Below are 144,179 nucleotides of genomic sequence, written 5' to 3' on the forward strand. Positions count from 1 at the left end.
CTCAAAAATATACCTGGACTATCCTTGATTTTCAAGGAAATATTTTAAACACCACCACTAATTATACTAGATGGCCATGGTTTCCTCAGCTTTTCATGGATTTTGCTGAAATGGGGACAGGAGTAGAAAAATTTGCAGATAAAGAACTACAAGCTGATAAATGGGACAAGCAAGGCTCCTGTTCTCCAGCACCTGCTCACAACTTTAGACTATATTTTTGTCCTGCTCACAGTACTGGTACTTCTCGTGCTGCCTGCGGTGGGGTAGTTGACAGATATTGTAAAAAATGGAGTTGTGTATCCACAGGTCATATCTGGTGGGAAGCACCTACCAAAAATGACTATATTCATATTACCCGTGCTCAAGAACATCTTCCCTGTTCTTCAATGCCTTGTTGTGGACAGAGACTAAATCCACTCAGAATCACATTTACTGCAAAAGGAAAGACACTTACAAAAAAACAATGGATGGTTGGGTTTACTTGGGGAGAACGTCAGTGGGATGGTCTAGGAGATGAAGGGAGTATTTTTACAATTCGTCTTTCTATATCTATGTCTAATTATGATATTGGTCCCAATCACAATTTGAAATCAAACTTTCTACAAAAACCCAATATTCAGGTGAATCCATTACAACAAGGACAGTCATGGTATCAAAGCATGTTTAATTTTTTCTCCCTGGTTAACAACACTCTTATCAGCCTTAATAGGTCCTCTTGTGTTATTGCTTCTTGCATGTACTATTGGTCCATGTGTAATAGGACGTTTACTAAAATTATTGAAGGATCGTTTGAAAACACTTGACAATGAAATTAACAATACTCAAAAAACAGTTAGCTTTCTTACATCCAGCATTGAATCAAAAGATCTGGTCAAAAACCGCTGTTGGAATGGTACTCTGACCAAGAGTCAGAGGAGGAAATAGACATTAATAACTTCTTTTCTCCCAAAGAAAATTTCTTAACTAGGTCCAGCCACGACTGGGGATGAGGACTTCTCCTCGTATGAGCTGGTTCTGCAAGGCATCAACAAACCGAAGGGCTTGTTGCCACCTTGTGAGACTACTCTGGAGGAGAAAGAACTCTATCTAGAGTCATGAGCACAAAAAAATAAATAAAAGAAAGGAGGAATTGTGACTATTTTACATTGGTTCTGTCTTGTATTTTTCCATAAAAAGAAATCTTGCTGGAAGGCACGTATTCAGCTCAGCAGGGAAGCACTGACAGGGAGGAAGTTAAATAAAAGAATAACCCCAGACAATAATGTGTATTCCAAGGAGATATGCCTGTCTATAACAGTTACAAAATAACAGCTATAGAGTATATGACTCATGTCACGTAAACTGGTCTAAAAGATTTACATTGTATCTCTTTACCTTTCTGTAAATTTCCTCTCTGACCCCCTCCCTTGAATTAGCACAATAAAAGAGGACAGCAAAAAGCCTGGAAAGGAAGAAAGGGGAGAAAGGAGAAGAAGGGAGCAGGAGAAGCAGAGAGGCCTGGACATTTTTCCATCGGTTCCAGGGCAGCCAGGGAATCCCATCTCCCCAGGCTCAAAGTGCTGCCTCATTTTGAAGATTTCTTGTGTTTTGTGTGTTTTATTTCTTGTGCTTGCTTGGCAATCACTCTTTTGTGAGTCTTGCCTGGCCTCACCCTTGCGAGGGTCCCACTGTCTCGCCCTTGCGAGGGCTACTTTAAATCTCACCCTGGAGAGGGTTATTTTCTGAGAGGAATTCAGCAATCAACCAGAAAGGCGAAACAACAGACCGGTCGCTCAACGCGACAATTCGTGTTTTAGTCAAATTCAGAATCAAGGTTTGGAGAATGTTATCTGTGTGCTGTTGCACATTGTGTAGAAATTATGTGTTCCTTTGGCTGCCTTCAAGAGTATTTCTCAACCTCTGCAATTTTAAGATGTCTGAACTTCAACTCTCATAATTCCTCAGTCAGCCTGCTGGCTAAAGATTCTTAGAATTGAAATCCACACACATCTTAAAAAGTTGCCAAGATTGGGAAACCCTGTTCTAAAGGGCTAGCTAGGAACAAGCAAAACTAGGAATGATCTAGTGAAGCTGAAGCTCCTACAGCTGTGATGGCAAACCTGACATGTGTGCCACAGGTGGCACGCAGAGCCATTTGTGCTGGCACATGAGCCACAGGCAAACTTACCTCACTGTGTATGCGCGTACCTCACAGCTGATTTTCAGACTGTTTGAGGCAGACTGTTTGGGGAAAGCCTCTGCAGCCCGAAAAATAGGACCATTTCATCACTTCCTGTATTTCTGGAAATACTGGAAGTGACAAACGGACCTATTTTTCGGCCTGCAGAGGCTTTCATCAAGCCTCTGGGAGGCCGAAAATCAGCTGGGAGGTGCAGTGCAGGTAAGGAGGCAGTGGGGGGGGGGGTATTGCACGCACATGCACAGGGGACATAAGGGGAGGCATTGCCTTCTGGGTGCGCGCACGCAAGGGCACACACAATTTTTGGCACAGGAGCCCAAAGATTAGCTACCACTGCCCTACAGTATTTAACCTATTTTATTTGCAATGGTTTCTCTTTTTACTTTTAGCACTACTGCCTCCTAACCTAGTAGGAAAAAGAATCACATCTTTTTACACATTATGAGGGTCTGCAGATTTAGATGTCTATGCCAAATTGTCTTCATTGTAATATGTTTAGTCAATTGTTAAAACAAGTCCTTGATACATCCCACGAAATACTGTCAACTTCCAGCCACCCTACAAACTAACTTTCTACATAGCCGTGCCAGCAATCTGAATCTGTCCTGACCTTAGAAAGGTAACTAGTAACTTTAAAACACATGTTGGAAGACCACCTACCCATTCCAGTGAGAATGTTACATAGTTTTATTTCTCTTGCCTTTCTTGCCATTTTAAGTTCCTAAACTTTTTAAATTTAATAAGAGTTTTGAGATCAGATCTGTACCAAAGAAAATGGAGTAGTGCTACTTCACGAACTACATTGGTTACATCAGTTTCCAGGTACCCCTTTGGGGTTCTTGGCTCCCTCTCAGACATCTATCTCCAACCATTTCTACCAAACCGGTAAGAATTGGTAGGACAGGTGTGCTCTGGGTCCTATCCCACAACCCGCCATCTTTTAGGACTTCGCTATCACAACTTCTGCTTTCTGGAATTAACATTCCCTGCAATGTTCAACCAGATAGCTTCTAGAAAATCACTAATAAGTTTTCCTGTCAGACTCTCAATCAGACAATCTGTGACCTCACTTGAAAGGTTGTTAATTGACGTTTGAGTGAATTCACCAATGTACTATCCCTATATTTGACCCTGCACTGTTTTTAACACTTATACTGCAGGAACTAACCAACTATATTTTTGGCTTCAAGCTAGTTAAATTCAGGCAGCATAATTAGACTGTGTTTAGAACACTGTGCGAACTTTAGCATGCTTGCTGAATTAACCTGGTTGCTTGGCAAAAAAAAAAAAAGATTGGCTAATTTCTATTTCAGGGTTAATAGCAGCAGTGGGATCTACCTGTTCCACTACTGGTTTGGTGATCGCACTCGCGCTTTCCCCACACCAGTTGAGGCCTGCAGCGCCAATTAGCTGAGAAGATAAAGAAGAGAAAAGCGCTGGGGCGGTTGGGAGGGCTGATCCTGCGCTTTCTTTTTCTTTCTCCTCTCAGCTGATCGTCAGAGGCCTTTTTTTTTTACTACTGGTTCAGCTGAACCAGTCCAAACCGGTAGCATACCAGCACTGGTTAATAGGGTGTGCAAATAATTTCAAATCCATGTTCAAATTGCCCATTTTGAGTGCAAAACAGCTATTTTGGGCACCACTTGGACTCTCCCAATCATTTTGGAAGTATTTTGTACACCAACAGCTGTTCCATATTCAAAATCCTGGGATACTTCCAAAATGATTAAACCAGCCCCTTTGACACAAAACAGCTGTTTCATTTTTGCAAACTTGAAAAAAAACATTGCAAGGTCAACATGAATTTGAGACATTTTGCGTATCCCTAACTTTTACTGTCTCTGGCATCTTAGGGATTGAATTTGGGTTCAGAGAGTATGTTTCCACGCCTAGCTTTTCAGTCTGGTTAAGAGTTTTGTGTAAATTGTGGAGTGTTATCCTCAAAGGGTCCAAACAGAAAACTCACACAAGGAAAATCATAATTTGTTCTCACAATTTTTATTTAAATTATTTTGTATTTTTTTCCAAAACGTATGAGTGACAAACTCAGGTTTTTTTAAAAAAAGCATTCTTTACATTGTCCATTCTAATGTCATGTATGTCATGTATTTATGACACTTTACTGGTGAAAAAAAATACACTCAATTAAAAAGATTTTACAAGACTGTATACAAGTTTTAAGTCATTAATAAAATGACTAAATCAGAGTCTTATACATGAAACAGGACTATTTGAAAAAGCTTCAAAATACATCCAACAAAATATCTCATTTATTTCCTTGAAGCGGATCAGAAATTTGATGCACCAAAACAGAAAGCTTTATAAACATCAAACTAGTACAATTACATACATATTTACTCTAAGGTAAAACTTGCTGAGTTCATCAGTCACTGACTTTCTAAATTTCATTTTCATATTACAGTTCCTGAAAAAGCAATTTTGCAACTACTTCAGTTTCAGATAAGACACTAGACTTTTAATCTGTACCCCACAATCTGATCACACATCACAAACCTTACAATGGTTTAGCACAATGTGTCAAACCCTCATCAATTCCTGGCAATATTAGGGTGTGATTTATTTCATCCCTGTGATATATTTGATCCTTAAATTGTGCTTCTATTTGGATTGGAACAATTATGAATAAAACTGTTTCATAACCCAAAGATTATGGGAGTTGAAGTACAAGATATTTAGAAGTTACTAATGCAAACTTCCAGAAGAAAAAAAACAATGATATAGTTAGTTTATTTTATTGTCATTATACCTTGTACAACGAAATCAAACACCATCTTCAGTGCACATCATGACCATGACCATGAAAATAAACACAAACACACATCCTTCACCCTCCACACATTGAACCGAAAACCCCCGACACCACACCAACACTGCCCTATACAGTAGAATTCAAAAGAGCTACTGCCCTGGGATAGAAGCTGTTTTTCAGCCTATTTGTCCTTGTTTTTATTATTCTGTACCGTCTGCCAGATGGTAATAGTTCAAAAAAAGGGTTCCCAGGATGAGATGGATCGTTGAGAATGTTTTGAACTTTCTTAAGGCAGCAGGAGCTATAAAGCTCTTCCAAAGAGGGGAGAGGGCAGCCAATGATCTTCTGGGCAATGATGTTAACTCTCTGGAGTGCTGTCCTATCTGCCACTGTGCAACTCGCAAACCATACTGAGGTGCAGTAAGTTAAGGTACTCCCTATGGTGCAGCGGTAGAAGGTCACCAGCAGTTTTTCATTCAGTTGTTGTTTTCTGAGAAGCCTCAGGTAGTATAATCTCTGCTGAGCCCTTTTGACCAGGGCTACAATGTGGGCACCCCAGTTCAGGTCCTCTTTTAGGGTAACACCCAGATCATGAGCATTGTTAAATTATCTCTGCCTCTGCCTTACTCAGGCCCCTTTACTGGATGCCCATACAGAAACCTTAACAAAACTGGCTTTCCCACATAAACATTAGCTGTGATATTTCACAAAGGAAGCTTCAGTTTTGTCAATTACCTCTATACTGTTTTTCTCTTTTTAAATATATGCTTTTGTTGCCAAGTTATCTGTTCTTCATTGCTCACATACTAAATAAAGTAGCTTAAATCTTATCCCACTTCATACATTGAAGCTAAGTTCATATGATATCATTATGCATAAATTATTAAATTATCCCTAATTTCTAAGTTTGCATGACATACCAAAAACAAATTATAAAGTCTGGGTTAAGGCAATAGCTTAAAATGCCCTGGATAGCTTTTGGATCAGTATATATCAGTATATCAGTATATCATATAAACACAGATACTATTCACACATTACTTTAAGCACTGATTTGTTGAGAAAACAGCTATATTTGCATAACAAGGACAAGCTATGTTGGTTCATCGTGCTGAATAAGCCAGACTTTTATGTAAGGTGATCAAGTTCTATCTTAGGTGGGTTGCTGCAGTCAAGTTTATGGCCAAAATGAAGTTTTGAGGCCAAATGAAAAATCCTTCCAAAACACATTATTTCAGACATTGTACTGATTTGACTAACCACAATGAACGATAAAAGATTATAAAGTGCCCGTGTCATCGTCTTCATTTTCCCAAATACAGTTTTCTTTTGCATAAAAACAGTCTCCACCGAGTCAATTTCTATACCTGATGGTCTCCTATCCAAGACTTTATGCTGGAACATTCCTTTAAGAAAAATAAGTATGTCTTTCATCTTAGTTCAGTTCAAGAACTGAGGTAAGAAAGAATGTTATATAGCGTAATCATTACCCTCATAAAAGCTTTTCACTCTTAATGATGGGATTGGGTTTTATCAAAAGCATCAGCAGCTGAACTTCGTCCTAAATGCTACAATATAGTTTTAGAAAAGTTGTATGATATTACAGAATGAATTGTTGTTAAGAGTATATATGTCGTGTATATATGCACACGACTTGTAACCTATTTGTACCGTGTTTCTCATAAAATAAGGCCGGGTCTTATATTTTTTTGAGCCCCGAAAAAAAGGCTAGGCTGTCTTTTCGGGGCTGACTTAATTCCCCCCCTTGCATCCTCATCTAGAGTGCCCCACGGGGAGCCTCGCCACCAGCCGCTCCTAACGGGTGATCATGGTGAAGCGCAGAGAGCTCCCTACTCCCACCAAACACCTTTGCTACAGACCCAAGACCTTTGGCACCCGCCACTGTTGCTTTCCCTTCTGCCCATTCCGCCGCCACGTTTGGAGCTGCCGCTTCCGTGTTTGGAGTGCTGCTGCCATTTGGAGTGCTGTCGCCATTTGGAGCACTGCCGCCACATTTGGAGCTGCCACTTCCGTGTTTGGAGTGCCGCTGCCATTTGGAGCACCACCATCATGTTTGGAGCTGCCACTTTCGCATTTGGAGGTGCCGCTGTGTTTGGAGTGGCGGCGGCGCTCCAAACAGCGGCAGTGCTCCAAACGCGGAAGCGGCAGCTCCAAACGCAGCGGCAGTTCCAAATGCGGACATGGCAACTCCAAACAGCGGCAGTGCTCCAAACAGCAATGGGGTTCCAAACGCGGAAGCAGCAGCTCCAAACGCGGTGGCAGCTCCAAATGCAGAAGTGGCAGCTCCAAACAGCAGCAGTGCTCCAAACAGTGGCAGCGCTCCAAATGTGGAAGCGGCAGCTCCAAATGCAGAGGCGGCAGCTCCAAACAGCAGCGGTGCTCCAAACAGCAGTGGTGCTCCAAACGTGGAAGTGGCAGCTCCAAACGCAGCGACGGCATGGGCAGAAGGCAAATCAACATCGGCGGACGCTGAAGGTCTTGGGTCTGCCACAAAGGTGCTTGGCAGGAGTAGGGAGCTCTCTGCGCTCTGCCATGATTGCCCATTAGGAGCAGCTGGTGGCGAGGAATTGCTGCCCACGGGGCGCTCCTAATGGCAAGTCCCGCCACCCTTCCCCCCATTTTGCATGTTTTAAAATAGGCCTAAATTTCATTTTATGCCTAGAAAACATGCTGGGTCTTCCTATTGGGGGAGGTTGTATTGTTGGAGAAACACGGTAGAAATTTTTCTATCAACTATTAATAGTTAATAAAACATTCCAAGAATACCCTACTTAGCTTGTAAGATGTTTCTTGTCATCATTGAGGGTGAATGTGTAGTGTGGCTTTGTCAATCTCCCAAGTAGGCAGCATCAAAAATCAGCATCTAAAGTAAATATCTTATTATTTGCTTGGGACATAACTGCAAAATGTTGATATTCTGAAACCCTCCTCTCAAAGAAATTGGTTTTTCCTTCCAGGGAAATGTTCTCCATGAAGTCAAAAGGGTTTTCTGCTTGAAAGACCTGGGAACACCAAAGATATTAATAAAACACAGGAACTGAATGAGGCACTGCAAGGACACATCGTTCTTTGGTGATTGCTATGGAGTATTTCCATTCCCCCGCCCGCTTTGGTTTCTTCCTCTTTGACTGATAAGGATAACCAGGAGAAAGCCAAGACATTTCAAGTTTTCTAAAAGCCCTCAGTTCTGTAAAGATTGACAGATCTTTCCACTTTGTTCTCTACCGGTATATTCACATCTTTTTTCACCTGTTCTATCACATTTCCCTATCCATTTGCATTTTTTAAACAAGACATGAAAATTCTCAATCTCTTCAAATACATAAATATGTGTATACTTTAAGGTAAATTACTTCACCTTAGGGAAACCCAGTTCCAGGAGCAGCCTATCAGCCACAAATTCAATATACTGTTTCATCAGAGTACAATTCATTCCAATCAATCCCACAGGTAAGGCCTCTGTCAAGAACTCCTGCAATAGTAGAAAAAAAAATGAAATGATTTCAGAGAATTTTCCTGGACCGTTTACCCAGTTTGATTCACATATATAACATGAAATAGAAGCTCTTACACCATAATAATTCTGGAAGTGTGAGTCCATGCAATGTAGTAGTTCATGTTGAACAAGGACCAGTGAGATCTGGGTTCCAATTTCACAAAGCCCCAATTTTGGGGGGGGAGCATTTTGAAGTTTTTCAGCAGGGACTCTCCCCTGAAACCTAAACATATTACAAATTTGAATTTACTGCAGCTTTTAGAGAGCTTTAGAGCTGCTCCTAGAGCTTTGTTGGGAGAGGGAGGCGGGGGGAGAGAGAAATCTCCCCCATCTTAGGAACAGTAATTACTTACCTTAATTATTAAACAATTTAATTGTGGTTTGTAAACCATGCTTATGGTTTAGAATATTGTGTGAGCTCAGCCAATTGTACCTCATTCAGCAAGTAAGTGACCTGTCCTTCCATGCAATGCATTCTTGAGCAATCACAGCAGCAAATCACAAGAATATAAACCTTGGGTAGGGTGGTTGTTTGCCTAACCCACTAAATCACAACTAACCCACCACATTTTAACCTACAGGATTTGTTAAGGTGCGTATTATGAAAATTCAGAAAATTACAACTGAGTCCCTCAAGTTCATCATAGTAGGCCAAATGGTCTTATAAACACAGCCTACATTATTTTGGGGTTCATCACAACTACATCCAGGCAAAATCTCCTCACCTTTTCAATTTCAACTGCATTGACAATGATCTCTTTCACCCTTTCCTCCAAAGGTTTATTCACTAAATACTGAAAAATCAGGCAAGCAAAGTCACAGTGGAGCCCCTTAAAGAAATAAATAGGACAGAAACATAAGAAATTGATCTTTTTTTAAAAAAAGCAGAAGACAATTTTTTAAATGTAAGAACTACTTTAAGCCTTTGCGTTTTTTTGAAAAGTTAATATACCGTGTTTCTCACAAAATAAGGCTGGGCCTTATTTTTTTTTGATCCCCGAAAAAACGGCTAGGCCATCTTTTCGGGAGTGACTTAATTCGCCCCCCTTACATCCTCGGGTGGGCGGGCGGTGACAGCTTGGTTGTTGACCTCGGCGTTGGTGGGGCACTTTGTATCGGGAGACCTTCCACCACCATTGCTTTCCCTTCTCCCTTGCGGCTGCAGCGTTAGAGCAACGCCGCGTTTGGCGCAGCCACGTGTGGCCAGTCAGGGCTCCTGCCTGCAACCAGACCCCTGCAGAGACACTTGGCTTCAGGCGCTCCTGTAGTCGCCTTCCCTTTGCCTTCGAAGGTAAAGCCAATTCTTTTAAAACGACACCCTACTACAACAAAGTCTCGCCTGCCTGAGAGGGCAGCCCAATCCTACATGGGGAGGCGAATCTCCCGGGGCTGCAGCGCAGGATCAGCCCACCTCAGGAGAAGTGCCTAGCCGCCATCCCTGCCTGGCGCCAGGCACAGCACAAAGAGCTTCGCCTGGGGCGCCCAGCACAGCTGACAGGCGGGCCCTCCTTCCCAGCAGCAGGTCTCTCACCAAGGCAGTGAGCGCCTCCCCGCCAGACACTCTGCTCATCCCACCAGGGCCACGCCAGAGCTGTGCGGGCTGGGCAGAGCCAGGAAAGCGAGCCACAGGTGCGCGCCCACCTGCCAAGCAAAAGCGCCGGGCTGACCTGAGCTTGGTTTCCTTCCCAAGTCCCTCCAGCGCGAACCCAAAGGCGCCACCGGGAGAGGCTGCCCGAGGCAGTGATAGCGCCCTCCCGTCCATGGACAGGGAGGCGAGGTGATGGCAGCACTGCTTCCCTGGCCGTCGGAGAGAGCCCGAAGCCCCCCCATCCTTTCCACCCCTCGCCCAGCCCGTCCCCATCCCCACGCATCTCCAAATGCGCCAGCAGCTCCAAACGCTGCAGCGGAACAGGCATCAGACAGAGGCACTGACTCAGCTCAGAGGAGGACGTCGCCTTGCCTCCCTGTCCACGGATGGATGGGTGCTATCACTGCCTCGGGCGGCCTCTCCCGGTGGCCCCTTCGGGTTCGGGCTGGAGGGACTTGGGAAGGAAGCCAAGCTTGGGTCTGCCCGGCTCTTTAGCTTGGCAGGCGGGCGCGCACCTGCGGCTCGCTTTCCCAGCTCTGCCCAGCCCACACGGCTCTGGCGTGGCCCTGGTGGGATGAGCGGAGGGCCCGGCGGGGAGGCGCTCGCTGCCTTGGTGAGAGCTCTGCCATCAGGAAGGAGGGCCCACCTGTCAGCTGTGCTAGGCGCCCCAGGCAAAGCTCTTCGCGCTCTGCCCGGTGCCAGGCAGGGATGGCAGCTGGGTGCTTCTCCCGGGGTGAGCCAATCCTGCGCTGCAGCCCCGGGAGATTCGCCTCCCCATGTGGGGTTGGGTTGCCCTCTTGTTGTAGTAGGGTGTCCTTTTTAAAAGAATTGGCTTTACCTTCGAAGGCAAAGGGAAGGCGGCAACAGGAGCGCCTGAAGCCAAGTGTCTCTGCAGGACTCCGGTTGCAGGGAGGAGCTTTGGCTGGCCACGCATGGCTGCGCCAAATGCCGTGGCGTTGCTCTAAACGCAGCGGCAGCAAGGGAGAAGGGAAAGCAACGGTGGCGGAAGGCCTCCCAATATGAAGTGCCCCACCAACGCAGGCAGCACCATATCCGGGCATGCAACAAAAGTACTTCCTAACGGCAAGCCCCCCCCCGCCATTCCCCCTCTATTTCGCATGTTTAATATGGGCCTTAATTTGGGGGGAGGGGCTTAATTTGATTTTATGCCAATAAAACATGGTGGGACTTCCTATTGGTGGAGGCAGTATTGTTGGAGAAACACGGTAATCCATTAACAATGTATGTTAACAGCAACTATTTCAAATGTGCTTTAAAATTTAACATATGCATTAATTTTGTCTATATTTAAGAAGACTCCGGACATCTCTTGCTTAATTCAGAAACTTGCGTTGCATACCCCTATTCCTTGCAAATACAGTTTATAACATTTCTAATTCACAAGTTATAACTACAAAAGTAGTATGGTTGTGGACTGGGAAAATACCCAACTCCCAGAAATATTGGTAGAATTAGGAAATGTGTTTGAGAAAACAAATGTGTTTTGTTAAATATATTGCTGTATTTAAAAAATGGTAGCATTAACAATATTCTTGTTAAACTGCATTCTGTGGATTTTATTTCAGATTTTAATGATGTATGAATCATCATCATTTTCAAAACAGTAATAATCCCCATCAGTTAATTGCAAAAGGCAGTTTTACTTGGAACAGCTTACATCCTACAACCATACTCTAACACCATTAAAAGCATCTGCTTATCCCAGGACCCTGGGAAGTACTTGCTAGGTGGATAAAAGTGCCAAATCCAGTCTAAACATCGGGTGACTGTGCAACCAGCCATAATAAATTACATCTGTAGACTGTGCAACACTTCACAAATAAGACAAGTAATACTGCTTCTCTGAGAGCATCATATTTAACCTTATTTATATATTTTTCCCCCACACCTTACTTCATCTCTGCTAATAAGTTCGTTGGAGAAAGTAAGGCCTGGCATTAACCCTCTCTTCTTGAGCCAAAATATGGCTGCAAAAGCACCAGAAAAGAAGATGCCTTCTACAGCAGCAAACGCAACCACTCTTTCACCTGTTTCAAGAAAATCAAAAAATTTTAAGTTATCAGACAATTAATGAACTTCTTCAAATTGAAGAAAAGAATAAAACAGTTTTCTCCTATTTTACTCAGCCAGGGTGTGAGGTAAATGCATCTGGAGCACAGAAGGTGGGAAATACTGACAAAACTCACAACCCAGTGGTGGGATTCCAATTTTTTAATACTGGTTCTGTAGGCATGGACTGGTGGGCATGGCATGGCTTGTGAGCGTGGCAGGAGAAGGTTACTGCAAAATCCCATTCCCTCCCCACCCCACTAACCTGCTTTCCAGCCCCATTCTTCCGTGCAGGGCAACAAAAGACCCAGCTGATCAGCTGGGACTCGGGAGGCAGAGAATAAATGGGGGCGGGGCCAGTCAAGAGGTGGTATTTGCCGGTTCTCCAAACTATTCAAAATTTCCGCTACCAGTTCTCCAGAACTGGTCAGAACCTGCTGAATATTACCTCTGCCACAACTCTTCCAAATGTTAATTAAGGTACAATCTCAATAACAAGGAAACAGCATCTACTGTATCTTGTATGGAATACTCTGGACATTGTCTCATTTGGTTTGCCCTGTTAATTCCAAAGAGATATTTTAGAAAACCTGTTAATTGCTTGATTTATCCAAAGGGATAGCTTTAATACAGAGACTTCTGGAATCTGCATATACTTAAGAGGCTGATATCAACTTTTAGGATGTAGAGAAGATTAAAGAAATATATGTAAATGTAGACTCTACTGGAATGGCAAAGGTTTATTTTACTGTCATACCTATGAGCATCCCATAAGTACAAATAACACTTTAACTTAAAGAAAATTGGTTGCCCTCCAAATTTCAGAGTAAAGAGCATTTAAAAAAAATGAATGAACGTTAGCAGGTTTCATCAATTTGGGATGGAAGTAAAAATGCCCTGACTTACAAAGCTTATTGTCTATCTCTAAATGTATGATTTTGGATTATATTTGCTCCTCCTGGCATAAGAAATACTCATATGCTTAGAGGAACCATCTATATATACAGTATATGGCCAGGTTCAGTAAGTGAGAAGCCATCTATTGATTGTGGACTTAATTATTTGACTCCCTGAATTGATTTTGAATATGTGTGTGTGTGTGTGCGCGTGCATGTGTGTGTAGTTGAACAAACTGGCTTCTCACCTACTGAACCTCGCCAACTTTGCAGATTACAGAACAGAAAGATCCTTCCAGTTATTATGTTATTAAGACTTTTCAAACAAGGACTGCAAAGGGAGAAATTAAATCTCTGTTCCCACAACACACTTACCAATGATTAATTGAACTACTGTTTATTCAATTAACCCAATTTCATGGGTTCACATGACACACTGAACTATGAACTAATCAGAGAGGCCAGGTTTCATATAATGCACTAGAACTAAAAAATAGTCTGTGGTTCAATGGGTGTCATATAAATCCAGCCCATAATTATTAATATGCTTCAGTCTCTCCTTTTTCTTCCAATCAGAGAAGACTGGGAGAAATCCCAAAAGTCAAGATGATGGCCCTGACCACACAAAGCTCCACCTCTTTTGTATTTGCATGTGATGTTGCTGCATGTAGAAAAGGGGCAGGGCTTTGACAACACCCTTACCCCTTTTTCACTGAGCATGTGACTGGGTTCCTGCAATCTACTCGATTACTGCTAGAATACTGATTCATCAGAATGCCCCAAAGCCTGGTGAACCCCATTCTGATCCACAGCTGGTCCCCCCACTCTCACTCCACGGAGAACACATACAATGGAGGCACACCTACCAAAACTGGCTTCTCTGTCTGTTATCCACCTCATCGCCCAATCTGCTTTCTTCCTGACACATGGCATTGTTTCAATAGCATTAAATAAAAAGTCCCTGAAAAGATGGGGAAGGAGGAAAGAGGAATGGAGGAAAACCAAAAGACTGTAAATCTGGGTCGCGAGACTGACACAAAAGCATAGTTTGTCACTTGCTGTGACAAATTAGCTTATATCCGAGGCTAGCAAGAATGCTTTTAATGTAGCATCTTCATTTCTCACTGATATAGGATCTTCTGAAACTACACCGGCATATGCTAGAAATCTCTTCTGCAGTTTGAACAAAAATTAAAAATCAAATGTTTTCAAGGAATTGCTATCTAATCACAAAAAGGATCTTCATATACTTCGTCCTGGAAGTGACTCACATGGGTGACACAGTTCTGAATGTTAAACGCAAACAAGTTTTTCCAATTTCTTCTCCATTTCTCCAGGAGCGAAAAGCCTATGCTTTCACTTCTAATGACACCAGTTGGGCCCATCATAATTAGTGAAAATAAGCCAGAGCCCAAGACTGTAATTTAGTATTCTTAATTTAACTTTGATTGCTTGAAGTAGTCTAATGGTTAAGGCACCAGGCTAGAAATTAAACGTTTCTACTCCTCCTTTAGGCATGAAAGCTGGCGGGATGACTTTGAGGCAGCACTCTCTCTCAGCCCAACCAACCTCAGTGGATTGTTGTTATGTGGAAAATAGGTGTAGGATGGAATATTAAATATCTTTGCCACCTTTAGTTATGTATAAACATAATAAAGACAGGATAAAAATAACATTTAAAAATTTAGAGCAGACTGATTTTCTTAAGATCAAGCAAAAACTCCTCCTCTCCCTCATATAAGCTTAAAAAAAATTACAAATTTCTACTGATATGTCCTTGCAATGTTAAACTATGGTCTCCCATTACACCTAGACCAGACTAGACATGAAAATTACAAACGAAGAAATACCTAAGTCCTCTACATAGTGGTAATACTTACACTAATTACCTTTTCTCGGGGTCTTTGATGTAAGTGTCTATTAACAAACTATACATCTCAGAATGAACATTTTCTATTGATATCTGGAAGCCATAGAAACAGCGAGCTTCTGCGATTTGCACTTCTTGGCTAAAACGTTCCACCTGTCAATGAAAGAAGTCAGATATCTAAATGTCCATGTAAGACTGGGTTCAAAGCCTGCACTAGACCACAATGTCTTATATAAATGACTGTCTTCTCCCAAAAGAGCATCTCTGGGTAAAGCAAATATAAGATATATATATATATATACGATTCCCCCCACAAAAGCAGTTGAAAGTCAGTGTGATTAGTACAAGCTTCATTAAAAGTAAAGTACTTATAGGAAAATATCCACAATGCTCCTTATGATGGACAACTAATACATGCAAAGTACAATTACGAATAGATGTTTGATTGCATGCAATGAAAAAGAAACTCAGCATCAAAATATTAGAGGCTACGTCACAGGAAGCAACTCACCAAGTTTTCGTTGACAATTCCATCACTGGCAGCAAAAAAAGCTAGGATATGCGAAATAAAATATTTCTCTTCTGGTTTTAGGTTGTTCCAATGAATAACATCCTCTGACAAGTCAACCTATACAAAAGAAAGAAAGAAAGAAAGAAATACAGATTACAGACTTGAAATAGTCATTGTTACTGATAATTCTGAAAAGCAAAATAAATGTCTAAGAGAATATATGCTGTAAATTCAAAGAGGGGCATTCACAGGAAGGGAGACATTTTTGATAAATTTGGTAGCTGCAACCTTACCAAAGTCCCATTCTTTTTCCATGTCTTATAATAACATTAAAAAGGGTGGGGCTTCTATTATACAGCTCTTCCTGCCATCTTGACTTTCTTTTCATTGCCTTTGAAGATTCTTCTGGCTTCTAACCATCTTCTCCCTGGTGGAATCTTGTAATGTAATGGATTATTATTGCATGTAATGGATTATTATTACCATCACCGTCCTCTGCCAGGATGGGTCTGTGGATAATTGGGAGTTGTGTCCTAATCATCTGGTCGTTACCTGATGGGTAGACACTGGTTTACTAGAATTTCTCTGCCTAGGTTTATACATAACTTGCCACTAATGGAGACAGAAAAGCAATGCCACTTATTGTATGATCTATTCCAGAAATCCCTTCTATCGATGACAGAAAACAAAAACAAGTAAACAAATCCATCAAACACTTCATTGCTCATGCAAGCAGACAGTGCATTTGTTTTGTTTGTTTGCAATGGTGACTGCCTTTTTATGACAGGAACTGACTCTTTCTTAAAAGCATCTTAACCTAAATGTAAGGAAAGTGTGTGAAGTAGAATATCAGATTAGTGAACAGAATTTCTTCTGCACCTTTGCTTCCCTCTCTTGGCTGCTTTATGGTCTAAATATATCAGGGATTTTTCACTTGTTAGGTCTTGAGGGATCTACTGTAGGGTTTTGAGTTTCATCATATGGACCAAGGTGCAAAGTCACTTTTCTGCCAAGATGGAAATAAAAGGATTACCTATGCTCTGGGTAGAAATCTGTGATTTCTGCTAGAAGCTGATCATATTCTTTTCACAAAAAAACTCTTTCCCTCTGGTATTCAGCCATTTTCGTGTTGCTAACACTCTTGCCAGTATTAGGCATGGGGTGAATAATCCATACGTAGCTTCCCAAATCCGGTCTCCAACACCCAGAAAAATCAGTCCAGAACACTTCAAGCTTTTACTTCTAAGGCTAAAGTTTAAGAGGCAGAATGAACGTTTTAAGTTCTGCAGAAATCATGGTGTCATTGGTCATACTCTGATGGTCCCAAGATAGGACAGAGAAAGAAAATACAGACAGTCCTTGACTTACAACACAAGTTTGTTTAGTGGCTGTTTGAACTTACGACGACAGTGAAAAAAGTTGCTTATGACCATTTTTCACACTTATGATTGCAGTAAATCCCCTGGTCATGTGGTTTTACATTCAGATGCTTGATAGCTGGTTCATATTTATGATGGCTGAAATGTCCCAAGGTCATGTGATCATCCATTATTACCTTCTGACAACCAAAGTCAATGGGAAAGCCAGATTCACTTAACAACAGTGTTACTAACTGCAGTGATTCATTTAACAAATGTGGCAAGCCAAGTTGTAAAATGGGACAAAACTCACTAAATTTCTCATTTAGCAACATAAATTTTAGGGTCAATTGTGGCTGTAAGTTGAGGACTACCCGCATAGTCTCTAGGCTGACATTGCAGCCTATTCTTGGGTTAGTGATTGTCACCTGTGCAACCTGCCTTCTGCCCAACTCACCTCTTCTACTGTCCAGAAAGAAGCCTGAGCCTGCTTGTACATTTTCCATATATCAGGGTATTGGATTGGAAAGATGACAAATCGATGGGGATTCTTCCTTAAGAGAGGTTCCTCATTTGATTTTAAGTCGTTTTCAAGTCCATCTGAGGGCAACCCCTAAAGAAAGAGCAAGAAATCATACATGTGCTATTTTCAACAACACCCCTGATTTTCCTTAACTTTCATCTAAGAAAAGCAAGGCAGATCCTATTAATCTAAATATCAATTATATTAATCTTCTGTTTCTCAATCCAGAAACTATCCCGGCATGGAGGTTCTGAGTTAGTCAGATACTGATTCACTGAAAGACCATCTTGATGAGGACAACATACACACTGAATAAAGAATACAACTTTCGGTTCACTGAAAGTGTGCAATGCCAAGAAAGATAACAATAGCAACACCACAACTCTGATGTACACTTTTAGCATGAGCTTTCTTGTAGTACATTTGAGGGGACTCACTTTATGTTGCAATAAGACAAGCTTTGTAATCACAACTCCCAGATCTTAAAGCATTTGGGGAAACTAAGTCAATCCCAGGCATTTTCAATGTCTACTGTCCCACCTAAAAGCTGGAAGCCAGTACTATAGATACACAGTAGGTAGCAGCTCAGCCATCAACCTTTAGACCCATGTAAACAATTTAAAGCCTAAATAAACTTCAAATGTCTGGGAAAACTCTGAGATCATTTCCTTACTAAGATCTTCTACATTCACCCAACCATTGTTGGGCCAAAATAACATTAACATGGAGCTTTTTGTTACTTCAGTGAAGACTGGATGATGTCCTGAAGACATGGAAAACTACTACTGCATATTGACCTTAGACAGCTTGCACTGTATACAGTACTTAATTGAATTGTGCTTTACTTGCAGACTTACAAATTGCCACCACAGAATCAGAATCTAAGATCTAGATGCCTAGCTTTGAAGGCAGGTTGGAGCCCTTTCGGGGTGTGTGATATTTGTTGTTGGATGGATTTGCCCTCTTTCTTATTCTTTGATATTCTCTTGTTTCTATTGTGTTGTTTTGCTTTCATTAAGGGAGTCAGGCAGCATCTAAATAAATATCTGATGCCCACTGTAAATAAAATATGGGACAAATGCATAATCAATCTCTAACAACATTGGTATCAAGACAGAATATTAAAAAAAAACATGGGCAAAAACTAATTTGGGCAGAGCTCAGCTGCCTGGCATTGATTAACATTTCCATAATTTTTATGCCACCTCTGCAACTATGAAGGAGTAAACAGGTAGCCCTTGACTTACCACAATTGAGCCCAATTTTTCTGTCACTAAGTGAGACATTTGTTAAATGAATTTTGCCCCATTTTACAATCATGTAACTCTGGGATGCTGCAATAAGTATGAACCAGTTACCAAGCATATAATCACATGTTCTTGGAAATTTACATTTTAACAGAATTGAAAGAGACCTTGTAGGTGATCTAGTCCAACCTCCAGCCCAAGCAGGAGACCATTTCTGACCAATGGCTGTCCAATCTCTTCTTGAAAGCCTCCAGTGATGAAGTGTCATGTTACTTTTTTTCAATGCCATTGCAACTTCGAATGGTCACTAAATGAACTGTTGTACGTCGAGGACTACCTGTACCTGACCATAAAATTACGATGCCCGTAAAAAAACGAGATCAACCACCACCATAGTGCTTTAAATAAAAACTATAAAATGACAACTTTTCTAAAACCGAGCCGAAGGCAGCCTAATGGAACGTGCACAGGGGATCTCTTAAGAGGCGGAGCGGAAACCCCAGAAGCGCCGGTCAGTTTCTGGCGCGTGCTGTTAAGCAGGGTCCCGCATGCGGCATTCAGAAGTGCCAAAATAATCGTAGAGATGGATCTCCCAAGAAAACGGGCCAACTCCACCGCAGCGTTTAGCCCGCCTGACCCGATGCGCTCTGATACGCCGCTCTGCCGAAAGAGGCGTTCCTCCAAAACAGGGGTCCCCAAAAGTGGCAACTTTAAGACTTGTGGACTTCAATTCCCAGAATTCCTCAGCCAGCAAAGTTGGCTAAGGAATTCTGGGAGTTGAAGTCCCTGCTCCAAAAAGCCTCCGCCGCCGGCTCTTAGGCCCAACGGCGTCGCTCCGCCCGCTTACCTCGCTGCTTTCCGGCCTCGCCGGCCCAGAACAACAGCCGCAATGGTCGCTCATGACGCCCTAGAAGCCAGCGAAGGAGAGGGACGCCCGCGGGAGGCTCGCCTGACCTTGCTCTGTTTCTCCGCCTCCTCCCGGGGCGGGACTGCGGGCGGCTCTCGGGAACAGCGCCGAAGATCCGATTTCGAAGTGGCGTCGAACGAGGCTTATTCGCCGGTCACCTTCCTCGCCTCGGTCTGCGGAAATCGGCTTTTTTCGTCCTCGCGTGGTCGCCCCCCTCCCCGTGTCTTGACGCGCAGCGCCTCGGGTTGATGTCCTGCGGCCGGGAGAAAGCACGAGGGGGCTCTGCAGTGCTGGGGATTGTTAATGTAGTAGTGGGGGTGTCCTTGCAAAATGGCTGGAGGTGGGGGGGGGGGCTGCCTATTCATAAAATGGCTGCCAGAGGCCCATAAGCAGGTACAAAATAATGTTTTATCAGCATACTGCTTGATCCTCCTTGTGCCTTGCAAGACACCATTCCAAAAGTAGTTTTACCTTTTTTAAAAGAAGAGGTATTGGGCCCACTGATGACTCAGACCCGTTCTTGCAAATCAAAATGATGCTGGAATCTTTGCTTGCACTTGGCCACCGTTGCATTTGTTTGATTTGAAACTTTTTAAATGTAAAAAGGTGGGGCAGGGACCCAGAGAGAGACAGCAATACTCACTCGTGTTGGTGTCCAGGAGCATTGCACTGGAGGAGGGCTTCACTACCAGTAACAAAAAAATACACTGAGTCATCAGTCCCATGGGAAACTCTTAAACCTTCATGTCAAACAACAGCAGAAAGACTTGGCTTGTCCATGAGGCTCAGCTGGTTTAGGATTTTGAAAACTGATACAAAATGGTTCTATAGTATTGTGTTTTTCTTGCCAGAGAGACTCTGGGATGTATAGCTTCAACTATATACTGTTAAGATGCAAATGTGCCTCCGAATACTATTTGCTAGGAAACATTGGGCTTACTTATCATAGGCTTTATAGTGGTTTTGTTCAGTTTTCCACTACTGGAAAAGGCAGATGATGTCTGTTAGGAAATTTCCCATTGGTTCTGGAATGCTCTGAATTCTTGGGTCATGAATCATAAACTCATTATACAAGGTGTGAATTGGTATTGCAAACATTTAAAAAGTTTCACTAAAAATTAAAATCATTTATTTAAGCCAGATTACTTTTGCTACGCACTCTTGTGTATCTTGAAATATTTGACAGTATACTGTTGCAGTGACGACTTATCTGTTGTGTTCTGTTTCTTCTCGAGTTCAACATGTATAGCTGGGACTAATGCAGCACAACTATAATTCTGTGCATGAAAAGTATGGTTTGCCACTGCATTAATTTCCTTCCCCCCATTATTTATCAAATAATGTCTTACTTTTTACAGAAAGTAGATAAAAGTGAAGGGCATACAGAGGGACCTTGAAGGACAGGAGGAAGGGCCACTGCTGAGGCAAAAATGAGACAAATGTGGCATAATCCCATTCCAGTAAATAAAAAATATAAATGTATTTGAGCAAATGTCTCAAATGGAACTCTTAATTCACATGAAGATAAACTGAGGGATGAGAGAAGCACATTCAGACTTGAAAGATTATGGTACTTTTAACGGTTACAATTATCTCTATATGGCATTGGTTTCTTAGACTGATCTTAGAAGTAGCTCATATGAAATCAGATCATAAAATAAATGAACATGATATAAGATTTAAATATTCCCTTAAAACAGCTATTAAAAATAATTGCAACAAATAAAATCAGTTTTGGAAAAGCATGTTATTTCTTTAAAATGTAAGGGTAGCTTAGAAAGAGGGAAGGTTCCTTACCAAAGCAGTGAGAAATAAAAAGGCTTAAATCTAAACAAAGGATGAATGTATGTCTTGGGCAGATTTCATGCTGTGATATCTTGGTCTGACATAAGCAAAGAATATGCACCTGAATCTATTTCAATTGAAGGTCCTTGGAAGGAACGAATTTTCAAAGGAAATTTACCAAGATGCGTAGACCTTTCTATTAGGTATGGCAGTTGGTATGATGAGGGTTGAGATGAGCCATTTGATATGGGAAATGCACCAGGGTAGAAACCCAGAGACTGTAGTTCTTATTCCACATTAAGTCTAAAGCGGGATAGCCTTGGGTCAGTCCTAGGAAGCAGGCAATGACAAGCCACTTCTGAAATTTTGCCCCCCAAAACCCTGCAGGGACTAGCCCAGGAAATCATCAGGAGCCAACATTGAGCTGAAGGCACCAAAAAAAAGGTTGTTTAGATGTTACTTCTCACAGGTTTTAGTGCAATCCTATGTGTATTTATTCTGCTCAATATCTGCTGTGTTTGCCAAGTCTGGCTTCCTAGAAGCGTCTCTGGAATTTATTCCTGAGAGTGATACTTAGCCATTGCAGATGGTGTTAAAGGTTCCTGGAAAAGTTAAGGGACAACTAGGCTATCAGCTGCTATTAATCTTGATGACTGTTTAACTGCCTGATCTCAAAAGGCCTTTAAATACAGCTACTAGAGAGTAGTAATAGAAAAAGCAGATCATATTTGCTTCAGAGTTTCCTGAATACATTTTTTGACTAATTAATAGATACGATGGGTCCCCAACCCCTGGTCCACGGCCTGCCAGGAATCCAGCTGCGCAAGGGAGCGAAGCCCTATCCATGCATATGCAGGATCCAGGCAGCATGAAACTATGCCCCCCAAAAAAAATCCGGTCTGTGAAAAAACCGCCAGAAGCATCAATCAATTTCAGCCATATTTTTCTCTACTGGTGCCCATTCTTGAGGATCATTCTGCACACTTTGATACACGCCCCAATGATTACTTCTGGAATTGACTTGCAATCTCCTTTATGTAAGTCTGCCTCAGTATTGGTCTCCCCACTTTTCTCTATGGAAATGGTATTCTTTTAATTTTTTTAAGACGTGTATTGGTGTTGAATACATTTTATGGTGCTCAGTCATCACATGGTGCAGGGCTGAAATGTTTTTTTAGAGTTGGGATTCTTCTAATGCAAATCTAGGTATATCCCAATTTACCTTAAAAGGTAACATTTTAAATTAAGTTTTTTTAAATCCTGTGCACTGTACCTTCCATAATATTGTGGAGATTTATCTTCCTCCCCTCAAAATATATGCATGTGAAACTGTATATGCATGTCAGAAGTCAGTCTTCAAAATAGGTTGAGGCTAGATTAAAAAATAGTATTGAGTAATTGCAGATTGAATTAAATTGTAAGAGAATGTCCACATATAATAGCAATAGCATAGCACTTATATACAACTTTACAGCCCTCTCTAAACGATTTTACAGTCAGCATATTTCTCCCAACAATTTGGGTCCTCATTTTACCACCTCTGAAGGATGGAAGTCTGAGTCAACCTTGAGCCTGGTGAGATTCGAACTGTCAAATTGCAAAATACTGTATAAATAAACATATTAAATATATGTTTTCAAAAGCTTTTACAGTGCTAAATAAGAGTTAGTTCACCAGCACTCAGCAAGTGATAATTTGCCTGAAAGACCTGGTGAATTGGAGACCTACTGTTGGTTAGATTGAGATATATTTTTTAAAAAATATGAAAAGGTAATAGCAAACCACTTCTGAATTGTAAGGAAAAACAGTAATTTTGTTAGATGTGTCCATAAACTTAACCAGAAGTCAATTTGATTTGAAAGAAACTTAATTCAACATTTGTGTCAGAGGTTGTATGAAGAACATCTCCAAGGATACAATACTGACCCTAATGGTTTTTCTTAGCTTTTTTTTTACAAAGGTATAAAAGCTCAACCACTTTAAATGCAAATTATTGAGTTTCACTGGTTTTGAAAAATATTTAAACAGATTAAATAATTTTGTTAGAAATTAAGTATTGTAAGAAATTTTTAATTGAAGATAGCAACATTTTAGGATATGCAGTGAAAATGTATTAACAATATTAAAATATTTCTCAGCTACCAACAGGTACAAAAAAAGTTAAAATGTTAAGGCTTCAATGTACAACTTGCACCTCCCAAATCCATCCCCTCTACCTCCAAGTAGACGTTCTGCATGATTTTTGACAATTCATTTTTATTGTTAATCTTGCCTTTTCAGAAATTCAAGGCAGTTTGCATGATTATCTCCATTTTATCCCAATTGAAACCATCCTGTAAAGGTGGTTAGGCTGAGCAAGAGTGATTCTCCCAGTTATTCAGTAAATTTCCATAAGGGATTTAAGCCTAGATATCTCCAATCTTCATCTAAAGAACTTCAATCTCTACACCACACTGAATGAGCGCCCAGACATAGGCACGTCTTCAAATACCATCACAGACAAAAACTTTTTCTTATTGTAATGAAGCATGACATGCAAAAAATTATAACTGCAAAAAATATGACTCTATTGCTACAATAAAGTGCCTTCAGAGGCTTAAATACCTTATTTTGCTTATCTGGTCAGTCTTTTTCTATTTAGATTTCTTGGAAAACTGGGAATAAAGCATTTATTTTTACCAGACTAAAAAAACTATTTGAACCAAATAAAGTAGATAGGCTAATGATGGCATGAAGTAAATGGGGCTTTTTAAGACTAATAGGTACAGTTCAGTTAGGATATAACCATTAAACTAACTAGGAATTGGAAACCCTAAATTTCATCAGTAATAAAAAGCTTTATTAGTACCTCACCTGCGGCTTGAACAATTCAAGTATTGGTTTATTTATAAAGCATAACAAAACTTAGGATAGTGTCCAAAGGATTACCCACAAACTAGCTTGATGATTGATCTTCAGCTGCCTCCAACTTCTGAAATGTTAACTGGAACAAGTGGCAGCACTCATGCTATCTCTGACAGATAGTAATGACAGATATGCCATGTTAAACGTATACATAGTGCTAACAACCAGATTAAATAAGGGTTTTTAATTGTTCATAAATCTACATAGGTTTCACCATTTCATATTTTATCTGTTTCTTGCAAAAATAAAAAGCTGGCCTGATCAATAGACAGTGGTGCTAATTAACAGATGTACAGAATAACCTTGTTCTGTCTTCTCAAATTAACAGTCCAAAAAGCTAAAATGTGGGCAATATAAAGGAAGAAATTCTGAAGGTACTATAATTTGTTGAGACACATATCATTTCTTGTACTTATTTGGGTTGATTTCATAGTTGGTGACTACGCAGTTACCAGAATATATATTGTTACAAAACTCAGGTTCCATGGATCAAGGAAGTCCCAAAGGACTTTAAAGGGTTACCACAGCAACTCAATTGTCATGATTTCAAGACCATTTCGCTCAGTAGCTTCTGAGGGAAAAAAGTAACCAAAATCCAGCTTTTAAAAGAATATGATTATCAAAAGTTAAGTAAAATTCAAGACACTATTGGAAAACTTTCCTATGATTTTTCTTGCCATATATTTAAAAGAAACTAATTTAAGCCACACAGTAATGCGGTGTACAATTTTAATAAGCATTTCTTATTAAAAGCTTGATAATGTTCAAATATACAGAGAAAAGCTATTTATATAGCTACATACACATTTTGAGTCAATGACTACAACATTAATCATTCTAGCTTTCCCCTTGGCATTAGAGTAACAACAAAGTATTGTTTGTGTACTACTGTATAGGCCTTATGAATTTTTGTAATGTATTCTGCTGTGACTGTTGTAAAACAATTGTGTTATATACAGAGCTATACATATAACATAGGGATATGCTAGATATACACAGGTTATATATAACAATATTTTACAATATACACAGCCTTTCCTAAAAGGGCTTCGGAGAATATTAAATTTATTATGCCTCAACTCTTCTGTGAGGTAGGTAGCATTTTTAATTACAGAATGCAAGAGGCTCAGACATTATGAAACTTGCTATATAAGCCAAGTATCAAATTCAAAAACAACCTGAATTCTATGCCAAACATGAAAAACTCCATCCTTATCCTTAAAAGGGCTGTCATTCAGAAAGAATGATTTCATCAAAGTGTGCAAGGGGAAAAAATAAAGCACCTGCTATTTAATTTTTTAAAAACCGAGTAAGCCTGGCACAGTCAGCTTTTAACAGAACAGTCTTCAGTCTTTATTTAAAAGAGGTTACAGTTAGATTTACACTGCTAGAGTGTCTGCCAAAACAATAGATACTCTACAGAAGCAGGATGCTATTTTCAAGCTAAGGCAGAAAGAGGCATGAAAGTTGTTGGCATAGAGAAAGAGAAGAGGTGGTCCATTTTGGCAGAAATTCAGGCAAGTTCTTAATGATGTGCAATTCCCCCCCCCGCCGCCCAAACCCCACAGAAAAGAGAATTAACAAATTATGAGGAATTCCTGACTATGAGATGGTAAGAGTAAAATAACAAAGAATCCTCCCCTTTCCTACAATATATTAGTGCTCAACTAAATAGGATCTTAATATACTGAAATATTATGCACTAAAATGCTCCAATAAAAATAGCATTTTGTATGTGCACCACAATGCATTTGGCAAACATTTTTGTGCTGTGTAAGCTATATCTGATGAAAAGATTATACTTTGTTGGATCAGGCCATCTTAAACTTTTCTGCTAACTAAAATGCAGACTGAACTGCTTCTATTTTAACTGAAGAGGAAGAGTAGTTTTATTCACTTACAAATAACTTAATAGATAACTGTGATGTGCAGTAGCAACTAAAATGTACAGGTCACATAAATAAAAACTATTTTTTTCAGTATGACTGTAATTTATTAAAAACTGTAACAAGATACTTAAAAAAGGCTAGATACAAAAGTAGTTAAGCTGCTCACGAACATTAAATTTTTTTTTCAAAATGTACCTTCAAATAATCATGATCTTATAAACATTTTACAGTTACCAGGTAGTGCCTAGGCTGAAAATTTAACCAGCTTGAGACACAGCAGAACAAGTATCTGGATTTGAGCTGGAGGTATAAGCCTCCTAACTGAATGCTCAAAGAAAGAGGGATACAAAATGTTGATTGTAAACGATTAAATACTGTGCATTGGCTTCCTTCTTGAGTACAAAAAGAATCTCACTAAGGTTATACAGACTACATGCAAAACATTAATGGTGGTATTTATTGTGCCAGAGTCCAGTGCAAGCAGACAAAATTGCAATGGCAGTGGTTTTTGTAAGCAAACGTGAATGATTTCAACTCTTAGCTCTAACTGGCAAGAACTTTTTACAAGTTCAATATACATGATGCACAACTGCAGCCAACCACAAACTTAAACACCATTTTTTTTTCTTTTTTTTATAAAAAAAGTTAAAATAAACCACAGGACATACTTCATCTTTTATTTTGAAATTTCCTATTCCCTCTATAACACTTTCCACAAAGGCAGCAGTGAATTTTTTTTTGAAGAACATTTGACATATTTCCACTCCTTTTGCAAAAAGTTAAATCACAGTGTAATTCATATTGTTCTGCTGTCATCTTTGGCTGGATTTGGCCAAGAAGTTAATGACTAGCAAATTATCACTATCTAACATCGCCACTGCTTCTTCAGCCCTTAGGTTGCAAACTTTGTTTGGGAATGTTGCATTTTATCATTGCAGTACCAGCAACAGGAGGGGGCATGACAGCATTAACTTTCATAAACTTTTATGGACAATGGAAACTCTACAAAAAAGTCTAGCTAGTAATAATTATACAGCAATACACACTTTTTTTAATAGCCTACACAAAACCAAAATTTTTGGTCTTAATGGCGAGTAGTAACTTCTGTTTAAGAATCTGTTTAGAAGAATAAAGTGGAACATAAAGGCGTGATATACATGTGTTTGCTGTAGGAAGGTGTTGATCGTCTGGTGGTCTTATTGTGATGGATGGCATAGGCTGAAATCCTTCTTCACTAGCGGGTAATGATGGACTAGATGTCCAAAAGTAAACCTGAGGGCCATTAAAAAAAATATTAATCCTTCACTAAACAAATTCATATCCAATTTTGATATTAATAATATCCTGTAATAAATATACATGGATAGTATCTTGCAAACAACATATTTTTATATGAACAGCTTTTCATCTATATCACTTTTGTTAATATTTTTCCTAACCCGAAGATCTGTATATAGTGACATTAAAATGAACACCTACAAATTTCTTAACATATTTAATTTTTAACAAATCTCTTGACTTAAAAATCCCTTTACTGGTAAACATTCAAGTAGTACAGTATTATATTCAAGTGAAAATGCCACCGATTGGCTGAATGTCCTTTTCCACCTGTTGTACTTTTTATGCTGATTAGATGTTTCCGTAATTTAAGTTAAATGCACTTAACTGGAACTATAGGAACTATACAGCCTTACGAATGAGACCCATCATTTCATTAATGCTTCTTAGGATCTGATTCTTAACATTACTTTTGATTTCCACAAATAAGGGAATTTCTATTCACATGGTAAATGTATAACATTCTAGCAAATTTATTGACACACTCTACTATTATTTTTTTGTGACAACAACACTAATCTTCTCTACAGACCTGGCCTGGACAAAATACAAAAGTGGGAAGCAAAACATCTACCTTCTAAGTATTTTCAAGGACTAGTTATTTGTCATTTACATTTTTTCAGTTTCCATGGAAAATCCATGTCATATCTCAATAGCCATTCAAATTCCCTCACTTTCAAAAGTTTGCAATGCAATCTCAGGACTTCATTTTAAAGAAATTCTGAATCTAAAGTGTAAGCGGAATAAATCATGAGAAAAAAAAACTGAATAATAATATGTAACTGAGAATAATCTGTTTTTAAACTTTTCAAAGCTTTAAAAGAATTTAACAATTAGATACTCCAAATGTATGAATTAGCTCCAAGGAAAAGAAATAATACTTACTAAATCTTGTCTTTCAGTCATACTCATCTTCTCTACTATGGACCAAAACCATCGTTTAAACTGCAGAAGTTTCTCAGCATTTTCTCCTATTCAAAATGAAACAAAAGAATATTAAAAGTAGATACCCCATAGTATTGCTTTCAAAAGTGAATTAATCTAAATATAGTATATATTTAATCATGTATTAAATGCTATTGAAATAGTATGATTCAACAGCACTCTTTAATTGATCAGTAATACAATGTTCATTATAAATTACATTTTGCATTAAGCAAGTGATCAAGTCTCAAATTTTCAAAAAAAATCCAAAAATCGTATCTGAAAGAAATAACCCTGAAGTATCATTTTTAATTTGTGAAGAAGTTCCCCAATGGGCACAGGATAAATACAACCAAGAAGCACTAGTATGTATGGATTACACACAACTGTTTCCATCCCCCAGAAGAATGGACACTAGTGACAGAACATATTTCCACTAGATCCCTTTCACATCTTCTCTAGAGGAATGAAATAGGCTAGCTTATACAACATTGGATAACCCTACATAACTCATAAAACATTTTATTTTTTAATCAATGATACTGATCAGAATTTTATTATGGTGCAACTTATAATCAAATATATTATACCTGACTCATCATTGAACGAAGTAAAGCTGATTAGCATCTGCACATTAACTTCACCACATCCATTAACTAGAAGCCTGAAATCCTCTGCTGTCAAGTCTTCTAATGAATTCTTTGGGAGTACATCCAACAGACCCTTCCTCATTGCCTGAAAAAGCCACCAGAAATAGAATTTTAGCACTCAAATGTACACTGCTGGGTTACAAAGCAACTCAAGATCCCTTGCTGTGATACATAAGTCTTGCCATGTTCTTGTCACGAACTGCAGCAACACCTTCCCAGAATAATCCTTTGCTTCATGTCATCCAGAGCCAGAGGTAAAGTAGAAGGGTGTGTATGTGATGTCCTCTACCCATTTACCTGAAATTACTATTTTATGTTCTGGAATCAAGGGACCAGCTGGAATTGTTCTAAATCTCAAGAGAGCTATTCTGGGAAACTGGGCTCACAGAGAAGCAGAATATTAGCTATCACAGTGTTGGTTCAGCTATCAAAGCCAGTCCAAATTTAACTGAGAATAAGTACAATTTTTTTTCCAGAAACAGAATTGCAGTAAAATTAAGAATCAAATGGTAAATTGGCAGATTTGTTCACCCTTATTCAAAACTGGATCAGGAGGAAGAGCAGTATTTACTATGTTAATTCTGAATTTCACACAGGTTACTGATCATACTAAGAGAAGTATTTCTGTGACAGATTTTCTGAATGTTTTATGAAACCTGGTATTTCACGAATGGCTTAAAAGTTTGTATCTATCAATTCAACACAATATTTCTTTACAGATTATAGAACAGTACTAAGAAAAGGTGCATCAAATTCCAAGAAGATTTCACATCACTTACATGTAGAGGTTGTTCTGCAACTACTAACATTCTATGTTCTGCATATTTACGTACATATTCATATACATTTTGAGGAGTGACTGGTATATTTACACCGTTGGAGATAAGTTCAACCTAAAAAAATAATGCAACACAGAATCATTTTAAAAAGCTTATTAAAGACTTCCCAACCATCACTTATTCATCTTAGTCTTGCTTACTATCTACTGATTCTGAGATTCTGAGGAAGTAACATTAAAGACAGGAATTTGGGCCTACCTGTCCTCCACCTTCCTCTTTGCACAGGTCTATCGCAAAAGCTAAGTCCATTGCTGCAAAAACTGCATCAGCATCTGTGCTTTGAGAAGCGAGGATGAGCTGCCGTAAACTCTCATACATAACCGGATCAAAAAAGGCAAAATCATGCCAGTTAACCTGAAAATAAAAAGTAATCATTAAGATTTACTCATTATACAGGTAGTGCAGTTAAGCTTATTGTTGGGGATTTTATAAGATTTTCCAACTAATATTCTCATATCTATGCACATTTCCACAATCTGGTCAAAAATTAAATAAATCACAATATAAGCACAAAAGGGTATATGGACATGGGTTACTTCTCAGACTGATTGTTACTTCTGTTTTGGGTTGATGACCATCTGAGTTTGTGACTTCCAGCAGATTAAAAAAAGTTGTTTTGTTTTAAAAATAATGGCTCAATTCAGTCTGATGTATTTTCTGCTTAGAGCAGTGTCAAACTCATGACATCATGTTGCTGTCACATGATGTATCGCACATTTTTCCCTTTCACGAAGCAGGGGTGGATATGACCTGTGCGTGATATCAGGCCCTAAGGCCGCCAGTTTCACACCCCTGGCTTAGAGGATTATGAAAAGGCTTAGGAGATAGGCTACAATGATTTCATACACAAAAAAAATCACTTGGTATCTTATTTGTAGATCCGCATTATGCCCAGAATTGAACTTTTTGAAATATTCTTACCTTTTCTGGATAAAGTATCTGACATTAAGAAAGGGAACAAATATTTTAAACAGAAGGATGGAGGTCATGGGAGCAATGCCCTACATTTTTAGCTGAACACAAATTTCATCAAATAATGAAGCATCCCTATGCTAAATCACTAAGAGGTGCTTACCTTTCTGCCAAGAAGAACTTTTATTACATGTCGATTTAATGTAATTGGACATAGTTCATTTTGCAGCAAGCACAACCCTAGAATTCTGAAAATCAGTAGAAAGCAATTAATACTTTAACAGAAAATTTTAACAATACCAAAATAGAAGTATTAGAGAAACAAAAGAATAATTATATTCAAATTTTGATTGAAAATCCCAATCTTATTACATTTACTATCACATATGCATTTCATATTGTTTTTCTCCCAGAAAGCAATTCACTTGTCTAGAGGATATTTTACCTCCCAATATTTCTGAAGCAATTCAGTCTGGCTTCTGTATTTTTGCCTGGCCTCGGTGTATAAAAGCCACGTTTTCCAGGTTGATAAAACAGTGGTGCATTATCATCACCATCATCTGTATCATCTAATTCCATGTCCACAACGCTACGACTAGAACCATGTCGTTTTCTATTTTCCTTTTTAAAAGAAATGCACAATAGAAATAAAAACAATGATGTTTCTCTGTTAACAACTGACTTCTTTAGTACTGAACTGTGCATTCAAAATACACAATTCAAAAGCTGATTTAAACAAATCCTAAGGCTAATTAAATAATATATATCTATGTGGTTATCTAGCAGTTTCTAAAATACGGACTGTACTTTAGTTCTGTGTATGTCATCTCCTCAAGCAAATAAAAACTAAAAGGAATAGTTTAATTTCTTTCTAATAACTAGTTTCCAGGTATGCAACCCCCCCAAAAAAGGTTTTTAGCTTGTATGCTCTTATCAATTCAACAAAAGGAAAGAACAAAGGAACAGTAATTTGTAGAGAGGTAGCATGCAAAATACTTTGAAATGAAACTAAGAAGAAAAATGTTGTCTGAATGAATGAGTTCACTACTTATCAACCCAGAGACATTTTTTCATCTTAATACAGAATATAGCTGATCTTATGCTACCTGCTTTTCTAAGTATAAGACTAAGATGAGTAAATGAGACCACTTCTGAGCATAGAAATTGTTCCAGATACTTCTCACTTAGCGATCATGAATAGGACAAGAAACGTGATCTTTAAGCAGTGGCTAAGTGAAATTTCAATTGTGCTTATAATTTTATTTCAATTTTCCTTTGTTTTATAGATCTACAAAGGTTGTACATGTGAGGACTGATCATAAAACTATTTTTTCATCATTGCCCAAAATGTGAATGGTTCCTAAATGAGGCAATCAGTAAACAAGGACTAGCTATATGATCAATTTCCATAACAAAACTGAGGCTGTAAGTTACAAGAGCAAGTTGCAATAATATACTGCAGTGTAGTGTTTCTTGTTCAGAACTCCAACTGGCATGACTTCATGGAATTTGAGACTATAATCTTTTATAGTTGTTATTTAATTTGGTGACTCTGGGAATGCATATGATTTCCAGTCTCATGTATGTAAGTAAAAGAATATTCTTGGTAAATATATTTCTCTATTTTAGACATTTCAGACATCTTTAAACAGTAAATTAATAAAGGCACTGTCTACAAATGTTTCTTACTTGTACTTTATCGGAAGAATCCAACAAGCCAAGGTCTAGAATGCTGTCAGCTCCATTTTCCCTTTGAAAAGAATAAAACCAATTACATTGAGCCAATATAATGTTTACAGATAAGAGACAGAAAAGCAGCAATCAGCAGAAACTGTGCTATTCATAATTCTCATAGAATGCATTGAAATCTGTTGGATTTCAATGCATTATTTATCACACCTACAGTGCGTTCTCCACTTCTTGCAGAAATTTCAAATACCCCAGTTAGAATCTCTAAACACAGCATCACAACACAACTAGTGGACTCAGATGCTAACGGAAGGCAAGATAACAATAAAACAGATTAAGAACCAATGTTGCCTTTCTGTGATTGTGTTACACACTGCACCCAAGTACATAACGAGAAGAGTTTGTGTCATAATGTCCCAATACATATTTCATCATTTTTGCATGCTGTGGATGCATCTTATGATAGAATAAAAGAGCCCCTTCCACTATCAAAAAGATCTAAAATTTTGTGTAATAGCAGATGTTGTATCCAAAATTTGGGGTGAGTTTTCAGCTATTTGTTTATATAGAGGAGGTAGGCTTCTTTAGGAACTCAGAAGCTAATCATTACCACAGTTGAAATCAGAAGCATGCTTTAATTATCATTAATGTTAAATTACCTGCCATGTGCAATGATGAGCTCCATAGCCTCATCCACTCTTGCTCGAAGGGAATCCTCACTTGCTAATAGCAAAAGCAGCTGCGCAGGTGACAATTCCAATAGCATGCCTGTAATTTTGCTTGCAAATGCCTGAAAAGATGTAGATTTATATTTATTTCCCAATGTTTACATTTTCCCCTCTACCTAATTATTATCTTTAGATAGGCAGAAAAAAATCTACTATCTGCTTCCCACTATGTTAAAATTATGGGTAGAGAACCATGGAATATATGGGATGGGATTTGGCTCCAGGAAACCTCTATTCTAGACATAAGAAGAACAAATCCAGATAGTAAAATATAATTTATTCTGAATTCAAACAATATGGAAAATGTGGAAGAATTATTTTTCTAGAGTTTATCCCAATCACAGTCCAATAAGCAAATTAATCAGATTCAGACTCAGAACAAATTACTAGGTATCTGTCAATGCTTCTGTATTTTGGCTTGCTTGTTTCCAGTTTCAGTTTACAGCCATCCTTCTCAGCACTTCTGATTTTTTGTGCAGCAATAAACAATTCCCTCCAGATTTCCAACTGGAGCCTTTTTCAAACTTAATAGCCATTAACTTGGCATTCAGAAGAAAGGATGGCAAGGTAGGTTGGGATGGGAGTGGTCTTGGGTCTTGCCCAGAGGAGGCATGTAATCTATATGCGACTCATAAGATAATGCAGTCTTTGCATTGAATGCTGACCTAATTATTAAAAAAAGTAGCTCCTCCAAATGTGGATCTTTTTTCACACATGAACAATTGTTTTCTTTAGGTTTAAAAATTATTTATATTGTCTAATGTCTAAAATTATTTATATTGTAGCTATATATATATTCATTCAATAAATAAATACATTTTGCTACAGATTTTGTCATATTAAGGTAAGTCTTGTTACCATATGTCAGTAAATAGATTAGGGAACATCCAAGGACTGTAAAACCCTCAAATAAAACAGGTTAGAATATTTTGTATGATGATTGATGATGATGATGTCATGGGAATATAAAGTGGAAAAGGTTGTTGAGAATGAGACAGTGATGATCATGGGACTTTTCAAAACAGACAGATTGGCATTTGGAACACAACACACCAGTTGTTGAGGGCCAAAACATACAATTTATGGATATTGCTGTACCAGGAGATGCCAGAGTCGAAGAAAAAGAACTGGAAAAAAAATCACGAAATACCACGACCTGGCCATCAAAACTACACAGTTATGGATGAAACATGTAACCGTGATACCCATCGTCATCGGGGCACCTGGTATCATGTCCAAGAATTTTACAAAACACATCAAGAAACTGCAGTTTCCTGAAATAACACCAGTGGAACTGCAAAAACCTGCGCTACTCGGAACATCGTAGATTTTAAGAAGATACTTGGTTGATACCTAGGATGCTGGCAGCAACCCTATCAACCATTAGCACTAGTCACTGGTATTTGTGATACATTTTTAAATGTTCAGTTGACTGAGTTTCATGTTTAATGAATAAAAGAGATGATAATGATAAATAATGATAATGCCCTCCCCAAGTAGAGAGACCCAGACTCACAGGTTGCATTGCTTGTACACGGGGATAAAGTCTTTCACCCAGGGCCTGTCGATGTGCTGGAAGAGGATCAGGGTCATCACTAGGATTTCCTTCAGAGGCAGGTCGAAAAGGTCTGGTGTCAATGGACAGCTGCCTCCTAAAATCCCTTTAAAAACACACACAGACGTTATCAGAAATTATCGTTGTTTCACATATGACCAAGACATTGAATTGTGGGGCTGTGTTAAGAAAATTAAAATGGTCTCTACTCCACCTTTTGTTTGTATTTCAATGCAAAGCAGAACATTTTGTTTATGTGCTATCCTGTTCCCTATTACTAGAAATTTACACCAGAAAATTCTCTGAGCAAAATTTGTATGTCAGGGGGACAACTTACCTGTCTCTGTCTCTTCGAGAACCAGTTCGCAACCCACTACTGTTCCTCCTCATTTCTCTCTCCCGCTCCCTTTCTCGATCTCTCTCCCCTCTGTTCCGTAATCTCTGCATTAGACCTGAAGAGACAGTCAAGTTTACACAGAGTTTTTCTCCTATAAGAATCTTAACTAATACAAAGAATCATGAACTGTGAGGTCTATCCCCGAGGAAGACGAATACACAATTGTAGTTTGGAATATTTTTACAAAAGATTTAAGAACTGATGCAATCACACTTTTTCATCTAATTTTACCTCCCCACTCTAAGCAACATTTTAGAAGACTTTAATGCTAGTTCAAAAAATATAATATACTGCAGGAGAAAATGTGACGGGATGCCAACCTTATTTGTGAATCCTTCCTTGCTTCAAAATGTCATTGATTCTCAAGGCCTTTACAGTAGAGTTAATCCTCAATTTATGACTACAACTGGGACCAAAATTTCTGTTGCTAAGCAAGGTAGTTAAGTTAATCCTGCCCAGTTTTACAACCTTTTTCACCATGGTTGTTAACCAATCACTGCAGTTGTTAAGTGAATCATATCGTTATAAATATCTGGCTTTTCCCATTGACTTTGTTTTTTGGAAACCAGCTGAGAAGGTCACAAAAGGCAATTACACAGCCCTGGGATGCTGCAACTGTCGCAACTACATGCCAGCTGCCAAGCACCCAAAATTTCATTATGTGACTGTGACGATGCTATGACAGTTAAACTGCGAAGACTGTCCATACGTTACTTTTTTCCAATGCCACTCTAATTTCAAACGATTTCTAAATGAATGGTAGGCCCAAATACATGTAACTGAAATAGACTACGTAAATTTCCCTCCATAACATTGTTTCTTTTTTCTTATTCTTCCTTTGGTATTTCTTCTATGCTGAATGTTACTAATAAATCTCTTAGCAGCAGAGGGGTGACCCCTTTATTCCAAAACAATACACATGAAATATGGGGAAATTCTGATAAATTTCTTTCTCTTTTCCCTATTTGGTAAAACTTTCTTCTATAACTGATTGTGCAGAAATCTGCATTCCATTCTACAAGTAAGATTTGGTTTTTGTGTGCACATAGGACAACTGTATCAAGTATGTGGAACAATATTGCAAGACAACTGAGATCCTTAATTTGACCATTAAAAACGTCTTACTATACTACAGCATAACTTTTTGTCCTTCTCTTTGCCAAATGCATGCATCTTAAATAGCAAACAAAGCATATTCTTTGGGATACCTACTTGTATGTGTCCCCTTGTTGGCATTTTGAATACAATCTAGATTTGGCAGTTTCTCATTTGACAAAAAGGCTTGTGCAATAGCCGTATAAAAGCTTCGTGCCACGCCACTGCCTTCTCCTGGTTCATCCTTAAATGTAACCTTTACCCTGTGGACAGCCATTGGAGTGGTAGCACATCTTCGACCAAAGTGATTGTTGAGCTGCCTCATTGTTTGCTGAATCAGAAGGTCTCTATCCCGATCAACCTAGCAGACATATCAGAATAAGAGCTTAAACTTCTGAAGAAAAGGGAAGAACAAACACTGGTGCTATACGGTTATACTCCCTCTCAAAGTCTGCCCAATATCTCATTAATATATCTTAGTAGCCGCATTTAACCAATTATTCAGGAACTTGATATGACTGTAATTAAGAATGCCATGAGCTATTCATGAGCTGTTTCAGTAAAAGAATCAGAGGAATATGGGTTAGAAGATCACTAAGGTTGATATCAGATTCAAGGTATTAAAACTGCTTCATTAGTACTGTTTCAGTATTTTTCCTTAACATAAAAAGTCATGCAGTGTAATAATAAATATCATGTCAAGAAATGATATTTTAAAAGATTAGAAATCAATGCTATTAAGGCTGAACAACAAATTTCCTTAGCTTAGGATCTCCCAAGATACCATTAACAAAATCAATGAAGAAAATATAATAAAATTCCATTTTGAAATACCCCAAATCCAGCTAACTTATTCTCAACTGAGACTGTCACATATTGATTCAATTACTCTGAGTTACTATATACATGTAGTTTGAACTTTTTGGTTTGCTTGATCCTTCCAAAATCTATAGCTGAGAATCAATTATAATTTTATTTATTTATTTCTATCCTGCCTTTATTATTTTTACAAATAACTCAAGGCAGCAGATATGTACAACACACTTTCCTTCTATTTTCCCCACAACAACAACCCTGTGAGATGAATTGGAGTAAAGTGAGTAATCCAAGGTCATGCAGGAGGCTTTCATGGCTAAGGAAGGACTAGAACTCATAGCTCCCACTTTCTATCCTGATGCCTTAACAACTAGATCAAACTGGTTCTCTATTCTCAGAAGATTTTAAATCTGGAAGTAGCACAGAACAAAGTGGCCCAGCTACTATAGAGAATACCATACATAGGGGTGTCAAACTCAAGGCCCAGGGGCTGTCCTGGAAACAGTGAAGGACTGGGCTGCAGTGCCTCTGCCAACAAAAATGGAGCTGAGGAAGGCTGCATATGGCCCTCCTGAGCCCCGTTTTGACTGACAGAGGGCTGCAGGAGGCCATCGCAGCCAAAAACGGAGCTTGGGGGTCCACTTTCCCTGCTAGAGTGCTCAGGCCACCATAGACGCCCCCAACACAGATGTCGGGCTGGCCATACCTACCCCAGCCCCCACCCCCAAGGTCAAACACAACCCTGATGCAGCCCTCAATGAAATGAAGGTCTGCATTAGGGTTGGAACATAATGAGCTTGACACCCCTGCCATACATAGCTTAATGGTGTTCTGATATTGTTGACTAGTATTTCTTGATGAAATGCAAAATATGGCTTGAGAGGTTTATGTTGATTTGTTTTATTCATTGTCCACCTTCCTCAGAGTTTCTAATTTAATTAACATCCTAACCAATTTTTAATACTGTGGAAAAATACCCACACACAACCCTACAAAACCAGAATTCATGTAGTCTCAGTGGCATTATCATCAAATCTATCTTCTCATTGACTTAAATTGGCTTTCAGCTATGTTTCTAATGGCTAGATAACTGTTTTACTGTCTTTTAATATAGAACAGTATTTTAGTCTATCAAGTTTTTATTTTAAAAAATTAATAATTTTATAACTTTTATTGATAATTTTTCTGATATACAGAACTTTTGTATAAATGTGTAATTTGTGATACGAATCCCCCCAAATTCTTTTTCTAACACATTTTTTTCCTTGGCTAACTAGTTTTAATGCTGACTATGTGTGTGCATATGCAGATTACTTACTTCAAAAAAAAAAAAAAACCCAGACTCCATTCAATACCACTTTTTATAATCTGGCGGAATCTATTATGGCAGATCTTGCTAATTAACTCACACAGAAATCTGGCAGATTTCTTTTACCTCCCTAGAGTCTACCTATTGTCATGCCCTTGGTAAGAGTCGGACTCTGAGGGAGAAGAGGAACAGCCAAACGGGGAGTGGAGGTGTGGTTCCGGAAGTTGTGGAAGAGGCTAGGGAAGGGCAGAGGCTGGCTGGGCAGTCAGAGGAAGAGCCAGGCCCATCCCTTCTACATCCTAGGACACGCAGGGAGGAAAGAGAAGGCAACAGCTTGACTTACGAGAGAGGAAGCGGCCATGATCCTCCTCACTGGTTGCAGCTGGAGAGACTAGTGTAAGTTTGGACTGTATTGCTTTCATTTGAAGACTATTTTTGAGTATGTTTTATCTCCAACTGAGAATTATTGAACAGTGTGGCAAAGGTGGAGGCATTAAAGGACATTTATTTACATTTTGGATTCTGTTACATTTGTGTTACACTCTGGGTCATCACACCTATTCTGAAATCTATTCTGTCACTTTCTCTGAAATGATTTGGGATGGTTAGATCAATTTTATACTCTAAATGCTGAAATGAAAAACAGGATATTCCACTGCAAGCCATCTTTTAAATCAAACTAAAATAAGAAAGATCATGTTCATTACCTCTAATGTTAAATCCCTAGACTGCTGATTTCTCAGCTTTTCCATTTCTCTGCGGAATTTTGATTCCTTCACTTCAAAACCACCTAATTCAGTCAAGATCTACAAAGATAATGTATGCATTAATAGAAGAAAAATCCCACAATACAACCAAGTGGCCCTTCTATTGACAAACAAAAACATACCGATCCAGGTTCTGCTCCTACATCTTCCATGAATACCCTCCCAAATAACTCTAGTGAAAGACGCCAACGTCCAAGCAGCATATCATGAGAAATTACCATTCCCATGAAGCTACATTGTGGCCTGTGAAACAAAAATATAAACAACAAATCAAGAAGGCAATCACTTTTATCTATCCCAAAATTCTTCTCTTTCTAGCACGATAAATGAAATGTTTATCCTACAAGTCAGATCAAGGTGTATTCTAACACAAGCAAGAAAATAAATAATATTCAAGAAATTACTATTCCTGCCACCCAACTCATTGGCAAACTAAGCTGCAATTCAAAATTGCTTGCCAAATCAAACCTGAACTGTGGAAGAGTCTCTTGTTGAAAATTCAACCAGTTCTTTTAACTTCTGCTTTCAAAGCTTGTTCTAAAAATTGTGTTCATGGCATTATTATTAAAAAGGAAGTAAACTGTTTGTGTAGGCAGGAAAGAGAACAAACTGGGCAGGGAACCTGTTTTATATTGATGATTATCTGTTGGCAGCTAATAATAAAGCATGTTTTTTCTCCTCCTCAGACATAATCTTTCCCTTCCTTTTTATACTCCCACAGATACACAATATGTATATGCATCCTGTGATTTTCAGAATTTCAAGATTCCTCTATCCTCATACTTGTTTTTTCTCTGCTGTAAGTCTTGAATTCTCTTATGTTGGGACAAGTCTACTTTGCTTTTAGAAATGCCTCGCTTCAGCTTACCTATTTCAATTCCTCCCAAGCCCAGACTGTGTGCTGCGCTGCAGGAAGATGCAGACCTTTTCTCTACATTAGAAAGACAGCAGGATCTATAGCTGCTCAACAGCCACAGAGAGAAATCTCTATTAATCCTGGAACTACCTACTGGAATGCATAGGTGTCACTTGTTCTTTCTTTTTGCCATCTAACTCAAGACTTCAATTCCCAGAATTCCCCAGCCAGAAAACTTCCATAACCTCATTGAAAGTTACATCTTTACATCCTCTTTAAACTATGCTACCTGAAGGATGTTAGAGGAGGCCCTTCACTTTCAGTTAGCCCAATCTCTGCCAGTAAACTGCTTTTCAGTTGTGCTGCAAGATCGTGTGCTGACGGCCCCGGTTTTGAACCTTCTGATTCTTCTGATGGCACATTTTGTTCTTCTTCTTTCTTCTGCCGATACTGCATGCTCATCACATTTTTTAAATTGGCTGCATAGGACATCTTGGTTGGAAGAACCTAAATGAAAAGGACATTAAAATTCTTTTGAAATAATGTCATACACTTTCAGGACATATTCCTCAATATAGTTCTGAAAAATCCAACTTAGAAAATGTTTCTATGAGTTGCTAAGAATTGACAACTTGAACATACATTATCACAGTGGCATACAGTATTTCAAAACAGCATTTTGAAACTTATTAAAACCAATGTATGATGGAAAGTACTTTTTTTTTTTTTTTTTGCTCACAAGTGCTCCAGAAGTTGCTCCTCAAAGGAGACCGCAAGGCAGAAATTGCTTATTAACTAATTATTAGTTATTAAAATCCTTTGGGTCCACAACAAATACTTTGTTCATTTCATCCAGATTAAAATTTATATGTTATTATTTCTGGCAAATCTTAACAGGCCTTTTGTGATACCAGGATTCAAATGATGATGCTTTATGGACTTTTTTTTCTAGATAAAGAGGTGGGACATGGAATGAAGTGATCATCGTAAGTTGCATATTAAGAGGAGATGAAAAAGTACTAAAACTGTTTAACGTATGTTGAAGGTGAAGTCACTTCTTTATATCTTCTTTTTCTTTACTATATTCTTACTTTTCTTTCTCTTTCTATTCTTTAAATTTTTCCTTTGCATTTTTCCTTTTTTTCTTTTCTTTCTTTTATTCTGTATTATTTTTCATTATTGCAATTAGAATCTTAAATAAAATTGTATTTAAAAAGGAATCAAAATCAACAAGGTAAAAACAACATGGCAGCACCTGCCTAAGAGTAGCAATTATAAAGAGCAAAGAAAATTGCCTTCTAAATTTCTAAGTCAAGGCAAGGGTCTCACAATCTCAGGAAGTTCATTGAGAGTAGAGAACGAAGGAAAGCATGCACACTGTTGCATTGATTTTTTTTGACAGAATAGCAAATGCAAGAAGAAACAGAGGAAAGGAAAGGGGGAAAGGCTCTATGAATTATAAAATACACGTAACAAATTCATACCTCAAGACAGTTTCTATCCATGGACACTTCTAATAAGCACTTCCCACTATTGGCAGATGATGAATAGAGACCTTGACTTGGCCGACCAAATAAATCTTCTTTTCTAGCATTTGGCTGAAAAACAATTTATCCATGAATAGCAATATTAGTGCTAACACTGAGATAAATATAATAAACTGATCATTTAACCAGGGGTGGTAGTACTGACATATTTATCTTATTTCTATTTAAAAATGTTCTTATGCTATTCTGTGTCGCTCCATGGTTTAGCCATAAATCAGAATCAATATTAAGGATAAATTCAAACTGCAGTTGGCACAAGCCTAGTTAATAATAGATTATATCAATTAGCCACAAATGAAATATGCAATTGTAGTCTAGATTCCCTATATCTGCATGCTTTCCAGAAAGTAGGGGAATAAATTAGATTGAAGATGGAACATCCATTCAATAAAATTCATTCTGGAAGATATTCCACATTTGTTTGCCCAATCCAGTATCATTTGAGTTGCAATGGGATTCTCTTATGACATTCCCCACCACCACCCTCCCTCAATCATACCACCACAGCCTAATTATCTTCAAATATAACCAGTCACGGGGTTGCTGGGTCCCCACAAGTCTTAACTAATCTGGATTAAAACAGGATATGTTAGCTCTGAAACTGCAGGCAGAGCTGCACATGAACATTTTGTGTTGAATTTATCCTCAAGCGAGACACAGATCACAAAGTCCAGATACAAAGAAAAACGTGCATATCTCTCCTTTCATATCATTGCCTAACTGCCTGGAAGATAAGCTGCTAACGTTTTCTTTTAAAGATTTTTATAAAGATGTTTGCCTTTGTGTAGATGGACTAACATGTATGGTCTGCAAAAAGAAAGCAGACATAATGTTGTGAGATAGCATCAAAATGTGATTGTGCACACACATAGCTAACGTTCATACAAAAGTGATGTAAATGTAAAAAAAAAAGCCCAAACCACTAATATATGTTGGTTTGTCTGGCCTGCTGCTGAGTATCTTGTGTATGTTTGATTTCTACTGCTGTTAAGAATACCTGTCATGCTCCTGTCAGAATCTGATTCCAAGGGGGAGGCTGAGCAGCTGACAGGGAGTGGGAGTGTGGCTCTGGTGACTTTGGAAGAAACTGGGGAAGGGCAAAGTCCAGCTGGGCAGAGCAGGGGAGAGGTAGAGCAAGGCAGAGGGAGTTCAGAGGAAGACCCAGGTCCACCCCCTCTTCATCCTAGGGCATGCAGGGAGGAACAGAAAAGGGAGCAACATGAGTTGCATGGCTTACGGGGGAGGAAAGGACCCTGGTTCCCTTCATTAGCTGCAGCTGGGAACACAGTGTTTAAAAAGGGAGATTGCACACAGCAACTTGTTGGAAGCAAATCGTGAGTTATCGTTTACTGTCGAAGCTTATCTAGGTTCCTGGCATCTTTGTTTTGTTGGCCTTTGAAGTCTGCAATACCTTATCCTGCCCTGTTCAGTTAATTTCTGCAGCGTGGTTTGTGTGGGTTTTTATTTAGTTTATATGTACTTCGTTTTTGGACTGAATTTCATCTACTTAAAGACTGTTTTTGGGAGAGTTTTTTTCTCCAACTGAAGGTAACTAGACACTGGGGGCAATGTTGGAGGTAATAAAGGGACTTTCTTACTTTGTGCCATGCCCCGGGTCATCACAATACCAGAATGGTGTTCCATATTTCAACAAAAGTACTAGTGAGGTCACAGATCTTTACTTCTTTTTGAGGGGGGGGGATGGGGGGATGGGATTTTATGTCACCCAATGTGCTCCTGATCTCTCAACCTGAAAACGCAAGAACAGCAGTATACACACCAAATAAATGTTCTTAGTCAAGGTTACCTGTAACAGATGAGGCTGGTCTGCCAGAGGGATGGCCTCAGCTAGAGGAACTTCAAAAGGATTAGGTGGAATACAGCCTAAGAATGTCATAGAATCTGATCGCCGGAAGAATGGATGATTTTGGCCTGTTTCAGCTGGAAGGGAGTCCTCATCCTTGTCATTAAGTGTAGTACCTGGAAAGCAAAAATGTGAAGGAGGGAAACAATTCAATTTTGGAATACTTGGAAATAACTAATTATTAATATTTTGTAATCATCAATCAATGATACCACATTACTATTTTGATATGAAGTTCTCTTTCTTCTTGCATTTCTTTACCATTTCCATGCAAAAAATTTCTGTTAGGCATAAATTTCTTCTAGATAATTTCCTTCCTTTTTCAAACACAAAGGATGGTTTGAACACACAACAGCATTCCCAGCAGACACAACTATCAAGATCTTATTTTTTTTTATACTGAACTCATATCTCTCAGGTGACAAATTGATATTATTATTTCTAGCAAATTATTACTTCTAACTGATACTCAACTGAGCTCTTCAAATTCTAAAAGGGGAGAGGCTCAATTAAGAATATGAATGCTGATCACATAGGAAGACCTTGGAATATAGAAAAATGTGTGAACATTGGAGTCAAGGTAATTGAATTTCCAAAGATCTGGCTTAATCCACCAGAACTTCCAATTTCCTGTATTTTAAGTGAAGAAACACTCTGCATGACCAAGCAGAACTTAAGCCTAAAGTTATTCCCATCATGCTCTGCAAAATTAATTTTTCTGAAAGAAAGATAGTCATGGCGCATAGTAAGATGCTCATCCATGCATATTAATATGATTCTTTCCAAAAGGGAAAAAAATCCAAACCAGTAAATGAGGATGTAGGAGACAACAATCTTCCATTGCTACTTTAAAGCCAGATATCTGGAAATTACCTACGGTTGCTAAATGATAAAGTGTCAGTCTGTATTTGCGCAAAACATCCCATATAGAAATACTTAATATACTTCTTTTTTCACTAAAAGTGTTTTTTCCTTTAGTGAAACAACATAATTTGCTTCACTACATTAATATGTCTCTATACTTATGTAAAAATGACAATATATTATAAGATGCTTTTATTCTTGAAATGTAATTCTACTATGCTAAATGGAATTATTAAATTATTTCCAAAACCAATTTATTTTATTTATTTCTAAAAATAATTCATTAATTTTAATAATAAAATTCTTAAGCCTCAAAACAAATCCTTAAGCCATGTGAGGCATAATTAAGTCTCCATTCATTTTTTTCTCCCCAAACCATATAAATACTAACTTTGATTCGTATCATCATCATTTTCATGTTCAGAATCCTCATTGTCCAGGCCAAGTTCCAAAAGCTCCCGAGTCCTAAAAAAAGGATACCATTTTAGCTAGCTTAGAGTAAAATTCAGCAAGCTCTATCAGATCTCTCTTGTAGCAACTTAGAACAATAAAACCCCAAAAATCAGTATTTCAAAGATTTGATTGGCCATAGTTGTTAGAAAATGGATTACAACTGTAACTAAGAATCCCAGGAAGTATTCCACTTTCAAATGAAAAACCTCTGTATAAGCAATTTAATATGATACAATTATGATAGTTTCTCAAAATCTTTCGATATAAAGAGAAAGATTTGCAAATTAAGTGCATCTGTTAATCATATAAAAATATAATTACGTAATTATGTATATCTGCCACAAATGCATGATATCATATCCTAAAACATATATTTAATCTTAAGGAAAGATAGAGGAAGAAATACAACTTGCTGCTGAACTAGGTAGTTATCTATGATTGATTTGGTTTCTACCTCTTCCGTTCCAGTTGAGGTGTATCCAAAATTGTTTGTTGGTTCATTGCTTTAATCCAATAAATGAGAGCTTGAAAGACATAGGCTACATGTTTCAGTGAACAGACATCCAAGACTGGAAGAACATCAGAATGCTCATCATTGTGGGAACGCATCAAGGAGAGGGCGTAATTCAAGAAATCTCCCCTTGCAGACATCATCCCCTGTCGAGCACTGAGAAGTGTGGCACGCCTGCAATTATAAGAAGTAGCACATGTTCTACAATTGCTGTTTTTTTTAAAAAAAAAATCATGGTTAAGTCCAAACAAATATCACTTAGTTTGCATAAATATGACCATACTATAATAAAAGTTATACGTCTTGAATATAAATTGCTCCTCTGAATTTTTTGGCACAAGCATATTACTTATAGGTGTCTTTTTTTTTAAACATGCAATTGTGAACATACCGTCTACCCTCCAAAGTCCTTAGGCTAGCTTCTTCACGTGCTGTCATCCTCTCTCTCCTGGTTGAGTTCTGTGATGCATGAAGAGGATGGTTTGGATGGCCGGGATCTCCAGCAGAGGCAAGTGCAGATCCATAACGCAGCTGAGCTTCAGTGGAGTCCATAATGCTCACCATCCAATTCCAAGTGGGAATCAGTTTGTCTTCAACGTAATTCTAAAAATAATTATTATTGTCTATTTGTTACATACAAATAATATAGGTAGATAGTAGATGATAACTTTTCTAATACTATTTCTTTTTACATTTCTGGAAGCACTGAATTGCTTCTCAAATTTTCCTTTTATTAACTTCCTGATTTACAAGCAGACATTTATCATGTTTTTTGCCAACCAAGAAACCAGATGTTGGAAAGAGGTATAAGGAATCTCTAACTGGTCTAAATCTGGACCACAGAACCAATCAGAAATCCATGCCAGGCACACACAAGTGCCTCCTGCTAGGATTTTACTCTTTGAAATGCATCAGTGAATGCAAAGTAGCAAAAGAAGAACAATGGCTGGAAATGTTATCGAGCATTCTTTGTTATTCAATCATTCTGACTGAAAGATCTTAAGGCTTAAGCTTCCAGAAGTTTTTAAAATAGGTTTGCAAAACTGGCTGGAGACTGAAATAAACTAAGTAAACTGTAGGTGCTAGAGAGCAGAACTTGGTGCAAAGAAGGTCCCTTAATAATGAGTAGCATATCTTTAGCAGGCTGCCTGATTATCTCCCTATCAGCATGTGTATTTTCCTCTGCACAATTGCAGACCACAGAGTCCTGCAATTATTTACACCCAAGTCTCCCTTTGATTTCTTTCATCCTGTGCCGTTTTGTAGAGCTGAATAGTGGGAGAGAGAGAGAGAGAGATACCTTCTAGTTATTTGAACTGGCTAAATGAATAGGCATGTAGGAAGGCTTAGATCGGTGGTTCTCAACCTGTGGGACGTGACCCCTTTGGGGGTCGAACGACCCTTTCACAGGGGTCACCTAAGACCATCGGAAAACACGTATTTTCGATGGTCTTAGGAACCGAGCCATAATTTTATGGTTGGGGGTCACCACAACATGAGGAACTGTATTAAAGGGTCGTGGCATTAGGAAGGTTGAGAACCACTGGCTTAGATTCATGCGTTGTATGCATGCTTGCGTTTGGGCATATCCACTGCTAGTATGTAGATCCAACCTATTTTGGCAGAGCTTGAGAACATCTTGAAGAACTGTAGGAATTTCTCAGCTATAATGCAAGGAGGAAATTCCTCCCAGTAATTTCAAAACAAGGCAAGATGCATATAGAGCAAATCAGAAAAATAGTAATAACAGGCAAGTAAATAGATTCTGATCAAATGAGTAACTATTTATTGAGAGAAAAGGACTTATGAGTTTGAATGAGAAAAGGACAGATTTTTGTGTTGTTTTTTTTAATATAGCTAGAAAGCATACTGCATCGTACCTGTAAATTCACAGCATCTTGGTATGTCAGCTTCACTGCAGCTGGGATCTGGGAGTATACCAAATGATTGTATTTGGGAATTAGTCCCATAAGGTCTGATATTTGTCGTATCACAATACTATACGCCCTTGCCAAACTGCTTGCGGATGTTAGGTAGCTGCTAGCATTGCTCGCCTCAAGAGCTGCGGCGGCTGCGGCTGCACTGGTACTGATGGTTCCGCTCCGGCGCAGATTGGATGGATCAATATAAATTAAGCCTGCTGAACTAGCTAAAGGGAGGGAAAATAAAGAGCATTGTGGGAAGAATAGGCAAAAGTAAACCCAAGTATTTATACCAAAGCAGAACCTCCATTTTGTCCTGCTAGTATGTGGCTCTTAAACAACAGAGAGTATCACATGACAGGCAAAAAGACAATTCTGCAAGATCACACCATGTAAAAATTTGCATCTACATTTAAGAACAAAAATAATTAGTGAATCGGAAAATGTCAGACTAGATTTTTTTTTTTTTAAGAGCACTTTTGAAATACCTGCTGGAGCAGAGGTACTAGATGGTGCGGTGCTAGTGGTCCTCTGATTCTGGGTGTTGCGTACGGCCCACTGCATGGAGCGGGGAGCCTGGGCTGCACCATTGGCATGAGAGCTGCTGGTTGTTCGCTCTAGTGGCTCATCCAGCATAAAGGTCTCTTGCTCAATATCATCGCTCTGGCTGCTGCTGCTGTCTGAATCACTGGTATCATTTGATTGAGAGTCATCCTCAGAAAAAAAGGCTGGTACGCTACTAGCTCCTATGAAAAAAGCATATACCCAAAAGTCACATGTTTATGAAGGAGCAAATCTTCTAAGGGCAATTTAATGGCTCTTCAAAGCAAAGACAAGCAACTCAGTTGAACAATTGAACCTCAATTTCACTAGCCTTAGTATTTTCAATGATATGAGATCACTGTAGTTATAGTCCAACAGCAGGTGAATGCACACTGCCCAACCTGATTTCAACTGATCTACCTCATTTGCTTCAATTAGATCGGCCTTGTTTGGAAAACTGGACATCCCTGTTTCCAGCATATATAATGAAGTCATTTTAAAAATTGTAACAATAGACAAACTCTATTTTTTGCATACCGTACCAAGTACATCATTCACAAGGTTTATTTTTGCATTTATATTCAATTTTCTAGCATAAGGAATATACTAGAGGCATCAGAATATCTTTACACCCTAGATAATACCGTGTTTCTCACAAAATAAGGCCGGGCCTTATTTTGTTTTGACCCCCGAAAAAACGGCTAGGCTGTCTTTTCAGGGGTGACTTAATCCCGCCCCCCTTGCATCCTCAGATGGGCAGGCGGCAACAACTTGGATGTTAACCTCGGCGTTGGTGGGGCACTTTCTATCGGGAGACCTTCCGCCAGCGTTGCTTTCCCTTCTCCCTTGCTGCCGCAGTGTTTAGAGCAACGCCGCAGCCTTTGGCGCAGCAAGGGAGAAGGGAAAGCAATGGTGGCGGAAGGTCTCCCAATAGGAAATGCCCCACCATCGCAGGCAGCACCATATCCGGGTATGCAACAAAAGTACTTCCTAACGGCAAGCCCCCCCCCTCCCGCCATTTCCCCCATTTCACATGTTTAATATAGGCCTTAGTTTGGGGGGAGGGGCTTAATTTGATTTTATGCCAGTAAAACATGCTGGGCCTTCCTATTGGTGGAGACCGTATTGTTGGAGAAACACGGTATGCAGACAAAGTATCTGTCCACTTTTCAAACCATCCAACTTTTTAAGGCATTCAGAGTCTTCAGGGCATCTTTTTACCTTAGATAATATGCAGACAAAACATCTTTCCACTTTTCCAACAATCTAATTTAAAGCAACTCTCTTAATCGGAGTCTTTGGGGCATATATTTACTTTAGATAATATGCAGACAAAATATCTCTCACTTTTCAAACATTCTCTCAAACTTAAAAACAACTCTTATCCCAATATTTTTCGATGTACTGTATTTGGGTAGCCCAGGAAAATGAAGCTGACACAAAACACATTACCTGCTTCTGATCCTGCTGTAGCTGCTGTGACAACACTTCTGCGCCCACTAGCATTATCCTGGTTGCTATGATTACTCTCACTGTCACTCTCAGTTTCTGCTGCCGCCAGTAAATCCAACTCCATATCGCTTCCTAATGGTGCGTATAATGAAATGTACGCAACTTTTTTTAACACTGTATTTTAGATTACAAAATAATTCAGATTTTTTTTAATAAAACTGGTTTAAATCACACCCACTATTTACCATCACATTGGAAATCTGTATATTTCTTCTACCATGTTCCTGCTTCTAACAAAAAGGAGTTCTCTTAGCCCTAGCTGAACAAGCTGGCGATGTGCTGTATAGTAAATATGATTCTTTTAAATGCTTTTGATAGATATACAAGTTGAATTATTATTTTTACCACTTTTATGGTAAAGTAAGATGAACTGCGGACTTTATTGTGTTAAAATAAAAGATATACGATAAAATACCTATGCAGGAGGAAGTTATTAAGAAAATTATGGACTGTGCTGAAATGAGTAAATTGACATTTGAAATTAGAGAACAAGAAGCTAAACATTTTTATATGATATGGGATTTGTTTGATCAATGGTTGGACAAAAAGACATTGTAATGTAATAGACTAGGCAATTCTGTGATAGAAATTTAATAGACTGATATAAAACATAATATAGATATATATAAACATTGGTTGAAAGTATAACATGAATTTTAAGATAAAATTTGGAATATCTCGATGGAATAAATAGTTTAGTCATGGATGATTTATAACTGATAAATATATAAGCATATGTTAGACAATGTGAAAATTGATATAAATTGTGAGTAATGACAACAAAAAGATAGCATAAAAGATTCGTAACCAACTGACACACTGTATGTATATAAAATGGAAGGTGGTTTTAGGTTTTGTATTTTTGTATTTAAAAAAAAATAAAAGATATACATTCTACAATCTTTTATTGAAGAACTGAAATCAATATGAAAGGTCAGTTCTTATTAACTTATAATACAACTAATGCAAGGATAATTTATGCTGCACTTTAACACAGACTTGCTTGAAAATAAACCTCAGTGAAAATGTTATGGCATTCTTTGAGTAACCTTGAAGAAGGCCATATCTATGCCTAGTCTCAACCAAAGACAGAGATAAAGCATACCATCTTCATCATGTTCATCATGCTGGCCTTCTGCTTCTGCATTTTCCTCACCATGTTCTTCTTGTTCATCATGGTGATCTTCTTCTCCTGCAACTCCTTCAACTACTTCAACCTGGCATGAAAGAGCATTATATCAAGTCACACATATTATGACCTACAACTTATTGTGGATATAAAACTGCTCTTTATGGATATTTTACGTGTGTGCTTTTTATTATGTTCAAGAACTGCCAAACAGAATTTCCCAAAGCAAAGAGAAATGAAATGCACACAACAGGCCATACTGTTCTTTTAAGAGTCCAGGATACTTAGATGTCCACAGAACAATGTTTCTAGTATTTTATATTTCTGTGTACGAAATTAGATGTGTTTATGAAGCACAATTCTATAACTTTACAGGCAAAAGTGCACATGCTTACCAAATTCACATTATTCTAAACCAGTATTGGTTTTGAAATACATACAACATTGTGTATTGAAAACAATTATAATAACCTCTTCCACATCTGCTGACACAATATCATCTTGTTCTTCATCTCTGCCACGAACTGGCTGAGACTGACTGATCCGTCTTTGCTGTGGATTCCTAATGATATAGGAGGACTGTGATTGACCGGAACTGAGAAGAGAAGGGAGAAGAAAGCCTTTTTAAAAATACAAACATAAAGCAATACTCGTAAAAATAATTTTGATATCAAACATGAAACAGATCAATGGAGAGAAGATTTTTCTGTGACTATTTTTATTGCCTGACTGACTTTATATGCCTGCCCAATCTCTGGGGAGTTAAAAAACTGGAAAACACCTTTTAGAAAATTAAAATCAACCCAAGCACTGTTGGAGTGCTTAGCAAACTTCTAATAAAAAACAAGATGGGCTCGTCGTCCCACAAATTCACTCTGTGTCCAGTGGAAGCACCAGGTCTTTAGTGCCATAGCAAAGGCCAGAAAGTTCGGAGGCTAGAAAGTTGGAGTCCTCCAAATCAAACAGGGGTATAATCATTTAATCTCCAAAGAATCTGCTTCTTCTGTTTAGATTACAAAAATTCACTGGTTCCCAAAATGGATTGGGGACTGTGAGCAAATTTGATAGTGACAGAGTTGCAAATTACTTTTGATAACTGACAGGGTTCCAGTTACGTTCAATCTGATAAAGACACCATTTCCAAAAACTAGTGCCTGCTGAGTCCTCCCTCCAGTGCTCTCATCGTGAAACCACAATAAGAGAGCCAGAGCTGAAGGACTGTCCCAGTCCTCAATTGAACATCTGGGTGTATGTTAAACATCACTCAAACTGCATGTTTCCGTTTGATCCTCCTTTCCAAATAGGAACAAGGAAGCAGAACAAAAAAGAATGCTACTCTTTGATTTTCTCTCCTTTGCACACTTGGGAGCGTGGGAAAACAAAGCCATGTTCTTCTTTCTCAAAAGATAAAAATGAACAAATAGAGAAGAAAACTTGTGGCACTTTTCTAAGCATTGGGTCTCTGGATAAGGTATCTCGGTGAAATCAACCCCAATGTAGCTTGGAAGAGTGGCAAGGGTCAATTAGGTTGGCAGGCTGTTCTACCAGGCAAGTTCTGAAAAGCCTTTTTGGATCCAGTTTTGGAGCTAAGGAAGTAGTAGAAGTGAACAGCAACAACCATGGCCTGGGTTTCTTTTTTGCAGCAGTCATTAAGCAAACCAGGGGTTCACTATAGACCCGTTTTGCCAAAAACTGTATGAAAATGCCAGCTTTCAGCAAAACTGTTGTAAAATGCAGGTAGGTGATGGCAGGCGGCTGTGAACAACCATAAATGTATGCCAGTTGCCGAGTGCCCCATGTGGGTTCACGTGACCAGGGGAAGCATTGGAACTGAGTCTTAAGCACCCCAGGGAAGCCCATCGTAATTTCAAGCAGGTCAAAAGGTGACAGGTCAAAAGTTGAGGATTACTTGTGGGATCCTCAGCTATGCTGTCCTTCTAAAATATACAGAAACGCATCATTTTGGATTCTTTTAATTTATATCACACTGGTGAACCAGGTCCTTTACTGGCTGCTTGTATGTGTTTATACAGGGTTTTGGGGGTGGGGTTGTCATTTGTTACTTTAAAGTAAACTCACCTGTACCAAAGACAACCTGACAAAGAGCATATGGCATTGCATTTAGAAGAATGTAATCATAATAAGCTAAGTGCTGGACATTTACCTGCTGGACTGGTCAGAAGATGGCCGTGGAGGAAGAGGTTCTACTGAGAACAGCTCTTCACTGCCTTGCATGGCATCTATACTTGTGCTTGCCAATGTAAAAGGTGCTGTAGGACGTGCAATACCCATCCTAACTGGGATAATGAGGGACTCTGCTACATTGCATAATTCCTCTACAGCATAAGGTAATAAAGCTTGGAATACACGCTTACATTTTCCAATCGGCTGCGGAATAAAGTTGCTGGAAAAGAATTGGGAAAGGGAAAATGAAGGAATCTTAATTCCAAAGGGACCAAAATATAAAAGATGTATAAATCAAGACTGTTCTTATTTAATGCTTTTGCTACCCATGTAATTACAGCAATTTCTCCTTAAATTCAGTCCATGGTCAAGCTGTATCTCATCCCACAATGCTGCAAAAAAAAAAAAAACCTTTTAAAGAAAAAAATGTGTCAAAAGTCTGATCAGGTCTCAGAACTACTGAACTGTTCTCACATTATCCAGAATTAATTAGTATCCAGCATTCTGTTTCCCAAATTAATCACTTCTCTCGTTCTAATTAAATAAACTTCTCCCTTCTTAAATTCTGGCTTCCTGCTTACTCCAGTGTGATTCCTCATCCTTATTTAAATCTCTTTATGACTTTGCTCCATATCTCCTGTTTTTTATTGCTATATCTTGATAGATCACTCAATTATGTCTTTTGCTTCTCCAAATCCATGATTCTTCCTCACAACAACCCTTAATTACTCCCTTGCTGTATCCAATATGCTAGTATATCATTATCTTGCTGTCATCTTTCAAACTCTTGCAAAAATCCACCTGTGACACATTTTGCAAAATTGTTATTTTGCTAGTAGATAAATCTAGGAATATAGAACTAAAATAATTCCTTATTCTTTACCCAATTACCCTTGTCTATTTTTCTTCAATAGTAAACTTGGTCCCAGGAACCTATCTATCCGACTATGTGATCCCCATGAAAAATGAAAAGCAGTAAGAACAGCAAAATATTTAAATTAAATATATCTTCCTGTCTTAATTCAATCCTACAGACCAGTTTGCTCAGCTCTTGTTAAAAAGATGGATAGTTTCTCCAATGCACGTACCCACAGATCTGACAAGTATAAAAGCACCAACGAAGTATATTTTAAACAATAAACAAATAAATAAATAAAGTAGAAGACATGATGCTGAATTATTTCTGCCAATAAACACGTCAATAGTCTTTAAAATAGTAATGATCAGAGGCATAATATGCTACATTTCCATCTAATTTATAAAATCAAAATAGCTGTCAAGCAGACAGCTTAAAGCTAATGGAAATGACTATTATATTCTCTTAATTGCTCCCATTTTGACAAAAGCTAGTGAGTCACAAGTTTTCCATGTGAAAGGGACATCTATTTACAACAAAACATAGATGGTCGTTCTCTGTTCTTCTTTTATACTGAACTGAAGCTTGAGGTTCATATAAAAAAGCCTACATGAATGTATACCTAATTTTAAAATACAGTGGCAGTTCTTACCCCAATGTTAATTTAAGTAAATATTTTTTTAAAAAAAAGAACTTACTTTTTCTTTTTTGAGGAAGCCATTTCCACACTAAGAATTACAAAAACTCTAGCTACCGAACGCAGAAACCGCATTGTAACAGAAATTGCTTCTTCTCTGCGACCTGGAGTGTACTTGTTTTGCAATTCTTTGACAAGTGTCCCCAGCAAAGTATCTAAAAGCTAAAGAAAACAACTGTCACACCACAGCTTAGATTTGCAAATTACTATATGATCTTTTAATTGAAAAATTGGTACCACGCATACCAAAAGAAAAAAGAAACATACGCCTTACCAAAATATCTGCTGTACATTTCACAATGAGACAGTGTGTAAAACAATCCAGCCGAATAGTACCACTCTGCTGATTAAGATAAACTTGTTCTTCAGGCAAAAGGTGACCAATTCTACTGCTTGCACTAAGACTTGGAAAAAAGCAAAAGGAGAGAAAAAAGAGAACAAAATGTGGTTGCACGTTTATAACACAAAGCAAATTTTCAAAGAAACTGAAACATGGTATCTATACACACGGGTCTTTGTTCTCCTGTGAGCCAAACATGATCATAGATTTCAAGGCATTCCAATCTTGTAAAACACGTTCCAAAGCAAGCTGTGCAAATCGTGGGGGTTCTAAATCATGATCAGGCATATCTGAATCTAAGATACAAATAGAAGAAGATGTCAATAGTGTTTCCAGAAAGGAATATTCTTTGCCATAATTATTAGGTGAAGTTATGTCAACAGGTTTGGGGATCTTAGAGAAATGGAAACTTACTGAGATGGCCACATTGTTAAACATTGCTACTTTTATTATAGTTTTTTAAACTGTTTTTATTGTGAACCATCCAGAGTTACATTTGTGAAATAGTCAGCTATATACTATTAATGGAAGAAATAAAAGTCCTTCCAGTTTGGTAAGCTTGCAAGTGTGAATTGAACTGCTCAGGAAATCAGGAAAGTTATATGGTTGGATCTGCTGCTACATCCTCTCACTTCCCTTCCATTTTTATCTACTGTTTTGTTGAAAGAGAGTCTGGAAAAGCCACTATAAATTAATTTGAGAAACAATAAAAAATATTCCACTATTTTCTGTAAGAGGATGGCAAAAACATTAAATTGGTGGTAATAGCATTGTTTTGATGCCTTCCTGTCCCAAAGCAGGAAGAGCTTTCCCAATATGTTTGGGACTTAGAGACATCTATGGATAGGATACTTATTTTCTGGCTCATGTAGAATTTCTTTTGCATTTTGAGGCTTAGTGAATTAAAGAACAAAATGGATGCCCTAAGTATTGCAGATGCTTAGGTCTTCCATTTCACATCTTAAAAATGCCTTTGACCTCTCCAAATCAGAGGGCAATTTTGTCAATTTGGAGTGGACCTTCAAAAAAAACAGGTTCAGTTTACAGAAGTTGTATACTCCTAGACTAGAAAGAGGATGGGAGAAGTAAATATTAAGATCAGAATGGGAAGACAACTGTGGAAATGCAACATAAAAATAGCTAAAGTTCATCCTAAGTAAGGCAGGAAAATAATGGAAAGAGAAGCCTAAGATAGTTAATATAATAGTATTTATATTAGATATTATTCCTCCTCTTACGTGTACTGGGAGATCTTGACAGGGAAGACTATAGCAGAAAATTTTGTAAATCATTGAATGACCTACCTTCAGGGTTTGCAGTTTTACGATTACGATCTTCTCTGATTCTTGGCGGCCGGTATTGGCAATGCTCTACTGTTTGTCGCGCAACTGTCTGTACTAAGAACAGTAGAAGATGTTCCCCCCTAGAACACAAAGAGAAGTGTAAAAAAAAAAGATTGCTATAAATTTTCCCAGATTACTTTTTCCCATTTGGAATAAACAGCCACTTGCCTACTATTTGGCATGGTGACAAGATTTGTAGTAGTAAGCAGCCGGAAAAGCAGATCAAGACGGGCAGATTTCTGTCCTGCAATTAATGTTTTGCACTTGCACTTCTCCCAACAATCACAGTATGCTGTAGGTGATGTGCGTTTAAGCCTGAAAGAGAGGCAATTTTAATTATGTTATGATCGATTTTCATATCAATATGAAATGTAGATCTAAAAATGTGGGCTTTATGGTCATGTGTAAAAGAATGTACTAATTTAAGAGTAACAGTTAGGAAAAAGAGTAAATTGTCCCTTGCCTATGTACTTGTGAATACATAGCAAATGTTGCCGAGATGGAAAACTCAAACCCTTGTGTCTAAACAGAAAAGAGAGAGAGAGAGAGAGAGAGAGCAGGATCAGTTGACATCTGGATAGAAGACACTCAAGTCATACCATGCTGCATTTGATTGGAAAGTAGGAAAACATTTCAGAAAGTGGCCATGGCAAGCTACCACGCTGTTGCCAAGAAAAGAAAACAGCAAAGGCCATGTAGTTATTTAGAATTAATCTTGACTTGAGTGAATCTTCATCTTCTCCCCTCAACAGAAATGGGCTCCACATCTTCAATTTCAACTTTTGTGTCTTATGTTTCCATATATTAACAATATAAATACCTAAGAACCATTTTGATCAGCAGATCACTAAACCTTATTGTGAGAGACCAGGGTGTCCAGAAAATGGCCAGTACTTGTGCTACTATTGCCCTGTCTCTTTCAGCCCTCTCCCCAGCCAGCACAACATCACTGGATATAAAAGCTGGACCAACAGCTGGGTGTGGAGGGTCTGTGTTCGTGTATGGAAGTAAAGCAGCTTGTCGTAACCTAAAACACCTAGAAAGAAGTAATGTTCTCTAGCAAAACTTAACAGAAGCAGTAGCTGGAATAATAGGAGTAGGAGTAGAAATGGCAGCGGGGAATAGTGGAATAGTGGTGAGTAGTGGTGAGTGAATAACTGTGTTGTGATGGCTCTTTTGTGTTTATAGCCCACTAAAATGGGTGTAGTTATAGAATCTGTGATATTCATTGAAGTAAACATAAACTTACTTGCAATCATGGCCTTTATGGCACACTCGTGCACATTCTGTGCAACAGCACAGAGATTCCAGTAAACCACATGTTCGGCATTCAAATATATCCTGAAATGGGAGGAAAACCACATTTTAGAAAAAGTAAAATTAACACCCTTCTCCCCTCTCTCTACATATAGATATCGGAAGTATGCTGGATGTTTGGCGTAAATTATGACTTGCTTTTCTCATTTGCAGCAGTGACTACTTTAAGGATATTAAACACATTTTCTGAAACTGTGCTAATTTTCAGCACTGTTTACTTTCTTTTTTTGCAATAATTTTATTAAGCATTACAATTAAAAAAGCAAAAGTTAACATGAACTAAAAACGTTAAAGGAAAAAGAAAAATTGTAGAAAAGAATAAAGCCCCAGAAAAAATAGAAAATAAGGAACAAATAAGAATATAGTAAAGAAAAAAACATATCAAGAAGTAACTTTCCCCTTCGTCACAGCAAGTATAAAACAATTTTAATAACATCCCTTAAATTTCACCTAAAATACAACAAAATAACTCTTCTTCCCATGTCTCATTTCTTATTTATAAACAAAACTTTAAACAGAACTATCATTCTGTTAGCAAAATTCCATTAAGGATTGCCAAAGATAGCAAGCTATCTATTTTAACCTTGATGAAGTAACCAACTTCAGGTTACTTCCCTTTACTTTTTAACAATCTGGATTTTTAATCTGTTTTAACTAGATTTTTTTTTCTTTTATGTCTTTTCTTTTCACAATTTGAATAGATTCTCTTTTGTAAATCCATATAGGAATTTTATCCAAGTCCCTCTACTGGTTTATTATCTGTATGTCCCTTTTCATTATTAAACATCAACTGAGCACTGTTTCCTTTCTCAATGTTACCCAAGATCAGATTTTTAATTTAGCACACAAATATTAAGGCAGGGTAACATCTAAGTTAACATCTTCTTGCTTATCAATGGCTTAATACTGAATTACTCATAGTTTTAACGGAAACAAATTAAACATAAATTAATGAATTTATTGCAAGAATAATCACATCTGGACTGAGTTTTCAAAAGGAACCAAGTTCAACTGTTCTAGTCTGCATGGAAAATGGAAAAGAAAGAAAGCAATAGTAAAACAAATGTGGATTTTTAAAAAATAAATTATAAACTTGAGGAAATAAAAATGTTTAACCTGGCAACAAAAAACAAATGAGAAAAATGACAACCCTAAAGACTCCAAGAGTCTCTAAATTTACCTGGTTTATATGTTCTGCACCAGTCCATGTGAAACTACAAGTATCGTTGCAACACAAAACATACAAAGGGGAATCATCTGGATTTGTGCCAGTTGGACAAACCATTCCCATAAACACGTCTTCTTCTTTTTCACTTGACATTGCCTCTGCTTTAAAAAGAAGGAGCAGAAAGAGGAGGGGAGGTTCCAAATTAAACATCAGAACTAAAGGTTTAGAAACCTTAACACTCAGAAGTTCTGCAATAGTGAAAAGGAAACATTGGTTTACTTCAGTTACATATTATGCGATATTTATACTAAATTCTTCCTAGAAATAGTTTGTCATCTGACTATTTATCTTTATTGAGAGGAACTGCTATACACTCTCCTTTAATAACTACCTGAAAAGTAAGTCAACAAGAAAAAATGGCAATAAGTAATGAAAACAGTTTTTTTTCTTCATTCAATCATGTCCGATTCTCAGAGGTTATCTAGACGAATCCCTGAAGTTTTCTTGGCAAATTTTTCAGAAATGGTTTGCCATTGCCTCCTTCTTAGGGCTGAGAGAAAGTGATTGGCCCAAGGTCACCTAAATGACTTCATCCCCAAGGCAGGGCTAGAACTCACAGTCTCCCAGTTTCTAGCTTGATGCCTTAACCACTCTACAACCTGGGTCTCAATTAAAATATAATCCACTACATAAATGGTAAAGAAATAAATTTTCTAAAATTCCTTCAACTGAATTAATCCAACTACACAGAAGGGAATAATCCATGTAATATAGACAAGTAACAAGAAAGCTGAAATCTTCTATTCATTCTATATTATAAAATGTGTCAAACTCCCCCCCCCAAAAAAAATCTTAAATCATTAGCATTTTTTAAAAAAAAATGTCCATACCTTTCGCAACTTTCTGTGCAGTTTCTAAAATAGTAATTGCAGCAGGATATGCTCTGCCACTGACTGCAGACATAAATGGTGTCATGCCCCTTGCATCCCTACAAGTAAAAATATAGCCATGTCATTTTCCAATTCAAATATCTTCAGGAAAGATTTTTTTTAAAAAATAATCACTGTAAAGACATTAAAAAACAGCATACATTTTATTTGAGTTCTGATTTTCAAAAATACATAGGGGAATATGAGGACAGATAATTTAACCTAGCTGCTTGATTGAAAAAGCAGGAATAATGCAGAGGACCCTTACTTGGCTGATAGCAGTTCCCGGAGATATGGCTGTAAAACAACACTGTCACACAACAATTTCAGTATGAAATGTGCATTGGCCTTCCTGTCTTTTGATTCCACTACAGAAGGTTCTGTAGAAGGACCTACAAATGAGAAAACATGGATGAAAACCACAATTTAAAAGATGCTTTCTTGCTGTGACAATTATGACTGACGTTGCAACTATACTTGAAATGTGATATGACAAAATTATCAATATTAGTGGAAATAGAAGGACTGGAGATTTTATATTCTGAAGCAACATTTTAACTGACAACGTATTTTAATGCATGCAAATTATTATGGAATATAATTGTAAGACTTACAGAAATACTTGCAAACAGTAGCTAGTACACTAGTAGAGTTCTTTAGGTAAATACACCTACACAATCTATTTGCAGAGACATATATTTAAGCATATCAAATAATGTTCTCTCACCTGGTATGGTAGAAGTGCTTGGTCCTTGGCCAGTGCCAGTTGTTGCTGTGGTAAGAGATCCCACAGCAGGAGCCAGGATAAAATCAATGTCACCATCTTTAGCAAACAGAATAGCAGTATGTACATCAACAAATAAAATACATTCCAACATGAACAACAACCCCATATTAATTAAAAAAAATCACTGCTTAAATTTTCTTCTAGTCAAAGGTTATTCAATAAGTCTAAAAGTAACTAGCAAACAGCAAGCAACAAGCCCAAAATGAGCAACAATTGATATAAACATCCATGTGGTAATTTCACTTCATTAAATATTGCATACAGTCAAATAGGTTATATTATATACCTATTATACTTTTTAATACTAGGTATATATGTCTTTCATTTACATGACTCTTGCCATAGGGTTCCTCCAGCATACCATTAACATTTGTTTGGAATCTGCAATTATGCAGAGGAATATCTCAGGATCTTACCAGGATCCATTGCTGGAGGATCAGGAACCCAGCTTGGAGGGGCTATGGGAGGAGAAACAGGATCCTGATGATCACTTGATGAAGCTCCAGCTTCGTGTCTGCCCAAACCCGCTGCTCTCAAAGATCGTCTCATCATTTCTCTCAGTCGCAAACTAACAATAAAAAGGAGGTCATAAATAATGGTGCATTTTTAGAAAAAATATATATAACTTTACCAAAATTGCCTGCTAAGCTGGTAAATTTTTCTCAGTTCATACTTCTGTCATCAAGTAAAACTATCCATCCCTCTTGGCTTTCACTAGGCTCTCCTTCCAACTGCTTTTGAAATTTCTAAGTATCAGCTCTCCCCAGTGAATCCTACTTTTATATTACATGTCCAAAATATATGTTATTTTCATTATAGTTTCCACTGAGCAATCAAACCTGATTTCACTTAATCTGAAATGTGGCAGTTTTCTTGTCATCCACATTACATTACTCAATAATAATATTAAGTATTAAAAACAACAATTTTCTCCAACATCACAATTCAAAGGTCCAAAATGTGTTTTGTTTTGTTTTCCAAAAGGCAACTGGACTTTCTTGATATCTTTTTTGAAAACATTTCACTTCTCAAGAAGCTTATTCAGTAGAGAAAGCAAGTATGTTTGGAAGAGTTAGTAGTAAAAGAAAACTGGGCCATCAAAGAACACGGTGGCTGGACAGCATCAAAGCTGACAGCAGCCAGAACATAGGAAAATTCAAAGAAGTAGTGGAAGATGCGGAGCGACCTGGCCCATAGAATTGTTAAAAGTAAGACTCAACTGAAAGGATAACATTATCATCACCACTAACCTACCTTCTACTGCTGGAGGAACCTGCACGATTTCCTGGTCCGTTACTTGACACCACTGAAATAGCATTTGCAATAGCCTCAACCGCAGATAATCTTTCAGCAAACGTATTCCTTTCTGAGCGCTCTGCTTCTGAAGCATAAATAAGAACCTTGACAAAACTGTTGCTATTATGGCTAAAACATTGCTCTTTCAGATGTATTTGTCATTATTATATAAATGTCCTAATTTGAAATCAATAGCATATTGATATCAAATATTTACTCAAATGCAAAATAATGAGAGGAATAAAAGTTTACTTAATAAAGTTTCAACAGATCAGAAGGTTAGGGTAATTTAAATCACAGAAAGAATCTGCATGTTAAATAATTTATAGTCAACTAATGGCCATCAAGGCAACTTAAGCTCTTTTGTGGCACATTCAGTAAATGTGAGTTTCAATCTCTTAGCAATGTAATGATGCATTCGGAGGTCACAATTTTCACAGACTCAAATATAGTTTACAGGGCATTTAAAGCAGCGCTGGGTAACATTTGCAGAAAGTAGCTGACATCATCATCATCATCATTTTGCCTCCATGTAATGTTACCAGAATGTATTTGAGTCTGTTTTTGCATGAAAGTTTAAGAAATGAAAGTGCAAATAATCTCCCAGTAGCCTAAGGCAGCCATTTTGTTATTTCAACAAAACAACCCCCCCCGCCAAAAAACCGCACCCCAGAGATGATATATCATTGGAAATCAGAAGTTTCGCCACTAAATTTTGGCGATGCAGTTAAGGGGTCACAAGCAACTCTTAAGTTGCCTATCAATGATTTAGCGAATAGGGACCAAAATTAGCTTTCTTTCTCCTTTACTCTACAGCTGTCAAGTGCCAGGAAAATCAGGAGATCTAGACAGTTCAAATGGGTATAAAGATTTATCCTCTGTAATTTCCAGGAAATTACATGCTTGTATTAAGGTGGTGACTGTTGATCCAGTGAAAAAATGCAGCTTAAATAGATACCAACAATTGTGGCATGCAGGTCCATGCTGCTCTGAAACCAATTTTTGGCTTTAAAACTAAAGTGCTTCATGTCACTGTGTCCACTTTTACCTCCCCAGGTAGTTGTGCTGGCCCTGGGTATAACTTTTGAATCTCAAAGACTCTCAAAGTGACTAATTTGTCTATACATGTACAAAGCTATTTCAAGATTGATTTCTGAATAACAGTGGACCCTTCTTTCAACAATGTGCAGAAGAATTTGCATCAGATTGTTAAGCTTACCTTCTTCCTCTTTAGTTTCTTTATTACTGGTTGGAAAGCACACAGACACACAAGCATGCAGAATATTTCTATTTCCGTCACATCGATGGCCAAGGAATGTCTGTAGCATTTGTGGATTCTGATCCAAGACAACAGCTTGCTCGAGGTTCATAAGATACTGTCTGCAGGACTCATAGTCACATCGCAGAATATGTTGCATTAAAGTTTGCTTCTGTACCCCAAAAAAACCCCAGGTACCATTACTCAGTATATATTAACTGTATGCAGTGTATTTCTTTAAACTATTTTGCTGTTCTGAATTCCATGAAAAGGGATGAGCCAGTAATACAGTTAATAAAAGTTTAATGTTGCATTTCATAAATTAATTAATTTTACCAGTAATGATTTCAGTCAAAAGTGCATGATCTATAAAAGTAATATGAAAGCTAGTAAATTTTGGCCCTTTGAAATCTACTTCCTCGAAATGGTAATATAATGTACATTTAAAATCTCTGATTGTAGCCAAATGCTTGCTGACGAGAAAGAAGATAAAATGTCTGTTTTAATTTTCAGTATATAAAATACCAAAGCAGAACAATATGCAATTACCGGACTGTATTTTTGAAGATTCTAGCTTTAACTTTATAAGGTAATGATTACTTAAATTGTACAACTCTTCAGAAATCAACTATATAACTTTGAAAAAGAGCTTTAGTTTAATCAAAGTATTTGTACTATAGCAGAAATCTATATAAAGCCTAGAACTCTGATTAAAATCATTATTTAAGAATATCTATGAAACACTGAATGCAAACCAAGTGAGTAAATTACTAAAAGATACAACTCTAACTTTGCTTGATATATTTAATTATTTATTTAGCATGTGGCACGTTCAATATATTTAATTACCTCAACAGCCATTATGATGATAGCAGCTTTCTTTTTAATGGTTGAATTAGCAGGAATATTTGTTAAGGAATGTACTCCCATTCCCAGACTGCTAATAGGAGGAAGATCAAGCCAATCAGGATCTCTTATTCCACCCATACAATCTTTTGCCATTGGATATATAGTGCCATTTCCATCTCTAAGAATGATTGGTGATTCCTATGTAAGAAGCAAAATGTCATGACATACAAAATTCTAATAATTTTTCCTTGTTGTTTCAGTTAATACTTTACAAAAAAGTTTACATTCCTCATCTACCAGCTATTCTTCTTGGTTGAATATTTTTGCCTTCTTGCCTATTTTAACAACAGGACAAATGTGGCCTCCAGCAGTGCATCATCTCATGAAGTAAACCCAGCTCAACTCATCTTAGACACAACCCCTTTGACTTCAACGCAATCACAAACTAAGGGCAATTGTTATAAATATGAAAAATGTTTCAAATGAAAAATATTTCAAGCTGCAATACTCTGTGTTTCAAATATGTCATTCCAACTTAAATAAGTGAATAATCCCATCTGTATAAAAGATTATATATGCACACATTTTACTATTTCATCCAGTAATATAGATATCACAATATCACAAATTTTAGGAATGATGGCAATGATTGTTCCTATTTTGTGTGGGGATTGTATATTCACCAATGAAATATTTCCAAATGTCATAGGAGGGGACTTCCCAACATTTCCCCCCCTCAACCACTAAACTGTGCCATAGGCTTAGACAAACCCTCTCGACAGTATTAAATATTTGTAACTTTCTTTCCTTTCCCATTCCTTGCATTCCAAATATAGAGAACAATTATGCACCCTGTATATGGATAGAGAATATTGACAGCTTCCCTATAAAGACATAGTTCAAAATAATTCAAGTTTGCACTAAAGCCCCTTTCTAAGTATTCAGAATAAAAACAAACCTGTCCAGCAGTGAAAATAGCAACACTTCTCTCATTCTGCCCAAGGAAAGCAAGGCTGCTAGTGGGAAAATTATTTTCCTGTTCTGCTTTTCCAGTTGCTAGATCAAAAATGCAATATCTAACCCAATTTCCAGTCTTAAGGACAGCATGGACTCCTAAAAAGTGAAAAAAAATGCTACTTTAACATATCTATATACTACTTAAAATCTTGTTCCTATAACCTTTAACTGGGCAAAACAGTTCATAATAGGCAACAATTTTTGAACCAAGGTACCTCAAATGGCCTAATTTACAGAATGAATCCAAAATCCAGGACCTACAACTCCTATGGAATTAAAACTTGGTAAAATTTATGAAATATTTTATGACCTAAAATTTAAAACAATTTATAGCATAATATAAAATGTCATAAAGAATTTCCTCTGTTGATGTTTGATTGTGCTATCCAGTGATGGCAACCTTTTTGGCACTGGGTGCCCAAAGCACACGCATGCAAATCCCCAAAATGCAATACGTATGCATTCCCTGTGCATGTGCCCTGTCCTCTCATGCATGTGCATGCACCCCCCATGCATGCACGCATGCCCCCACGCTTACATGTGTGTCCCCATGCCCCTCCCCCACGTAATGTGCAGCAGAGATCCAAAGACCAGCTGGCTGGTGAGAGGTGCATGCGCAGTGGAGCTGAGCTGGGGCGACAGCTCTCATGCCCATAGAGAGGGCTCTGCGTGCCACCTCTAGCATGCGTGCCATAGGTTCCCCATGGGCTATTTGTAAGATAGATACATCTCTGAATATGTCATAACTTTTCCAGTGAAGAAATTCTGTCTTTTTTATGGCATTAAGGGTAAGGAAATATCTCTGAAAGGATGATCCAAAGGGTCACAGATTGTCTATTATTAAACTATAGATAAGCCAAGAAAGTGAGGAAGAAAAAAGTTCACACCTACCTTTCGAATCTACATTAACTGCCAGAATTTCTGTTTTTTCTGGAATACATAGTTTTTTAGGAGTTCTCTGAAAACAATCTGGAACTTTTGGCGTCCCACCAGTTTTTACCACCTGTAACAAATAGACTCTAATTCAGTTAACTTGTATCTAATCATTTCTCTTATTCAGAATGTAATGAGATTCTTCTGGAGTCTCAGCCAAGCTATTTTTTCTTGCATAGTGACAAATAGGGTATCATGGTGCTAGAAATTAATTCCTTCTCTCCATTCATTGTTCCTGACATTTACTCAACATAATGGGGATTGTTTGAAGTTGTTCTGGCTAAAAATATTAATTTATCATTCATCATTAGATATATTCTTTTTATTGTAATCTAACAAAATATCCATTATTATATCCTATATATCACAGGTGTCAAACTCACGACGTCACGTTGCCATCACATGTTTTGTGATGTTTTCCCCCTTTGCAGAACTGGGGTGGCGTGGCCTGTGCATGACGCATCCAGCCAGCGGACTGCCAGTTTGACACCCCTGCTATATATATTAACTAAAAGCAAGTTATATTTTTTTCTGCTTATTCTGAATTTACTGCAGTTTTATAAATGGTCCCAGGTTTTTGTTTAAAAGATAGAATTTGAGTAATTCTAAAATCTCATTTATATCATAGCTGATTTTTTTTAAAAAAAATAATAATCAAGTTTCATGAAATATAAGGTTTCACATTATCAATTCTTCAGTCCCTTCTATTATCTGCTCATTGCTGCATCTTCTATAGCCGACATCTTTTTAAAGATGATTAGAAAACGATAACTTGTAGCCCTTAGCACCAAATTGCTAATCATTTACACTTTCATGTTTTCTCATTACTACACATACTTGTAGTTCATCTATTCGGAGCAATCTGCAATCTTGAAGAAGAGAAGAAGGATCAGGATCTAAACCAGTGCTGCTCGCACAATTTGCAGTAGTAGACGTCCCCGGAAATTTTACAGCAACATAAGCACCATCCACTTTTAATACCTAGAACAAAAGTATGTAAATAGAATAAAATGAAAGATATTAAAGTTGAAAGTTGAAAACTTAAGTTTTAAAATATACTAAAGATATTAAAAGTTTTAAGAAATATAGTTAAATAAAACTTGAGTCAATACCTTTAATGTCAGAGATGTTGCCTACCTTATTTGTGAAGCGGAAGGTCCCAGACACAGTTCTTCTACCAGATGCATACCACAATATTGTAATATGTAATTTTGTTTTGCTAAGCAACATGCACTCGAAATAACACAGCACAGTGGTATCATAATCTGTTTTTGCTGAAGAAGTCCATGTTCAGTTTAAACAAATCTTCCAGCCTCACTAAAAGCTTCTACGCTCCCAGGATTGCTCTGGGCCACCATTTTAGTGTTTTATCAGAACATGATGAAAAAAAATCTAGTATCTTACTTCACACAAAGAATCTTTCTTAATTTGTAACATAGCATGTTATCTAATATTTCACTTACAGAATACTAAAGAGCTTTGAAAATTGACAAATAATTGCCTAGATTAATAGTTTAAATATATTTCATTTTTATGCTGCCTTTAAAGTAGTACGAAACCAAAAAGCATTCCCCACTCCCAACACATTAAAATTACCTAACTAAAACTGTCATGTTGAAATATTATATGCTCAAAATGCATCAGCTATTTTGAAGAGATATATTCTAATTAAGTGGTTTACGATAGCTACATCACGTATAAACCTTATTGCATATAAAAATATCTATTCAACACTAACCAACAGCTCTAGTTTAGCAGAGTAACTAGAGAGGAAAAATATTTATCTATAATAGATAATATCCTGCAGCAGAGAAGCAGCTTGCAATGCATTTTGTTTTGGTTAAGCCCATACAAAATAGGCAGCATCTAGTTCAAAAATATTTGTACACATCTCTATTTCAGAGTGTTTACTGTAACAAATGTTGATGTAATTTAAAAAAGCAGAAAACCAATTCCCAAAAGTAAACAAAAATGGAATTTGTTTTATACGAACCTTCCCAACAGGAACATTTTTAACATCTTCCACAAATACAACTTCTCTAAGGGACCACTGTTCCTCATTCACTTTCTCTTCTTCTTTAGGAGCTGGCGTGGATCTTCGACGTTCTTAAATAAGCACAAAGAATTGGGGGGCGGGGGTTTAAAATAAGTTTGATCTTAGAAAATCTGCATATGGCTGCAATGTAACATATATTTATATTATTTATATATAATATTATAACCGGTAATATTCATAAAAATATGAAGTATAAATAAAAGTAAACTTTCTCATTAAAGCACTTTCATCTATTAAATATTTTATTGATCTCTAAATCTATTCTTAAAAGTTTGGCTGTAATTTGGACCTAGCAATAAAGCAGAACTGTTGAAAATTCTAGCTTGTTGTTTACAAGCTGCATAAACCTGGATCTTAACATTTACAGGAGTTCCATTTCAGGTTAACAACCACAGATAAAGGAACCAGAGATGAAAAAAGTATTTTATACATGTGTGAAAGCCCACACAACATTCTGCAATGTGTGAAATACTTCCCCCTCCACAATGTCTTCTAAGTCAAACAGTGTGGCAACAACCTTCATTGCAGATAAAAAGGTCTTCTCTATATTTAACCCACCAGAGATCTGTAAAGCCATTAATACTAGAAGGACAACTAGGCCATTTGTATACTTGTTACTCAACTGCCACCGTTCAAAATTTCCCACCAGTGGCAACATTACAGTAACTAGAAACAGCTGAAGAACAAGTTTCCCCGCAGAGCTAAATCCATCTGACAATAGCCTAATAATGTGTTCTACATGTCTGATATGGAATTCACACTGCTGGGATGAATTAGTAACTCCCACTGGCTGGAGATTGCAAGGGGAGCAATTGGGCCATGCGCTACCTATAAGCAACAGGCAGAATTCAGAGCAATTGTGTCTTGATGCTAATTCAAATATAGTCAATATAATGAAGAAAATATGAAAACATCAGTGATTAAAAGGAATAAAAACTATAAATTTATCAAAAGTTTGACATTTTCCAAATAACTGTTTTAAGATTTTAATTATTTAGATGTTAATTATGGATAAAAAACTACAACTGGAAAATTGGTGACAATGCAATTATGAACTATTTCCTTCCATGTAACTTACTATATGGCATTGATGCACTGCTTGCTATTGAAGACGCATCACTGCAAGTAGAGGCTGGAGAAGGCGGTGGGCCCATTTCAGTTTTCACTGGTTCCTGCTTACTTTCAGGCCTAAGATTTCAAGGAAAGAAATAATTCATGTACTTTGAGTCAGTCAGGCTTAGAATTCATATTTTTACTCTGGAATTGCCATTTCATTGTTTCTTGTCCCGTTTACATTATTTCTATTTTTTCTCATAAATTCATTATAAAGATTAGTGAAAGCTTTGGACATACTTATTCATTTTTCTAGTATCCTTACATAGTAAGCATTGTTAATATCAAATTCTAAAAACTCTTTAAAATGTATAAATTTAAAAAATGTCCTTAGTGAAAACTGGAATTGAAATAAAAACTCAAAAGCCCTGAAAAGTATGCATTATTCAAGGCTGCTTACCTAACTGCTTTTATCCATTATTTGCTATAGCCCTCAGAGAAATATTTAAGAGTATATATTATAATCAAACAGAATTCCATGTAGGTCAAAAATGTTAGCAGACTGAGACCCATAATTCAATGTTTCTCAAAGATTTTCACCCATGACCAAGAAGTTCCTCACAATATTTTAGAGCACGTACTTTGTCTCTGTAGTTTTATTAGCTTTCTCCATGTTCTTTAAACTTTCTGGTGATCGAAGCTGAAATCTACAGCTATCGTTCATATTCCAAACAGACTCCATTAAAACACCAACTTTAGGAATTCCAGCACTAATTGAAAAGGCCACTGCACCAGCATGATAGAGAGGATTATTCCTCAAACACACCTGAAATAAAGAGATAATGAACTAGTTATAGTAAATTAAACAGCAAAAAATCAGAAGGAAAAACTGTATTTTATAGGTAAAAATGTGATACTGAAATACACATGAATGTTTAAATGTAAAATAATCAGGACACAGTTTCCTAACAGTAAGACCATCAGCATGCTTAAAACTATAGCTCAGTCAGCGATTAAGGAGAAAACAAAGGCAGAGAAACAAATATAATATTTACCAGGCACAGCACATACTATGGATATCAGAAATTTTGTCAGTTCAGAAAACAAGGTGCTTCCACTTAAGAATTCCATTGAGAGATACAGTGATATTCTGCAACTCATTTGTAGTTCAATTTGTTCATTTTTTAAAAAAAATCAGCTTGTACATACCTGAGTACCAACAGTGATATTTGGCATTGAAGATATACCAGCACTAGACTTGGGCTTTTTATTTTTGGCTCTAGCCTTTTCCAGCATCTTCTTCCTTTGGCTAAAAGGAACTACACCCCTAAGAAGAAAAATATTAGTGTTAATATGAAATGGGTGTAATAAAGTAGAGGAAGAAATTAAAACAAGATACAATAAAAACAATATATCTAGCCAATAAAAGTTTTAAGACTTGGGAAGGTAAGATTAGATCAGGCAGTTCCTAAAATTGTGGTTCTAATAGTTAGCTGTTCACACTGAGTTAAGAATATGTACTTTACATATGAAATATATATGAAATATGAAATTTATGGAAAATATTCCTGAATATGATGTCGCAAACAGTTTCAAAGAGAGAGAGGGAGAGCCTGAGAAAGGTAGAAATAAATAAAAATAATTGCAAAAGAGAAAGGCAGAAAGAAACAAAGGGCAAATATGAAATTTATGGAAAATATGTCACTGGAGGCCAAGATTAGAAAATTAAGACATTTCATATATAAAAAGTAGACAGAATGTTTTCCCAGCAAGTTTCATCCAGCACTCTGAAGTGTGCATGCATGATTGTGTTGCTTAAATAGATCCCTATTTTTTCCAGTCTTCTTCTATCTGATTATACTCCAAGTTAGTATATTCTATCTTCTTGCCTACCACTGAAAGCTTCCATTAAGGTCTTTAGTTTTCCCAAAATCTTCTCTGGCTTTCATAGTTTTCTTTCCTTAACTATTTCTATGTCTTGGTTTAATAGCCAGCCTGCCCTTTGTTTCTTTCTGCCTTTCTCTTTTGCAATTATTTTTATTTTTTTCTACCTTTCTCAGGCTCTCCCTCTCTCTCTTTGAAACTGTTTGTGACCTCATATTCAGGAATGTTTTGGGGGTTTTATGTCATTGGAACCTGATCCTTTCTAGTCTTTTTTAGATTGATGTGAAATGTCTGTGATTAGCAGCAGATGGTCTGATCCTCAGTGAGCACCTGACAGCATTTTGCAGTTCTGCAGACAACTGTTCCATCTGTGGCTATGTAAGATACAATTATGTTTGATTATGATGCTGTTTATTTGGACATTTTGAATACAGCCATCTTCTCAGCTACTGAAATAAGTTAGCAACACACAGCCCAAATTTACTTCCAGAAATCTATTAGTCATTGTTGAGCACACTTGGAGATCCTAGTTTTGGTTTTTCAACATTTTTCAATACATGAGTCCAACTTTTGCATTAAATCCCAATAATTTAAAAGCATGTTTGGTGTTTGATCTATTATTACCTGTTGTAATCTTTAATGAAATTAATCAAGCACCTCTCTCTTTCTCTCTCACATGCAATAAATCTACTGTCTTTTAGATAAGTTGAGACTACAATTTCTAATATTCCATCTTCCTGATCAATAAAAATTAGAAATTTACTGTAGGGAAAAAAATGGTTTCTAAACTGAAGGCGGCACTGATCTTTTCTTATTCTTTGTTACGATAGTGTTTCATTTCATTAATAGATACAATCAATTTTGGCATCTTTTTTATCATGTTTTCACCTACTGCTTTTCCAACAAAAAACCTCTTCAAACTTAACTACATAAGCTGATCAGCAGAGATTTTTTGTTCTTTGCAAACATATAAGTATATTTCAAACTTTGAAATATACACTTACCACCAATATAAATTATTCTCCAACTGAGCACAGGTATAAAGGGCACAACAATGCAGTGAAACTATCCGTTCTCCTTGAAGTTCTGAGTAGGTCTGTGCAGTATGTTCTAATTTAGAAGCTACAGAACTCAAAGTTTCATCTACCCAAGTAGCCACCTGAAAGGGAAAAAAATAGTTTCATTTCAAAATCTTATATTAACCAATAATTACTGGCAACTCTTTATACACAACATAAACAATCTGTTACCATCAAGTTTGAGATGAAATTTTAACAACAACAACAACAACAAAATAATTTTTCTGAATAATTTTACGAAGCAAGAGTTTTGGGGGGCATATTCAAGGCAGAAAAACCCCAGCATGGTTTTTATTAACTTTCTATAGCTGCTTTTTCTTCATCTTTTGTTTGTTTGTTAAGGAAGTTTCTCTTTTACTTAACTATTTCTGTACCAATTATACAGCTTCGGGTAGCTGACAACAATTAAAACCCTTAACTTTATTTTGCAATAAACTGATAAAATTAATAATTAAAATTTAATAACAATTTCATAAAAAATACTATTAGAATGATAAAAACTAATAAAAACAAGCAAATGAAAATGTTTTCTCAAATGTTTCATACCTTATTGTTTTCAGTAGCAACAGTTGCTCTAATGCTATTTGCAGAAAGAAGAATTATCTTCTCATTTGTCAATCCCAATGAACCTGCACGTGGATGATGTATTGATGGATTCTTTGGAAATAAAACCATCAGACAGTATGTTATGAACTCATCAATAAACTCCTAGCATTACTTTCCTGCCAAGGGTCAACTAAAAAGCAGATTTTGTCCCATCTCAATTTCATCTTCAAGAACTGCAGCACACTTTTTGCCATGAAAGTTATTTTCTTCTATTCAACTAAGACAGAATTACAAATCAGAAAAGGTCAAGCAGCTCTTGCTAAAAATTCATTGTTATCACTGCTGCTCTTCCCATTATGCTGGATGCCAAATCACTCCACTTATTGCATAGTACTAGTACTAGATTTTGGTCACACTTTGATGTAATCATAGCACATAAGTGTTTATTAAATATATATTTGATACCATTAAATAGAATTGTTCGCTAAGAAAATAAACAAATGGATCACTAAACAAATCACTCAAGGCACAAATGGCCAGACTGACATTATTATACTAGGGACACCTTATACAAGGATCTAACTTTTTGGAGACTATAAAGATGGAAAAGGTAAGAGGAAGGAAAGAAAAGAAGAGATCAAACGCAAGATGGATGGAATGAATTATAGCGGCAATGGGTACACCACTGGAGCATCTGAAATACCAAGCTGAGACAGATTATCATGGAGAAAATCTATGTGATCACCAAGAGTCACTATTAACTTGATGGCAGATAATGAATCAACCAAACAAATATAACTGTATATGTACCTGTGTATTTCTGTATGGTTCAGATTCACTCCACTTCCATTGATAGAGCTCCCCTTTACTGCTCACTGCCACCAATTCAGAATACAGAGCACCAATAGAAATAAATTTCATTCCATCCTACAAAATCAGATAAGTTTAAATGTTCAACATTGTACACCTTGATGTTATCGCACAGGAATACCAAGGTAAGAAACGTGTATCTGGTTAAATAAAAATCTGTCAATTTGTGAAGACTGAAGCTGAATGATAAAAATCATACTTTGTAAAATCGGGAAAGACTTTTCTACACAGCTTTTTAGTCAATTGATTGCTCATAAACCTCATCCATATCAGAGTGGACTGAGAAAGTTTATAAGTATCATTAATTACTACTTAATACAATTTTACTAAATTGTTTCCTTCCTGATAAGGTTAGTTTACATTGGGTAAATAAAAATGGAGAAAGGTAAAACGAAGACAAAGGATTTTTGTCTTTTCTCTCAGTCTCAGGGAAAAACAATCCCATGCTGCCAAAGAAAAAAAAGACATGTAGAAAAATTGAAAAACTGTTAAGAAAAATAATTAGTTAAGTTTCCAGAAGACATAGTATACCAGATGCCAAAATTAAGGGTCCAGCCAAAACCAGTAGCATGCTACATTTAATCTGTTTAAGGCAATAGAGGTAGTCTTCAACTTACAACCACAACTGACATATGAAACCTCAATATTGAACAAAACAGTTGTAAAGCGAGATGACTGGTTACAGTCATTAAAAAATCCCCTAGAGCATTAAATGGATGGAGCAAAAGAGCTGCCTGCAGAGTTCAGCTCCCCAGCGTGCCAAAAGTAAATGCTCTGGCAGGCTACAGGAATGGAGCTGTGATTTTCAGGGTCTAAGCTCTGTTTCTTGACCCTACTGGAACAATTCATCTCTTCTCCATGCACAGAAGAAAACTGCTCTGATGGGCTGCAGAAATGGAGCTCAGATCTTTCAAATCTGACCTCCATTTCTGCAGCCTTTTGGAGGATTTCCGCCTACCTTAGCAGGCAGCTCTTTTTCTCTAGAAGGGCTGCCTGTGGATCTCAACTCCACATGGAAGCTGAGATCCACAGGCAGCGAAGTGCACACTCACTAAACTGGTTGTTACACAGGTTGAATTGCACCACTGCCTTTCACCCTCAAAGAGTGGGGAGGAAATCTCAGCTCCATGATAGTTTGCAACCTTCCCTGCTGGTTTCCCCACTGATTTTCTGGGTCAGAGAAGATTACTAATGGCGTTTACATACATGGTCATGGGTGCCTGGCAACTAGTTGTAAGTGTAAACAGGTTGTAAAACATCAGACTCTGGTCACCTGACTGGGGAGGGGGGTGATTTATGATTGCTGGAAGTGCTTTATAGGTTATAAAGAAACCTATCTGTGGCAGTTGGAACTTTAAATGGCTGTTAAACAATTGGTTATAAGTTGAGGACTATCTGTAGATGAATTGTCCTGTCATTAAGGTCAATATTTTATGTATGTATGTAAGTATGTATGTCTAAACCATTAATTAAAGATTAAGACCACATAAAGGTAACACAAGCAAATAGTGTATTTTCAGACTGTTGGAAAGAGAAGAAATGTAAATATATAGTTAACACATCTTATATATTAATTTTAAAAAAATCCAGTACCTTATCTGGCCACCACTGCAAATCTTCTCCTAGTGAGACTGGGCTTTGGACAGGTGTATTCTTCTTGTCAAGGTTTGGCTCTCCTTCTTTGCTTGTAGAGCCTCTTTCATTATCAAATGAGGCTCCATCAAGCCACCTTCGTTCACGCAAACGTAAAACGGACTCACGTTCACGCAACAGCTCAGAGTCTCTCTCTAAGGGAAGAAGGAGAACTGGTATGCAATTGGGTCACACCAGTGGGATAAAAGTAAGCCACTCTCTAGTAAAGACCCTTCAGGATGCAACTAACAGCAATTATAATCTATTATAAAATATAAACATCAAAAAGGCATGCAACACTCAAAATATTAACCCTTTCAAGCATATGTACTATTATTGCCAAAATCAGAATGATACTCAAAATCTTTTTCAGACCCAGGAAGCTTCAAGCTACCTAAAATGAATTCATTTTTTTTAATTATATCATCGGATATATAAAACAAGATAAAGTGTTCTTCAAAATTTGTAGTACCATATGCAAAGAGTATATTATGGGTGATGTATCAAACGGTACAAACAAAACAAAACCTAGTTTCCACTAACAAGGATTTGAAGAGACTTTTAATCTAGCAAAAAAGGAGTGTTTATTAGAGAGTCTCAGCAGTTCCCCCACCACCACTTGAAAAGGTTAACACCCAATCCTATGGTGTTGTAAATTTGCTAATCCAACCCTTCAAACAAAATATATAGCACTTGATGTGATTTTTTTTTTAAAGTTCAAGAATAAAGTTGATTAAAGGAAAATTTTGAAATCAGAAAAGTTCTAGAAAGATTTTTTTAAGGAAAATGTTCCTTACCAAAATGCTTTCCCTTCAATTGGCCTACAAATTGTCTAAAGCCAGTACGCCAGTTCTCTCATACAATTAAAATGTTAAGTCAGGTAATCAAACTAAATATCCAAGAGAATATATACATCGAAAATAAGGATTTTTCATCTTAACATAGAAATAACCTTAGAAAGGAAAAGGGAAGGGATTTAAGAAAAATCAGGGGATGAATGTTTATACATGCACATAATGCATTTAAACTATATTACTCCTTATTTAATAACATTCTTAATCAAAACATGCCTCCGTTCTTTTGCCTTACTTCTTTACTTTGTTTTCTATCACTGTCACCTTATTCTCCACTTCCTTCAACAATTGGTTCAAAAATGAATGTCCATCTAGCTTTCTCATAACTTCTCTATTACTAATGTTTTGACATTTTGTTCCTCTTATTCAGACCTCATAATTTAGTTGACTTCTAATGAGACTACAATGAGGAGAGTTAGGATGTGCATTAAAAAGAGGTAGTGGCATGTATATAAGTCTAAGATTGTCCCCAAGACCTATGCATATATAGATAAGGCCTTTGGTTTTAATCTTCACTAGCATGAGTAAGCAACCCATTTCCCTTCAACTGTGATCTTCATAATTTCTGCTTGCCCTTCTAGCTAGATTTTGTGGGAATTAATCTAAAACAAAGTAAAGAGACTTTGAGATGTCTACCATTTTAGAAGCTTCATAAATAGCACAATGAAGCCATATATGTTCACAATGTACAGCAACCATAATACATTTTTAACTAACTTAACATAATGAACTAAAATATTTATGCATGTGAATACTATGAAAAATATTAAATGGGTAGAATGAAATTCAAGAATGATTTGTAGCAGAGGTTGGATTAACAACTAATAAAATGCTCTGGACAAAGTACTAGTTCTTTTGAAGGAAGCACCAGATCCAGTATTGGATTTCATACATTTTCAAATCTTACTTATAATTTGTTTTTATGCAAAATATTCTGTAGCTGCTATTTCTAAAATGAAAAAAAATAATAATGACTAGGCTTAATATATTTTAAAGTGTCGCTGATATTATATTTTTCAAAGAAATTATTAACTATCTGACTGACATATAACTATCACTGCTACCCATCTGAACATAGGTAGGTTTTCTATATTTGCTATAAAATTATGCCTTCATATCAGAGAAGGCAGAAAATTCCCTATGTACCAACTAATTTTAACTTATTCTAAAGTAAACAAGTGATTTTCTGGGATGTTTCAGAAGAGAATAAGTTTTTAGGCCAATCCTCCATAAGTCTTTGTTTAAAAAATACTGGCTTCGGGCAGACAATTTTAAAAGCCTCATGCACATTTCATCTGTCAAGACATTTCAAACATAGTACTAGTAATTATTCTGTAACTTACTAGAATATTTTTGAAATGTTACAACTTAGAAGAAATTTTTTAATTGTCTAAATTTAGAAAAGAAATTGCACACACAAATCTAAGACAGAAATCACCAGCATGTGCTATAACTAGTACTGCACAGCAATACTACTTATTTACAAAGAAAAAAAGGTGCAAAATTACCTCGGGACGAGCTTAGCCTGGAAAGTGATGAGCGCCGAAAGGATGGATAACCAAAGTAACTAATATCTTCTGAAAACATAGCATCAGCATCAATAATGACACTTGGGTGAGCAGAATGTATGTCAGCATCCAGAAGAGACATAAGATCCTCTATAAGAGGAGACAAGGATCTGAGGTAAATTATCAGCTACTTGAAAATAATCTAGAAAGACCATCAACACCATCACAAATCCACCAACAAAACTGATCTTTTCTTCCAATTCCCTAACATATAAACATTTTGCCTACTGCTCGCATTTCAATCAAACAAAATATCCTAGAATGCTAATCCAATGGTATGTACTGTATATCAACTGCCTACTTGCTGCTTCAAGCCATTAAGTCTAACCTCATCCTAAGAACTCAAGTATTAGACAAAGCTATGAACAGTTAAGCAATATAAAGAGAGACTAAATCGTTCCAGAAAACAGCATGTGAAATGCTTCCTTCAAAAGAAAAGAAAAAAGGAAGAAAGAACCTCTAATTTTATCTGAAACTAAGACAATTGTTACCTAAGCTGAAAAATGTCATTTTAATGGAGTCTACAGATGACTATGCAAAAATACATACACATATCTCCTGAAGAAAATATTTTATGAGACTACATTTACAGTATCAAGTTAACTGAACTATTGATAGGGCAGGAGAATGTCCCACTTTTGAATCACAATCTTGGCATAAAATCTCAGCTGTTGTTAGAACAAACAAATGCCCTTCTGGTAATAGCTTTTTTTTTCTGCCACTTTCTATTAAATTTAATTTCCAGCACGGTAAGAAATGCTGCCTAAACTGTCAGCAGGCACAGTTAAGTTTATCCAGTAAATCTCAAGCTTTATAAATTCAACACCTTGCATTTTAATAGACTCCTAACTAACAACTTGCCACACATAATCCACCTACAACAGACACTAGTTTATCCTTACTCACCTGTCGCTTTAATTCCATAGCCTCGCTATAACGTCATGTCCAATTCTTTTATTTCCCATTTCTTTTCTACCATAACTGAATTCTTAGCTGTCAAGTACTATCTGTCTGACTCCTACAAATAATCCCACTGAGATCATTATTCCATTCAAATAATCTGACCTTGATTTTTACAGATCAATATATAATATAAATATGTATGTCCCCTATTTTCCCATGTCCATCATTACTGTATTTCTTCCCAGAAACCATGTCCTATTGCCCTATTTTAAGAAAACACTGGTTTATGCAATCCTTTCAGCGTCCATCCAAGAATTACACCACAATGGAGCAGTACCTCAATAACTTTCCACTTCTCCACCTTTGGTATCCTATAGGAAATATATTGCGTTTCTGAATTACAAACTACAAGTAGCAACTAAGAGTAGGAAGATTTGCTTTTAAATACATCTTAGTTACTTTTCCACATCTAATTAATGAAAAAATCAATTACTTTTAAAAAACAGGTTAGAGGTATGTGAAGTTTCACAAAAGAAGAAACTCTAACCAATAGCATTTGATTCAGAAAATTTCCCACATATTAACTAAATGAAAAAATTGGATAATTTCCAGCACCTTAGTTCCTTTCTTCCTAATTTAAACTTCTGATCCGAGTACTGAATAATATAATTCAATTCCCTTTCCTACTGACCCTCCAAAGAAGTATTGGTTCTTGCTTTCCAGTAACTATTTAAAATGCTCAGTGAATCACATTAGAACATCATATTTCACAGCTATTACTTTTCTTATGCATTCATGCTCGGAGTCTGATTTACCCATTTTGAAACTGCAAAGCAAAATACTACAGCAATATTGTAACTATCATCTTAACTGCTAAGCAGGGTAAGATTTAGTTAGCTAATGAGTGGGTACCTTGAACTATCAGAGTTGTAAACTAGACTAAGAAGTTGGGGCAGAAAAATCCTAGAAGGCAGCAATAACAAACTATTCGGTGTTGTTGCCAAGACAATTACATGATCATTTCCACAGAGTCACCAGTAATCAAATGTGAGTTACAGCTTTTACTTTTACATGCATACAGAAAGGCAACCCACCAAATGTTTGCCCTCAATACTGTTAACAATATTGATAAGTTATAATTATAATGTTCCTTTCTTATGAACTAAACATCTTCAGAGTTGTTGTGGATCTCCAGGCTATAAAGCACTGGATATAGTGTAGCAGAATAAGGTAACTCTGACAAGATGGTGTTACATTGATTCTAGGCTGGGTTCAGGATCCAGATTGTAACTTGTTCCTTGACATGCCTATATTCCTCCTTAAGTAACACATTTTCAGCCCAGGGGGGCTTTTAAATCCAGCACAGATGCTACACAGCCATGTAACTATGGCAATTAGGTTTTTCATTCAGCTGATAAATCCTGAAGGAGGAAACCTAGATTTGGTTACTTGTGGGATGATAAGCTTAAGCAAGATTATAGTACACTCTACGTCGAACCATTGGGATGCTGCAGAAATTTCAGCTAGACTGGAATATAGAATCAAATATGCTAAAGGTTTTCTGTTTATGTTTCCACATTACTCTAACACTGAAACTGCTTTACTATTTGCTAATTGCTTTGGGGTACACTGAATGTCTATTTCCACAGGGCCATGTGTGCATTCTTTGGTCATGTCACACTCCACAAGACCAACAAGTTCAGGAAACAAGTACCATGTGACATACTGTAAAAACTGTAAAAACTGTAAAAACTGTAAAAACTGTAGACTAACATAAAAGAAATTTGAAAACTAAACTAAGTGATTCTCTCATACAATTTATATATAGTGTAATTAAGGCAAAGTTAGTTACTCCTAGTCTTTCTCTCATAATTCTCCATTCCTTTTCTCTAATGGCCTTGTTTCCTCCCTTAACTGTCTTGCTCCTCTATCTGTTAGATATTCCATCAAAGATATCAACCCCACCATATCCAGCTGAAAATGCAAATCAATTTGTTTCGTCCATTGCAGATACATATTATAGAACTAACAATCAGACAATAGTACCTCTCCCCAGTATTACATTTTAGGGTGGTGTTTAAAATGTAGTTAGACATCTCTATATATTGTTTTTAATAATAGTGCAATGTATATATTTACTGTGTCTTTGTGCCCAGAGCATAAGAAGGTAAGTAGCATATAAATCTTTTAAATAAGCAAATAGAATTCATATTATTCACTTTAATAAAAACTAGACTATCATTCATATAATATATATTAATTCACTATAATCTAAAATGTTTACTGCAATTTAACAAATAAACCAACCTTTTATTGCTTTCCTTTGTAATCTTACATATATGGGCAAGACATTTCACTCTATAAAAAGGTTGTACAAATTTATGTTGAGAACTAATTAATGATCCTATATTCTTATAAATTTTTAAGATGTATTCTTATAGTTTCCTTGAACTGTTGGCAAATTGAACTCTCACCAAGAACCTGGATAAGACATATATTGTATTATTTTTTTACATTCATTCAAAATTTAAGCTTTTTCATATAATAGGTATAGTTCTACCATTCAATTCCAGGATTGTTAAGAATCCAGATCAATTTCTCACTTCAACAGAAGAGAAATATGTAGCTGTGGAGTTCTTGGGGCTCTCTGAGCTTGGTTGTTTATTTGTAGAAATTTCATCACCTGACTAGGCAACATGATCAGTACTACTGAGTATGGGGATTGCTCCCTACTGTATATATACAGTAGTTATCTTAGCAATATTGGTGGAGGTATGGTTTTCTCCCTGGTAATTCCTTGATTGAGGTCTTGCTTTCTGCTTGACTGTTTGTCTGACGTGAGTCCCTGTTTATCTGGGTTCTGGTTGAAGGAGATGATGTGTTCTGATCTCTTTATTTTTTTAAGTTTTCTTAATTATTTACTTTTGTTAAATCTTCTCATTTTCTCACAACTCAAAAAATGAAAATATTGTCCTATTAGACAAAACAATAATCTTCTCTAAAAGGTTAGTTTTCCCTGATCTCGATCACTATGAAAATGTGATACATAGTCTTCCTTTTAACATCAAAATGAGACCAAGATTTCTCTTTTTACAACGAATTCTGTCCATGCTCAGAAATTCAAGACACTGTTAAGCAGGAAATATACAATAAACTAATTTAAAATGAGTTCATATTTCTCTGGATAAACGTTGCCCTCTATTTTTCTTCTTCCAAAATGAATTCCTCATTATATCTTTATATATGGCATTACCATTAAAAAAAATAAAATGTGCAGAACTGTATGACAGCATAGCTGCTCAGCTACCCCTGTGTTTTTAGGATTTTAGAAAGGTTTTTTTGGTTACATTTAGACTGAAGGGGAGAGTCACTAGCAAAGGGACTCAGACAAGTAATTTTCTCTTCCAGATCTGCAACTAGGAGTAATTCTAAATCTAATAAAACATGCTGAAAATCATTTTTTCTTCGTGATCTGAGAGGTATGTCCTGAATTCTACTTAGTGAAAACTAAAGAAAAAAGCACTGTAGGGTATATTTCCTCTGCCTTATGCATTATTTAGCATATGATATTCAAATGAAAAATCAAATTAATATCTCTGCACTAAAGTTGCTAAAGTGATATGATTTTGAAAATCATTTGGTAACAAATAGAGTTATACTGTAGCATTGATTGCAAGTTTAAAATGTTCTGGAAAAGAAAATTGGTCAATTCAGCAGGAACAGAATTATACTATTGTATAAGACTAATCACAGATTAGATTTAAATTGCCCATAAATTTGACCCTTGAGGTGGGGGGGGGGGTCAAACAAGCATTCAACTATCAAATAACTACTGCCTTAGAATTTAAACGTGTTTTAAATGATAATAAAATAGCTACTCTAAAGTTTTTTCTTTAATTACTATTTTGCCTCAGATGTGATACACATTTGCTACTGAATACTGCAGTCAGAATTAAAACGTTTTGTATAAGCCAAACAAAATAACAGCTTGGCATAACCATAAAACAGAATTGTGGAAATGCTTATGAGAATCAGAATCTTAACAATCAGCTAGCAAGGCTTTTAACAATTGCTTTTAAAAGAGCAATTTATTTCATATAGCTGTATTGATTTTTTTCCCACACAAATATTTTCTGACATTGACACAGCTTTGGCAATTCTCTTATAGCAGGAAAGCTTTCAAACTACAAACATGGTTTTAATTTCTCATTCTCACTGTACTGATTGTAATGCTCCATTTTAAATGTCATATTTTATTTTACTACTATAAGGTGTCACATATTAAACAGAACAGTAGGGTATAAATTTAATTATCATCATTTTCACTATCAGCGCCTTGTCAGTTAGGCTGACTTAGTTGCAGATTCATGTGTGAGTGAACATCTCTAACAAACTGTCTGTCACTAGTTTAGCCAAGTTTAGTGTGATGTGTAAATGTATATGTTATTAGTTTGTTATTAGCTTCATTCTCTGGCTTTTCCCAAAACCAGAATCCAGTGTTGACATGTCATGTTATCCCTGAGTAACATATTTCTTTCCCCACATTGTTTTCAAATATTATCAGCAGGTAACTCAAAGATGTGTTTATTATTACAGCAGCTATATTTATTTGTATAAGGATTTTTATTCCAATCTTTTAATTTTACACACTTAGGTGTAAAAAGAGTGGGCAACTATGGCTTTTTTATGACCTGTGGACTTTAACCGGCTCAGAAATTATGGGATTTGAAGTCGACAAATTGCAAAGTGGTCATAGTTGTCTACCCTGGCTGAGAAGAATATGTGAGTTGACATCAAGTATAAAAATCACTTTGACTTTCTTTTATTAAAATGAACAAAAACAGACTGAAAAACATCACTGCCAGTGTGAGCATATTAAATTACAAAGTGCTTTTTAATACTTCCTTTTTAAAACCAGCAGTCTATAAAATTCCATAAATAAATTATGTGCAACCAAGGCATTAAATTATGTATCTCTACCATGAGAAATAATAAATTGCCTTAAATTAAGATCTGTTCTACCATTCAACTTGCTGAACTGCAGGACACCATACAAACCAAACTGGTCTTAAATACAGCTTATTAGCAGCATCAATAAGGCCTATGGAATGCATTGCTGATTGTATGATTGTGTTTGTCACCACTACAGGGGGGGGGGGGTCTGGGGTTTTATATTGTTGATTTTTTTAATCGTATATATGCTACCTGGAGTTATAAATAAATAACTTTGGAAGCTAAAATACTTATTATAATGTTAATAAACTAAGAAAAAGGGCATTTCAACAAACATATGGATAAAAACATAAGAAATGGATGACTTACACAATTGACCCCAACATTTCTGCTGCTAAGCAAGACCGTTCTTGAGTGAATTTTACCCCATTTTACAACTTTTTTTATCACAGTTGTTAAGTGAATTGCTGCAGTTCTTAAATTGGTAACACAATCCTTAAGTGAATCTGGCTTCCCACTGACTTTGCTTGTCAGGATGCAAAAGATGATCACATGACACCGGGACACTGCAGCCCTCATAAATATGTGTCATGTTACCAAACATCTGAATTTGATCACATGACCATGGGGCTGCGGCAACAGTTGTAAGTGTGAAAAACAGTCATAAGTCACTTTTTTCAGTGCTACTGTAACTCCGAGTGGTTACTAAGTGAATTGTTTGTATGTTAAGGACTACCTATATAATAATTGATCAAAAGTAATATATTAACCAACTAGAAAACCACTAGTTAGTAGAATCAGTAGTAAAACAATAACATTCTAAACCTCACAGTAGCAATTCATATTTAGGTGTGTTATTTTTTGTTTTATTTAATCAAAGGGAATCTCAAGGCAACTCTCACATTGTTATTTAGTTATGGCTAAATACTACGCCATCAAAAAAAACACCTTTGTCTAATCATAACCACATTAATTTCTTCCCCAGGCATTTCTTATGCTTCAGAACTACTATTCCACTCATTTCTAAAAATGCAGTATTTAAACTGCAATAGATTTATTCTAAAAATATGAACATTAAGCTAATTCTCTGGTTATTGAAAGTAATATAAAAGTGCCTTCCAGCTTCTTGTTTTAGTATAATCTATTTACTTCAACAATTTCTGTTTTAACAAAGGTCTGCCTTAGAAAGTAATTGTGAAGAAATAAACAAGATATAAAGATTCATTTTTTTTCATGCAGTGTGCTTTGTTATTTATCTCTAAGACATACATAATCTGTGGCACAAAAACAATCATTAATTGTGGGTTGATTTATTATATCTCAAACTCCCAAACATTAACCTATGCAATAGTTACATGTTTTTGAACCAAGTTACTCAGGCTCTTTCTTGACTTTTTTTATATGTAAACATTAGAAACTTGTTTCAGTATGAATTGTTTAATAGAAACCTTTCAAAGTATACTGTAACTGTATCCATTAAGATACTCAAAATATGTACATTCTTATAACACAAAATTTCAAATTGAACAATAATACAGATGACCTCCAAAGACCCTTACATTTCATGATTCTGTGTGGTGTCTTCCTGCACTAGGCAGTATTTTAGACTATATGATTCCTAAGGTTCCTTTCAACTCTCATATTTTACATATTCACTCCAGTAGTAAAAGTAATAAAAAACTGGCCTGATTTTGCCTTACCTATTCTTTTCTTTCTTTCTTCCAAAACATGAATATTTTTAGAAGAGAATGTTAATTATTTATAAATATTGCAGAACGAATACCTACAAAACTCTTATAAGAGCTTAAAAAGATTTTTTTGAGAAAAATAAGAAAACATTTCCCACACAAACCTCCAGGAAGGTAGGATTCACTTGCTGTATCATCACCATCATCACCATCCTCATCATCACGACTCAACAAGTTGTTCACCGCAAGATTAACATCAAGATTCGTCCGTTGAAGCTCTCTGATAATTACACTTCTAGATTTTCCTTGTAAAACAACCTGTGCCTATACAAAACAGAATGCATACACACATTAAGCTGAGTACATGATTCTCAAGACAATTCGATTTACAAAAATAATATATTCCTGAGAAATTAAACTAAATACTACAAATAAGTTAAAAAGTAAATACAAGTTCTTAGTGCAATTAAAATTATGCAACAGAAAATGCAAGTGAACTGTGGCAAAGAGAATCTTAAATCTGCCAGATCCCTTCCTGAGAGTTCCACCTGTCCCTACTCTCTCTATCTAAATTCCAACATGTCTGATTGTGATTATTCTACAAATGAATGAATTCTACCCAGCCATGTAGTTAGCAGAATGGAGATGGAGAAGATTCAGATGAGAAGATTTCCCTATTCATTTTCATATAGAATCTGGACAAGGCATCAAACAAACAAAAAATCACTCTTCCTTAGTCTAGTTCAGGCTGTCAAACTCGCAACCCACAGGCCAGATGCGCCAGGTTTAGCAAAGGGGGAAAAAGTGGTGATATATCATGTGACGACACCGTGAAAACATGAGTTTGACACTCCTGATCTAGTTCTAGGGAATGCTTCAGGGTTTTTTAATCTTACACTTAATTTTCAGTTTTATTTGAGTTACCAACAAACAAGTTTAGAATGCATGGTGCTAGTATAAAACCCAACATTAGAGGAACAAATAAATTATTTTTATTTTAACAAAGGCACCAGATTAATAGCCTGAGAAAATAGTGTAGCTGCACAAAATGACAATAGAATGAAATTCTATACATATCACAAAACTAGAAATCATTAACTTGTAAGCATACTGCATACAAAGAGATAAAGTGATCAGAGAATGGGAGCAGATATAGAACTACACATTCTGCATGAAGTAGCACTAAAAAGAAATAAAAGTATTCCTTGCAAAGCTATCTAAAGCTTTTAAGCTTAGTATTCCTCTACTAAGCACATAACTTTAAAAATTATCATTGCCTTTTCTCTTACATTTGCAATTCAGCTTTTATTTATTTTTCTACTCTTTACTGTACTTATTTTATAAAATATTTTATATATTTTATAAAAATATTTCCAACTTTTCCATTAGTTCATTTTTATGGCAATTATTCTTTCCAAGAGGAATTACTGAGGCAAGGTAAGGATGCTGACTGCTGAAAATCAACATGCTTTTGGAAAGAAGATGAAGGGTGAATTCCAGTTCATTAAGAATTTTTAAAGTCTCTTTTACTGTAAATAGCCCAGTGTCACTTATGCAGTGACTTAAGAGGTAAAAGTAGTTGGGAAATATGCGAACGCTTGCCTCATTCTGAATCCTAAATATAAAGTTCTTTGTCTTAGATTTGCCATATACTCTTTATGACAAGATTGTATGACTATTTCAAACAATTCTGATATTATTGGATAAAAAATTAAAACAATTCAGATATTATTGGATAAAAAATTATTTAAAAGAATTGTGGAAGAATAAAATTGTGATGAAATTTATTTGGGCAAGGAAAAAAACAAGAATAAAAAATATATATTTACAAGATAATAAAAGCAGAGATGGATTTGGACTCCCTGCCTGGGAGATCTAATTATAAAGCGGCGGCATTAGTATGGATAAAAGATTGGATCAATCTAGGGAACAATAGAATTTTAAAATTGGAGGGCCACGATTTACAATTAGGGTGACACGCATACTTGTGGAACCTGAATAGCCAAAACAATTTATACGTTACTAGACATGTATTCCAAAAGTCATTAATTAAAATCTGGGCTGATATTAGAAGAAATCATTATACCAAAATTCTGAGGTGGTTTTCAACGATGGAGGCAATGTTCCACTTAAATACGATGGGTATCAGTAAAAAACTGAAGTACCATCAAATATTAGATAAAGAGGGAAGAATTAAAATGATACAGGAACCAAAGTATAAGGGATAGTCATTGATAATTGGTCATATTTCCAAGTAAAATTGAGATATAATAAAGACATAAAGGAATATGGAATTGAAGTAAAAGATACGCATTTAGTCAAAATACTCTCAAGTCCTGAGAAAAAGTTGATCTTTAAACTATATAATTATTTATTAGAATATGAAATGGCTAAGAGAATTGTGAAAGGACCTATGCTAGCTTGGGAAAAAAACTTTGGTTATAGTATAGAGTTGGAAGACTGAGAAGAAATCTGGCAAAAAAAATACTGTATTAGTTAAATCAGTAGCACGCAAGAAGAATCTGTATAAAATGATGTATAGATGGCAACTGGCACCCTCTAGTTTGGCCAAAATATTTCTGACAGCAAACTCATGCTGGTGGAAATGTAAAAGGAAATTTGGTACCTATTTTCATCTATGGTGGACTTGTCCTGAGATAAAGAAATATTGGTTAAAAATAAAGGAGTGGATAGAAGAAATTATAGTGTGTGGGCTGGAGTGGAAACTGGAACTGTTCTTGTTGAGAATGATTAAAGGGGCCTATACCCCTAAAGTAAGATATCTGACCATCCACCTATTAACAGCGGCACGGATCTCATTAGCACAATATTGGAAGAACCCAAATGTACCACAGATACATGTTGCTATTCAAAAAACGTATGAGTGTGCCCAATTGGAGAGGCTCACACTCAAAATTAATGGGAAGGAGGACACAATTATAGGATATGGGATAAATGGTACAACTGGGTAAATTGTAAAGGGAAAAAACATAAATGAACCCAAGAAACAAATTATATTCAGCTATCTATACGAAATGTATAAAAATAACAAAGGTGTTAAATCCTCTTTTCTCCTACATTGCTATTATTATCATTATATATTCATTATATCTTTCTATTTATTATCTAAAAAATTATGAATGTATTATTAATTAATAGTCATAAACCAACGAGAAGATTAGTAAAGTATTGTGAGTTGTTTAGTGATTAAGATGTGATAGTAAATGGAAATGTCAGAAGAATCAGCAATGACTATTAGGACATATCAAATTCGATATCAAATGTAAAGAGGAATGTGTTGTGTATACGCTATTGGTTTTGTATTTTTTAAATTTGTATGTTTTTAATTCTTGTAAATAAAGTTTATTTTAAAAAAAATTAAAAAAGAGTGTATGATTACAATAGCAATTATCTCTCAGAATACTTAGTAAGAAGTTATTTTCAAAAGCTTGAGTGATAAGTTCTGTTATTGTCAAGCAAAACTAATGGACATACCCTGAAAAATATTCAGCAACTAGCCTATTTTTCAATCCTTTCCATTTCTGTCAATGGAAATTTCTTATTTTCAAAAGTATGCATTTTATATTCTTAAGAAAATGTTTAAAGTTCAGATATCTAGGTTTAGATTGTTATTATCTCTTATAGTTTGTTATTTGGACAGAATGACTTCCAAATAGTGAACTATTTTTTTTCTAAAACAGAAATGCTGTCTGTCATCAAGTAACTAAATTGATTTCAATTCATACTAAATATCAGTTCTTGAACTTACAACCTATTACATGTCAGATTAAGGGAGAACAACTGATAAGCATATGCTGCATATCAAACTAAAAGAAAATGGTAGGCAGGCAAAAGAAACTGAAGTCCCCCCCCTCTCTGAGACAGAGAGGGAGGGTGGAAGAGAGAGGGAAGGAGAGGGAGAGATAATGGAAGTAGTTTAAAAACAATTCACTGACACAACTAATTTCTTTGTCATAGAAATCTCAAGTAATTCGTCCTCAGCAAGATTCATACCTGTGAAATGAGTTCTTCTGGGATAACAGATGCTGGAATCACTGGTTGTGGTTGACTACCTAGGAGACCAGATCCTCTGTCACGTCCAGTTCGAATAACTCGTGTTTGCCTTCGTGAATCTCTAGCTCCAGCTGATGATCTACCAGATGATCCTCCCCCACTTCCTCCCACACCAGAGCTCCATCGACTTCTGAGAAAAAAAATTAAAAGCAAAGGATCAATGTTTTTGAATTATTTTTAAAGTGATTATGTATCTGAACTGAACTGTTCCCTATCCATGAGATAGTTAATTCATGTTAATTCTGCAGTTTTGCAAAAGTTAGAAACCCTGCAACAGATTGTTTTTCCTTTGCTATCCCCCATATCTTCTCTGAGCACCAAGGGTTCCAATTCTGTAATTTGCTCAAAGCAACACTATACAACATCCATCCATCCACCGGACAATATGATTAGCCTTTCACTTGCAGATGTGACACAGACTTTTATAATTAGAATATCAATCTACAAATAATTTAAAAACAATTACTTTAAATATAACATGCTTAAACTTTTACCACATTAAGTATTTTTTAGGCATCGATATTAAGAAATCTCACATTATTTCAGGAACATTCTTTTTTTTCCCTAAAAGATCAGTGATTGTTTTAAAATGTTTAGGAGTAAAAATGTAAAAAAAACATTGATGTTAGCCAGGTTTCATTTTAAATTGTTTTTACTAGCAGAACACATGCAAGATTATACTAGCAGCTGTTCACAACCACTATCTTTAAAATTGAGTGATCTATTCTAGAACAATACAACAACAGAAGTTAAAAATATTCAAATGATTCTAGTTAGAATTCTAATTAGAAATGCTATCATGGATCATTTATAAATCATGCTAGCTTTATTCAACCAAAAAAAGCAGCAATAAATCAGAACACAAAGCAACACGTATCTTCAAATATTTCTCCTAAAATGCTTTTTAATGTTTTAATGCTTTCCAAGTGTATTTTTAATACTGGTATTGCATGGAAAAATATGCAGGACATATATTCATCTAAAATACTTACCACTATTGAAGAAAAAAAATCTAACCTACCTGTAATAGCAGTAGCCTAATTTGAAAATTAAAGTACAGGTAGTCTGCAAATTATGACTATAATTGGGACCAGAACTTCTGTTGTTAAGTAAGGTTGTGGTTACTAAATCATGCTCGCTTTTTTATAAGCTTTTTTGCCATGCTGACTGAATTACTGCAGCAAACAACACAGGTGTTAAACAAATCCATTTTCTCCCATTGACTTTGCTTATTGGAAGCTGGCGGAGAAGGTTGCAAATCGCAATCACGTGACCCCGGGACTCTGCAATCATCAGAAATACATGCAGGTTGCCAAGCACCTGAATTTTGATCATGTGATTGTGGGGATGCTGCAACAATCATAAGTTCGAGGACCATTTGTAAGTCACTGTTTTCAGTGCCATTATAATTTTGAAAGGTGGTTAAATGAATGGTTGTAAGTCGAGGACTACTTGTAGATTAAATATTTCTTCAAAATCTAAGTTTAACTGATGAAATATAACATCGTTCTTAGTAGCATTTAAAGAAAACTACCTAAACCATTGCTGCATTGGAATGATCTTCACACATATGGAGATGATGTTATGCGTATTCACACATAACCAAGGTAACCTTTTATAACCATGGTATACAAACACGTTGCAGCCTCAACCCTATCAAAACTTACCCAAGGGTGTTGCCTGCCAGTCTGCCCAGAGTTTCAGAACCAGACAGAAACCATGGGGAATCACTAGTCCTGCCTGGCCTGGATGTCCTTCCTGCCCCTGAGCCACTGCTCAACTTTGAACTGAAAGTAAAAGATGGTAGATCAGTCACAATACAATCCCAAATGGGTTAAAAACAAGCCCTGGAATCCCAGGTTTAAATTCTCAGGGACTTAGTCTGGTAACACACCAGCTTAAGCAACACCCTTGGGGAATCTTCCAAATTTAGCTAAAGGTTATGACAGTCTAACAGGGACCAAGGACAAGCATGCCAAGCATGCCAATATAGTTCTTTTATCAGAAAATGTTTTATTACAAAAGTAGCATTAACTCTCATGGTGAAACTATTGTGGATGTGTTCAAATGAATTACTATGTGTTAAGACTATAAATTAACATAATCAAATTTTAAACTTCTGCTTTTAATCCCAGATTTGAATTAATGTTAACATTCCTATATCCGTTTAAAAACTCAGATAAAAATGTGGATCCAGAAAACATATCCTGGCAAGAGGTAATATCAAAAATGAAAATATGTCAATTCAATTCTATTAAGACTATTCAATTCAACAGTCAATGTTGGTTAGAACATCTAAATTTGTTTTAATATTTATGATTTCTCTTATTATTTATATGCAAATAGATTAGAATTTTAATATCTATAAAATCATCATCAGAAAGGAACATCAAAATATTTCTTTTTAATTCTTCCATGTTTATTTTCAATTCTGTTAACAATCCAAGTGAGTAACATTTAAAAACAAAGTGGATTAAAGTATTTGATACTTGTTACAAATCAGAACAAAAATAATTCTTACCCATCACTGTTATCAGGTTTACCCAATTCTAATCTGTCTGGCTGAACTAAAAAGCCAATTCTGCAGACTCTACCATCCTAAAATTGAAGGAAAAAAGTGTCTATTAAACATTATGCTTAAATTGCATTATTACCATTTTTAGCAATTATTAAGTTGGTCTAACCTTAACTATACAATATTTTAATTGCCTAATGTATGCAATTTACCTCAAGAAGAAATGCAGCATGATTTGGTCCCACTACACACTGTTTAATTGTTGCCTGTTCCAATACATTCAAAGGAGGATGGCTGAAAAAGAAAAAGAAAAAAAGAAAAATCCCATGAATGAGACACTCTTGCTTTAAGAAATGAAAGTAGCGGCTTGCGATATAACATGAATTGCTATCTCAAAACTTATTTTCACTTGTTACATTTAAAAAACAAAGACAACTCTCTATAAAGGTTTCTTCACCTTTATACATAAATACATAAAAGTGAACTGTTGACTTTGGGATGTATTGATTAGAATATTTGTTTATTGGAAGAAGGAAACTATGATATACAATATAGGATAGAGGAGTTGGTAATTGCTATGATTGCAACCGCTGCAAAAAAGATTGCTTCTTTAGATATCTTTTTCTTGCTTTATTATTCACTTTTTTTTAGAATCTTCTTCTATTTTTTTATGTTTCTGTAATTTTTAAAATTTGTGTAAATTTTTTAGATAAAAATTATTTTTTAAAAAAGAAAACTATAGTTATTTTTTATTTGAAGTAGTATGTCAAATAAATATTTTTAGCTGAACAACTCGATGAAGAAAATACCTATTTTAAATAAAGGGATATCACTATCACCTTGTGTTTAGTCTTATTTATTTTTTACAAACATAAATCTTCATTTGTTACAGAGGAATTCAATGTATCACAAATATCTATATATCCACATACAGAATGAAAAAGCTTTTGAGATACAGTGGCTACAGGTCATATTATGGCAGTCCATTTTTAGATCTACTGAAACCAGTCAAACCAAGCCTTTGCTTTCCAAGTTGTAATCAGCCTGAGATCCAATGAAGAGTTTAATACAAACATACAGCCACATGGGTACACACACCTGCTTCTCCTTCATCCCTCAGTGCCGAGCCAATTAGGCAGCTGAGTGGAAAAATATGCTTGAAGATACCAAATTTACAAATTCAGAATTGCAACAAAGAAAGATTCCTCACCTATTTAAGTTGTACTTGTTGAGCTTTTCTGAAACTTCTCTTAACCTGTAAGAGGAAACAATGCATATTTTAGCAAATATAAGCATGCATTAATCAAACACATTTTGTGTATTTTCTGAAACCTTACAAGTAGTCCTCGATTTATGGCAACATTCTCTAATTGAAATCTAACAATTCCATCACTCTCTATTGCACTTGTTAACCAAATATCATAGGTAATCATTAGTTTCCAAAGCTGCCCAAAGCAAGTTGTGGCATCCTTTCGAAGAAGTTCTGAAGTTAGCACAACTTTATGAAAACAGCACCTCCTTAACAAGAGGCTCAGGGACCATATGTAGAATATTTTCCAGGGAAACTGGGTCTAAAAAGGAAGACAGCAAAGGGAGCCAGGCACTTCTTCTTCAGCCATGGTGGCTGGGCATGAAGGAGAAAGTTTGGTACAGTAAACTGGAAGGGAAGGCAAGTGGGGAGTGAACCAATGCTGGTGCTTTCTGAGGAACAAATGAGTGCTGGTGCTTACTGGGACAGCCACACGGTTCTGGAGCTGCTTGCTATCTCTCAAGGGAGGGGGCAGGCAGCCGAAAGGGTATAGATGGGGAGGGGGAAGAGATAGTTGGGTGAAGGGAGTTGCAGTGGGGCTACCAAGCACCTGAATTGTAATCACATGATTACAGGAGCACTGCAATGGCCATAACTTCAAGCATGATTTGTATATCCGTTTTTAATATCAAATGTTCGCTGAATGAAAAGTCGTAAGTCAAGGTCTACCTGTATTAGGCAGAACTGCAGCTTAACAGGTATCCTGGTAACAAAATCAGAACAAATCACACATACTAAGTAACGTTTATATAGTGCACATCAATATATACACATCAATCATTCCCTTTCAGAGCAAGGAATTTTCTGCAAAGCACAAAAAAGAATTACAAGGTAGCCAGCTAAATAAATTAAAATGTAAGAAAAAAAATAGTTAAAATCAGGTTACACAAGCAACTTTTCTATACCAATTTATCCTTGCTTCTATCATATCCATGCATTGCTTCATACACTGCTCGTATTCTTCTTTTGACATTAATTCTTTGCCCACTACAGATTACATACAATGTACTACACTTCTGATAAGCATTTATACATCCTAAATTTTCTATATATATTTTTATCCTTATATAAATCCTATGCTATATTCTAATACATAATTTTGTGAAAAATTAGAACTATATTTACAGATCCCTCACATCCCGAATATAAACTGTTTCAACTCCTTCCCTCAAAACGACACCATAGAGCACTTCATGCCAGAACAACTAGATACAAGAACAGTTTTTCCCCAAAGCCATCACTCTGCTAAACAAATAATTCCTTCAACACTGTTCAACTATTTACAAAGTCTGCATTACTATTACTGTTAATCTTCTCATCACTCCTTATCACCCATCCCCTCCCACTTGTGACTGTATGACTGTAACTTTGTCGCTTGTATCCTTACGATTTATATTGACTGTTTCCTAGTATGATTTGATTGCTTATTGTACCCTATGACTATCATTAAGTGTTGTACCTTATGATTCTTGACTAGGTGAATATATCTTTTATTTTATGTATACGGACAATATCTGCACCAAGACAAATTCCTTGGGTGTCCAATCACACTTGGCCAATAAAGAATTCTATTCTATTCTATTCTATTCTATTCTATTCTATTCTATTCTATTCTATTCTATATATTCCATTTTCATCATCAAACACAATTACTCTGGTCTTCAATAAATTATTTTCTAGGCATAAGCTCTGTTTTATACCATACAATCTAATATTACTGCAAATCATTCAGCTACTCAGCCAACAAAACATCTCAAAAGTCACAAACATTTTTATGTATTTATCCCTATATATATAAAACAGTCAAGGAGATACTGCACAACCAAATCTTATTTTCTGCTCAATGCTGAAATTATCTGCTAAGCGTTCCATTTATTAACAGGTGTTCTCTAGTTCAGCAGCCCCCAACCTTTTGGGTACCAGGGACCAGTTCCGTGGAGAGAGGTTTTTCCGGGGAACAGAGGGTCGTGGTTTCATGTGCTGCTTGCATCCCATGGATGGGGTTTCGCTTGTTTTCGTGGCCGTTTCTGGCATGCTGTGGACTGGTGATGGTCCACAGACTGGAGGTTGGGGACTTCTGCTCTAGTTCCATTATATCACTCTTACTGCGTTCACCATTAAATTAGAAATATAAATGTTAGATCAAATTTACTCAGAACTAAATAAATACATTTTGTGAGAATGTTCTACAGGTAAATAAGAACCCATTGGGAGAGAGGCTGCTGAAGCTAACACCAGTTTTTAGCTGTCTCTGCAGGACTAGGTTGTTGAACATCTCTGCCCAAAGATGTCAACATCCTGCTCCCTGAACTACAGGATCTATTACCCTGAAACAGCAGACCTGCTATCAAAGGAGACTCCCTTAGGATGGGAAAATATAGTACTATGTATGCTAGCCGAGGACTTCTGTTTTCTACCTAGTAAAGCACCTGTGTCTCCTCTAAGGAACTGGATCTGATATTTTCAATTCCAGTTTATTTCTTCCTTCCAAACAGTCTTTTTTACAAGCACAGAATTTAGTTATTTTTCATTTTCACTAACTTTCTATCGTAAGGTTTACTATGCAGAATTTGCAATACAAATTCTCCCCCCTCCTCCCTTTCAATTTACTTTTATTTCATCTGACTGAATGAAGAGCTTTTGAGTTCTTAAAAGCTTACACATTTTATGACCTCTGAATCAATCTACTCAATCTCAACTGAGGAAAAAATAAAAGTTACAAGATATTGGAATTTAACTACATTTATAGTAGAGTTATTTGCTATTTATGCCGCTTATATGACTGTTCACTTGCCCCTGTGACACTGTGGAGTGAACAATGAATGTCAAACAATCATAAATAATCAAACACAATTAAAGCAACATATATAATACTTGCATGTTTCACAATCTATATTAGTTGTTGAAGACAGCCTTAACCAGCATTCTAGTGCACTGGCCAGGGGAAGAACCACGTCTTAGCACCTTACAAAAGACCAGCAAGGTCACTGTAATCTGAATCTCAGGAGATGCTCTTGCATAGAACAGCTTTCCCAATCTTTTCAGTTCAGCGGACCAGCAGAGACAACGGCAAGGGGGATAGTGGTATGGGAGTGGTTTTGCTTGCACACGTGCCACTTTCACAAATGCAGCTTCGCATGCACTCACCCACCACTTCCACGGTCCAGTTCCAAACGGGCTGCAGCCTGGCATAGTATAAGAGAATAACAGAAAGGTTCTTGGAGGTCTTCTAGTCCAAACCCTAGCTCAAGCAGAAGACCCTATTACATTTCAGACAAGTGGTTGTCCAATCTCTTCTTAAAAACCTCAAACGATGGAGCATCCACAACTTCTGAAGGCAAGCCATTCTATTAATTAATTGTTCTCATTGTCGGGAAATTTCTCTCTATTTCTGGATTTCTCCTTGATTAGTTTCCATCTATTGCTTCTTGTCCTGCCTTCAGGTGCTTTGGAGAATAGGCTGACCCCGCTCTTCTTTGTAGCAGCCCCTTAGGTACTGGAACACTGCTATCATGTCACCTCTAGTCTTAGAGTAGATGCAGTGATAGAGGAGGCCTGTTTCCTGGGCTTCATCAGATTAGCCTACCCACCCTGTCAAATCTCATAGGACAGGCAGAAATAACTGGAGACAGGTTATCCTGCAAATAACATGGCACTGGTCATGACAGCATTTTGAATTGCACCCAGAAGTCCAATAGAAAACACTGTATCTTGCCAAATAGAGATATTAAGACCTATCAAGGCACACCAGTAACTACTGAAATTCTGGATCAGTTGTAGCTTCAAGGACAGCCACAGACCACACTAATTCAGATGGAAGACAAAAAATAAATCAGTAGATAGTCCTCAACTCACAACCACAATTTGGATCTGAAATTTCACAAGTTGTGGTTGTAAGTCAAGGAGGCCGTGTGACCGGACCTGCTTTTTCAACTGTTTTTATGACAGTTGCTACGTGAATCCATTGTCCCAGAACTATGTTTTTTTGCTGTCACAAAGTCACAAAAAGTCCTGTTACTGCAGGACGCTGCAACATGTCATAAATACAAGTCAGCTGCCAAACACCCAACATGCAGTCATGTGATCAGGGAAGGTGACATTTTATGACAGCTGGAAGTGCTTTATGGGCATAAATACCCTCTCTGAAACTGTCATAACTTTGAACGGTTGTTAAATAACTAGTCATAAGTTGAGAACATAAGAGTTCCTGATCTAAGAATGGGTGCAATTGACACACAAGATGGATATGCACACACTTCTCCTTGCTACCTGCTCTTTGAGCAGGAACCCAGGGTATGGTGGATCCCATCTGGGAAAATGCTACCCTAGTAAAAAAACCAAAAAAAAAGGGGGGGGGGGTAAGGCCCAGGTCTGGAAGTCTGTCTTACTAGTTTCAATCTATGCCTCCCATCCAGACTCATAGAGCCCCCTGAATAACGCAACACGTTTTTAGGCAAAACTTAAGATTTCGTTTTAGAATAACTTTATTGTCACTTTAAATGTACACTAATCGGCATACAATAAAATAAAATTTCATTGCATATGGCTCTCAAAAGGTCACCACCTCCAATATATACTACATAAACATAAATAAATACATAATACATACATAATTATGTGCAATTTTAAGTGCTGGCTTTAAACTATAATGCCTTATATGACTTGGCAAATAGAATTGACCAGTGAACTCCATGGGAAAAACTGCTGGCAATTATAGACACCTTACAAAACAGAGGGGGGAGGGGGAGGCCTCCCATTTTATGGAACTGTCCTCCAGAGAAAGTATGGATAGTCACAATCTTGCGGATCTTCCAAAAGCTGGTTAAAGGAAAGTTATTCTGAAAAAAAATTTAATGGATGCAGAGCCTGTGAAATGTAATTAAAGTACCATTTTAAATTAAATTAATAATAATGTTTTATGATTTTACTCTTTTAGTTTATATTGTTGCATTTGGGATGTTTTTATCTTGCAGCAGCTCAAATATTTAATAAATAAATACACAAGTATTAATACAATGGAGACATTTAGGCTTTTCCTGGACTAAGTCATGTCACAAAATTTAGAGGCTACGATGAAAGAACCATTAATACTAAATTTAACAAGATTTCTGAGATTCTCTCAAATTTCTCCCAGGTCACTGTCAAAGTTACTCAGTCAAGGCATGCAACTTAAAATTTCTGATTCAGCCAATGATAAGCTAAATGAGAATATAAAATAAATACAAACATTTCTCAATATCTAACAAAAGCCTAGTATATTACCATAAATGAAAATAAGTTAGAAAACAGGAAAACAAGAGGCACCGAGCTGCAGTAGATTGGATCAAAACTATATGGTACCAAAACTATATGGTATTAATGAGAAAATCTAACATTGAGTAGACCAAATCAATATTTGTTGCTTGAAAATAATTGACAGAATAATTGAGTATTAACTGGTCAAATTTTAGCCTTGTGGGCTTATTACTTTTAGAATAAAAGTGGGCAAAAGCTAGTAAGCAATAAGGAACAGAGAAGCATTTAACATAACCACAAAAAATGCAATATTTCTAACCAAATTAGAAGTACTTAGAAAAGATTCTTAAAGAACAGCAGCGATTAATATGAGGGCTCTGCTTTTATTACATAAAACAAAATAGTATTTCAGGATTCCCGTTAAAGTGTCTCTCCCAATATTAGTGGACCACTCATACTTATAACATAAAAGGATATAACTTTTGAAAAACGCCTATTTTAAGATATTTTAATTCCTTAAACTTTTTTTAAGTGCAACCAACTCACAAGAATATGACTCTGATAAAAACAAAGTGTGCTGTCAATTGCTTTACTGAAGATTCAAAAAGAAATGCTCTTATTATTCACTTACAGTACACTCTGACCAGGGGTGGGATTCTACAGGTTCGCATCTATTCGCTAGAACCGGTTGTTAACATTCTAAGCAGTTCGGAGAACCGGTTGTTAGAAGAAATTACTGGCCTAATCCTGTAAGGAAGACAGGAAGGAAACATTCTGGTGTTGCTTACAGAAACTGCCTTTCCGTTAACTTTTATTACATTCTTGGCAGGACTAGACTTCCTGTCTTTGGAACTTCTCTGGAGTTTTTTTCCCCTCCTTTGCTGGTACTTTGCTTGTGTGGAGTGACCATTCAAAGTTACAATGGCACTGAAAAAAGTGACTTATGACCATTTTTTACACATACAACCGTTGCAGCATCCCCACAGTCATGAGAGTCCAGGCAAGGAGATGCGTGCCTCGATGTGAGTGATGTTGAGTTGGCCATGCCCAGCCAGTCACATGACCACCAAACCCTGTCCACCAACTAAGCCACGCCCACAGAACCAGTTGTTAAAAAATTTGAATCCCACCCCTGACTCTGACGTAATAAATACCATTATCAAAACAGTCTATTTTTAATATTCAAATTTTCCCCATAGCTATTTAACAGGATGTAGAGGGGAGAAGAGAAACAATAGTCAGTTTCAAAAATGATTCAGAATTTGACTAGTTTCTAGAAACCTATTGTATGAAAGCTAGGCTAAGAAACACAAGTCCAGAAAAATTTATGTCATACTGATGAATAACCTGATAACTCCAGTGACTTGAGCAATTCCAAAGATCTATTCCAAAGTTTAGCAAGTTATCCACTGAGGGACAGACTGTTCTATGGTAGCTCCAATTAGAAACACCTTTAAGAAAGTCCACTTTAGTACTTATCTGATTATTTTCAGCACTGTGCAAGAACCAGTTTTTTCTCTTACACCTTACACCCACTTTTGCTGTTTGTTTTTGAGCAATTTTACCACTAATCCAGATTTGAGTTATATCATTTTTAATCCTTGTCTTTAACAGCTATATTTTACTTTACTTTAATGAGAATTATGGGTTTTTTAAAAGAAACATTTAGGACAATATAAGCAATTATGTCCCTCATAACCCCCACCTATGGTTATCCAGGTTGTGGCTGAGGTGAGGGTCTGGAAACTGCAACAACCCTGCCTTCTGTTATCGTGGAATTAGTACCATTTACGGGAAAATATTACAATTTCATTTACTCGTATTGGTCACACCTAAGAGCCTAAGAAGACAAGTAGAAGAAATCAAAATTTTAAGGAATTTGCTATTTTCAAGAAATAATGCATAATAAACTCTTTACAAAAACTAATTATTTTATTTTATGCAGCTTCAAGCAAAATATCTTATCTACAAGTTTACAATTTGTCATGCTACATTAAATGTTTTGCTCTAGTTCAGGGGTCTCCAACATTGGCAACTTTAAGACTTGTGGACTTCAACTGCCAGAATTCCTCAGCCAGCTCTGGGAGTTGAAGTCCATAAGTCTTAAATTTGCCAAGATTGGAGATCCCTGCTCTAGTTTCCTTCCCATTCAGAAGAGATATTCATGACATGGGGAAAATTGTCTACTACCCCACACATGGGTAGGAATTGAAAGATTCTTTTTTTCACTGCATTTATAAAATGTTCCATGCTTTTCCAAAATAAATCAAAATAATAAGTACAGCCTTTATTACCAAATGGAGAATTGCATTACAGAATGATGCCTGTAATGCAGAGAGCAGCAATAAATCCTGATTCTGTGATTCTTGAGTTGAGGGAAAGAAAATGTAATTTTAATGACTATGAAGCCATTGAAAATTAATGGATCATAGTCATATCGAAAGCCTTGAAAACAATAATAAAGTACTAAAAGACCCATTTTAATATTCTGATCAGGATCACACAAAACACTAAGTTGTAAAATAAACCCATCACATCATCACTTAGCATTATGTGTTAACTCAGCCATGTGTCGGGTGGTGGTTTTTTTAGTTTTGGATGTCACAATGAAATAAAAATATTGGCAAAATATAAAAGTTTGGAAGATAACTACATGAAGATTGAAGATTAATCATACAGCAAACAAAAATAGACATTTTCCAAGTCAATGTGGTTCCCATTTACTTATCTACTCATTATGCCAAGTGAAAGGCACACTTTCAAGCCATATCCATACACAGCTTAAAAACATGAATATCAGCTAGAGTACAGACACATAAAAAAATTAATGCAAAGTATTTTCAATATATCTTCAGCACTTTTATTGCATTTTAAAAACAATGGAAATTCTGATGTAATAAATTGAGCCATATCAATTAAACTGGATAATTTCAAAGTTATAATTTTTGTTAGATGACTATTATTAAAAGTGTGATATGTCTACATATTGAATTCCCAATTTCTTGAGGTAGAAAGGCAAATAGGGTAATTATATTTAAATATGGACCAATGTATCTTTGAAGAGAGAGGAAAAGACATATAACATTATGTTCTCCATATATTTCAAATAATTATAGCAGCAATCCTGCAAAGACTACAAACAGTAACACATATTCAATGTGGATTACATCATTTATTTTAAATATTTCTATAGCTGCATAGGCTATAAGGTTATAAGGCAGCTTATAACTCAGTAATAATGAATGGATGGAGAGAGAGAGAGACAGAGAGAGCGAGAGGGAGAAACCCAGAAAACCAAAACAAAAAAGTTGGTGCTAGAACCACACTCCACTGATGTAACCTGTCACATTCTCACCCTGCTCTGACCTCACCCAGTGCCTGGGAGAAGATTCAAGTCTTAAATGCTCTCCGAAAGATTAAAAGAGTAGTGGGTTCTTCAAATGTCATGTGAAGGGTATTCCACAGAGGCTGCAATGGAAAAGTCACACTTCTGAAGACCCACAAGGTGACAGTCTTTAAGATAAGATCCTTGGAACCTACCTACTCTGTCTGCTTTGGTGGGACAAGTAGAGACCCTAGGGGAAAGAGTTAGGGAGAAGCAGTCCTGCAGTCCTTTTCCCATGTATATATAGTTTTAGACTGTTACACACATTTTAATGTTCTGAATATACATTTTTCATAAACCTTTAAAAATCCTTTTTATGATCCAGTAATCCCTGTTCTTCTTAAAACCCACTGGCAGGAAATATTTTTTTTTCATTTAATATGTTGTATCTTTAAAACAAAGTCTAACATGACACTTACATTTTTATATTTCAAGTTTTGTAAAAGCAATACATCAAGATTAGATTTCATCAACACTAAATGCAATACTAAATATGACTTCTATTTCCACTAACTTAAGTGGAAATTAAATTCAATTAATCTGGATTTAATCCGTTGTTTAAGTATCAATGAAATATTGTGAAAAAGCTAAGCACAAAGCTTTTCAGGTTCACGTATCGTAGTTTCTACAATTTATCCAGTTCGCAAGATTCTCTGATCTATAAACTAAATCAATCAGGCCATATGAGATTTTAGAGAAAGGGTCTTCAAAATTGGCAAGTTGAAGACTTCCGGACTTCAACTCCCAGAATTCCTGGACATGACTGGAGGAGGGATTCTGGGAGTTGAAGTCCACAAGTCTTAAAGCTGCCAAGTTTGAAGAACCCTGCTTTAGAGTGAAATGCAGTCCACTAATTTGGGGCTCCATGTATCATCAAACTAAGGTAGTGTCAACAGTTATTAAGAGTATGGATAGAATTGAAAATCAGAGGAAACTCAAGGATGTTGCTGCAAAGCATCCTATACTCTCCACCCATGAAGTGTTGTATCACTTGTCATTTCTTATGACATCATGACAATGTATTTTGCTACATCTGCTGTATGTCATTATCAATTATCTCTGAGGGGAAAACAAAATCTTACAATATTACAATAGCAAATAGCTTTTATTACATATTCTTTACATTTATATAATCTAGGCAGTTATACCAATGTAAATCACAGGTAAGTTAGCCAGTAACAATACATAAAAACTGCCTTGGTTTTAAAGTGAAGTCTACCTGCTTAAGAATTAAATGATTTTTAAACATTTGTAGATGTGAAGAGAGAAATGAAAAGAAAAAAAAACAATGACACTATGTCTGAAATATTAGCATTTGAATGGGTTTTCTCTACCTCCCTTGTCACTGTACTAGATGCTGTAATACAAGTATGCTACAGAGATATAATGTATAATACATAGTATATGTATAATACATAATATAATATATAATAAAGGTATAATACACTGAGGAAATATCCTTTATATTCACTTCTCTATTAAAAAGCCTCACAATGAACCCTAGAAAGGCAATCAAAAACTATGAAGAAATGCTCCTTTTTAAGTATGAGGACTTAGAATCAAGCAGCTTCATAAAGGTCTCTCACACTATTAAATTCTTATATCCACTACTCCGTAAGTCTATGTTAGAAATAACATGCAAGCTCAAAGTAATATTGAAGCTGTAACCAATCCCTGAAGCATCCTTTTTCTCAGTAAATGGCACTGCAGTACAAAATGTGTCAGTAGGTCATTCAAAAAAACCACACCCAACAAGACATTTTAAACTATAGATCCCCTTTTTGGTTTATGGTCAGTCATACTGTAATTTGGATGAGATGCAATTCCCACACTGATCTATGCTTGTCCTTCAGCATTTTCATTTTGTTTCAGTCATTTGGGAGTAGGAGGCAAATCATTCTGAAATAATATCAGGTTACTCATAGCAGGTATCCTTTTGTATGCTATCCTAAATCAGTGACATAGAAATGTATTGCATGATATCAACATGGACTTGAATTACACTCAGTACTGCACAAGAAAAGCTAGAGAGCTTAACTATAAATTATGATACAAAATATAATCCATTGCAAACTGCATTATGGAAATCTAAAAATTAAACCGAAAAGACAAAAAGCACCCCAGAACATTCTAAAGGTGGTGAGGAAAATCCTGAAGCTACAGATTTTTTTTTTATCCTATCTGCAACACCGCAAGAAATAAAAGGTCCATTATAGTTCTAAAGCCCGACGGGATGATACTGCAAATGCATATTTTTATGTCATCCAAAGCAACAGGAGGGTAACACACAATCACACCTATACAAAATATGAAATGGCCCGAGGTATTTAGCAACGGATCTGGAAGGACTTAGTCCAGCCCATCTTTTCCAGATTCCCCCAAACCAAAACTAGTCGACCCGTTTCCCCGCTGGATCCCAACCACAACCGGTTGGACGTGCTTGAATTCACCCCCCCAAAGTAAGCAATGCCAGCACTGCAACTTTTTCGCTCAACATCCGCCGTGAAAGAAGCGACGATGTGCCCGGGAGGGTGGCTCGGGCAGCTCCATCCACTCTTTCAACGCTCCCGGAGAAGGGCGAGAGGAGACGAGATTTTCGGGGTTAAAATCCGCGACGGCGGGGGGAAGGGCTCCCCCTCCGAGGCCCCCTCCCGGCCTTTCACCTCCAGCCCGCCGCGCTCGCGACCCACGTTACCGGGGCTCCTCCCCGCACGCACGGGGGGCTCCTCCCTCTCCTCGTCCTCCTCCTCCCCCTCCTTCCCGGGGGGCCACCGGCCGGGCTCCCCTCCCGCCTCACCTGTCATTGAGCTGGTCCTCGGTGCCCGGCAGCGGGTGCACCACGAAGTGGATCGATGTCATGTTTTGCTCCCCCTCCCTGGAGGGAGGCGGGCAGGGGCCGGGCGCCCAAGGAGGAAATGGAGGGGGGGCGGGAGGAAGGACGGGCGAGGGGGAACTTGGCGTCTCCTTCAGGGTGTCGCGGTTACACTCGGGAGCCTTCGCTCCGCACGAGGGAAGGGAGAAAAAAACCGGGCAACGCGGGGCGCAGGAACGGCAGGAAAGGTTTCGGTCAGCACCCTGCTCTCACACGAGCCGCCATCTTAACTTCCAAGCTGCCCCTCGCTTCCCTCCCTCCCTCCCTCCGCAGCGCCGGGAACAGAGCGGAAGGTGGGATGTCACCTGAGCAAACAGCAAATAGAAAACCCTCACTAACTGGCGAACCGGCAGTATCCTTGTAAAGTCGGCAGCGATTGGCTGACGGGACTGGAATCGGCGTGCTTACGTCAGACGTGAGCGTTTTAAGGGGAGGAAGGGCTAGTGCTGCTTTCTTTCCAGAGGGGGAGGCGTTGGGGAAGGTGCGCGCGGCCTCCCGCGATGGGCGGAGCTTTGCTCGGAGTCCGCGTGGGGTGGGGGGGTGGGAGAGGCGGTTTGTTTCATTGCTATCTTGGCGCCGTGTCGGTGGTGTCTGTTCTCTTGAGTGGCATCCAGAAGAAGGGCCTATTTGGACAGTTCCATGATGGGACGTTGTGGGGGGAGAGAAGTCTGCACTTGGTAGCTGCGTGCAGGAAACTTGAAAAAGAGCTTCGCGGGTGCATTTGAGGATTGGGGAGCATCCAGATATGTGACCGTATAAGAGAGCCACTTGTGTAGTGGCTATGAAATCCGGACACTGAATTCCAGGACTCCCCATAGACGTTGAAGCCGACTGGGTGACTTTAGGCAATCCCTTTTCCAGCCTAACCCACCTCACAGGGTTATTGCTGTTGTGGGGAAGATAGGAGGAATGAGTATTACAATAGACTTGCTGCCTTGAGTTATTTATTTTTAAAAAATATTAAAGGCTGGGTAAAAATAAAAACAAATTGCTGCTGTGTTGTCTTTCTTCATACTGGTGCTATGTGGATAAGTTGAACAGCAACTCCCGGCCTCTCAAGTATTAATAGCTGTGGTATTAATTTCCATCTGGTTGTAGTCCAGTCCTTCCCAGAGAGGCCTAACCTGAAACGATGAAAAGAAAAATCCAAGAAAATATGAAATTTTGGTTTTTGAATGTGATGGACAGAATTCAGATAAGTTTATTGAGTTCATGGGCAGCAAAATATTTTGCCGAAGAAAATCAAATATTAATGTGCATTCATTATACTGAATGCATTGTTAATTAGGATGAATAAAAATATCAAGTGCTGGGAGGCCATATTGATAAAATGGGGTCTGTTTCAGCAACATGCTACCCCAGTTGTTATTCCGGGGACTTGTGATGGGGTTTTACTACTACTCAGGGTGAACTTGAATTAAAAATCCTGCTCCCAGTTCTTTTGCAATCTTAACAGCCTAAGGCTTGCTCACCAGGGTTGGATGAGGTGAGAGGAAAAGTGGGAGGGGTGCAGACTCTTCAGCTGCTAAATCTAATTGTACAAAGCTGATCCATGAGATTGGAAACCTTGCAGTTAAAGAGTCTTGCCACTGTCTCTCCTGCTACCCTGCCTAGCCCTAGCAGCTACCAATTCAGCTGCTTGGCCAGAGAGGAGTTTCCCAATCCCATGGATCAAATCTATACAATTGGAGATATGGAAAACAATTAGATCACCTATGGAATTTGAATACTTTGAAATACTGGTGGTGGGGAGGAGACCCATTTTGAAAAAAAGCTACCTCGCTGCCAAAGCAGATTAGTGGTGGAAAACTGCCAGGAATTAAAGGATGTCCTCTATGGCATTTTTAACATCTTAATCCATTCTGCATTTGTATCAGGAGAAGAGATGAAATACTAACTTTAAATAGAAACTAGTAATGTTGAATTAAAGCTGCCTCTGTAGCAGACTGGAGATGAGATGAGGATATAATAATCTTTAAAATTGTAGCATGTTTTATGCTGTGGTTAAGAGATCATGAGAAGGAGCCTTAAGCTTAAAGGTCTTTAGAAGTTTGCAAAATGTATTTGAAAATTTAAAATAGCCGATTTATTTTTCTGTTCAAAAGAATACCAAATACCGGCTCTGGTTTATATTTGGCAAACAAGATTTAATGACTAATTTGGAAGAACATATATGAAGCAATAATTACGTATATGAAGCAACAAATTGATGAATGATATTATATACTTCATCTTTCAGATTTAGAAGTTTCTTAATGGAATAGAATTAGATCTATTGCCAGATGTTTTGAAAGGGACAACTTACCTGAAATCTTATCTGCTTCCTGTGGAACAGCTTTTAAATGAGCCATCTGTGCTTCTCTTAAACAGCAATTCATTTCCTTTTGTATGTTAAAATTGGTTGACTATATGCCATCAAGTTGGTGTTGACTCTTAATGACCACATAGATTTAATCCAGGTTGCGTTTCCAACCTGGTTCTTTATATGTTGCCAAATCATCCTAAAATTCAGTTGGGACTCTTTCGGCCATTACATTTTTTAAAAAAAATAGTTCATAACTAGCATTCCCTCAGTTAAATTAGTTCCTGTATAATAGTTCCCCTACTTATTTCTATAGTCTGTTCCAAGTTAAATATAATGAAATACATATAGTACAATACAATGCAACACAACACCCATGACAATCCTCAAGTAGCTATGCTGGTCGAGATTGTGAGAACTGAAATCCAATGTATCTGGAGAACATCAGGCTGGAAAAGGCAATGTTATAAGTATCATTCTAAAGATTCTGCATTGTCATACTGCATTTGAGAATCTAACTACTTGTTTTTGCTGTGCTAGGGACTCCTAGGATTGATATAGTACCTCAGCTCTGAACCAAACTGTTTGGTAAAGCTAAAAAAACAGTCCCAACTAACATTGGAACAGCAGCAGCCCTTATAAGCAAGAAAGGCATGTAGAAGAGTAAGAATCCCTTTCTAAGAAGAAACAAGGCAGCTCATCCATCAGGAAAACTTGTACTATAAAAGACCTTTAAGGTGGTATCCTCATTTCAGTTGATATCCCATTTCATTTTTTGTTTCTAGCAGGAAACAAAGCGATCCTCAAAACTAAGTTAAAAATATTCAAACTATAGTCATTATTATAAATATATATCTTAAAAAGTTCTATACAATATTCCTATATAAAGGATCAGCCAAACAAGCAAAAAAAAAAAAAAAACGGGGCACACTTTCCATGTCATTAGAATTTTCATCAGGCAACATACTATTTAAAACAAAAAAATGGGGCAGAAAGGGTTTTAAAGAACAGTGAAAAAATCAATAAAAGGTTAAATAGAAGAGGTAGCAGAAACACGAATAAACTAGATTGAGCTGCCATGTTGTTTGACAGCTAAACTTGTTAGAATAAACATAGTAGATCCCTCCATTTTTAAAAATGCACACTTTTGATTTTTAACTTGGATCTTGGGCAAAATGCTCCTGGTAATTCAAATTGTGTCTCTGCTGCCATCTTTTGGTCAGTCAATAAATATTCCAATGTCAAGTTGCCAAAACGTGGGTGAGAGCTGCCATGTCTCCCCACCACTTTGGAACAATCAGACTTGAAATATTCTGTTCTTATTGCCAATTTCAGTAATGGTGGTCTTAGTCTTCATACCAAGTCTGCAACCCTATTCAATAGGTTTATGCTAATTACAATATATGTGGGTATATGTGTTTATGTGTTGGATGGATGGATGGATGGATGGATGGATGGATGGATAGATAGATAGATAGATAGATAGATAGATAGATAGATAGATTGATTGATTCAGACAGGTAGATGATAGATAAGATAAATAGATGATAGATCATCTATTTATCTGAATATCTGATTCAGATAGATAGACAGATAGATTCAGATATGCAGGGGTGGGATTCTACCGGTTCACATCTATTCGCTAGAACTGGTTGTTAACATTCTAAGCAGTTTGGAGAAGTGGTTGTTAGAAGAAATTACTGGCCTAATCCTGTAAGGAAGGCAGGAAGGAAACATTCTGGTGTTGCTTACAGAAACTGCCTCTCTGTTAAACATTCTTGGCAGGACTAGACTTCCTGTCTCAGGAACTTTTCTGGAGTTTCCCCCCCCCCTCCTTTGCTGGTACTTTGCTTGTGTGGAGTGACCATTCAAAGTTACAATGGCACTGAAAAAAGTGAGTTATGATCATTTTTCACACTTATGACTGTTGCAGCATCCCCACAGTCATGGGTGGGGAGGTGAGGAGATGCATGCCTCGATGTGAGTGATATTGAGTTGGCCACACCCAGCCAATAACATGACCACCAAGCCACACCCACCAACTTAGCCATGCCCACAGAACCGGTTGGTAAAAAAATTGAATCCCACCCCTGCAGATATGTACACACACAGAGGACAACCAATTGGTCTAAGTGGCATGTTTGGGAAAGAGGTAAGTTTAGTGATGGAGATATTACAAAACAGTAGCTAATTGAAATAAATTAAAGCTACCTTCTTTGAGAAGTTACTGTCCAAAAGTTATTTTCTTTAGGTGTTATTGAGCAGACTTGCTTCCTAATGTTATTGCCAACTTTTAGTGTCCTAAACTGCATTCTTGTGTCTAGGGGAGGGAATAAATCAATACAATTTTTTGATTAAAAATAAGTCCACAGTATTATTTTTGCTTCCTGGACTCATGCTTACTCCCTTAGATACTAAACATAAAATATAATTCTTCAGTTTATCATTTATAGTTCCCAAATAAGAAAATATAGGGGATTTTTTTAAAAAATCCATGAAGAAGGAATCTGAGCAGCCATTTGTGAAAAATGACATTCCTACATTGGAAAGAAGCTACTGCATGCTGTTGATCGATACTTGTCTGCAGCCAAAAAAAGAATAAAAGTATGCATATAAGATTTTCCAGTTATTATAGTACTACAACATCTCCAGGCATATTCAAGATGTATTATTTAATTTTCTGTATCTGGAAGAACAGGTTCTTTTCATTATTTTTTATGCATTTCTTCATGCACAACAATAATATTATGGGTTTGTGAAACAGTTCCCAGCACTCATTTTTAGCTTTCCTTATCAGTAGGGCCCTTATCCACACAGATAGTTCTCGACGTACAACCACTCATTTTAGTGACTGTTTAAAGTTACAATGGCACTAAAAAAGTGACTTATGGCTGGTTTTGACCCTTAAAACCATAAGTAGAATTCCAATAGTCATGTGATTAAAATTCAGGTGCTTGGTGAATGGCCTGCACTTAGAAGAGTCAATTTATTCCAGGATCATGTGGTCACCATTTGTAATCTTCCCAGCCAGCTTTCAACAAGCAAAGTCAATGGATAAAGCCAGTTTCACTTAACAACTATGGCACGAAAGGTTGTAAAATAGGGTGCAATTCATTTAACAACTGCCTTGCTTAGCAGTGGAAATGTTGGGGTCAGTTGTGGTCATAAGTAGAGGACTACCTGTATTTAACAATGCAACCCTATGTATGTCTAAGTAGAAAAAAAATCTGTTGACAATAATAATTAGGACAACTATTGTCTTACTATTAGTTTTTTTATTAAATATTTTGGCTTATTTGAGTAGCATGCACTAGAATGCAGTGAAAGAATACCACGTAGTGCTGTGTCTCAAATTAAAAAAAGAGAGGAAATAATATAGTGTTGGAAGAAATATCCTTCTGGGTTCAGTTCCGGGGGAAGACACTGGAAACATGGAGACTATTTGGAAAGATGGTTTAATGGTGGACAGGATCACATGCCTTGGAGCTCCTGAGCAGAAAAAAGGCAGAGATGCTGAAAGTCCCTTGGTTTTATGCCCTCTGTTGGGATTTGAATTTGAGTTTGTATTCTGATTGGTTGTCAGACTCCCATGGGGCCATGCAGGGGCAACTCAGTAGGCTATCCTGAGTCCCAGGCTTGGTTGAGCCTTGCTGGATGATGATGATGTAATGAAAGGGCTTTGGGCAATTTCTATTATAGCTCTGCCTAGAGTAGAACTTGTTATGTAAAATAAACTGGCCCAGGACAGAGTAATGGTCCATTAGCAAAGGGGGAGGGGGCTGAGTTTCTGCCTTTCTGAGTTTCTACTTCTCTTTTAGGGCAAATATTCTGCCTTTTTAGTATATCCTAAAATACTTCATTTTTCTAGGAGAGGGGGTGGGTTATAACTTCCAACAATAGTTAATGGCTGGATTCATACACACAAATCAGCCATTGCTGTAAAAAGCCACTGAGAGCCAGTTTTATATCAAATATAGGCTGTAAAGCTTTTTTATTTATTACAGATAAATCAGGAATCCTGGCTTGGTCCTTTTTTTGAAAACCCATTTCAACAATCTTTTTTTTTTTCTTGAGATTTTTCTAGATACATTGAAAACTCTCTAGAATACTAAACAAGTATTGATAAATTGCTCCTCGCAAAAGAAGCCAAATCAACCTGATTAGTCAATTGCATTGACAATGCTGCTTATTCCCAGATAATATACATTTTGTATGTTGTCAGTAAATAATTAGTATTACTGACTTTAATAATTTTGCCGAGTAAATTATAAGACATTCTGGAACTATCCAGACTGGATTGCTTTCCCTTTGGGACATAGAATGATATTAAAGTAGTGCAATATAGACTCTATTTGCACATCCAAAAGTATTAATTAAATGTATTCTCCAGTAAAATTAGCTCCCTCTGACATACAAAAGTAGATGCTGCCTACAGACAGGCATTTAATATAATATTTTTTTATTCTGTTCAAACACATCCAACTCTCAGAGACTGTCTAGACCAGGGGTGCCAAACTCGATTTCATTGAGGGTCGCATCAGGGTTGTGTTTGACCTTGAAGCTTTGAAAAGAGATGAACACTGCCTATAATTAGCAATGACTAGTAGAATAAAAACTGCAGGGAATTCTAAACAGCAATCAAACCCAAATGCTTTCCAATAAATGATTATTCTTTTGAAAAAGTTTTCTGTTTGTTATGTGTTTTTCAATCAAAAGGTATGAATTACTAATTTGGAACTGAAGGTTATCAATAATGCAACATTACTTTTAGCTTCAGATTATAACTTTATGACCAAGTATTGTCAATCCATTTCAGTTTGAATCCATTTTGGGATACATTAGCTTCCTTTCTTTAAATATTTTTTTGCCTTGTTGTAACTTACAAAGCTTTGAGTTATCATATACCAACTATTAACACAAGCACAAAGTGCACTCCTTGTTAAGAGGAACGCGGCCTTAAAAATGTGTAATGTAGGCTATTAAATAATAGCATTCAGTATTGACCCTTTCTGTTACTGAGTTTGTATTTGGTACTCTGGGATATACTGTTTGCTGTTTCCATGGAAACGGTGAGATTGTGACATATTTACACAGTAATGATGTCATAAAGAGCATGCTGAAGTACTCCTAAAGCATCAGGAGCTGGCTCCTTAATGCAATCTTCTGGCCAGGGCTTGCAAGACCAATTTTTTTTCCTGACGAGTGCCCTTTTCCAAAGGCTGTACTCGTAAGTTAATATGGTTTAATGCTTTCTAATGGCAACGCTCTGTCACGCTTTGGAAACCGTGAGACGAGATTTAAGGCGAACTGACAGAGAAATAAAAAGGCGTTTAAGATTTCTAGACATGAGTTGCTGCCCTAAAAGTTGCTGCCCTAAAATTTGCGATGTGCAGAGCCACTGCTGCTGTGATATAAGTCTCCATCCCTACTGTTGCTGCCTTCTCCATCCGTACCCCAATTGCCTATGTGACATACTATGTTGCCGTCCCTGTCGACCGCTCTGCCTCTCCACCTTGGAGCGGAAAGCTATTAGAGCTAAAATAGAAGCTGAGCAAGAACTGGCCAGGTAAGTTTCTGTTTCCCCTTTCTTCATTTACTAGATCAAGAACTGGAGAGGAATGAAAGGAGAATTATTGGTACTAGTTCCATTGGTTTTTGAAACAGACACTGCCCATAATTTGTTTTATATGCCTCATATTTTTATTTGGGGTGAAATATAATAGTCTGTTCTCAAGAAAGAGGCTGCCAGTTTAGTGAAATATACCAGCCAGACGGAAATAATTAATTTGAAGGTCACTCATGACTAGATAATTGGATAGCCCAATGGAAAGTAGATATAGATGTAAAAATTTCATTGTGGCATGTGTAACATTCATTTGAAAAATGAGAAACTTGTGATTGAATAAAGATTTTTAAAGTCTTCAAGTTTACTTCAGCTCCTGGAAACTTCATAGGCTCCATGCAATTGTCTTGACAAAATTCAAAAATGGGTTTATTAGTTCCTTTTCTAAGATGTGTGTAGTTTTTGGTAGGGTGGTTTGGTTTTTTTTTAAAGATTTCCCTCTTAGCCTAAATTCCCGTGATACTTCTTCTGAACAAGGTCTCACCTTATCTGAACTAAGGGCCAGTATATCCTGTTTAAAGTACCCAATCCACAAATCATACTAAACCTGTGGAGTCCTTGGTGCTCTCTAAACTTGATTGTTTGCTTACAGATGCTTCATTAACTGACTAGATAACATCAGTGCTAGTGAGTGTGAGGTTTGCTTCCTATTTATATATAATAGCTTTCCCTGCCTGTGTTGGCGGGGACTGATTTTCTCCTTGGTTGTTCCTTGATTTAGGGCATTGTTTTCTGCTTATTTGTATGGTGTTAATCCCTGTTTATCTGTGTGTGGGCTGCTGGAGAGGATGTGTTCTGATCTTTTTGTTTCCTTCCTAGGTTTTAGTCTCTTTCAAATAGTGTGCAAAAGTACCTCTATCAACAGTGTGGTAAAAGCTACTGTATATAACCAGGGCACCTCAGACTCACTAGCATTTATGATGTTACCAGTTGGGCAAGGCAGCATCTGCAAGCAAACAACACATCTAGAGAATACCAAGAACTCCACTGGCCAACCTGAGCTACATATATTTTCTTTTATTTGCATTTTACCTTATAATACTGTTTGTTTAGCATTAATAAATTCCAGTAGATAGGTTCCCATCACACTCAGCATTGTGCAGATATCAGCCTAGCAAAAAGAGTATTCTGAAACATGATTTGCATCATACATTTTTCCAAATCTTTTTTAACATCCTTTGACAATCTTTCAGCATTTCCTAGATGGTGCTTCCCAATAACAAAATTTGTGTGGATGTATCTTGTGTATAATCACGTCAGTAATGCCAACACTGATAGGAATTTTACTAATCTAACATTGCAATGACCTTGTCATTGCTAACATTGGTAGAATATAGATGAGTTCAATCCTGAAACATTTCTTTTAATATCTACAGCTTAGTTTCCATCAACATTTGAGATGTATTAACTTCTACTGCTAAGTATTGAACATCAGATTTATATATAGGATATTCTAATATTTAAATTGATGTGTTGCAGTCTTATCCTCTTCTTTGTTATAATTGCAGGATTCGAAGAAGGGTTTGTAAAATGATGGCAGCATGTAGTCGTCCAAAGCTTTTAGCTTTAATGGATGTTAAAGGTTTTGACCCAGAAGATATTACAGTAAAAGTGCAAGATGGGAAGGTTAAAGTTTGTGCTGAACATGAAGAAGAATTTAAGACTTGTAGAGGGAAGGAATATAACTATTCAACTGTCACCAAGGAGATCTGTTTACCACCAGGGATTTGTGAGAATGAAGTAACGTACACCATAGGACCGACCAGTCTTGTGCGGATAGAATCACCTTGCTGTGTGCCTCCTTGTTGCCTCCTTAATCTTATTTAAACACTGGGCAACCAGCTCTGGTAGCTGTACAGTGTAAGGATGGGACACCACTGGGATCTCATGAAAACCGTCCTTTGATCATGTGTTAGGAAATGTGTAAACCTCTTCCAACAATGACAATGTTGCACATCAATTGGCTTGCCTGTGCTTTTTTTTTACTGGGTATGTGTGTGACATTATTGTTCCTTGAAGAATGCCTGGTTTTTCTTAAGAAAGCTTTTAGAGAAGGGAAGTAACTTAATAACCAGACACATGCTTTGACACTTCCATTTAAAAAGGGATTGAACAGCAGAGGGCAAGTAAGGCTGTATACCTAAGTCACAGGAGAGTTGCTGCTAGTTAAAACAGAAGGTACTGGACTTAATGGCAAATAGTCTGACTGAAGGCAACTTGGCTTCTTAAACTTGTAGGATAACACGAAAAAACTTGTGCCAAAGCAGCTTTTAATGAACTATGGATACTAGGTATTCCAACCTAGTATCCAACCTAGTATCCAACCTAATATTAGATCCCTACAAACTTTCATGATGATATATATGCCTTCTGACATTTATTAGAAGGTTAAAAAAAATGTGTTTCTAGCTCTCTGGCTACCTCCCATCTAGAGCCAGATAGAGAAAAACAACAACTTCAGAAAGCGCACACTGATCGTTGGTATAATGGTGAGGGAGGAAGATATGTACATCCTCTGACTTGCCTTGTACCATCCACAAGGTATCCTGTTGTTTTACAAGTGGTAGAAGGGTTAATCTATCACTAGTGTGGAGGTAAAATTTAGCTGATGGGTTCCCTCTATAAGCTTTCCCACCCATAACTTCCCGCAGTATCTTGTCTTTTGCCTCACCCCACAAAATGCATGGGCTGACTTTGCCCTTCTGAATTGGATTTGATCTCCGTCTTCCTAGAATCATTTGCCTCATTCCCAGGGTATCTGGCGTTCTGGTACACTGTCACAGGTGACACAACTGTACATATATATCCATACAGAAGTCAACCCCATTGAGATCAATGAAATATTTCAGGTAAGTGGTTCAGATTCCAGGCTGTCTTGCCTTATATTTAGGGGAAATGGCAGGACAGCAAAAGTGGGGGGGGAGGGGGGGAACCATTTGAATCCAAAATTAGCACATTGTTGAATGACAACAAGGAAATTAAGACTATAAATTGGAGGAAATCTTACTTCAGTAGCTGTCATGGTCCATATAAATTAGAGTTTAATTCCCAGAATTATCCAGGCAACATTACTGGCTGGAGAATTAGAGTTGGGGCTACACATCTTGACATTCTATGGAATTAGGATGTGGAATTCCAGTAATGTTAAATCATCAAGTATTTTGTAATAACATTTTATGTAAAAAAAAAAAAAGCTCACTTGAAGCATGTTTTAATTTGGTGCTAAAATAATTAAACAAAAAATACCTTCCGCAATCCACATAAATTAGGGTCGATCTATTTGGACTAGAATCCGTGCTTATATAAAGAGCCTTTCTATGTAAATAATTCATCTCATTGCCAGATAATATTTAATTTATAGGATACACACACACAGTATATCACATAGTTTGTTAAATATCAAGAACAAGGCAGCCTTATGCTGCAATTTTATACAAGATAAATTTTGTTGTTTTTTTAAAAAAACTGCCCATTTTCTACCACTTGTCCACCATATAGATTTTCTGATGTAGGTCGACAACAGCTCAGCACACAGCAGTCATCTAATTATTATAATTCTATCATAATAATATCTTGGATGGTGCTAATGGACATTTGTCTGAACTTAATTTGTGAGTATGGTTCTACCTGTGTTTTTATAACTTGCAAATGTAGACACATCTTCTGCAAGAATATGTGCACCAACAGGTGTGAGGTCCACACATGAAGGTCCAATTAAACTGATTTATTGTTGCTCATGCCTATGCATGGGAATCTTCTCAACCAACAGTTCACACCTGCTTGAGGTAAGATAAAAATCAAAAGAATTTAAGATAGGCTGGACTTAGTTTGCTTCTGTCTATGTAGGGATTCTAGGCTGATCTCTCTTTTAACTCCACCCATAGGGTCTGCCACTCTCTCCTATCCATACATATTATATCATATGCCTGTGGTGGTATACAACTATTTTCATAGAAAAAATTATGCCATATTTATAAGCAAGCTCCTTATATATATATTAAATACTGGCTCATCTAGAAGCAAGAGCATACCATTACTGATTATCTTCCCCTGTTTTCCATTTTTTCCCCTTTGAGAAAATAAACTACATTGTTGTGAGAGATGGTTACACTATTTCTATGTACCGTATTTCCCCATGTATAAGCACCCCCTTTGTATAAGCCACCCCCCCAATTTTTGGACTGTGAAGTTTTGAAAAAAATATTTTATTAGAGAAACAAGTTATGAAGAAAGAAAATTTACAAAGAAAGCGAAATTCGACGTCTAGATCTACAACTCGGTCATGGCGCTGAAAGCGGTGCGGGCGGCGCTAGCAATCTACGCATCGGGCGAGAGTAGGAGCGAAGCATTCAGGCCGATGCCTAGCGTATGCATTTCTATCGCGTACTCGCACTCGTAATCGTATCATCACGTACAATTTTTACAAAAAGTATAGCATACTGCTGGAAAACCAGTTTATTCCTACTTTATTATTTTATGCATTTTTCACGTATAAAAAGTGTACCTGCTTTGTATATGCCACCCCCCTACTTTTTGGGCTTGAAAATTTTGGAAAAAAGGGGTGGCTTATACATGGGGAAATACGGTACACAGGTAATAATTCATTGTAAACTGTCCTAAACTATCCTAAATCATCTTTAGGGCAAAGATGCTTTGTTTACTACCAGCAAATGTTTCTGCATAGAAAATTGTGATTGATACCCTAATCCACAGGTGTCCAACTTGATCACGTCATGTGATATCACATGATGTATTACATTTTTTGCTTTTGCAGAATTGGGGTGGGCGTGGCCTACTCATGATGTATCCAGCCCACGGGCCACCAGTTTAACACTCGTGCCCTAATCAACTTCAGGTGATCTTCCAGTCTTCACAAAAATAAGACATTGAGAGGAATTTGATAACATTACCACTAGGTGGCATGTATTTGTGTAGATGAAGCATCACTCTATTTATATTTTCAGACAGTGAATTTTTTCCAGGCCAAAATAAGCATGGCCTGAACCTGAAGTTTTCTTTACTCATTCCTGTTTTAGGCTAATCCTAGGGCATGGATATTGATTTTCCTTAGGTGGGCCAAAGGTATTCCTGGAACAGAAACCTAGTAGAAACTCTGGTGCAATTCCTGCTCTACATAGCACAATGTCATCATTTTTACCTTCATGACCATGAGTCAGTTTGGTGTCCTGGTTAAAGCATTAAATTAGAAATCCGGAAAGCATTGTTTCTGGTCCTTCTTTCGGCAAGAAGCCAGGTGGGTGACCTTGAGTTTTAACTCTCTTAGCTTTAGGAAGGCAAATCACTTCTGAAAAATCCTTCCAAGAAAACAGCAGGAATTTGTCGAGATTGATTCATGGATTTCTTGAGAAACAAGAAATGCACAAACGAACTCCCAAATTATATGCATAGGTTTGTATGTATGTGTAGTTGTAGATCTGCAGATGTTCTCCTATTCCAACTAAACTACTGTCTGGTTGCCTTAATGGGCTCTTTCTCTGGGTAAAGTGAGGACAGATAAAAATGAGGAGAAATGCCAGTGTTAGACCCCCGGAGCTCTTGGAGAAAGGGCCAGATAGAGCTGCAAAAAATACATTAATTATGCAATAGAGATTATCTTTAAGTATGGAACCTTTCAGAGTCAAAACAGCACCATTGAAGCAAAACAGAAGATATTGCAAGAAGCTTCTTCGGTTTGCAGGAGTAAACACAGCATTTAAAAATGAAAGGGATTTTTAAATAATGTTTTTTACATATTTTTTTCCAATTAGTTAATAGTGAATCTCTAATAAGATGTCTATGAAAGTACGCCTGTTTAGTTTTCCCCACATCCCATAGAAATCGTGCCATCCTCTCTGAAGGTCGTGCCCTTCCAAGACTAGAGTTCTTTTGTTCCGTAAATTGACCCAGTCTTTTAACCATAATAAGTTGGCTGCCCAATAATATAATTCCCAGTTTGGAAGTGCTAGCCCACCTCTACTTTTTGCATCTTGTAAGGCCTTAATACTGATTCTAGCTTTTTCCCTTGCCAAATAAATTTAAGAGTTACCTTATTTATATCATCAAAAAAGATTTTTGGTAATTTTATTGGGATTGTCTGGAATAAGTAAAGGAGTTTTGGTAAGATGTTCATTTTGATTGTGGCAATCCTGCCCAGTAAAGAAAGCTGCAACTTATTCCAAGATTCTAGATCTTTCTTAATTTGCTGTAACAGTTTATCATAATTATTCTCTTTGAGTGATTTACTATGTGGTGTTAACCATATGCCTAAATATTTGACCTTTTTTGTTGCCTGTATCCCCATGGTTTTTCTAATTCTTTCCTCTGGTTCTCTGTTAGATTTTTAGTCAGTAATTTCGTCTTATTTCTGTTAATCTTTAATCCTGCTACTGAGCCGTATTGTTCGAGTTCTTTTATTAGATTATGTCCTTTTTCCATGGGATCCTCTAGGAAGAAAACCATATCGTCTGCAAACGCCTGTAATTTATATTCCTCTGCTTTGACCCTAACCCCTTGGATTTCAGAATTTTGTCTTATCCGCGTTAACAATGATTCTAAAGCAAATATAAATAAGAGGGTGAGAGAGGGCAACCCTGTCTAACGCCCTTTTCAATGCTTAGTGGGCCTGTTTGTTCACCATTAATTAGTATATTGGCTTGTTGGGTATTGTAAATTGTTGTGATAATATTCTCGAATTTAGTGCCCAGATTCATGTTATAGATTTTTGTATTAAAAGTGCCAATGTAAGTTATCGAATGCTTTCTCCGCATCTAGAAACATGAGTGTAAATTGTTTCTCTGGATGAGCTTCATAATATTCTAAGACGTCAATAACGGTTCTTAAATTGTTTTTAATTTGGCGGAATGGAAGGAAACCATTTTGGTCTTCATGAATGTATAAATTTAAAACTTGTTTTACTCTATTCGCAATAATTGAGGTAAATAATTTATAATCGGCGTTTAAAAGTGAGATTGGTCTATAATTGTTGATATATCTGGCATCCACATCCTCCTTCGGAATTAACGCAATCAACGCCTCCCTCCATGAGTCTGGCATTTTGGCAGCCAAAAGTAATTCGTTAAACACTTCCAGCATCAGAGGCCCTACTAAATCTATTGTGGCTTTATACAATTCTACTGGAATCCCATCTGGACCAGGGGATTTATTATTACATTGATTTTCCATTGCAGATTTTAACTCAGACCATGTAATATCCTTATTTAGTAATTCTTTGTCTCCTTCCCCTATTGTTTTATCATTCGTATTCTCCAGATAAGTTCTTACTTTATCCTCATTGATTTCTTCTTTTTTATATAATCTTTGGAAATAGTTTAATATAATATCCTTTTTCTTCTCAATCTCATGTTGTGGGATGCCTTTCTCGTCTATTAATTGGTGTATCAATCTCTTTTCTTTTTCTTTTTAAGTTTATAAGATAGCCATCTTCCTGGTTTATTGGCATGTTCAAAATAATTTTGTTTGGACCTTCTCAAGCTAACTTCTATTTTATCTTGTTCAATTAAATTCAGCTTATGTTTGGCTAGTATTAACTGATTTTGTAGTCCTTGGGTCTTAGGGGTTTTTGTAATTGTATTTCTAAGTCTTGGATTTGTTGTTGTAGTGCGTTTTGTTGGGCATAAATTCTCTTGTTTCTCATAGCATTATAGGAAATTGTTGTGCTTCTTATAATTGCTTTCATAGTATCCCAAATGTTCTGTTTTGAAGTTGTTTCATTATTATTATCTTTTAGAAAATAGTTTAGCTCCTCTTTCAGTTTATTAATATACTCTTCTTCGTTTACAATTTGGTTATTTAGTGTCCATCTTTTTTTTATTCGTCTCCTATCTCTCCAAATTAGCTGTATTGGGTTATGATCAGCCCATTCATTCGGTAGGATTTTGATTTCTTTTATTTCATTAGCCAAGTCCAAATCCATCCAAGCCCTATCTATTCTGGTCCAAGTCTTATGTGGGTTAGCATAAATAAGCATAAATAAGCATAAATAGTGATAAGATGTGTATATTTAAAGTAAGGTAGGAGAATTGGATCTTGTAGACTGTCAAAAAGAATATCTGTCTGGTTTTAACGTATTTTCTTTTTTCTTCTGTCTCTTTGTTTTTTTCTCTCTTTTATACTTCTTTTTCTCCTTTTTCGGTCGCAAGACCGAGCGTTGTTTTTTTTTCTTTTCCTCTCTCTTTCTCTTCTGTCTTTCTTCTTTTTCTCTCTCTGTTGCTTATGTAATGTTGTTATGTTATTTTTTTAATTGTAAATTCAATAAAATTTATATATAAAAAAATAAAAAAAAATGAAAGGGGGATTTCCAAACAGCTTAATGAGCGTTGAATCTTCTCAGACTCAGACAAACCTAACAAAATGGAGTCAAAGGAAGATGGCATGAAATATTCTAGGAAAGAAGACCCTGAATCTCAAGTGGGAATTAGTGAGATGGAGATAGGAATTGGACAGTGGTGCTTTTCAAAAAAACTTTACCACTGGTTTGGTGGGCGTGGTTTGGTGGGCGGCTTTGTGTGCGCACACATACTTTGCGCACAAGCAAATACTTTGCACGTGCACACACACCAAATGCACACTTTGTGCAGGCGCAGAGGCTTTCTGACTCACCTCCTGCAATCCTGCACTCTCCCTGTCACCTCAGCAGCTGCTGCACAGCAATCTGCAAAGCAGCTGTGCTTCAAAAGCAGGACATAAAGGTTAGCATGGGAGCTTGGGCGGGAGGGTGGTCCCAACAGCAGAGTGTCAGAGAGAACCAGTTTGGTCTCCGCTGCTCATTGGCGCTACTGGCTCAGCAGAACTGGGCCAAACCGGTAGAGTACCACTACTGGAATTGGGGTAAGAGTCCAGATGCAACTGTGGACCCATCTGAAATTCAACCATCTTATTTAAATTTGTTTTTGAGGTGCTAGATCTGGATTGCCTTTCGAAGAAGTAGTTATGTAGGGCTGGCTTAGGTTAATGTACTCAGAGGCTGATGGTTCCAACAAGATCTGGACTAAAGGATATTTGAGAAAAGGCTGACCACTCTGTCAATGACCTGGTTGATGCAGGAAATAAAAAAAAAGAACATGATAGAGTGGCTGGTAGATTACATCGTGTCCTGTGCTACCAATCAATACTCTGATGCCTTTTGAGGACTCTGGGCAGTTATTCATAGGCAAGAATTGTTTGAGTTTGATTTGAACTTAATGTCATGTTCAGCAATAACCCACATTGGGAAACCACTTCATTGGCTATTAACATCTGTCCAAATCAGTTCTGATGCTTGTAGTCTAAGAAACTTAGTTAAGGTTCATGGATCTTTTTGTACTGCTGCTTTCATATTTCATATTTTTATATTCTAAATATAGTATATAAAATCATCCATTGCAATGTCCTACCTGCAAATGAATACTTCAGCTTCATTCATAACAATACAAGAGCACACAATAGATACAAACTCAAGGTTAATTGTACCAAACTTGACTGCTGAAAATACGACTTCAGCAACAGAGTGGTCAATGTTTGGAATATTCTACCTGACTCTGTGGTTTCTTCCCCAAACCCCAAAAACTTTAACCTTAGACTGTTTACTATTGACCTCACCCCCTTCCTAAGAGGCCTGTAGGGGGCATGCATAGCGCACAAATCGTGCCTACCGTCCCTGTCCTATTGTTTCTTTTTATTTTTCTTACAAGTATCTATCTCATGTATTCAGGATTATATTTATTCTTATATCCGTATCTTGTAAGCGATTGACAAATCAAATAAATACTAAAAAAATATTATTTTTTCTCCCAGACTGGCTTATTACTCTATAGATTCAGTCTTGTCGGTGATCTCTCAGATTAACACCTGTTTTGCAGATAGATTTCCTTTCTACCTACAGGGAGCTAGTAATTAGATTATTTCTTTAAAAAGAAAAGGCTTGTTTTTGATCCAAGATACTTTTAGCAGCTCTCAGCTGTTGCCCAATATTTTATATTTACCCAACCTAAAGAATAGAATGTTGCAGCTCCAGACATGGTCTGCCCTCAGCCTTATTAACAGCAATATTGTATTGCTAATCACCAAAAATACAGCCTTTCTCCCTTTATGGATTTGTTGGATATTACTATACATTGTTCTGTTTGTTATGTAAGTACAGTTAGCCTTTAACTTGCTGCATGGTGGTGCAGTGGTTAGAATGCAGTACTACAGTACTGCTTACTTCAGGAGTTCGATCCTAACTGGCTCAGGGTTGACCCAGCCTTCCATCCTTCAGAGGTTGGTAAAATGAGGACCCAGATTGTTGGGCCCAATAGGCTGATTCTATGAAGTGGTATATGAATCTAACTGCTATTGCTAATCACAAATGGGACCAAATTTTCATTATTAAGCATGGCCATTGTTAAGTGAGCTATGTCTAATTTTATGGTCTTTCCCCCCCATACTTGTTAAATGAATCACTGCAGTTGTTAAGTGAATCAGACAGTCTTTAAGTGAACTCCATTGACTTTGCTTTTTGGAAGCCAGATGGGAAGGTCATAAATAGCAACCATATGACCCCGGGACCTGTAACCATCATAAATACATCATATGACTTTGGGGATTCTGCAAGAGTTGTAAGCACGACCAATTGTCAATTATTTTTTTCAAGGACTACCTACCTGTACTGAGCAGCAATTGCTCATGGAAAACTATCAGATGTGCTACCTCAGCACCAAGGAATTTCAACACCAAGATTTAGCTGTCATGATTTCCCAGATGCAACCTTTTCTGCAATCACTCTCATGAATCATTTTGTCAGCCGGATCTCCAGCATGGGATTCTACTTTGATGCATGCTTGTTATTGGCTGCCATATTAATGGGGGGAGGGGGGGCATGGCATTTGGGTTGCGGAAGTGAGCTAGTGAGGTGAAGTCCCATGTGAACTGGAAGGGAGGTTTGCTCTCAAGAATTATTGTGCTGCTGAGTGGAGTTATTTACATCAGGTCAAGGCCAACTATCCTAGGAGTCCAGATGGGCAAAATTCCTGAAGGTGAGCTTCACACAACATCATACTGGACATTGATTGGACACTCAGCAAGTGACCCTGGGGAGAGGGGTTTGGGGAAATTTTCAATCTCTAACTTTCACACATTTTGAATCAGATCTTGTCTTGCTTTCGCTGCTATCATTTCAAACTCAGTAAAAGTACCCCTTCTCTATCTCACTGGAGTTGCGGGGGGTTTTTTCCTTGGGATTTGAACAGAGGCAGGCCTGACACATTTCTTTTTTGGCCAGTTGTTTTGCATGCTTGTTTCCTAATTGCTGCAAGGTCCTTTCAAGATGCAGGACACACTGACAGGTAAGTATCAAGTTAAAAATTCCTTTCTGTTGACACCCCCCCACACACAATGAGAACTCCCAAGCATTTAAAGATGAACTAAATTTCATAATGAAAATGCTTCCAGTTGCAGTTCATCACTGTTTTGGGTATTACGATTGGTGTATCATAATTTAATGAAACAATAACATCATAACAGAGCAAAAACTACAAGTATTGAATTCATCTTTCAGCAAATATAAATATGAGGAATTCCCCGCTCCCTTGCCACATTCCTTCCTACCTTTTATGCACCACAACTTCCTCATTCTCTGGACGATTAAGCAATGTTTTTATTCTTTGATGCTTGTCTAGCTTTATAGTGATGCACCACTGGACACACGTCAAAAACCTGTTCCATGGTTTTAAGTGTTGGCTTACAAAGAAAAATACAGCCTTAGTGAAGAAGCAAATGCCAAAGAGACAGAGGTTTTAGAAAGGGGAGATGAACAAAAAAACAAACATAAGAGATAACAGAGAGAAATATATTAAATACTATGTGGCTTTGGCTATATAGATTATTTCAAAATGAGGAATATATTACAGATGATGGATATGTGCAAAAGAGTACAGAACTAATCTTAAAGGAGGAATGCAAGAATATTAAGAAAAATTGGCACTGCTCTGGGAAGGAAGAGAAGGTTAGAAAGAAACTCAAGGTATCCCTCCTTAGACACAAGAACAGTTTTTTCCCAGAAAGCCATCACTCTGCTAAACAAATAATTCCCTCAACACTGTTCAACTATTTACAAAGTCTGCACTACTATTACTATTAATCTTCTCATCACTCCTTATCACCCATCCCCTCCCACTTGAGACTGTATGACTCTAACTTTGTTGCTTGTATCCTTATGATATATATTGATTGTTTCCTAATATGATTTGATTGTTGATTGTACCCTATGACTATCATTAAGTGTTGTACATTATGATTCTTGATTCTTAACGAATGTATCTATTCTTTATGTATACTGAAAGTATTTACACCAAGACAAATTCCTTGTGTGTCCAATCACACTTGGCCAATAAAGAATTTTCTCTATTGTATTTTCTCTATCTCTTTTCTCTATCTCTCTATTTTAAACAAATGGGAATCTATCCAGAAAGTGATAATGAACTGGGTAATATACTAATCCGCATTAATCTGCAAAAGAACAAAAAATATCACCCAGATAACAAATATTATTTCCTCTCAGTTTTAGTGAATTGTATGTAAATCACAATTGGGGGTGTGTGTGGATTTGATATAATACACTATTTCACTAAGCTTTGCTTAAGAAAATATGACTTGCACAAGATACAATTGCACTGATGGATTCGCACAAGAAAGAATTGCACTGATCTGATTTTTTGAACATACCACAATTATATGGGTTTACACTCATCATAGGTCAGAACAATTTGTGAATCCATGGAATTTGGTGGAGTACATGGAAACCTATCACGTCTTCTTTAATTAAGCTATAATTAATAAGTTGTGAAGAACTGAAAACATTTTTAAAAACATATTTCAGGATGAAAAGGATCGGTATCATCCACAAGCTGAATATTAGGCTATGAAAGCCAGGGATTGATTTTGGAAAATATAAAGTTTCAGAAGAATTTGTAATTGGCTGGGTCAACTTTGATGCTTGCCAATTCCCTGTTACTTATAAGCCTCGTAGCAGAGCAAATGCAGGACTGCCCTTGTAAGTTGTTTATATTTGCCATGTGTCAACATGTCTGAACATTTTAAAAATAACCCTAAAAACCTGCTAATGATACATTTGATATCTGACTCTCAGATTTCCAGAGTTCTAGTATTTGGAATATTTAAAATATGAGGTTTCTGATTCAGAAGCAGCACTATCCCTCATTCAGAAGCGCTTCTATCCCAAAGACATTTGCTTTTGATTTATGATGGTCCTTTCTGAAGAAACAGTTCCAAGAAGTGATGGTGGGAGAGATCTATTCAGAGACTTCTACTCAGTGGGTTGCTTCTCTCTCTACTTCTTTTTAACATCTACATGAAACCACTGGGGGAAATCACTTGTCAGCACAGGATTCAGGACCATCTGTATGCTGATGATCCCACTTCTGTATCTCATTCCCAGGCTGAACAGGTGATAAAGGTGGTGACCCAGTTCTTGGTATCAGAGTCTGGATGGGGGCGGGAAAGACTGTGACTGAATCACTCCCAGGCAAAATGGTGTTGGGTTTCTAGGCCTACCAGTTCCAGGGAAATTCCATCTCTGACTCTTGTGGCAGGTGGCCCAGTCTGGGACTTTTTCTAGACTTACAGCTCGCATTTGAACAGCAGGGGACAGCTGTGGCTAGGAGGGTACTGTTAAATCTTGTGTGCCAATTGTGACCATTTGTGGTCTGGGAAGCCGTGCTTATAGCCACTTATACCCACATTATTTCTCGTTTGGACCGTCTAAACATGCAATATGTGGAGCTGCCCTTGAATATTTGGAAGCTACAAGTAGTATAGAACATGGCAACCTGGACATTAATGGGTATGTCCTGATATACTTAGGTGACCCCCCCCCCACTTCTTTGGGAGATCACAACAGAACCTTGCCCCTTTTGGACATATGTCACAACATCATACATATGTACAAAATAGTGGAACTATGCACCATGCCACTATTTTTGTCATTCTATTCATCTTACACCATGTTATTTGAGGATATTTTTATTATTTATTTATACAACTTATAGGACACCCATTTTACTTCAAGGTAACCATGGGTGGCTTATTATTACATTTATATCCCATTATTCTAAATGCTCAAGACTCAAAGGAGAATTTAGAGGTCATTGTTAGAAGCAATCATGCAAACATTCATTGTATATAGTATCTTCTTAGTAATTTACAAAAGATCACTACGTTCAGAACACTTCAAATAGTGTGTCACACTGAATTTTAGTGTCATTCTTTAAATAAATATGAAAAATGGAGAGAACACATGGTATATTAAAGAAAATTACATTTATTGTAAACAAGTAAAAGTACATAAGAAATCTTGTGCAAAATCTTAGTCACAAAATAGATATTACAATATTCTATAATTTTATATTTATTCAGTATAGTAAGATAATTGAAAAAATGATGGAAAAATCACTGTATACACATCTAGGACTGATGACTTGACTTTCTTTGCTTCATAAGCAATCCATCATTTTCCAAATTTTATATCATTTTAAATTATATCTATAACATATAAAGGTCAATCATATTTCTATTGTAATCTATTTTAGAGAAATTTCAGGAAGTAACATAAGCACACTGCTTTTGTTCTTCCTGGAGAATAAAGCTTTTGTAACTCTTAAATTATCCTTTAAACAAACAAAGTGCACTGTATCAAAGTTTCAATGATATAGAAATTTAAATGTATAAAAGAAACACAATTTAAACACACGCAACAAAAGATTCTGAAGTACAGCTAATAGTATGAACTGTGATGCTTTCAAAGTTGTACAAATTTGTCTTTAGAATAATCCAGCCATATGATACCACTTTCTCAATGATATACTTAAGTTATACAGAATTGCTAAATTAGTTATACTTTTATATACCAGAAAAGATACACACATTTAATCTCAGGATGTTGATAACCACATTCCCCTCATTATTCACAACTGAGAAAACAGCAAGTATCTCTGCTTAAAATTTTCAGCATTTTCGTATTACTGGAATTCCTGATTCTGTACCATAAACTGAGATTCTGCATTTTGCTTGCAACAGCGTTGAAAACATTCCCACATCCTAATGTCTGCATCTCTCTCTAGTTTATACTCAGCCACAGAGGACACAGGAACAGCTCTTTCCAGAACTGGCATTGATGTTTCCATGTCTCCTTACTCCAAGCACAAAAATGCCTGCTACCCTATATATCACAGCAAAGGTATACAGGTAGCCATTGCCTCTGTTTCAGTCTGATAGTGTAGAACCACAGACTTATTCTGCAATGCTTTTTCACATTACCATTGGTACCAGTCATACACTGGGAGGAAAAAAGCTAAACAGCCTCTTTAGACAAAGTTATTTCATTGATCAGCCACTGAAGTATGCGGAGTAACAATATCATTTAGCTTGCTCACTTCCATCTGCCAGTTTGGTAATTTTTTGGCTGACAAATGGCGACGTGCATGTTTTGTTAAATGGTCACTCCTCATGAATCGTCGACTGCACATTGGGCAGGCAAATTTTTTCTCTCCCGTATGTGTTCTGCGATGGCGAGATAGTTCGTCAGAACGGGCAAATCTCCTCTCGCAGCCTTTCCAACTGCAGCTGAATGGCTTTTCTCCTAAAATACAAAATGAAGAATTAATGGCACAAGTGTTTTTTTTAATTAATAGGGGACAAACCTTTATTAATACCAGAAAATAAATTATTTCTATATCCATTTATAAACAAATCCTACCTACAAATTCAGATGAGATACACACAGGATAGGAAAATATGGGGCAACAGTACAGAACCAACAATTCTAGATAAATTGCTGATAGGGACAGATGAAAAACTGATTAAGGTGTTGTACAGATACTTATTATAATATAAATTAGAAGACGAGCATGTCAAGGAGACAATGGTGGCCTGGGCAAAAACTGGCAAAATGGCAGAAACTCTGGACTAACAATAGGAAATTAACTATGGCGATGGCCTATAAGGAAAATTTATATAAGATGTTCTACAGGTGGCATCTTCTGCCAGCAAGGCTCACTAAAATGTACAACAACTTATCACCAAAATGCTGGAAGTGCAAGGATTTACCACCACATGTGGTGGACATGCAACCACACAAGACAATATTGGAGATTGATAAGGCATGGATAGAGCGGGAGAACACATTCAATTTAGGCCAGAATTATTCCTGTTGGGAATAATGACAGAAGGCCACAGTAAAGGTACAACATATTTAATAATACACGTATTGACCACGGTAAGAATGGTTTGCACAGAGTATTGGAAAAAATCAAAATATACCACCGAAAGGAGAAATAATAAGGAAAATAATGGCATGTACAGAATCTGATAGACCAAATTTAGAAATGAAAAATAAGGGGGATTCAGAATATTACGATACTTGGAACAAGTTTTATATGTGGCTGCAAAAAAGAAGGGAAGGTTGGAACAAAAACAATTGGATTGGAAGCAAAATGTAAATATTGTACCAATAATAGAAAAAAAAACATTTGAAAAGTAATAAGTAATCATATCATAACGTAGGCAAAACCTTATATAGTATCTACTATATTCTTATAGTTCCATATAATCAGAATATAAATTATAATTAATGCCTGCAAGTTACACCTTGCAGATCTTCTTTGTTAAATGATACTTTAGTAACAATCTGCGAAGATTGACATTAGTTGTTTTATTCTGAGCAGAAAGAATCTAACTTTCAAATTATAAATCTGACACGCTCCTTATCTTCAAGTGATATTTTCCTTCCTTATTTGATACCATGGTTTTTCACAAAAACATATAGACTAAAACATTTGGAAAGAGTTGCATAGGTGAATAACAGCAATTCTCATCATCATATTAATGTCACCGAGAAGTTCATTTAGAATTTTTCACACTAGACAATTCCACAACTCACCTGTATGTGTTCTAACATGTGCCTTTAAATGGGAGCTTTTGAAATACGTTTTTCCACAACCCAGGTAGTTACAAACATGGCTTCTTGTTCTGAGAGAGTCAACAGATGGAGTGATCTTTGTGGCAGGAGGGGCCATACCTGGAGCAGGAGCAATAGGGGACAGTCTGGTGCTGTGAGGACTAGTCACCGGAGCCTTGGCATTCTGCACAACAGTCTGTGGCACTACAAACATAACTGCTGCTTTGGGAACTTGAGTTCCCATGAGGACCATTGGATGACAAAGGTTTGATGGCAATTGACCACAAGGAGTGTTAGATACTATGGCTGTCACAACAGAGTTGTTAGCAGACAATGGAACCATCTGGCAAACCAATGGCATAGAAGAGACTCCTCCTACTTGCACAGGAGTTGGAGAGGCTACCTGTGAAGGGTACAGGGGAACAGATGGAGAAGTATCAAGTACAGTCTGTGGGAAAGGCACTGGGCTGATGGCCTGTAATGGACTTGTGGATTCTTTTATGGCTGACAGCTTATCTTCGGGAAATGCAGTATTCAGCAATATACTTTTACAAGATAAATCTTGTTTTTTTCCTGTATTGTCTTCTGAATGTGACTTTGTACTGCCATTCTGGTTTGCTTCCATGTTATCATTATACTTCCTAACCTGGTCTGTTCTTGCTGGACAGGTTATGCTACTGCAAAGCTGAGCATCTGCTGTATGGCGAATGACGCTGGTTGCCTGAGCTCTCAATATTCTTGGCACTGGAACATTTGGGGTCTCTTTAGGAGATGCTGCAAGGCCTTGATCAGAAAGGTCTGGATATGGCTTGTTCTGTACACAAGGTGGCGCTGATGTTGCTGGATGGACTGCCTGAGCCATTTCAAGGTCAGCAGAAGGGCTGTAGGGTGGAGTTAAACACTGAACAAAACAAAGCAAAGAGAAGAGAAGTGAGCTATTTATGAGGACTTGAATTTCTGCAGATTTTAGCTTTTATCTTAGAATAAGTGTTAATAAACTAAGCAGAGCACAGCACTAAGCTATCAGTTAGTAATTTATAACAGAATAAAACTTACAAAAGCTGGTATTGTACGAAAATCAGCAGGAGGTAGCAAGTTGTCTTCAAACTCCTCAGATGTATCTGAAGCTGGTGTCATTGGCCTCCGCTCGGCATACTTTTTGAAGTCTGATTTCCAACTGCAGCTCATGGACATAAGAGCTTCCACTGCTTCAAAAGCACTCTTTTCATTGGTGTAGTTCCAGGAACACTTCCTGAGGCATTGCCTTTTAGCAATCATCTCCATTCCTTCTTCCTAAAAAAAAAAAGGGGGGGGAAATGGAAAAATGAATTATATAAAGACCAACAGTAAGTTCCAATACAAATTTATTTTTTTCTATCCTTCAGATAAGATTTTAGAATGTATAAACGTAGTAATGATAACAATCATCAACCTACTTTCTTTAAAATGAACACTATTAGGAAGTCAAATAATTCCCTTTGTTTGCAGAATATTTAGAAGCTCAGTTAGCAAGGCTGTTAAAGTAGGCCACTAGATCAAAACTCCTATCTTTAAGCCTTTCACAAGGGATTGAAGACTTGGTTGTACCCTTGGGCCCGGAATGGCTGACTTGTTTCACCATGGGTTATAGTTTTGTTACTGAGTGTGAATATGAATATTTTTGAATCTTGGGTATTCGTGACATTTTCAACTACTCTAATAAATTGTATTCTGTTGTGATTTGGTCTTATTTTTCATATGCTACCTAGAGGCAGTACTGTCAGATAAGCAGCCACAGCAATTGCTTAAATAAAGGCAACATCATCATAACGTTCACTTTTTTTTGCTACCCTCAAGCAGTAGTCTAAATGTTTGCAGTCCCACACTATAATTCTACCACTGCTTATGCTGTAGGTTATCTTTGGATTATTGGCTTATTCAATTCCGTTTTACTACGTGCAAAAAGTAACCACCTTTTGCGTGTGGTTCGTCTCGAAAGCGATGCATCTCAACAATTGGCAATTCTAAGAATTGAAGTCCACACAGCTTTAAGTTGCTGCAGTTGAGAAACATCGTCTTAATCGCAACTATTATTCCATTTGTAAGACTAAACCCGCTAAACCCCCCTAAACAGGATTATTCCGAAAGTGATTTTGTTTCCTCGAGACTGAGCGGCTCTGACGCCCGGCTTCTGCAGTCACAGCGTCTATGCAGGCGGAAAGACTATTTTCAAATGGGAAACTCCGGAGGGAACCAGGTTGCCAGCAGAAGGCCGCTGAGCAAGTCAGGCTCCGGGGGGTGGAGGGGGAAATCGAGGCCAGGGAGTTCCTCGCTCCGGCAGCCGGATCTTGAAAGCGAGCCACGTTCACCTCAGAGAGCCTCCGACATGACTCACCCGGCCCTTCGAACAGCTCCCCACCCCCTCCTTCCAGGATGGTCCCCCTCCTCCTCCCATTGGCTCCTCGGGGCAGGCAGCAGGGGCTGCGATTGGTTATCCCCGGCCGAAAAAAAATAAATGGGCGGAGACATGTGAACAAAGCGTGATCGGGGGCCGCTCCTCAGCGTCGGGGAACGTGAAACTGGGCTTTGCCGCGCGACGACCTTTCACCCACTTTCTCTTGAGGCCTCCTCCCTCCTCCCCCTCCCCGGCCTCACTCGCCATCCGCGAGTCGCTCCCACGCCTGGAGGCAAAGCCGGATGGGCGGGTTGGCAGGCTCGTCGGAGCAGGGCAGCATCCCGCCTTCCCAGAAAGCCTCCAATACCAGGGCGCGGCGCGACGGGCCAGACCTTGGCTTCAGCGGCTCCGCCGCCCATCTTCTTCCCGCGCCAGCCCGATTGGCTCCACAGCTGCGGGGTCGCCTCATGAAGGGCGCGAAAGGCGCTTGGACGGTTTAAGCTGCACGAGCGGCGGACTCCAGCGGGGTGGGGGGGCGCTCTGGGGGCGAACATTCCCGCCAAGGCCGGTCACAAGAAGAAGAGGCGGAAATGCGAAGGAGGGGAAGCTCCCGGCCTTCTCCGCCTCGGCGACCCCCACCCTCCCGGAGCCGTCTCTCGGCCAATCCAGGAAGGCCGCTTCCTGACCCGTTTCGACCTCTCCCTCTAAAGCCAGAGCCGCCCCCGGCTTCCCCTCTCGCTTTCCGGTTTCTCGCTTGCATTTCACGGCCCTTCGCTCCCTTTTGCCGAGGCTATTTTCAGCGACTTGCCAATGCCTCGACTTCCCCAAGCGCCGCGGCTTTCTTCTCTTGCCCGCCTTCGCCTTCCGGAGCAGCCTTTTCAGCTCCCATCACGTCTCGCCTCCCGCCCCGCAACTACTTAAATTAGCTAACCTCTCAGCCGAGAGCGCCTTTCCTTTCTTCCCGTCCCTCAAGAGTGTCCCGCCCCGTCGAATCCTAACTGCCCTCCAGCGCAAGCGACTGATTTCCCTCACGTCCTCTATAAGGCAGGGGGTCCTCCAACCTTGGCAACTTTAAGACTTGTGGACTTTAACTCCCAGAATTCCTCAGCCAGCAAAGCTGGCTGAGGAATTCTGGGAGTTCAAGTCCACAAATCTTAAAGTTGCCAAGGTTGAGGACCCCCGCTCTAAGGGCTCTCCCACTGATCCCTTGAGGCTCCTCTGTCCAATTGTCCCTCCACCCTTGGGAGGCTCCCAAATCTCCAACTCCCAGCAAAAGTTTGCTTGGGATCCCTTTGCTAATTCCAGTAGATTACCTAGCAACGTTTATGTCTCTCTCTCTCCCCCCATTTTCGCTCGCCTTCCTCAAAAAATAGATCACTTTTAATAGTCGCGCGTTCATCCTGGAGCCCCAACCCTGCAGACTCCCCGCCGTGGGTCTGCCGCCCTCCCTATCGCCTCCGAGAGGCAGCTCGCCCTCCCTGCCTCCCCACCAACACCAACACCACCACCCCGAGACGCGGGGGAAGCACACACATACCCTCTTTCCGAACTGCTTTCCAGAACAGATCACCTTTCCCGCATCTCTTTCCCCACCCAAGACAAGCTGTTCCCATCAGGTCTCCCTTATCCTGCCTCGATAAAAAGGATGTCTATTTTTTTCTCCCTTTTCGAGCAGCCCAGGTCCTGTACTTACGGTGTGCTGGAAAGCAGGCTCTCCAAAATTTAGCATGACTGATGGCAAAGCCTTCAGCGTTTAGGCGGCGGACGGGTGCTAAAAGAGCGGGCTGCGGTTGTTGACAAGCGCCGTCCCCCTCCCCGCCTCAGGCGCTCTCGGCTTTGGCGCTGCCTTTATTTTTCCTCTTTTTTTGTTCGCGGGCAGCTCCCCATTCAGGTAGCGTCTCCCCAGCTTAAGCGCAGGCGAAGGCGGGCGCGGACCCGGCCAATCGCCTTCAAAGGTGTGTAAAGCTCGGGCCAATCGGCGGGCGGGGGTCACGCGTGATCAGCGGCTGCCCGGCAGCGTGAAGAGGGAGTCATTCCTGCGTGCGCAGAAACCGGCGGCGTGTCCCAGCGCGGCTCTTGGGTAAGTCCCACTTGCTGGCTGAGTCAGTGTCACGTCCCTTCCCGCCCCTTCTCTGGATTCCTGTGGGAGAAGCGAGGTGGGCAGGGAAGGTCGTTTGGTTAATAGCGAAAGAGCCATGCTGGGTCTCTTCCGGAAAGCCTCTCCGTAAAGACGCCCACCAGGTCGGGAAAAAAAAAAAATTATGGAGTGCAGTTTTAAAACGCTTTGGAGGTGGGTCCTGTGCCGTCTCAAAAGTACCGCACACTGTACCTTAAACCCATTAAGTTTTCACTGGCCAAAATAAATAAATTTTGTGCATAAGATTCTCCCAGAAGTCCCAGTTATTAGTGGCTTTTTTTAAGGGAAGGGTTTGCTGTTTGCTAAAAAAAAAAAAAAGCCATGGATATGAAGTTGGTAATTTTGTGCAGTGACAATGGGAAGGGAGAAATGGATAGAAAGCGTGCCAAACAGCCACCAGCAAACAGCCCAAACAAAGAATTTCTAAGACTACCCACACCCACATAGACGAGTCATCAGAATATAAACTGGCAGCAAACAGCACTCCTTACTAGCACGGATGATGTTACCTAGTTAGGTTAATGAAACGTCTGCAATAAAACAAGCAAACTCACAGAACAAGGACCCCTTATTTCAATCCTGAGTTACAAATTTTCTTCTTTATTGGCATACTCTTTTTCTGGGTGTAGAATGGCCTTTGTTACAGAGGAAGAGACTAAGTGTAGATGGAGGACTGGTTGGGTGAAAAGAAATGTTACTGTGAAAAACAGCTTGGTATAGTGCAGAAAAGGCCATTGCAGGGTTTTCCATAATGCAATTGTAAAAATGTAGTATAGCAACAGAAGTACAGTTAGCTTTATTTATTGATTTGTATTTACATCTCATCTTTCTTCCAGGCAGTGAAGGTAATACCTAGCATTACTTTATGTCATTACCTCATTCCCATCTGTGCCTGTTTCTCTTGTGTGGAATTTGTTGGGAATAACTCCTGCCTATGTTGAATACTTTGGATTATATTACTTAACTATACGGGTTACTTTTTGGTACTTGTTTTGATAGAGCCCACTAGGTTTCTCATTTGATCATAACTATTTCATCTCTTTTCTGACATTGCACAAAATCAAACAGCATGGACCTACATAATCCTTTGTTTTTACGCATTCTCTGCTCCTGGTTTCAGAAATGCAGAGTCCGCTGCCATCTGTCTGTTAATCTTCCTCTACCACTGCCAACACTTTGCAGGACAATCAAAAGAGCATAATTGGGGTGGAGATACCCTAGAGGAGAGTTACAGGATCCCTTCAATTGTGAGTGCAAACAAGCTGCCAATCACGCAAATTTTTATGGTATGACATTGTAACAACTGTAAATTCAGGCACAGGTTATAAGTCCCTTCATTCAATGCTGTTGTGATTTTGAATGGTCACTGAATAAATAGACAGAAGTCAAAGACTACCTGTAAAATGTTTTATTTATTTATTTGTATAGTTGAACATCTCACATGAAATTGACTTTGGGCTGCACTTACAAAAGTGTTTCTATTTGGACATTAGTGTGGTATTATGGCTGTTCTGCCTGGAAGACAGTCAATCTTGGATTTCAAAATAGAAACTATTGATTGTACATTTTCATTCAGTGCTTTTCAACTCTGTTCAAACTCTGTTTTATGCTAGTATATTTTAAAATAAAAGATTTCAAAAGCAATCACAATTAAGTATTTCAAGAAGAAGCTGTCAGACTGAATCAATTCCTACAATTTCAAAGGGAAATTAAGCCTTTGCTCTTAGTTGTATTTTTCGTAAAGTACATTTGAAAATGATCTGTTTATGTTCTGCATGGCAACTATTTGTTATGTTAAGTAATGTGAGAAAGTTAAGATTTCATTGGGGATGGTTCTTGGTTTAAATCAAAAGTAATTCAAATCAGTGGAATTAAAATCAGTCTCACTTTTTTTACATGATACATAAAACTATTAACTAGCAAACTACATTTTAATCAGTCATGTTCTATGAAATTCAGGTATCACATGTATCCCTAAAATTGGATTAATTAAAATGGATTTATACACACACACACACTTCAATTCTTAAACCTCAAACCTTGTATATAAAGATGGTGGTTGCATAGAAAGTGCACAAAAAAGAAACTCCAGCACAGTCACTTGCACACACTTGCCTACTAAAGCTGTATGCACTCTCACTCTTTTCAATCACATGGCAATTATCTTGGACTTTCAGTGGTGGTCTCTTAACTGTTGGAGTACAATGAGTTTGAAGTTAAATGTCTATAATACAGAGATTCTTACATTGTGTGATATGTGATTGCTAAAATAATAATGTACAGACTATTCCATACTTTCCATTCTACTAATATGTATTTCCACAGCACTGGGTTTGACTGATCTGTTTTTACATGAATGCAATCAGCTGAATTAATTCAGTTGTTTAAGTTAACAAACTGTGGATCTAATAATGTTATTGATTATTGTCTGCTAAGGTTTAGATAAGTATTGTTATCTAAACAATATAAGGTAAGTATTGTAAAATGAAAATGAAAAATTAGCACATTTTTAAAAAAGACTGGAAAATTCATACCATCAAAGTTTAGTTCAATATATTTGAGGGAATAAAAAGTTTATACTGGGAATGCTAAATTTGGATGTGGATGATACTGTTTACATTGCATCTTGACCTAGGATTTATTTTGTGACCGTCTATCAGAGCTAAGAGTCTGGCTTGTGCAAGGCCACTCTGTTCTAATGTTAAAAATTTAACCTGTTTTCCCCACATTTGATTACACTTTTGTTTGTAGTGGCTGTTCTTTGTCTGCAATCTGATTCTGTACTCTGTAGCTACCTGTCAAAAGGTCATTGAATGGGCTTAATTCTTATTATAGCTCATAGTTATTTAAAATAATTATTCTTTTATGAAAGGTACAGGTTCACAACATACATACATACATATTTGTTTTCTTAAGTTTTCGCTGGTACATACATGTATGGTATTCAGCTTTGTTGGAGTATTTTTCCACGTCATTGTAATTGTGCTTTTAAAGTTGTAGCGTTTTGGCAGAATCTCATCTGCCATCACCAGAAACCTGATGATGGCAGATGAGATTCTGCCGAAACGTTGCTACAACTTTAAAAGCACAACTACAATGACGTGGGAAAATACCGGAACAAAGCTGAATACTCTCTCCCTATCTATCTATCTATCTATCTGTCTGTCTGTCTGTCTGTCTGTCTGTCTGTCTGTCTGCCTGCCTGCCTGCCTGCCTGCCTGCCTGCCTATCTATCTATCTATCTATCTATCTATCTATCTATCTATCTATCTATCTATCTATCTATCTATCTATCTATCTATCTAAAGTCACAGCAGGGATATAGCTAAAACAAGCCATTTTAGTGTTAAATAGGAAGAAGTGGGAAGATGCTTTCTCATGTCTGGCTCGTATTCTGAGGAATAAATGAAGATGGATGATGGCACTAAGATTTTTTTCCCCCTAGTGATGGTAGGGGTCCATTTTTGGAACTTTATAGATATCTACAACTGTTCTATTGTAGCCAAACTAAGAATGACATTTCATATTTAACAGACACATTTTAAAAATACAAAGATAGGAAGTGGGCAGAGGAATAGGCTGATAATTATGAGATTTGAAGAAGGATCAATGAGATTAAAACCCTTTATTAGAGTAAGTGGGATACTTTCAGTGAGTACAAGGAATGACTTCAAGAAATGGTTTTACTATGAGCACAAAAGGAAAGAATTAGACTCTTATCCATGTCTGCTAAGGGCCCCTGATAATTATAAAGGCCCTTATACCTATGGTTACTATTTTTTTTTTCATATTTACAGATGAGAACTGAACTGCTAATAACTGATTAGGAAAGGAGTTGTGGATTTGTGGTAAATAGTGCAAGCAAGGCATAAATCTACTTTCTAGAATGATTCTGAGTTGATTTGTTAGAAAAGCAAAATTATAATTATGCTGTTCTAGTACATTCATCCCCAAATAAAAAGATTTATATAAAACATGTTTAGCTTGAATAAAACTTCGGGAGAGATAGGAAAGCAATGAGTTCCCTTAGAGCAATGTTGCTTGAAATAATTTTCCAGCAGCATGAATCTGATCACTTCAATCAGGGTCAACCAGATGGGGCAAAATTTAGTATTTTTTCTTTCTGATGAGAGGGATTTTAGGAGGTAATAGAGAGCTGTAAACTGCTTCTTTCTTCCCAGTGGCTCTGTGTTAAATTTCTGCTTCTATACCATGAATAATGGTAGATATTAGCAGTATGTTTCCTGCTATGCCACTTATCACCTAGTTAGTTGGTAAGTGTGAAAAATGAATGAGGCTTTCTGTGATGATTCATAGTGTACTTTATATGGGTCAGCAGATAGGGCAAAAATAAGTGGGAGATCTTCCCCTCTGTTTACTAAGATGTGACCATGAAATTCATTCTTCTTCAAACTTGCCCAGTATTGAATGTCACTTTTCAAAGCTTAGCAAGAACACTATAGCAGGATCTTGTGACATTAGCCATGATTTTTTATCTTGTTGGGTCTGGAAAAAGTTCCTGTAGTATGAGCTCTGAGGTCTCTGTGAAAGGTGGGAATATGAAGTACTAGTCTTCTGTCCTGAGCATGTGCTCTTGATTCATTGGCAGGAGAAAACAGCAATCTAAGCACCCAATTCTCTCCCTTTTGTTATTTTAATATCTATGTGAGATTCCTGGAGTAGGGTCATCCATAGTATGAGGTGAAGTATCAGTTTGTCATTGATATCCAGTTGTATATTGCCACCTAACTAGACCTGGCCGGAGATGTAGCAGAGATTATCTTTTCCTGGAAGTAACTGATGGGATCTTAAATTAAATCTTAGCAGGCTGGGGTTATACTTCATATATAGATATATATCTTTCTTTTTGGCTTCAGTGTCAGCTCTGGATGGGATTGAATTTTGCAGCAGGTGGTTTCTCCTAAAGTCAAGGCTGTCTCTTGGCAGTAGATTAAGGTCCTGGCCAAAAGACTATTCGCTTTGGTTCTTATGCCAGTTGCAGTTCTTTCTAGACCAGAAACCTGATAGCATGATTAACTCTTAACACACACTTTACTACCATAATATATTGTCCCAAAGGCAACTGGACTTTCTTGGTTTTTTTCTTTGAAAACATTTTGTTTCTCATCCAAGAAGCTTCTTCACTTTTCAAAGAAAAAAATTTGAGAAAGTCCAGTTGCCTTTTGGGAAAAAAATATGACCTGAATGATTGAGAATCTCTATAGACATATATATGTCCTAATGTATTGGTTAGCTGACTTTGAATATGATACAGAAATTACAGCTGGTCCTAAATGCAGTAATTCAGGTGTTAATCGGTGTACTATTTTAACAGCCATACAATGCTAGTTGCTGCATTGGCTAATAATAGGTTTTTGAATCCAATTTAAAGTGTGTTAAAACACTTGATGGCTTGACTTCTAGATACTTTTGAAGCTGTTTTCTTCAAATTGAATCCTTGAAGAGAGAGAAAAGAGTAATAAACCTGAAGATGGACTTTTTCTGCTTTTTTTCCCCTCCGTTTTTGGATATCTTGCCATCCCTCTGCACAAGACCCCTCCCTCTGTTGACTTCCCAGAAGGCTGTGAAAACAATGTTATTTCTTGGTTCAAAAGGATTCCTTCTTCTGAGGAAGGAGCTGACTTTGACTGTGCGCAACAGCACTTTAAAATATCTGTCTGGCTTTGTGTGAAATCAGCTGTCTTTACTTCCTCATATTTCAGGACTACCCTGTATAAGGCAAATGAATCTAAGTATAATTGTTTTGTAGACTGGTTTTTGTCCATTATTTTTCTAAACACAATTTCCTAAGCAACTTTTGAAAATGCTAGACTGGAGTGTGGCATTTTATTGCTGCCTGCAAAGTTTGATGAATTCAGTTTTGTTTCCAGAATAAACAATACTCCCAACATTTTAGCCAACAGGCATTAAAATCGATCAGATTTTAATGAAGATGTGATAAAAATACGAACTCACTGTGTACTGTGCAGTGCCAAGATCAGCATGTGCACAATAGGGACCGTTATGAAAGAAAGAGAAAAAGAGAAGTGGAAATATTTATATACAGTAATGTAGGTGAAAAGGCAGGAATCCTGTTTATGACCCTTATTTTTATTTTTCAGCATTGTCTGTGGTGTCATCAATCTAATCTTCTAAGGGAAATGAACAATTATAATATATCTTTTTAATATTGAAAATTACAGTATTAATAAGAATTATGAATAAATAGAATTGCAAACCCAGAGGGAGATGGCAACTTAACTTTCATCCAAAGAAATGAATCATCAATTCAGAAATGTAACTTAGCACGACCAGTTCAGATTTCTAATAAGCCATTCAGCAATTCAAACAAACATACATGGGAACCCACTTCCCTGCTGTTACCCATATTTTCTCAGCACATACCTTGAAGCACCCCAGTAGTGGTAATGACAAGGCAGGGGCTACTTTGGGCTGTTAGGGTGCTCCGTCTTCTCCAGTTGCTCATCGCTTCCCTCTACTGTACAGTATGGCCATTTTGGCTTTCACAGTAGAAAGGATCAGGCACTAAGTATCTGCCTATGTAATGCCTAACCGGTGCTTTGCAAAGTGTTGACAGGCATCCTGTAAAATCCTCCTCTGCATGTGAGACTCGCATAGCAAACATACCCCGGCTGACAGGCTGCTCACATTAACTCTCCATCAGCTGTTTTAGTGAGACTGTTGATTGTGGAAGAATAATGAAGAAATGAGGGAGAAAGTGGTAGAAAAGAATTACAGCAACCAAGAAGAGGCAGAAAAGAGAATGAGGCAGATAAACGAGTGAGACAGATGAACGGAGTGTTGAGAGAGTGTGAGAAACTGATGGAGCAAGCAAGATGGAGCAAGAGAGGGGTAATCTGCAGATCACTCACAAGGTGGGCCAGGATTTTCCAGTAAAGTAGCAGAGGAAACGCCTGTCCTGCATTCCTGGGAGACAGCCCTCCCCTCAGTCAGGATCTGGGAGGTAGCTGAAGCCAGAGGTCCAACTATGTGTCAAAACTGTTCCCACAGTCCCAGTTACCCCAGGTAGGTATGTAATTTTTTTTCCAAAAGAAGGAAACCCATTAGTTGATGCACGTTATTCAACAATGTATTGTGTTTGCAGTTTATATGTTGTTTAATGCTGCTTTAATTTTGTATGCTGCTGTTTTGATTTGGTAGCCATTAAACCTAAATGAAACATTTACTGTGCTGCTCATCTGTCTCTTAGTGTGGCAGCCTAGAGGCCATTCTATTAGGAGAAGCACAGAACAGCACAGAATAACAGCACTGGAAGGGACCTTGGAGGGTACATTTTTGTGTTGCTCCACAAATACAAGTTGACTAGTTGTGTTTTGAATGTAGTATAAGAGTGCAGATACATGTTTACAAAAAATGGAGGTCATATTCTTAAGTACGTATTTTTAAAAAGCTGTTTCCCCTTGCCTAGGGAACAATATAATTGAAAACCAGTTATTATTACTGATCTACAATTATTTTAGGAATTTTTCAGTAGTTCTTCATCTACTTTAAATCTACTCATATATTCCTCAGAAATTGTGATCTTGATTCTCTTCCAAAATTGTTTGCCCTGCTCCAATACCTATCAGATTTAATATGTTTTATGAATACTGTGCTTTTATTTGTGGAACAACAATTAATGGAGTCATTTTGTTTGCAGAGTGGAATAATAGCTTTCCCTTTGTAACATGCACACAACGTTTTGGTTAAAACTATCAGGTTGTCAGCAATACCTTTCTAGGGTAGCTTATAGTTCAAATAATGTTGTGACTTCTGAATAGATTAATAAAATACGACCCCTAGTGGACAGTAGTATACAATTATGTTGAATCTCATGAGAAACTCCTTTTAGGGAACTCCTAGCAATCTCTCACAGAACCTCAGGTGGGAAAGGCCGGTGGTCTGACTCGAAGGAATGGTTGGGCCACTGGATAAAGAAGTATGCAGACAGTGGAAAATAGCTGAATGGTTTTCATCTTTACTACAGAGGGTTCTATACCAGTAGAAAAGAATATTGTGGTTCTGGGTTGAACTGTGAAGTCCTTGGTGCTGTATGAGTTTGGTTGTTTTCTAATATGATCTGATGATGCTAGTTTGGTAATGAAACATCTCCAGGGAAATAGCCAAGCGCAGAGAGCACATTCTATATTGGAATTGACATTTTCAAGAAGAAACTATAAGGACGCTTTTACTAATCTAATGTTTCTGGATGTGTGAGCCTATTGTAATACCTTCTGCCAATGTTTTGAGAAAATAAACAAAATTGAAAATAAACCTTCCGGACATTGCTGATAGAAATCCAACATTTCTTTGTCACAGTATAGTAATGGTATTATGTATAAATGGAAAAACCCAATAAAATGTTGGAGGAAAAAAGAAATAGAAAACGTTGTATAAATGCATATGAAATATGTACAATATGTATGACAAACAGGATTGTCAGGACGATCACACCACGTCCAATGTTTTTAACAATTTATTCAATAAAATTTTTGTAAAAAAAAGAAAAAGAAATTTAACGTTTCTTTCAAATGATATGTAAAAGTTTGATATATTTTTTTGAAACAGTAACTCATAGTCTCTACTTGAAAGAACAGAGTATCTGTTCCGCTTCCTGTCCTACCTATTGTTTAAAACAAATATTGATAAACAAAAAATGGAAGCTAACATATTATAAAGCAAAATATCCAACTTCTGACAAAATGCTTCTGGCTCTTATGTATGTTCCATAGGTATTTCTAAGCACGTACATCATTTAAAAAATTTAAGCAAGGATTCACCTTGGGGGAAAAATAACCAATACTGTATGGAGCAGCAGTGTCCAGTCTTGTTGATTCCTATTGATAGCCATTTGAGTGATGATATGGATGTCCTGTCTCAGTGTTTGGGGGTTCTGGGAACCTGGATGAGGCACAACAGGCTTCAGCCCAACCTGCACAAAACTGAATGGCTTTGAGTACTTCGGACTTTATGGTAATAAGGACCTTGCATTGCGAGTCTTGGATGAAGTAACACTGTCTCAGCCAGACTCCGGGTACAATCTGGGTGTCCTCCTGGACTAATGGTTTCTGCTTAAAGAACAGATAGCAGCTCTGGCTAAGGAAGCCTTTGCACACCTTCAAGTTGTGTGTATGTTGCACCAGTTCTTGGACTGGGAAGTCATGCTCATTGCTACTCATGCCCTTGTGGCCTTCCATCTGGACTACTACAATGCTCTCTACACAGAACTGTCATTGAAGAGCTTTCAGAGGCCTCAACTGGTGCAGAATGCAATAACACATGTAACAAATAATGCCAGTTTCAGAGTCTTCCACTCATTTCATCCACTTAAATCCTTAGCTTCAACTGGAGAAGAATGCAGTGGTGCAAGTAGTTAATAGTGCTGGTTACTGATGCGTGTGTACTGTACCACTGTTCCTTCAGCTGCATTGGCTGCCAATAGACTTCTAGATGCAGTTAAAGGTGTTGGTTGTCATCTGTAAAGCTCTTCACAACATGGGGTCAGGTTATTTAAAGCAGCGGTCGCCAACCAGTGGGCTGTGAGAAAATTTTGGTGGGCGGCAGAGGAATCTCACCCCCAAATTCAATGCAGACTCACGGCAAGCAAATTTGAGAGACTGAGCTAGCCGATGGCAGATAGATAGATCACTCAATGATTCTGTGAGCAACTCAATCTGCCTGCTTTGCCTGATTTGGGGTAAAAGTTGCTTTTTTTACAAAAAAATATCTCAATATTTACATGCATGGTGTGTGTTAATTTTGTGAGTTTGCTTGCAGGCAAATTTTGTGACAGACTGAGCTAGCCAATGGCAGATAGATCTCTGAATGAATCTGATTCTGTGAGCAACTCAGTCTGCCTGCTTTACCTGATTTGGGGTAAAAGTTGCTTTTTTTATAAAAAAAATCAATGTTTATATAAATATTTATAATATTTACATACAAGCCATGCCCAGCCAGTCACATGGCCACCAAGCCACACCCACAAATTAAGCCATGCCCACAGAACCAGTTAGTGATCCCTGGGATCTAAAATTATTAGTTTGGTGGTCCCTGAGGTCCAAAAGGTTGGTGACCCCCGATTTAAAGGATTGCCTTTCCCTGATTGATTGTACCTATCATATCCCTGTCCAGCAGGTCCAATCTGCTAAGGAATATAGGGTGGAGGTGCCCACCCCCCAAGACAAGTCTTTCTGCCATAATGCCTGTCTGGAACATTCTCCCTCCAGAGATAGGATAAGGCAGCCCCCAAACCTCCTGGCTTTTTGCAAGGCCCGAAAGAGCCAGTTCTGTGCTTAGGCCTGGGGCCCCGAGTATGTGAAGGAACCTGCTTCCTGACTATCTTGGCTGCATAGTTTTAATTTTTTAATATGTATTTATCATTATTTGCTGCCTAGTCACATCATGAAATAGATGGCATATACATTTTTAAATAAGTAAAAACTCTCCTTCGGTCCAGTCCTACTTCTGAAAAATGACCTGTGACAGTCTGGAGCAGTTTTCAAACTAGCAGAAGATGTACAGTTCATCATGCAATTTTTGCTGCTGTATGCACAAAATAAGTTGCACAGGCAGTCAACCTACAACCATACTTGAGTTTGAAGTTGTGGTTGTAAGTTGTGCCAGTTAAGTGCAATCATGTGATGGTTCAATTTTGTGTCTTTTTTTGCAGCAGTTGTTAAGAGAATGCAGTAGTAGTTAAGTGAATATAGCAATTATTAAGTGAGTGCATTGGTTATTGAGACCAAGTGTACTTGGCTCTTTGGAATAGTGTGTGAATGACTGAAAAAGATATCCTCTCACTTGTTCTTTGATATGGATAGTATATATATATATACACGAAGCAATTTTTTTTTCCTGGGTTCTCCTGCCCCACTTCACTTTGAAAATTCCAAATCTTGTAGTTCTAATAAAACACAACCATGTCTGGATAAGTTAAGTTATAAATTAAGTTTTAACTCTTTTGCACATAAAACATGTTTTCATCTGAAAGATCCTTGTTCATATTAAATTTAAAACAAATTTAGGTTATATGCTTTGCATATAGTTTACCTGGCTTTTCCAGTCAAAAGGATCAAATAGAAGGCATTGTA

At 37.4% G+C, this 144,179-nt stretch overlaps 4 protein-coding genes across 15 annotated transcripts; 1 reads left to right on the forward strand and 3 right to left on the reverse strand.

Moving 5' to 3' along the window:
• Positions 1-4,160: 4,160 nt before the first annotated feature.
• On the reverse strand, positions 4,161-20,571 carry RRM2B (ribonucleotide reductase regulatory TP53 inducible subunit M2B). Of its 2 annotated transcripts, XM_026703507.2 has the most exons (9): positions 19,377-20,571; positions 17,217-17,372; positions 15,402-15,518; positions 14,910-15,043; positions 13,887-13,981; positions 11,969-12,102; positions 9,192-9,296; positions 8,329-8,442; positions 4,161-7,972 (listed from the first exon to the last, which is right to left on the reverse strand). In XM_026703507.2, the coding sequence occupies exons 1-9, from the start codon at positions 19,428-19,430 to the stop codon at positions 7,820-7,822; spliced, it is 1,062 nt and encodes a 353-aa protein (XP_026559292.2). In that variant the 5' UTR covers positions 19,431-20,571; the 3' UTR covers positions 4,161-7,819. The 2 variants fall into 2 exon arrangements, with proteins under 2 accessions (XP_026559292.2, XP_026559293.2); XM_026703508.2 differs by lacking the exon at positions 17,217-17,372 and having other exon boundaries at positions 7,677-7,972.
• A 4,265-nt stretch (positions 20,572-24,836) lies between these two features.
• On the reverse strand, positions 24,837-103,950 carry UBR5 (ubiquitin protein ligase E3 component n-recognin 5). Of its 10 annotated transcripts, none has more exons than XM_087931567.1 (59): positions 103,610-103,950; positions 92,094-92,138; positions 91,096-91,177; positions 90,890-90,966; positions 90,036-90,155; positions 88,309-88,498; positions 84,459-84,618; positions 76,691-76,840; positions 74,290-74,501; positions 72,637-72,753; positions 71,827-71,937; positions 71,206-71,360; positions 69,527-69,644; positions 68,959-69,143; positions 68,343-68,452; positions 67,202-67,314; positions 66,046-66,189; positions 65,167-65,278; positions 64,217-64,371; positions 63,259-63,456; positions 62,371-62,581; positions 61,110-61,233; positions 60,272-60,423; positions 59,796-59,891; positions 59,337-59,460; positions 59,030-59,127; positions 58,152-58,300; positions 56,904-56,995; positions 55,823-55,969; positions 55,616-55,734; positions 54,481-54,607; positions 54,246-54,375; positions 53,973-54,133; positions 52,399-52,638; positions 50,706-50,829; positions 50,211-50,322; positions 49,046-49,177; positions 47,539-47,796; positions 47,009-47,277; positions 45,520-45,731; positions 45,072-45,302; positions 44,556-44,629; positions 43,244-43,416; positions 41,374-41,487; positions 40,179-40,396; positions 39,156-39,276; positions 38,974-39,072; positions 36,259-36,502; positions 34,987-35,101; positions 34,611-34,755; positions 33,026-33,156; positions 32,367-32,427; positions 31,123-31,298; positions 30,841-30,925; positions 29,964-30,119; positions 29,706-29,819; positions 28,867-29,011; positions 28,238-28,323; positions 24,837-27,286 (listed from the first exon to the last, which is right to left on the reverse strand). In XM_087931567.1, exons 1-59 carry the CDS (start codon positions 103,669-103,671, stop codon positions 27,074-27,076), a joined length of 8,394 nt encoding a protein of 2,797 aa, XP_087787693.1. In that variant the 5' UTR covers positions 103,672-103,950; the 3' UTR covers positions 24,837-27,073. The 10 variants fall into 10 exon arrangements, with proteins under 10 accessions (XP_087787693.1, XP_026559295.1, XP_026559296.1 ...); XM_026703510.2 differs by having other exon boundaries at positions 58,152-58,297; positions 61,110-61,236; XM_026703511.2 differs by having other exon boundaries at positions 54,246-54,369; positions 61,110-61,236.
• Positions 103,951-111,160: 7,210 nt separating this feature from the next.
• ODF1 (outer dense fiber of sperm tails 1) lies at positions 111,161-113,558 on the forward strand. Its single transcript, XM_026703467.2, has 2 exons — positions 111,161-111,552; positions 113,118-113,558. The coding sequence occupies exons 1-2, from the start codon at positions 111,242-111,244 to the stop codon at positions 113,434-113,436; spliced, it is 630 nt and encodes a 209-aa protein (XP_026559252.2). The 5' UTR covers positions 111,161-111,241; the 3' UTR covers positions 113,437-113,558.
• Positions 113,559-125,905: 12,347 nt separating this feature from the next.
• KLF10 (KLF transcription factor 10) lies at positions 125,906-133,161 on the reverse strand. Of its 2 annotated transcripts, none has more exons than XM_087931573.1 (4): positions 132,625-133,161; positions 129,614-129,850; positions 128,540-129,458; positions 125,906-127,240 (listed from the first exon to the last, which is right to left on the reverse strand). In XM_087931573.1, the coding sequence occupies exons 1-4, from the start codon at positions 132,658-132,660 to the stop codon at positions 126,981-126,983; spliced, it is 1,452 nt and encodes a 483-aa protein (XP_087787699.1). In that variant the 5' UTR covers positions 132,661-133,161; the 3' UTR covers positions 125,906-126,980. The 2 variants fall into 2 exon arrangements, with proteins under 2 accessions (XP_087787699.1, XP_087787698.1); XM_087931572.1 differs by lacking the exon at positions 132,625-133,161 and adding an exon at positions 131,324-131,374.
• Positions 133,162-144,179: the final 11,018 nt, after the last annotated feature.

This window comes from Pseudonaja textilis, chromosome 3 (genome assembly GCF_049901715.1).
Source record: "Pseudonaja textilis isolate UNSWEBS1 chromosome 3, rPseTex1.2, whole genome shotgun sequence".
NCBI lineage: Eukaryota > Metazoa > Chordata > Lepidosauria > Squamata > Elapidae > Pseudonaja > Pseudonaja textilis.

Excerpts from the sequence above, each read along its gene's own strand:
- KLF10 (XM_087931573.1), bottom strand. The coding sequence starts at position 132,660 with ATGCTAAATTTTGGAGAGCCTGCTTTCCAGCACACC. Across the intron at positions 129,459-129,613 it reads TTCGTACAATACCAGCTTTT|TGTTTAACTCCACCCTACAG; the intron begins GTAAGTTTTATT and ends TGTTTTGTTCAG. Across the intron at positions 127,241-128,539 it reads ACATGTTAGAACACATACAG|GAGAAAAGCCATTCAGCTGC; the intron begins GTGAGTTGTGGA and ends TTTGTATTTTAG.
- RRM2B (XM_026703507.2), bottom strand. The coding sequence starts at position 19,430 with ATGAGCGACCATTGCGGCTGTTGTTCTGGGCCGGCGAGGCCGGAAAGC. Across the intron at positions 17,373-19,376 it reads CGAGGCCGGAAAGCAGCGAG|GGGTTGCCCTCAGATGGACT; the intron begins GTAAGCGGGCGG and ends CTCTTTCTTTAG. Across the intron at positions 7,973-8,328 it reads TGGAACTGGGTTTCCCTAAG|GTCTTTCAAGCAGAAAACCC; the intron begins GTGAAGTAATTT and ends TGGTGTTCCCAG.
- UBR5 (XM_026703509.2), bottom strand. The coding sequence starts at position 103,671 with ATGACATCGATCCACTTCGTGGTGCACCCGCTGCCGGGCACCGAGGAC. Across the intron at positions 91,178-92,093 it reads AACAAGTACAACTTAAATAG|CCATCCTCCTTTGAATGTAT; the intron begins GTGAGGAATCTT and ends TTTCTTTTTCAG. Across the intron at positions 54,134-54,245 it reads AATGTACAGCAGATATTTTG|CTTTTAGATACTTTGCTGGG; the intron begins GTAAGGCGTATG and ends TGTTTTCTTTAG.
- ODF1 (XM_026703467.2), top strand. The coding sequence starts at position 111,242 with ATGGCAACGCTCTGTCACGCTTTGGAAACCGTGAGACGAGATTTAAGG. Across the intron at positions 111,553-113,117 it reads GCTGAGCAAGAACTGGCCAG|GATTCGAAGAAGGGTTTGTA; the intron begins GTAAGTTTCTGT and ends TTATAATTGCAG.